Raw genomic sequence first — 144,179 nt, 5'->3', positions numbered from 1 at the left:
GCCCCCATAGGCTTTAAATAATATCTGAAACTCTGGCTTTCTAGGAAGGGGAAGAGAAGACTGAGAAACGCACACCTTCCTGGAATGATCTCAAGGTCAAAGATATGTCCGGCAGCAAAGTCAGATGGAGTTGCTACTGCTGAGTTTATGCTTTCTTTGAATAGCGGTTCCCTGAAAGAGTTAGGCTTTTTTTTTTTCTCCATGATGGTAAATTACATGGTATATATTTAAGTGGGACTAGCCATGGCCATCTAAATTTAGTGGAAAGCCTACAGAGGCAAAATAGAGTCCCAAACCTTGCAACATATGCTCTCAAGGAAGATGAGGGGAGGTGAAGGGTAGGATGGAGGCTGTAGAATCTACCTTCCTTTAAACTCCAATGTGGTGACTCACTAGCTCTGTGATCTAGGGCCAGTTGCTTAAGTTCTCTGAGCTTTATTTGTCCCCATATGTCTAAATGACTGAAAAATGGCTCAAAGGGTAAAGCGTCTGACTGCAAGGTGGAAGACCTGGGTTCAATCCCTGGGTCAGGACGATCCCCTGGAGAAGGAAATGGCAACCCACTCCAGTACTCTTGTCTGGAAAATCCCATGGACCGAGAAGCCTGGTACAGGCTACAGTCTATGGGGTCACAAAGAGTTGGACATGACTGAGTGACTTTACTTTCAATTTTCACTTTATGTCTAAACTGGGGACCAAAACTTGTGTAGTGAGGATGAAACAGAGAGCCTGGCATTTCAGGCAAGTGCTTATCAAGGTTAGCGGGTATATGGTCAATAGAGGAACCCAGATAGCTTTTAATGAGTCCAAAAACAGAAAGATACCGTTTCACGTTCAGAACACTTGGGTAATTCCAACTGCTGCTGTTTGTTTTTCAGGTAACAACTTTATTGAGATATAATTCCCGTGCCATACAGTGAACTCATTGAAAGTGTCCAACTTTCCATTTTTAGCACATTCACCAAGTTGCACAACCATTGCCACAATCAACTTTAGGACATTTTCTTTACTATACAAATCCCCATACCCACTAGCTATCACCCTCTTTTCCTCCCAGCCTTAGGCAAATGCTAATCTACTTTCTGTCTCTATAGAGTTAACTATTTTGGACGTGTCATGTGAACTGAATCACATAATATGTAGTCTTTTGGTAAATGATTGCTTTCACTTAGCATAATGTTTTTCAGGTTCATTCACACTATAGCATATATCAGGACTTATTTCTTTTTATGGCTGAAGAATACTGTTGCATGGATATATGACATTTTGCTTATCCATTGCTATTATTCCTTGATAGACCCATTGTAAATTCAGTGCTAAATAATAAAAGCATAATAACACACAGTGCCAACCATCACCTATATAGAGGTGCTTTCTAGCTGGTAGGGTATGTCAACACACGCAATTTCATTTGCACATGAGCGATTTTATCTGCAGCTCACAACAATCCTGGGTTGCAGGCATTATCTTACGTTTCATAGATGAGTGCAAAGAAATTAGACATCTTAGGAAAGAGTACATTGCCACACAGTCACTGGCAGAGCTGGGACTCAACTCAGACCTTCTGAACAAAGTCCCTATTTTTCCTGATTAAGGCTGAGCTACAGTCAACTGGTCAACCTGCCCCATGGTGAGGGGTATGTAAAGGTCCCTAGCCCAGGATACATGTTTTGCACCTTGGAGGGAGCAGAGAGGAAATACAAGATCTTGTCCGTGACCTCTATTTGTCCCCCAAGTGCAGTCACCTGTGACCACATAGCCAGGAGTGGAGGATCTTAGCTTTCCCACTTCAAAGTGAATGTATTAATATTACCACTTCTACAAGGGCTGGCCAATTCCTTGAGGAAGCAAAACAACAGTTCCTTTGTTAAAGGTTCCATCGTCACAACCACCCCCCTTGGAGGCCCTGGAAGCTCCTTAGAGGCCCTGGAAGTTCAGTGGGCGGCAGCATCTTCAGAAGGCTCAGCAAGGAAAAGCATCACTGCACAAAGCATGCTGGGATGCCAGCGAGCCACGACGGGTATGGCTTCTGTCTGCTCCACAGGAGAGGGTGTGAGGCTGCAGGGAATCCAGGACTGGGGCCAGCTATCAGCTTCCACCAGCTCTCAACCATCCTGGGTCAGCTCAGACGCTCATCAGGGCCATTCACCAGTGGCCCTGGGACCCTCAGACACATGGGCTCAGATTCCTGGGCACTGAGGTGGGATAAGACAACCTTAGCCAGCATCACTCTGCTGGCTACATGGTCCTATCACCTTCCATGAAAAAAGGAAGATTCTGCTCCAATTTAAGCTCCTGGGCAGAGCTGGTTCCTTTCTCCCTACCAAAGAAATAATAGAATCTTCTCTTGGTTCATCTTCAGTGGCTGTTTTCAGAAAATGCCAGCTGGGTTTCGTTAAGGGTTGAGTTGTATTCCCCAAAAATAAAGTCCTAACCCAAGTATCTCAGAATGTGATCCTGTTTGGAAATAGGGTTGCTGTAGATGTAATCTTTTGTTGTTTGTTGTTTAGTCGCTAAGTCGTGTCCAATTGTTTGTGACCCCATAGCCTGTAGCCCTCCAGGCTCCTCTGTCCATGGGAATTTCCAGGCAAGAACACTGGAGTGAGTTGCCATTCCCTTCTCCAGGAGATCTTCCCGATCCAGGGATTGAACACGTGTCTCCTGAATCACAGGAGGATTCTTTCCCACTGAGCCGCCTGGGAAGATGTAACAGTTAAATAAAAATGAGGTCATTCAAGTGGGCCCTCACCCAGTATGACTGGTGTCCTTATAAAAAGGGGATGTTTGGACAGAGACACACAACAGGGAGAACCCTGCGTGAAGATGACAGAGATCAAGGTACTGCTTCTACACAGAAAGGCGCCAGCAAACCACAAAAACAAGGCAAGAGGCACTGAACACGTTCACCCTCAGAGCCCTGAGAGAGAGCCAGCGCTGCCTACACCATGATCTTGGACTTTTAGCCTTCAGAACCGTAAGACGATAGTCCCCAGGATTGGGGGATGTTGGTGGGACAGCCCCAGAGAACTAACACAGGTTCCTTTCCTCAGTTTTCGCCATTACTTCCCATCTCACCCTAGACCCTCCCTCCCGTCACAGGGAGACCTACCTCTGTCACTCCAGCCTCATTGCCAGGGGAGGAAGCGTTCCCTTCACCCTTGCAGGAGGTGGTGCCAAAGTGAAGTGTGTTATGTTAAACACAACTTCAGAGACCTCCAAATGGCTGAGAACATGAAAAATACCTTTCCTTTTAATAAATTCATCCCATTTGTCTCTCTGTACTAAATTATCGAGAAGATGAGAGAATATCACTCAGCCATAAAAAGGAAGGCATTTGTCAGTTTTAATGAGGTGGATGAATCTAGAGCTTATTGTACAGAGTGAAGTAAGTCAGAAAGAGAAATATAAATATAGTATACTGATGCATATATATAGAATCTAGAAAGATGGTACTGATGAAATTATTTTCAGGGCAGCAGTGGAGAAACAGACATAGAGAACAGACTTGTGGACAACGAGGGTGGGGGACGGTGGGCAGCAGGAAGATGGAGAGGGTGAGATGTGTGGAGAGAGTAACATGGAGACTTACATTATGATATGTAAAATAGATAGCCAATGGGAATTTGGCTATCACAAATTCACAGGGAATTCCCTGTGAGGCTCAGGGAACTCAAACAGGGGCTCTGTAACAATCTAGAGGGGAGGGATGGAGAGGGAGGTGGGAGGGAGGGGACACAGGTACACGGGTGTACCTATGGCTGATTCTTGTTGATGTTTGACAGAAAACCACAAAATTCAGTAAAGCAATTATCCTTCAATTAAAAAATAAATAAACTACAAAAAAAGATGAAAATATTTTTATACTACAAATATTTGACATAGTCATATAGCAAATACCATTTTTGATCTTTTCATGTGCTAGCTTCTGGGTTTTTTTTTTTTATATTTTTAATTGGAGGATGATGTTATTTTTTTTATGTTGTTTTTAATTGGGGGATAGTTGTGCCAGTTTGTGCCAGTTCAGTTCAGTTCAGTCTCTCAGTCATGTCCAACTCTTTGCAACCCTATGGACTGCAGCACACCAGGCCTCCCTGTCCATTGCCAACTCCCGGAGTTCAAGTTTCTGCCATACAACAATGTAAATCAGTCATAAGTATACACAAAGCCCCTGTCTCTTGAACCTCCTTCCCACCCCCACACCTCACCCCTCTAAGTCATCACAGAACACTAGGGTGAGCTGTCCGTGTTATACAACAACTTCCCACTAGCTATCTATTTTACACATGGTCATGTATATATCTAGAGAAGGAAATGGTGACCCACTGCAGTACTCTTGCCTAGAGAATCCTGTGGACAGAGGAGCCTGGTGGGCTGCTGTCCATAGGGTCACATAGAGTTGGACACAACTGAAGCGATTTAGCATGCATGCATGCATGTATATATCTGTTACATACATTAGCAATTAAATGATCACAACAATCCTTTTAGGGAAATACTATTATCATCCCCATTTTAAGGTGAGGAAACTGAGATATAATGATTCCCACAGGGTCAGTGGCAAAGCCAGATGTCAAAGCCAGACTAGAGCCTGGCACCAGAATTCATGCTCTGAACTACTGTGTCAGACCGCAACTCACAGTCAGGATTTAATAGCATCCAGCTGGTGTTCTGAACAAGGCCCATCATTCTGGGTGTCAGTAATCCCTGCCATTGAGGGGTCCAGCCCAGTCCTAAATGTGAGATGATGGCGCACTTCCATTCTACTCCCAGGGGGTTATTTTATACCACAGCACTAGCAGAACTGGAATCCATAGGCAGGTCTCCCCCACAGAACATAGAAATGCTCAGCACCCTGACAACACAAATGTATCCATGTCAGGGCCCCATGGAACCATGGCAGAACCCATGAGGCCAAGCAGGAGATGAGAGAAGCCTGGTAGACCAGAGTTCCAATGGTGGTGTCCAGCAATCCAAGATTTTTTTTTCTGAAAATATATGAAACACCCCCAGGCAGGTAGGCAAGATTCTTTCTGATTGCTGAGTTCTTCAGTAAATAGTTGGGGCAGAAGACTTTGAATTGGGGTAAAAACTTTGAGTTATTACCAATACCATGACCCTATCTGTACCCACAGGTTGTTTTGGCAGGGCGAATTGTGTGTGTGTGTGTGTGTGTGTGTGTGTGTGTGTGTGTGTGTGTTAGTCACATAGTCATGTCCAACTCTTTGAGACCCCATGAACTCAAGCCTTCCAGGCTCCTCTGTCCATGGAATTCTCCAGACAAGAATACTGGAGTGGGTTGCCATGCCCTCCTCCAGGGGATCTTCCTAACCCAGGAATCAAACCCACATTTCCCGCATTGCAGGTGGATTCTTTACCATCTGCACCACCAGAGAAGCCCAGGCAAACTGTAAATAAGTGCTAATAACATATCAGTACTTTAAGATGGCACAGGCTAGCTTAGATTGCCCTCTTCAATGGAAAATACCTTCCATAGAGCACAGAGCCTCTATGGAAAACTGAAGTCAATTCAGCTCGACAGCCTAAAGAGGTGTTACCTAGAAACAATATAACTCTCAACCTGGGAAAAGTTGGGCTATGCTTCCAAAACGGTATTAAGAACAAGCTCAGAAGCTAGTAAGTAACACAAAATCCTTCTACAGCTATAGAAAGTGTGCCCTTTATTTAAGGCCCAGCAGGTCAAAGTATGTGCACAGAAATATGGCGGCTACCAAGGACCAACGGCAGCTACAAGGCAGATACAATGGTGGATATAATGTCTAGGATCCAAGGCTGACAGGTCTAATCCTGAAAATAGCCAAGTACCAGAAGGCCTGGACCAAATGATTTCACATTGACACTGGACAGGATCAAGTCCTGGGAGCTGCCAGGGTCTGTGACGTCCAGGAGCTGCTTTTCAAAGGGGACCTCCCCAGCACTTCTACTGAAGGCCAACACCTGCAAAGCCTCATAAGGGGCAAGAATGAATGAGCTAGTCATTAGCAGATTAAGCAAAATGTTTTCATTATTAAGACATGTTTCTATTGTGCTGGATTATTTGCTCTCTTTATATTTCTTGGGTCACAAAACCTTTATTTAGCTCTTAATCTCCATTACATCTGGAAGGTCTTCTAAAACCTGTTTATCTAGTGGTTGTTCAGTCACTCAGTCGTGTCCGACTCTCTGTGACCCCATGGACTACAGCCTGCCAGGCTTCCCTGTCCTTCACCAACTCCTGGGGTTTTTTCAGACTCATGTCCATTGAGTCAGTGATGCCATCCAACCATCTCATCCTCTGTTGATGAAAATTTATGTAGTTTTCTATTTATCTAGAAAACTATGTAAATCTTCCATTTAAAAATAGCAGTCAGTATATCTTAAAGAACTTGAAAGATGGAAAGTTACTGTTGTTGTTAATACATTTATTGAACGGCAACCATGTAATGTGTGACTGTGACCCTCCCTCACAGGTTTGTGACCTACATTAATGCAGGTTAGTGCCCCAGCAGATCCTGGTCCCAAAATGCCTCAACTTGTCTGTGAGGCCAAGACAACCCCATTCTCTTTCTGGACACTAACACAGAGGCCCAGTTTCTTGCTTTCCTATGTTGAAGAAGGTTAAGTGTTAGTTGCTCACTCGTAACTCTTTGCGATCCCATGGACCACAGCCCTCCAGGCCCCTCCATCCATGGAATTCTGAAGAAGGTTTCTTTTTCTTCCTTTCCTAAAATAATACAAGTGAAAAAATATTTAACACATAAACCAAAGGAAAACACTAAAATGCATCCATAATTTTAAATCAACCACAAACCCTTCCTAGTCTTCCTGAAAGAGTTACCCACTGTCAAATCAATAGATGTCAAGAAGCATTTCTTGAGAACCTAGAATGTTTCTGACACAAGGCTGGGTGACCTAAGGCACAGAAAAACAATAGGGGGACTTCCCAGGTGGTCTAGTGACTAAGACTCCATGCTCCCAATGCAGGGGGCCTGGGTTCCATCCCTGGTCAAGGAACTAGGTCCTGCGTGATGAAACTAAAGATCCCTTATGCCACAAGGAACAGCAAGGACCCCACGAGCTGCAACTAAGACCCAGAACAGCCAAATAATTAATAAGCAAATAAACATTGAAGGGAAAAAAAAAGAAAGAAAAGGAATAGGAATCTTGGCCCAGACCTTCAAAAGAGTTTGCTCTCTTGTTAGAGAACAAAATAAAAACAAGTACAGCCAGAGGCTATAATATACTGCTGAGCCACCATCACCGCTGCCAGGAGGATGAAAAGGGAAATGGACTCATTCATTGGATAAATCTGCACTGAGCACCTACTGCGTGCTCTCTGCTTTGCACATGGATGGACATCTTAAGGAAATGATAGCAGCCAGTCAGGAAATATTATCTAGATGGATAAACAGATAAGGTGCGGGAAGTACCACGTGGAAAAACCCCAAAGATTTCCCGGGGAAACCGGCAGGACTGACGCTTGAACCCATTCCTGAAGGAAGACAGCGGCTAGCAGGGGGCGCCAACTGAGCGCTAACTCTGTGCCCACAGGAGCACTTCCTGGATCATTTCATTTAATTTTCTCATGAGCCCTATATAATAAGTATTTTTCCTTCTATTTTACAGGTGAGCCAGCCGAAACTGAGAAGGGTTCCAGAACCTATGAACATTTCACAGCCAATAGGTGGAGTCAGAGCTCAGGCCCAGACAGCTCCCACCACATGTATCCACAGAGCTGCTTTCTGGCTCTCCTGAAGTTTCTCTCAAGGTCTGAGATAACAACCCTCTTCTAAGGGTTCCCCGCTTTTAGGGGCGAGATCAGCCGTCCCAACGTCTGTCTCTCCACCCCACTTCCGCTAGGGAGAGGATTTGACATCCCCTACAGCAGAACTTCCGTGGACAGAGGAGCCTACAGTCCATGGGAGTCACATAAAGTTGGACACGACCAACACCCCCACCCCACCCCTCCAGCCTGCCAGGTTTTTTTTCTGTTGTCTTTGCCCTTTTCCTTTCCTTCTTCGAGCCCAGCACTCCTCCAGCCTCTCAGGGAATCAGCTCACATCCTTCCAGCCATTCCCGGTCAGATGACTTCTTTCAGAGACCACTCCTCAATAATACTCACATTTTCCCACTAGAACACGGAGACTCTCAAGATGGGACAGAATCACACGCCCAGTGCAGAGTGCAGAGTGCAGACTGCATAGCGACCAAAAATGGGAGCAATCCATTGCAGCTTAATTTATGGGGGATAGGCTTCATGAAGAGGCAAAACCTGAGAGAGAACTTGAAAGATGGACACTGATTGAGGAGACACTAACAGAATTAGATTAAACAGGCACCTGACTACATTTTTCTAGGAGCAGTTTGCCATCCTGACATAAGAAAATGCTCACAAGGGAGATGTTTCTATGCACCCTCTACCAGTATTTCGTTCCTGCCTTCTCAACAGCTAAACGTAGTCAATAAATCAGGCCTTCATTTTGTTAAAAAAGGAACAAAACCAAACTTTTCTGTTAATAATTATTCCTAGCAGAAGAGGTCAGATCGTTCAAATGTAGATATAGTTTATGGATTTAGTATTAAAATCCCTTAGCATTCAATCCAATTAGGGAATGTAAACATCATTGCTATTGGGTGAGATTATCTCCAATACTTTATGGGATACTAAATGTGGTTTAAATGTTTCAGGGGTTTCAGCTCAGGGGTTTCCCAGGTGGCTCAGTGATAAAGAATCTGTCTATCAATGCAGAAGACATGGGATCAATTCCCAGGTCCAGGTAGATCCCACATGCTGAGGAGCAGCTAAACCCGTTTCAATTTGCCTGAAACTCTATTGAATTTTTTTTTTAACTTTTCTAACACTGAGTCCATCTTTAAGGAGACATTTGCTCTGAGAAAAGCATTTAGAAGGAAAAAAGTAGTTTACTCGCTAAGAAGTTAGATAAGGCAATCCAAGTTTTAAAAAGACTGGCTTTGGGACTTCCCTAGTGGTCCAGTGGCTGAGACTCTGCCCTCCCAATGCAGGGTTAGGTTCCATCTCTGGTCAGGGAACTTGATCCCACATGCCGCAACTAAGGCACGGTGCAGCCAAATAATGAATAAATAAATAATGTGGGTTTTTTTGACTGGCTTAAAAAGAAAACAAAACAAACAAGAAACCCTTAAATAAATCCAAAAAAAAATCCAACAAGCCACATCTATACATAAAATGAGCTATGTTATCAAATTTATAGTTCATTTGTTCATGGTAGGAAGAAGTGATTTTGTCACAGTATTTTTATCTATAAAGGTTACTACCTGTCTTCAGATAACAACATTGAGACGGTTGTGAATGAAATTATCTTCTTTCAGGAAAGGCTCATAGTTTCATTTATTATGGGGACTCTAACCAGACAGAGGGCTCCCCTGGGGGGCTGTCTTGGTCTATCTTAAGATGCAAAGTGCTTTTTAAAATTCTGAGGCAAGTATACTGGTATACTGGTATTGCTTCTAGACACACATAAGATTAAGAGACAACAGGATCCATCCCTCTGAGACCACCACACTTTTTACGCTCTCTGCCAGCAACGTCCACACCTCACTCTACTCCACCCTCTTCCTTCCTGAACTACCAGTGGCAACAAAAACAAAGAAGAAATCACATCTCAGGAGAGATTTTTGAAGGGTAGCAGATTCTGCCTCAAGGGTAGCAGAATATGCCACCCCAAATATGCCACTTTGGCAGATTATTATTTTGCGCTAAAGGCAAATGAGAAGAGAAGATGCAGATACAAGCAAAGCTCTGACCTCCCTCATTTGCTTAAAAACAGGACTTAAACTTGTAAGGATGTTCCCCCTTCCCTCTCTACCAGAGAGGACAGAAGTTAATCCCCAGAGACAACTATACACCCTACTCAGCCCACCAATGGCACCTGAAAAACCTATGTAATAAACTTTACTAACTAGTCTTATCTACCATTTGTTGTTGTTTAGTGGCTAAATGGTGTCCAACTCTTTTGTGACCCCATGGATTTGTAGCCCGCCAGGCTTCTCTGTCCATGGGATTTTCCAGGCAAGAATACTGGAGTAGATTGCCATTTCCTTCTCCAGGGGCTCTTCCCAAGCCAGGATTTGAGCTTGTGTCTCAGAATGCCTGGCACATGGACAGCACTCTGGAAATGGCAACTCTGGTCATTCTTTGCTTCTCTGGACTAGAAGGCCAGTGGTGTATGTAATGGCAGGGTTGCCCCCAATGCACTGTAGAATATATTTAGATAGTAATAATCAAATATGTGCACACCCCTGCTTTAAGACCACTCATTATATGAAATTTTCAATTTTTTTGAACTCACATGAGAACTGGGCATCTGTTATGAAGAGCCTTGCCCCTCATCAGACTGTCCTGCTTCATTCCCCAGGCTGTCTGCTGGCCCTCTCCCAAACATTACTCTGCAAACAACCCTCCAAGATTTCCAGTTAGATAAGTGAGCTACCCTTAAACAAAGCAGTCCTTTCAACATCACCTATTAAGGATGATTGTGTAGGATTCATGTACTCCCAGAACTGAAGGCAAATTCCAGCAGGAGTTGTAATTCTTTCTTTTTTTTAAATTTTTTTCTTTTTTTTTTTTTCCTTTTAATTGGAGGTTAATTACTTTACAATATTGTGGTGGGTTTTGCCATACATTCACATGAATCAGCCATGGGTGTACATGTGTTCCCTATCCTGACCCTCCCTCCCACCTCCCTCCCCATCCCATCCCTCAGGGTCATCCCAAAGGAGTTGAATTTCTGACCAACATCAGATTTCAACATTAGATAAGTCTGAGATGGACAAATACTATCACATGAAACTAAACTATAAACCACTCTACATTTAAATGAATAGAAATAGGACCTAAGACTAATAAAATGGGCATTAAGGCATGTACACATTGATTACACAAAAAGCCGCAATGAATTATTAAATGCTCATCTAGTTTTATATTGTGTGTAACAATTGTAATAGTTTCATTATATCCTAGTTCTGACCTAAAATGAATATAGCATCTGGGATAATTAAGAGATAGTCACTTAGCAATGCTTGCATGTCACCTTAGAAATTTATCAGATGACCCAGAGGTCCCAGGTTTTTTTCCAAAAGTTCACCAAGGAAACAGGAGAAAAAGCCTTCCCCCTGGCCACCCAAGATAAAGGCCTTGAAGCAAGAGGAGATATTCACAACCTTTCTGCTGACAATAAAGACCTGGGCTGAGCATTAAGTCTTATAAATCTTTAATGTGATGGTGTTCTTTCCATTGAGAGCATTTCTCTTCTGGAATAATGGCTGACTCCACACTTCACTTTCACCCTTTACAACCCTCTCAATTTATAAAGAGCTACACACCACCTCTGATCTGTTATCAAGAGCCAGGAGATGCCTGGCATCAGAGGGTCCCTAGGAGACAACGCATGTTCAGTATTTCTCAGCCTTCACCACTGGAAACTGATGGTGTTTGACATCTATTAGAGCAGGTCACATGGCAGTGAAAGGCAATAAAAATGATCAGATTACATCTTTAGACTTTACATATTAAGGTTAAAAAATTACATGGTATGAAGATACATGTACATGTGTGCATGCTCAGTCATTCAGTTGTGTGACTCTTTGTGGCCCCATGGACTGTGGCCCACCAGGTTCCTCTGCCCATGGAATTTTCCAGGCAAGAATGCTGGAGTGGGTTGCCATTTCCTACTTCAGGGGATCTTCCCCATTCAGGGATTGAACCTGGGTCTCCTGCATTGGCAGGCAGATTCTTTACCACTAGCTCCACCTGAGAAACTCCAATATGTATATGTATACATGTGTAATATTTTTAAAATAAAAATATACACATACATAGTTATTTTTAATAAAACACATATTTAATTTTTTAAAAAGCTGCCTACCTTCTTCCTAATCATTCTTTTTTTTTTAACAGCACTGTGCAGCTTTATTAACCATTTAAGTACAGTAGCGTCTGTAAGATTGGGACAGAATTGGGATTTAAAAGTGAACAGATAATCAGCATCTAACAATTTGAAAGAAGCCACTACATACTCTTTTCACAGACATGTTTTCACGGAGCCAATACAGTACTAGCTATTAACCCAGCACACCAGGTGTACTGAGGTAGAAAAGATGCAACAAGAAAAATAGCTACATTAGAAAGACTTCAACACTTTAGAAAAAGAGTAAAACACTTTTCGTTTCTCCCCTTTAGCCCCTAGAACAACATCATACCGTCTGGATCTACCTATACAGTCCTAGATCAGCTTCTAGAATATTTGTCAGGAGGGCAAAAGTAAAATGACACTGGCCAGTACAGTCTTTGGATATTTAGGAAGGGGAGGGGGAGAAAGTCAGTTCTCAGATCAAATTAGTCAGCTTCAGTCTCATCAGCAGGGTCTTTGGATTCTTTGCTCTTCCGCACTTCTTCAATGTGCTTGTCCTTCTCTCACAAACGCTCCAGTTTGGCAGCCATTTGTGCCTCCCGGTTCTCTTTGTTGGCTTCCATCTTGTGGGTCAGCTTCTCTTCCGCCATTTTACTGAAGTTGTTCTCCTCTATCGCTTTCTGAAGCACTTCTTTCTCGTGCTCCCGTTTCTCAGCAAGCTGCTTCAAGACCTCAGCTTCATGGGACTTGGGTCTTTCTTCTGCAGCTTCTAATTTCTTCTGAATTTCCTCCAGGGAAAGATCCTTCTTCTTAGGAGGGGAAAGGGGAAGTTCTGGGACAGATTCTTTTGATTGAGGGCTGAGAATCAGCTCAAAAGCCTGGCCTGAGGCACGCTTCTCCAGTTCCTTCACCTGGATATCAGAAGAAGCCATGGTGAAGAGAAGACAAGAGACTGGCAGCGTACTCTACACGATTCACTGGCAAGGAAAACTCTGCTTAGTCCGAGCTGCCTGGCCACACTCTCCCTAATCATTCTTGCTTCCCACAAAGTCAGCAAAACCTTTTAGGAAAACAGATCCAGGGGAGGCCTGCCCAAAACATCCTCTTAACTTTTCCCTTGTTTAAAAAAAAAAAAAAATGAGCTATCATAGTTTCTGTATGCAGTAGGCTGAAATATATTGATGAATTGCTTAATATTTGAATTTTATTTTTAAGTTGCATGCTTTATTTTCTTGCAAAATAAAAATGTAATATAAAAGCAAAAAAAAAAAAAAAATTAGCTATCAGGCCCAAAATGTAGCCACTTATGCTAAGCCCAAGGTCATCAAACTGAGACTTAATACCTAACTTGTCTATGGCTAAACCACCCTGGATGCACCCCATCTCATCTGATCTTGGAATCTAAGCAGGGTTGGACCTGGTTAGTACTGGGATGAAGAATTAATACCTAACCAAATGGCAGCTTCCTCCTCTCCCAGGAATGTCATCTTCCAGTCAGTCTGGCATTAGCTGGTCAGCACTAGTGAGGTGCCAGTGCCCAGGGTAGGTCACCCCAAAAATGTATCTCAATGGCATATTGATTATTTTGAATCACAGCTACTTAAGAAATGGCCTGGGAATTTCCCTGGTGGTCCAGTGGTTAAGAATCTGCCTGCCAAAGCAGGGGACATGGGTTCAATCCCTGGTCCAGGAAGATGCCACATGCCAAGAAGCAACTAAGCCCCGTGAGCCAAGAGAAGCCACAATAAGAAGTCCACACATCGCAACTAGAGAGCAGCCCCTGATCTCCACAACTAGAGAAAGCCCATGCACAGCAACAAAGATCCAGTGGAGTCAAAAATAATTAATTTTTTTAAATGGCCAATGCTAGAGGGACCCTGAACCCTCTGATATCTCCCTGAAAGCAGGAAAAAAATCTCCCCTGTGAATGGTGCTCTCCCTGCATCTGGACATAAAGGACACCCTTATCACCAGAGAGGGGGAATTCAGCCCAGAAGCCTATATGAACAAACCTGGTTTCTGTTTCAATTTACCACCCCAAACCCAAACTCTGCTTAGATTCTTCACTAATTAAGTACCCAAAGCCTTAGTTTCTTCACCCTATCAATTCCTCACAAATTGTTTCTTCGTCTAAAGACTAAAAAAGCTGCCCGCTTTGTCCATTTCTTAGGTTTCATTTCTCTGGGACTTCCATAATCATGTATTAAAACTTGTCTCTTTTTCTCTTGTTAAGCTCTCTTGGGTCAATTTTACTATTAGTCCAGCCACAAGAACTCAGGAGGGGTAGGAGGGAAATTCTCCATCTCCAACAGAGGTAAAGTGAAGTGAAAATCACTCAGTCATGTCTCCAGGTCAGAATACTGGAGTGGGTAGCCTTTCCCCTCTCCAGGGGATCTTCTCAACGCAGGGATCGAACCCAGGTCTCCCGCATTGCAGGCAGATTCTTTATCAGCTGAACCAACAAGGGAAGCCCTCAATTCGTCTGATAGACCCCCGTTGGCCCTCCCAAAGGAAGGTGGCCTTGCCTGAAACAATCAGATTCTGCTAGAATAACTTCCTGTCCCTCCTTCTGCCTTCTGAACAGCTCCTAGGACCCTTTTTTATTTCCTAGCAGGAACTCTGCCTGGTTCCTGAATCACTGAAGAAAGCCAATCCGATCTTTAAAATTACCTCCAACACCTCTTCAGACTTCGAACCCAGTGTGTGCCTCAAGCCCATCTCCCATACAAACGTCTGTGCTCCTTGTTATCTCTGCCCACAAGGTAAGCGGGCCTCAGGCTGCCTGAAACGAAGTCACTGTCACCGCCTGCCATCCACACCGTTCTCCTCCCATTTGAACAGGTGGGTGTCTGGGTGGACTCCAGTTCGGGGTTTCCCTAACCAAGAAACTTTCCTCTGAGGGCCCAATCAAGACCTACTTGTCCAGAGAGCCATTCCTGATTAACCAGCAAAGCTTTTAGTTTATTCCTGCAACTGTTCTTCCCTGGGTGTCCCTGGTGGCTCAGATGGTCAAGAATCTGCCTGCACTGCAGGAGACCTGGGTTCAAACCCTGGGTTGGGAAGATCCCCTGGAGAAGGGAATGGCTACCCACTCCAGTATTCTGGCCTGGAAAAGTCCCAGTCCATGGGATCACAAAGAGTCAGATTTGACTGAGTGACTTTCACTGAAACTAATCTTACTTTTATGCACCCAAACATCCCAACATCTGTTCACTTTTAATAACATTTAGGATGTAGACACCTGACATATGCTTAATCCTTTCACTCCTACGACTGTTATGTGTAAAATGAAGATAATAATAAGCAACTTCACAGGGTAGTTATAAGGATCACATAGAGGGAGGTATATAATCGGTGTTCAATCAATGAGTGAAATAACAACCTGAGTGCACACAAGATTTCATAATGTGAGTTGCCTTCCCTTTCAACCCAAGAGAAGCAGAATATATGCAAGACTTCATGCATAGGTCCCACAAGTGACTGTTTTTCATCTGTTGACCAGCAACTCATCACCTCGCTAAAATGCACCATCCCTTTTATGACTCCAATAGACTGAGGGCTTCTCTTGTGGCTCAGCTGGTAAAGAATTTGCCTGCTATGCAGGAGACCTGGGTTCGATCCCTGGGTTGGGAAGATCCCCTGGAGAAGGGAAAGGCTACCCACTCCAGTATTCTGGCCTGGAGAATTCCATGGACCATACAGTCCATGGGGTCACAAAGAGTCAGACACGACTGGGTGACTTTCACGTCACTTCACAATAGACTGAAATTTCTTCTTTCTTCAATTAAATCTGCATCCTTACAACTTCTACCTTCAGATCCTGGCTCAGCTCCCAGGAGCCCGCACAATATATATCAGGCCCGCAGGCTCCTTTTCTTTACTCAGAAGCACCTACATTAGCCTTGGGGTGGGTCCCACAGACCAGGGTCCATGCTCCCAGCACATCCCACCACCAACACACATATTCACCATTAAAGCAAAAATTCTCAGAAAAATTAATTCTGAGCAGATGTCAAAGCTTTATTTCAAAGTTGCAGGGGAAAAGACAGCACAAGGGAAAAGGCTGTCCACAAAAACAGTCTTAGGAAAGGGCTGTTTTAAAAACTGAAAGGAGTTATCTAGATAAGCGGCTCTCAAACCTCAGTTGCTTCAGAATCCCCTGTGCTGGGTTGCTTCAATCGTTTCAGACTCTTCGGGACCCCATGGACTGTAGCCCGCCAGGCTCCGCTGTCCATGGGGATTCGCCAGGCAAGAATGCTGGAGTGGGTTGCTATGCCCTTCTCCAGCGGATCTTCCTGACCCAGGGATCGAACCCTCGATTCTTATATCCCCTGAAGGCATGTTAAAAGAGCTAGCGACGGGCCCACCCCAGTTTCCCATTCAGTTAGGTGTCAAGCGCGGCCGACAACTTGCATCTCTACGTAGTTCCCAAGTGAAGTTTTGGCTGCTAGCCCTGGGACCACTTTGCGAACTTCTGATCTAGACTGTAAATAAGTTGTTGCGACATAGAACTGATTAATTTCACGGAGATGTAAAGCTGCCACGCTTTTACCTATTGGACAAGTAACCCTGACCGTGGCATCCCAGATCCGCGTTCGGTGCGTTTTCACCAGAAATACCCAGCCGTCCTGTTCCCTCCCTAGGCAAGATCAGAGGAAGGCCATTTGACTCAACAGTAGGGATTTTACTTTTCAAATTGGGAAGCTTTGCGGATGAAATTTGGAGAAGGGCACAGCAACCCACTCCAGTATTCTTGCCTGGAGAATCCCACGGACAGAAGAGCCTGACGGGCTACACTCCACAGGGTCGCACACAGTCGGACACGACTGAAGCAGCTTAGCACGCGCGCACGCGCGCCGATGAAATTTAGGACGAGCTTTACCTTTTGGCCGCGCCCCCGCCCCGGCGGAAAGATCTACTCTTTTCTCACGGCGACCAGCGCGCATCCGCCTCTCACCACCCGGGGGCGCTGCGGTCACCGGATCGCGGCACTTCCGGCTCTCCGAGGGAGCAGGGAGGCTGCAGCCCTCACGCGCCGCATTGCGCACGCGCACCAGCGCCTCCGCCGCCAGACCAGGACACGCTCCGGAAGTGGCCGGGAAGAGAAGCCACCTAGGGCTTCCCCAGAACGGCTCTTCTCAGTTCTCTCTCGCCCTTCAAGTCTCAGGCTTTACCTGGGCCGGAATTAATGAGCCAGGCTACTCTACACAAGGGAATTTACGAAATTCGAATGGCCGGGTTAAAAAAAGAAAGACTCTGCCGAAACCCGGGATCGAACCAGGGACCTTTAGATCTTCAGTCTAACGCTCTCCCAACTGAGCTATTTCGGCGCCCTTTTTGTCGCCCTCAGAGTAAACTATCACTGAACTCCTGGCGTTGGCTTCTTCCGTCTTTTCCCAGTAATCACTAAAAAGTGTCTCTTCCTTGTCAAATTAAGTGGTATTCTTTTTTTAATGGCTATACCTAGAAGTCTGCGTTTTTATGAGCCATGACTAACAGCTAAGTATACGTTCCTTAACTTTTTCCAGTATAATCCGAACCCCTGGTTTAATCGTCGCCAGCCGGCACCGTGAATGAGCCGGTGTCTCGGCTGCAGGATTAGGGGGTCGGGCTGGCCCGCAGCCGGGCGCAGCGGGGTCAAAAGCAGCGATGGCTGCGCGCCCCCCGCCCCCAGGGCTCCGCGGCTCCTCGGCACGCGGGCTCAGTCCGCCCACAGCTGGTTCCAGCGGTCCCGATGGAGGGTAGTCCCTTTGGCAAGCCCCCTGCACTAGGAGTAGCCCCTTCGAGCTGTGAGCGCACACTTTTCACTATTGGTATAGACATGAAATGAACCAGGCCATGGAGGCAGGGCTGCAGTCTCCGCGATCCCGAGTCCTCGCCCCGCTGCGTTTACCTGCCACCACGCTGCACGGAATCAGCCAGGTACATCTTAAAAGCTTGGCGAGCTCATTGACCACGGTCACCCAATATCAATACTAAATGTTTCTGAAGCACCAGCTACGTGTCAAGCACAGACGTTCTGCACCGCCCAAATGCCCTGTGTGTTTTGTTTTGCTTTTTTCCCCTCTCCAATTAAATTGTAATTCTCCAAAGGCGGGGTTGATTACCACCGCCGTTTTACCCACTTAAGTGGAAGCTTCACAGTCAATGTTGAGGGATAGATGTATGTATGCATACGAATATGAAAGAAAAAAATATCTGAATATAGGGAGTGATAGCCATCTCTAAGGTCGCTTTCTGTGTTCCTTTGTTGTAAATCCAAACAGAAGAGCTTGGGATTTATCAGAAGTCATTGATTAAGGAAGGGAAGAGACGAAAGCGAGCTTGGGGATGGATAGAGTTCTGTGTAGGCTTAGGAGAGCTTGGAGTGGAAGAAGGAAAAATTTAGAGCAGCTTCCTTGCGAAGGTCAAACATAAAGAGGTGGGGAAAGAGGGTTTTTCTTGAATGTCATGAATGTGGCTATCTTTCACATTCTCCTCCAAAGACTGTAGAGAACGCTTGAACCTGGGTGACTAGGAAACTGACAGGTAAGTTTTAATGGGATTTGGAGTGGGTGTAGGGATGAGGAAAAAGTCGGAGTTCATCACCTACCCCTATCTTTGCATCAGGTCCAAGTCCTTTCCCTGGGGAGATGGTAAACATACCCTATTCCATACCCTCATGTGAATACACTTCCAACTGGCCCTAAAGATGAATGAAAAGAATCTGGACCACTACCCAGTGGAGACCACAGCACTGATTTCGACCATTATTCGGCACACATGGACCAGAAAAGTGTGTATTAGGGACCTTAAGCTCACCTTCTTGTATCTAGTGATGACGTTTATGCTGACCTTCAGTTTCTTTCTTTATGGCAGGAGATGGCTTACATAAAAAAAGAAAAAAAAAAACTTTGTTATGAAGGAAAAATATATATATATATATACCTTGTTTTCAATTTATGTGTCACCATTTTTTCCAAACAGTTACAAAGATGTTAGACACAAATACTTAATAAATTGTTTGGGCCTGAGTACTTCATGAAAGGAACTGTTTGGTATTTCTTTTGGTCTGGGGGCATTGGAAAAATTTACGGAGACAGGAGGAGCATTATATACAGAGGAGGTTTGGAAGCCTCTAGCTTAGTGCCCTGATGTTGATAGCAGTGTTGAATGAATATTACTACTAAGTTTGGGAGAAAAATCTGCTTTGTTCTCAAGATTATAGAAGCTAGAAGAACCATCAGGCTTCTGCAGAGACCAAATGCCAACTGCTAAAGTGAAGGGAAAAGTCTATGGACATGTTCACAGTCAGAAGGAACTGATGATAAAGAAGTTGGCATCTAAATCACTGAAAGGACTCCATGTTGAAAAGAAGCTTTGGCTGCAGTCTTGTCTCCCAAATTAGTCCAAGGATTCTGGCCAACTCCAGTCTAATTACCTATGATAACCATGAAGACTAATTATGGGAACTAACGAGAAGATCTAAGAATAACAAAACTGAAAAGAATATGTTGTATATAGTTATAGCATCTAATAGATTTTTGAGCAACTATCGATTGATAATCTGTCCTTAACTTTGCTCCTGGGACCTCACAGTCCAAAACAGTAGCACTTATTTTTATTTGCGTCTGATTTTAGTCAACATTTCTCAAAAATGTTAGAAAGAAGGGAGTATATCAAAAGGACATAAGAGCCAGTTTGAAGGGGCTCTTACTGGCCGATTCTGGGGAAATCTATGCTTCACAATAAATAAGGAAGGTGATAGATTATTTACGCCTTGAATAAAATAAGAATCCATGAGTATAATAATGCAGAGAGATGGAGAAGGAAATGGCAACCCACTCCAGTATTCTTGCCTGGAAAAATCCATGGACAGAGGAGTCTGGCGGGCTGAAGTCCATGGGATTACATGACTGAGCATGTGTGCACGAGGGTGGAGGGAGATGGGTTGGTAGCAATAAACTGGTAGAACTAAAAAAAATAATAATAATAATGCAGAGAGAATGAGATTGAGGGTTCTGGCCAACATGTAAATAATTTGCAATGACTGAAAAATGGCTCAGAGGGTAAAGCGTCTGCCTGCAAGGTGGAAGACCTGGGTTTGGTCCCTGAGGCCTAGGTTTGATCCCTGGGTCAGGAAGATCCCCTGGAGAAGGAAGTGGCAACCAACTCTTGCCTGGAAAATCCCATGGACGGAGAAGCCTGCAGGCTATAGTCCATGGGGTAACAAAGAGTCGGACATGACTGAGCGACTTCACTTTCACTTTTGACTGAAAAACATGGATGGAGGGGTGGCATTGAAAATCGCCGTTTTCCAAGCATGATAGTAAAGACTGGTTGGATCAAGAATCATCAGTGGATGCTATGTCTTCAGGGAAAGTTTTCAGTGAGCAAGATCATGGCATGGTCTCAACGTGTCTCTTGGTAGATTCCTTAATAGTTGCAAAGGGGAAATAGAAAGTATACAGTAGGGAAACTGGACAATTCCTTGATCTGGTCTTCAAGATGAACCTCACCAGTGAAGGACACTTTAACATCATGTGCCTTCTAATGTGAGTCCTTCAAAAGGACACAGCTTGCCATTCTCCTTCCAGTCAGGGATGCATAACCTGAATGGAATTATGAAGCGACATTAAACAAATCGCAGTATAAAGGCAATCAAGTAGATGACTGACCTATATTCTTCAGAACTGTTAAGGTGATGAAAGCAAAGAAGAGCTGGGCCACTGTTTCAGATGGAAGGAGGCAACAGAAACATGACAGCTGAATGTAATATGTGATGCCGGACTGGTTTCTATTCAGGAGGGAAAATGCTTTAAGGATAGTAGTATAGCAATTAAAGAAATTAGAACATGGGCTGTAGATTACATAAAAGTGTCATGTCAATGTTAAAAAACCATAGCTAGGTGAGAAAATATCCTTGCTTTAGGAAATACATACCAAAGGACTCAGGTATAAAGAAATATCATAGCTGCAGCTTACCCTCAAATGGTTCAAAAAAATAAAATAATGATGTGTGGGCAAATACACAGAGACAGAGACGCAGAGAGAGAATATGAAAATGTAAATAGGGGAAAATATTGAAAGTTGGTGAACATGGGTAAAAGATACTTGGGACTTCTCTGTACCATTTTGTAACTTTTATGGAAATTGGAAACTCAGAATTAAAAAGAATTTTTAAGATTGCTGCTCTTCTGGAGCCAGAAAATTTCCATTAGAATCATGGTAATGCTAGATATGGCAGAGATCATGGGGTTTATTTAGCCTGATCCACAAATTTACATATCAGGAAACAGAGACCCAGAGATGCTATAGACAGCTTGCCTAAGGATACCGTCTTAGTTGGCCTGGGCTGCCAGAACAAAGTGCCATAGACGTTGGGAGGGTGGAGTGAGGCACTTTAACAGCAGAAATTTATTTTCTCAAGGTTTGGAGGCTGGGAAGTCCAAGATCAAGGTGATAGCAGAGTAGGTTCCTCTTGAAAGCACTCTTCCTGGCTTGCAGATGGCTGTCTTCTCACTGTGTGCTCACATGGACTTTCCTTGGTGCATGTTCATGGAGCTCTCTCTCTCTCTGTCTCTCTTTGTGCCTTCTTCTATCTCTGTCTCATTGTCTTCCTCTTCTTCTAAAGCCACTAATCCTATCTGGTTAGGTCCCTACTTTTAGGACCTCCTTAACCTGTAGTACCTCCTAAAAGTTCCCTCTCCAAATACAGTCTCAATGGCAGCTAGGCTTCAATATGAACTGGAAGAGAACAGTTCAGTTCGTGCCAGTTACACAGTTAATTTGGTGCAGAACTGACTACTGATCCACAAAGCATATTCTACAGCTTCTACCAAATGCTCTTAATTTTTTTTTTTAAAGACCCCATTTCAGTGAAAAATTGGCATGAGTCTAAATCTGAATCTGGAGTCTGGGGTTAGGGCTCAGCTTTTCTTATATATGCTTTTTTTTAATGGGCATCTCTATACCTTTTGAAATTCTCTGTATGTGGAAAGAATTTTTTTTCTTGAAGGATAGAAAGTGATTTCTCCAAAACTTATATATTAAAGTTGTAATTTAGGGGAGAAGTATAAAAAAGTTAGTAGATTGCAAATATCATCAGTATGCTGAATTGATCCAAAAGAAGTTAATTTATTTAAAGCCATTAAACCACAAGTCTATAAAGACCTTATTGGTTTTTTTGTTTTTGTTGAATCACAGACATCAATATTAAGCCTTGGGGTATACTTACAAGGCCAGAAACAATTAAGTAAATTATACTTAAGAACAACCAACTGAGCTTTTTCTATGTTCTAATCTAATCCTCCCACATCCATCAAGCAAACACTTAACCAGCCATGTGGATTTTGCACAATGCCTTAAAGGCCAGAAAACTTGGACTCCAGAGCTTGAGTTTCAGAGGCTTGGCCATGCTTTAAATAATTGTCGGCTTGTCTTGTCTCCTTTCTTGATGAACTGGGCCAGCCTCCCACCTGCGCCCCTGCTCCATCTACCTACTCCACCCTATTCAACGATTAAGGAGGAAGACCTGGTTATTCACCCAAAGAAATAAGGCAGAACAAAGTTAAGTCAGGACTTTCCTAAATCCCTTGTTAGTTAAAAAAGCCAGAAACAAGAAATAAATCTGTCTCTTCCTTTGCCCCACTGAAGATGCACAAAGGGAAAGTGTTTGTTGCCCAGTCATGGAGGGTAGCAGACCAGGCTCCTCCGTCTATGGTATTCTCTAGGCAGAATACTGGAGTAGGTTGCCATTCCCTTCTTCAAGGGATCTTCGCAGGCCGGGGATCGGACCCAGATCTCCTGAATGGCAGGCAGATGCTTTACCATCTGAGCCACGAGGGAAACTGAGGACGCACAAGGCAGTGTAAAGTGACCAGAGGCTCGGAAAAGGACACAGAAGCACCTGTGCTTTTGGTCCTGATGCGTCTCCAGCCTCCCAGGCGCCCAGCACTCTTGACTCTGTCCTCTGCTTCCATCCACCACTCTAGCGCTGTCTGTTGTATCCTTACACCCCCAACTCCATGTCCCTCCACTGGCCGCTTCCTGACCCACCTCGCTTTTCCTCGGGACTCTTGGCGACGAGTCAGTGCTTCTCTCCCCTTCCTCCCTGTCCTCCTTGCACACACAGGCCAGAGTTCCTCTGGAGGAGGTTTTTGGCTGGAGAGATGGGGTGAGACGGACTGCAGAGCTAGCTTTGCTGCCTGCTCTGCTCAGGACCTGCAGCGGAGGCAGAAGCCTCCTGGAACGTGGTCCCCTCTGTCCTGCAGGGGGCGCTGTCAGGGCAGGTGTCCAGGGCGCTCCTCGGTGACTCAGAAGGTAAAGATCTGCCTGCAATGCAAGAGATCAGGGATCCCTGGGTCAGGAAGATCCCCTGGAGAAGGGAATGGCTACCCACTCCAGTATTCTTGCCCGGAGAATCCCATGGACAGAGGAGCCTGGAGGGCCGCGGTCCACGGGATCTCGAAGAGTGAGACATGACTGAGCCACTAACGTTTTCACTTGTTTCAGGTTACAGGGACAGTAAGCAGGGCCCTGATCCCAGACTCTCCCACTCAGCTATCCAGCACCTTCCCATCATTAGCAGTTGGAGAACATTACACTCAGTTTTCTCCAGCCACCGAAGGCTGCATAGGGTTCAGAAAGGGCTGCAGCTCCATGCGTTTTCCAATAGATGGTCTGGTATCCAGAGCTTCCTCGAGGGGTAGGAAGGAAGCCATCATCATATCACAGGCAGAAGTGTTCAGATGGTTAATTTATTGCCCTCTTGATAATTGGGTGGTTGAAAAAAGGAGAATGCTTCAACTTGGGAATGGCTGAGGCTTCCCCGCTGCCCTATAAGGAATGGGAGGCTTAAAATCAAAGTGTTTTTTCCTGTCTCCGTGAGAAGTAAACACTGACATGCAATCACACTGGTGTTTGTGTAATATTTGCAGGTGGTCTCACATTGATCAGCTGGGACAGTGGCCTCTACTTTATGAGTGAGTCAATAAAAGCCCCAGAGGTTAATGATTCCCCAAGTCATACAGTCGTTTGGTGACAGAGCTGGGACCAGAACTCAGTTCTGAGCCCCAGGCCAGGGTGGTCACACTGCACAATGTCTGTCCCTGTATTAGACCAGCTTTTCTGAAATATGGCGGTTGATTTAAATCTGTGGTCCACATGCACTCTGGGGATGTTAGGTTTAGAGGCAAGCGGTCTTCTTGACCTTAGCAAGGAATCTTGCTGTTTACACGAACCTGGCTCATTTCCCCAAGCACAGGAGCAAAGTTTATGCTGATGTTGATCTAAGAATCTTGAGGCCTAATTACTTTCAATTCACATTCCTCTGATGAAACTCTGGACTCAGAAAAGGACCTGCTAGGAATCGTTTATACCTCAGTGTAAATAGAAGACCTTCAGCCCGTTTTTATGGGCCTCCTAATCCTGCAATATAACTGTGCCTAGGCATCACCTATGAAGTTCAGTTCAGTTCAGTTGCTCAGTCGTGCCCGACGCTTTGTGATCCCATGGATGGTCTATGAAGCCTTCTTGCCGAAAAATGTTTGACCTGAAACTACCCATGTCTCTAGGTAGACCTAACTTCCAGTTTATAAGAAATTCAGAAAATGGAGAAATAAATAAGACAATACATGAAAAAATAACTAGACAAATCCGGAGAATAAGACATTCTCTTAAGACTTCTGGTTTGCTGTCTTCAAGATACCAGTGTTATGAAAAAACAAAACATCAAAAAGATGGGGATAGAGTTCTATATGAGACTATTAATAAAAGGATGTAACCAAAAGTAACATGTGGACTTTTGTGGCTACAATTAAAGCCAAATAAATAAATAAATATTTTAAAAAGAAAAAAAGAGTAGTTAGAAAATGGAATTTGGGGGATATAGAGGAAAAAATCTGTTTTCCTTCTATTCATTTTGGGTTTCCTAGATGGAGTCCTGTAGATTTTTCTGACAAAAGGTAGATTAACAAGAGAAAAACAACATTTTGTTTATTAACCTGTACATTGCACATACTCATGGAAGCCCCCAGTGATGAGTAACTAAAAACAGTGATTAGAAGGACTTCCCCAGTGGTCCAGTGGCTAAGACTCTGCATGCCCAGCACAAGAGGCCTGGGGTTTGATCCCTGGTCAGGGAACTAGATCCCACATGCCATGAGTAAAGATCCAATGTGCTACAACTAAAGCCAAATAAATAAATAAATATTTTAAAAAGAATAAAAAGGTAATTAGAAAATGGTATTGTCATTATGCAGGAGAGTGCTATGGTTTTAGGAGATTTATGCTGAGGTATTTAGGGTTGAAATATCACTGATGTCTATACCTTACTTTTATGTCTCAAAAATACACATATATAGATAAAATCAAATAGCAAAGTGTTAATGATTGTTGAATTCTAGGTGGAAAAATTTATCTCCCAATTTTTCTGTATGTTTTACATTTTCCATAGTGAAAATTTGAAAAAGATAAATATTAGTCATATCTTATAGATCCTAGAAATTTCCAAATTCTAATGCTATTTTTTTTTACTAAAAATGAAAGAACTTATTAATGGAATCTTAGGCATCAGAATATAGCTAAAAATCTATTTTGCAAGAACAGAGAAGCCCTTTCCAAAATACATGATTAGTCTAAGTAGCACCTTAGTCCATCTAGTGCTGACAGTTGCCCTATATATTTCAGGAACATATTTTTAGAGTCACCAAATTGGGACATATGGTCTGACAAAGAATTTTTCCCCCTACTTCGCTTTTACACACATGAAAGCCTTACAAAGGTATAAAAATAAAAACATGTAGAAATGATTTTTTTTATTTAATGTATAGTGAATCTCCTTCCTGGAAAAAGAAAAATAGCACAATTAAGTGAAATTATGCTGTTTCAAGACTTGGAAAACAGTTGCATACCTTGTAATCAACTCCAATGTGATTTACAGCAAAATCTTTAACTTTACAAGGTCAACGTAATAATTTATCATGACATATGTTGGGGATTAAAATGTCTTCCTTGTCTTTTATTCTTAACTTTTAATTTCCTTTTTGAATCAGGCTTTCAGTTTTGACCTTCATAATTACTAAGGAAAATCAGATTGCAGTAATTAGAATATTGCAGAAACATCATCTAAAACTATGGTTTGATTAGCCCATTAACTTCTGCAACCACAATTTCAACTCCTGAGAATTTTAAACTGATTTAATTTTAGCTATGTAATACTTTATTCATTTTTTTTTTTTTTGATAGCTGAAATATTTGTAGAGTAAGTCTGAGGTAGCACACTTACTTAGAAAGTTAGGAGGGCCAAAGGAAAACCTGCAGAATACCTGATTAGGTAAAGGGACACGTGTAGTTTCTAAGCAGTAGTACATAGAATTTTTGCTTGATATGTAACACTCAAATAGCTAACATAATTTGACTTTGGAAGCTTTTCTGGACAAAGAAAAATTGCTTCACTTAGGTTTATTCTGTTGAAAAATATGTGAAGGACTGAGCTCCAGAGCCATTAATCAAAGTTTAAAAATTTGCTAGAAATAGGAAGATGCTTCTCAAGAGGCTTATTTGGCCTCTCTTATTTTAAATTTCTTCTATCTATACATTTTTATTCAGCATTTTACCCTGAAAGTGTGCTTTCCTTCCTGTTCTACCCCTATAGGAGCTAATTCTCACAACTGTTGCTAGCAGTGTTTTCATTCCAAGTCAATAGAGGAGGGGACAAGCGAAATACAGAACTGTTATAGGACTCCTTTTTGTGGCTGGCACTTGGCATATGGTATCTTAGCTCCCTGACCAGGGATGGAATCCATGACCCCTGCAATGGAAACACAGTCCCAGAACTGTTGTTACCAGACTTCTGACTGGAGGGTTTTCCATCAGTTTGGAGTCAAGAAAGAGATCATGAATTAGAATTGCTTCCTTTGCTCCTCAAAATTGACCTGATTAAGTCAGGATGATGAAAAGGAACCTGCCTACTTTCTGCATGTAGGATAGAAGGATTCCATTGGGAAAGTAGAATATTTTCTGCCCTTGGGTAAAACTCATCTTTTTAGGAGTGTGTTGATTTGAACATAATGAGTTTGGCTATAAACACAACAGTATTAGCAAAACTGGCTAGTAAAGCTAAGAGATCAAAGAATTATCCAAAGGTAGAAGTTTCTACAGTGAAGCACCGAAGTGAGGATTAAAGAGCAGTCCTTCTAGACAACAACAAAGCATAAGTGAAATCAGTAGCAGCCTCAAGATGCAAAACTGACTCACCACTTTCTTAAAGTGTAAAGTTCAAGGAAAATGTGAGCTTTAGGTGGTCAGGGGTGTGTGAAAAATCAAAGGGTTCCGAGTGGAGTGGGGATGTGTGTGTGGAGAGAGAGGCAGAGAGAAACCTAGAAAGAGACAGAGACAAAGAACCTGCCCCTTTAAAACGTCCACAAAGGAATAGAGATGCTGCATGTCCAGGTCATGGAATACAGAAACGATTGCACCACTAGGAGCCATAGATCTAGCGGGGCACACAAACACAAACCTATAAACAGATGAATCAACCAAGTAATGTATGATGGTAATAGAGAGGACAGAACCTTGCCATCTGCAGGTGAGGCCAACTTTGGTGAGTGGCTGACATTTAAATGAGATTTTCAGGGTTGACCAGAAGTCCTTCAGATGGAGAGGAAGTTGCATTCTGGCCACATGGACAACTGTGCCAAGGCACAGGGCCTGAAAGGGCCAGGCATCCAAAGAAGACCAGCATGGCCGAGTGTGAGGGCAGCTGTGGATGGAGCTGAAGGGCAGGAGGCAGCCTGGGGATGGGCCACTCTTTGGAGATTTGTGCATTGGGCAACAGGGACCCCAAACACATTTTCTGCATCAGGGACTGGTTTGATTGATAAAAATACAAGTCTGGGGAAGTATGAAGGAAAGATCTGAGTGGACAGGGTCTGGAAGCTGGGAAGCCAGTGGGGAGGATGTCACCTAAATACTAAGGCAGTGGTGATGAGTAAAAGCTGAAGAGGAGATGCCAGATCTCAGAGCTGGTTAAGGAGGAATCTATAAGATTTAGTGACTAGACGTGGGTGGTGAGAGTCAACAACGGCATCAAATTTGCCAGATTTGGAAAAGGTCACTGAGGACATCTTCTTTCAAGACCGAGAATGCAGGAAGTGCAATTTGGGACTATGGAGATGTTCTACAGTGTAGCTATAAAAGTTGAGGCATCTTCTGAATTCCATTTGGGTAGGTCCAGGATGCAAGAGATGCTCTGAGCCTGGAAAACCCAGATGAAAACAAAGAGGTGCTGGGAAATGAAATACGGGAATTGTGGTCATCGTGAGGACAAGGAAACAGGAGTGACTAGGAGAGTGTAAGGAGGTGGGAACATCACCCTGGGGCAGTGCTTCTCAACTCGGGGTGTTTTTGGTCCCTAGGGGACATTTGGCAGTTTGGAGGCTCTTTGGTTGTCCCAACTAGGGATAGTGAGTAGACGCCAGGACATTGTTTGTTTTGCTTCAGTCCACAGGGCAGCAGCACAATCAAGGGAATAGGCAGCAGATAAGAATGCAGCAAGAAAAAGAGAGGAATCTGAATGGTGAGTGGAATGGGTTTGAGGGATGCTGCTGGAGGCAAAGGAAAAATGTTCTTGAACAATCAGGGTATGAATAGGACTGCGTGCTGCCGAGAACGAGGAAGACATTGGTCATTCTAAGTTAAGAGGTTATGAGTGATGATAGTCAAGTGCAAACAGACTCAGTAAGGTAATGGGAGCAAAAATCAGATTATAACGAGGGGCAGAGGTGATCAGGAGGTGAGAACATGGGACACCGAGTGATGACTCTCTCTCCAGAGTTTGTTGGTTTGCTGCACAGCCTCTATAGGAAACAGTATGGAGATTCCCCCCAAAATTAAAAATAGAACTGCCACTCAGCAGTTCCATTGGTGAAAGGCTCAGTCTCACAAGACCGCCCCCTATTCAGACATTAATTGCAAGTCCAGGTTATCACCTGTTCCTCTGACCAATTGGCTATAAAGATCTCAGGTTCCTGTGACCCCCCTTTTGAATTCAAGAATTTGCTAGAATGGCTCACTCAGGGAAACTCTTTACCTACGTTTACCAGTTTAGTATAAATGATGTTACTCAGGAATCGCCAGAAGGAAGAAAAGCCTAGAGGAAAGTATGCGGGAAGGGCCTGCCTTCAGCAGATGCATCTTCCTCCCAATACCTCCGCTTGTTCACCCACCTGAAAGCTCAGCAAGCCTTGCCGTTCAAGAGTTTTTATAGAGAAGGGGATGACAGAGGATGAGATGATTGGATGACATCACTGATTCAATGTACACGAGTTTGAGCATACCCTGGGAGATGGTGAAGGACAGGGAAGCCTGGCATGCTGCAGTCCACGGGGTGGCAAAGAGTCAGACATGACTGCAAGACTGAGCAAGAACAACCTCCAGGTTCCTCTCTCCTCTTTTCCAGTAGGTCAGTGGGCAGGGCTGAAAGATCCCAATCCCTAATCATGTGGCCTTTCTAGGGACCTGCCCCATCCCCAGACTAAAAGCGCCACCCTAAGTCACTTAAGTAGCATAAACAACTATGACAAAGGGTTTTTGGAGACTGTGCCAGGAACCTGGGGCAAAAACTAGACATATTTCTTTCTTTTTTTTTTCAAATATATTCCTTATTTTACCACTTAAGGCTTCCTGGACCTGGATCATCCTTACGTAAGCATGTGAGTCACTCAGTTGTATCCAACTCTTTAGGACCCCATAGACTGTAGCCTGCTGGGCTCCTCCGTCCATGGTATTTTTCTAGGCAAGAATTCTGGAGAGGGTAGCCATTTCCTTCTCCAGAGGAATCTTCCTGACCCAGGGATCGAACCCAGTTCTCCTGCATTGCAGGTAGACTCTTTACTATCTGAGTCACCAGGGGCCCAGATAGTCCTCAGGGTTGGCCCTAACCTGGCTTTACTCGGCTCCTTGGAAAACTGGTCTGGAAATCAATTTCTCTATTACTCCAAGCCTAATCACTACTCAGTTCTTTATTATCCTCATGCTCTCATTCTCCCTCAACCCCACACTCCACTATAATGACTCTAGAAAATTTGCATGTTCATGGCTGAAACCAGTGGGCCCTTTTTAAGTCTTTGCCTTACTGAACTTCAACTTGCCACCTGCTTGTTATTATATACCTGTCCCGTTGGTGTCTGTGGTATTATTTCCTCTTGTTCTCTTCCACTCTTTCATTTTTATTTATTTTTTTTAACCACTCCTTCTTAATCTCCTTGGCTTTCCTGCCTGCAGTTAAAACCTTGGTATTTCTCATGGTTTGTCTATGAATCAGCCACCATCAACTTTGTTATTTTGTATTTTCTCCTTGTGGGGATTTATCATTTAACTCTTAAATATGTTTCTGTAAATCTCAAACCCTGCCCACAAGTTTGAACATCAGGTTTATGTTTGACTGTTTGCTAGATATCCCCAACTCAAGGTGGCTCAGGCCATAAAGAATCTGCCTGCCATGCGGGAGACCTGGGTTTGATCCCTGGGTGGGGAAGATCCCCTGGAGAAAAGAATGGCTACCCACTCCTGTATTCTTGCCTGGAGAACTCCATGGACAGAGGGGCCTGGAGGGCTGGAGTCCGTGTCCTTGGATATCCCACAGATCCCTAAAACTCGTGCCTGTGTGCTCAGTCGTGTCTGACTCTTTCACAACCCCAGGGACTGTAGCCAGACAGGCTCCTCTGTCCATGAGATTTTTCAGGCAAGAATACTAGACTGGGTAGCCATTTCCTCCTCCAGGGGGTCTACCCGACCCAGGGATCAAACCCATGTCTCTTTCGTCTCCTTCATTGCAGGGGGATTCTTTACCTCTGAGTCACCGGGGCTTCCCTAAAGTTCACCATCTGCGAAATAGAATTTACCATTCTCCACTCTTTCCAATTCAACATTCAAAACCTTAAAATACCACCCAAGAGAGTGCACCTCCCACATATAATCAATCAATGAGGTTTTTTAATCTAAAGAGTTCTCACTGCTGTCACCGATGCAACGTGTTTGGGGTGTGGTGCTTCAGGCCTTATCATCACCGACCTGATTTACTGCCACAGCTTCATAACTTGGATCCCTGCAGGAGCTCAATCTTGCTTTCCTTTAAATTCATCTTTCATCCTGTTGCCAGAATGAGCTATCAAAAAAGTAATTCTGCAGTCAATAAAAATGGCAAAAGATCTCATAATATGTAAAAATGTTCATGATACATTGCTTAATGAAAAAAAAAAAAAAAGCAGGCTCCCAAACAGTAGGTTCATTCTGATCCCATTTTAGTCTTTTAAAATGTGTATATACGTTCCAGCAAATGAAATGCAGAACATACATCTGAATATTAGCCAGAGTCTTTGTCCAGTGGTAGACCTTGAGTGGTTTGCATTTTTTATTGATTTAGTTTTCCGAGTGTTCTGCAATGAGCACATAGTAGTTTGAAATTAAGAATTAGATAAATCTCACAAATCCAATGATGTTGATTTCTTCCTTAAAATCCTGAATTAACTCTCTGCTGGTGCTGGAATAATGAGGTATGAGTGAGTGCTCAGTCATATCTGACTCTTTGCGATCCCATAGAATGTAGCCCACCGGGCTCCTCTGTCCATGAAATTGTCCAGGCAAGAATACTGGAATGAGTTGCCATTTCCTTTTCCAGGGAATCTTCCTTTCCAGGGATCGAACCTCCGTCTCCTGAGGGGTCTCCTGCATTGCAGGCAGATCCTCCACTGCTGAGCCACCAGGGAAACCCGGAAGAATGAGGTAAAAGCACTTTTTTCATGGCAGACAAGCCCCTCCACAGCCCAGTTACATTGCTCTCTGGCCTCCTCTCCCCGTCTCACATCATAGAGCAGAGGTTCTGAAACATTAGTGATCAGAATCACTGGGCCCCATCCCCAGAGTTTCAGATTCTGTAAGTCCGTGATGGAGCCCAGGAATTTTCAGGTCTAACAACAGATAAAAATGCTGTTGGTCTGGGTACATATTAAAAAGATTTTTATTATGGTGCTAAAATTTACATAGCAAAAAATTTACTATGTTAATTATTGTTAAGTGTACAATTCAGCGGCATCAAGTACATTCAGGATGCAACCATCATCCACATTCAGAACTTTTTCATCATACCAAATAGTAACTCTGTACCCATTAAGCAATAACTCCCCTCTTCTCTCAGCCTCTGCTCAATCTCTGCTCTACTTTCTGTGTTTATGAATTTGCCTACTTTAGGTACTTCAATTAAGTGGAATCATACCGTTCCATTGTTTGTACTGACCACATCTTTTCATTCATTTGTAGATATACGTTTGGATAGGTTCCAGCTTCTGGAATGTTCACTAGAACATTGGTATACAAGCACCTGTTTGAGATCCTGTTTTCAATTCTTTGGGATATATACCTAGGAGTGAAATTGCCGGATCATATAGTAATTCTATGTTTAAGTTTTTGAGCCCTTAATCAAATTTATTTCAAACTGGAGATCAGTTCAGTTCAGTCGCTCAGTCATGTCCAACTCTTTGTGACCTCATGGACTGCAGCCTGCCAGGCTTCCTTTTCCAGAGTTTATTGTGATCCACACAGTCAAAGGCTTTGGTGTAGTCAATAAAGCAGAAATAGATGTTTTTCTGGAACTCTCTTGCTTTTTCGATGATCCAGCAGATGTTGGCAATTTGGTCTCTGGTTCCTCTGTCTTTTCTAAAACCAACTTGAACATCTGGAAGTTCATGGTTCATGTACTGTTGAAGCCTGGCTTGGAGAATTTTGAGCATCACTTTACTAGCGTGTGAGACGAGTGCAATTGTGTGGTAGTTTGAGCATTCTTTGGCATTGCCTTTCTTTGGGATTGGAATGAAAACAACTTTTCCAGTCCTGCGCCACTGCTGAGTTTTCCAAATTTGCTGGCATATTGAGTGCAGCACTTTCACAGCATCATCTTTTAGGATTTGAAATAGCTCAACTGGAATTCCATCACCTCCACTAGCTTTGTTCGTAGTGATGCTTCCTAAGGCCCACTTGACTTCACATTCCAGGATGTCTGGTGACTGGAGATCAAAAGCTCAGAAGCTCAGAAGCTCAGAAGAGATCTTGGGTAGAGATAAGGAACTGAAATTGGAAAAAAAAAAAAAAAGATAGTGATTAAAGTAATGAGAGTAGATGGTATTTCCCAGGTTTTTTTAAAGTATTTCTCAGTTTACTGGCTATGTTACATAGCATCTGGGACCTTAGTTCCCCACCCAGGGATTGAACCTGGGCCCCCTTCATTATTGGAAGTGTAGTCTTAACCAGTTGACCACCGGGGAAGCCCCTTTCAGGATGGTTTCTGAGGCTGATGACCCAAAGGAGAATTCCTGCCATGGAGGCAGAACGAAAGTCAGCAGTAAGTTGAATACACAGCAGGGAGAAAAGGGAGGCAGTTTTAAAGGGCTCTTGGAGACAAAAAGTTTTCAGCATTGCTTCTTTTCTTAAGTTGTTCTTTTTTCTTTTTAAATATTTTACATATTTAGGTTGCTGCTGGGTCTTCCCTGCAGTGCACAGGCTTCTACTGTGGGGGCTTCTCTTGTTGCAGAGCACAGGCTCTAGGCTTGGGGGCTTCAGGAGTTGTGCACGAGCTTAGTAGCCCCGCGGCATGTGGGATCTTCCCCGATCAGGGACTGAACCCATGCCTCCTGCGTTGGCAGGTAGATTCGTAACCATCGGACCACCAGAGAAGTCCCGAAGTTGTTTTTTTTTTTTTAAAGATGATTTTTTAGAGCAGTTTCTGGCTTACCACAAAATTGAAAGGGAGGAACACAGGTGTCTCATATACTCCCTGACCCTACATATGTATAGCTCCTTTATTATCAACATGATTCATCAGAATGGTGCTTCTATTTTTTTTAACCAAGGATGAATCCAAATTGAAATGTAATAATCACCCTAAGTACATAGTTTATCTTAAGGTTCACTCTGGCTCTTATACATTCTCTGGCTTTGAAAGTGAAAGTTGATCTGTCAAGTCCAACTCTTTGTGACCCCAGGGACTATACAGTCCATGTAATTCTCCCAGCCAGAATACTGGACTTTCCCTTTTCCAGGGGATCTTTCCAACTCAGGGATTGAACCCAGGTCTCCTGCAATGCAGGCAGATTCTTTACCAACTGAGCTACGAGGGAAGCCCTTGGATAGATATAAATTGACATATGGACATCATATCATCATACGGGGTACTTTCACTGAACGAAAAGATCACAAACATACGTGCAAGAACAAATGATGCAGAACAAAGGACACAGAGTGAATGTTTTTATTTTGTCATCTACCCTTAATGACCAAATGCCATTGAAGACAATTTGCTCTGTTCGTTCCATTTTCTGCCTGTAACTTCCTACAGCCGCTTCCCTGAGGTCTTACCTCAACTCCATTTTCTCCAGAGCTCCAAGAAGCACTCCTTCCCTATACAACTAAGACCAGAGAACCATCATGTCAGTAGTTCTTGTCTAGTCCTTGCGCCTCATACTACACCCAACTCTGGCTCGGTCTATTCTCATAGCTGTCAGAATTCTGAAATGACAGTGTTTTAACTTCAGTTTATGTTTCATTCTTGTTTGGTAAGTCCCCTTACTAATTTTGGGTTAGCTTCCTACTCTTTTCCCAAGCTTCACATTCTCCAATCTATCGCCCATCCTCAACCACTTCTGAGTTAATAACCTCACTTTCTACTCCACAGAGGAAACAAACGACCACTCATACACTGAAGCCAGAAAGTAGGGTGTAGCCTTTGACTCTTTTCCTTTACTCAGTGTGATATCCAATCAGTTACCTTTTCAAATCATCTTAAAGACTTTAGGGGAGAGAGGAATTAAAAATACATGATAATCAAGTACTTTAAAAATTTTGTACAAAACAAAGACATGCTTTTAAAAAAGCCACATGATACATTAAACACATGAAAATATTGATAATTTTATAAATAAAACCATTTTAAACAGTAAATACATGATAAAATTTCTCTGATACAAGATGACTTATATAGTTCCATGATCGATTTTGAAAATATAAAAACTACCTCTTTTATAACTTAATTTTATAAAAATTATCAAAAGTTAAAAAGTGCTAGATATGCTTCCATTTGTTCCATTTTTAAAGCAACTGTAGCATGACATCTGACCTTAAAAACATAAATTAGCGCATAAGGCTCATCCTACATTGCCTAAAAGACTTCAGAGACTTTCGAGGCAGTGGGAAAAGCTGGAGAGTTCAATGTCAGCAAAGGCTATCATCTACCCAGAGCTATTACCTTGTTCTCAGAAACAGGAGATTCATCCTTCCCAACCCCCATCTACCAAGGAGTCTTTCTATGCATACTGGTTCCTAATTTTCAGGATAAAATGTTGCTGAGAGAATTATGACTATTTAAATCCTATGGTGATAGTGAACCTCTTCTATAGATTGAGGCATTTTACATTTGATTTTTATACACAAAGTCATAATCTAATTCCAAATGAAAAAGAAGATGCTTCATCTGGTCACTTGATTTCATATTGCTTGTCGAGGTAGGTAGGATAATTTTTCTTCTTTCTCTGAAAACTGTCCCGGCTATACAAATGGTGGTTGTACCGGAAAGGGTTCTAATGCTTTTTCTGCATTCTTCCAGTTGTGAAAATTCTCTCTGTACCACTCAACTGATAAGACAAAAGACAAAAAAATTAAAAAAACTAAACATCAGTTAACCAACTATTTACTGAGTTCCTACTAAATAAGAAAAGTCTTGTTCATCAGCTAATGTGTAGGCAAAGATTGCCTAATGATGAAAACAATTTGATTTTGAACCAATGATGTTAATCAGGAGATGTTTTATCACCTGAAAACTTAGATTTAAGAATCAACAATTTTGGGGGGAGAATGGATACATGAATATGTATGGTTGAGTTCCTTCACTATTTACCTGAAACTTTCACAACATGGTTAATTGGCTGTACCATACAAAATAAAAAGTTTAAATAAAAGAAAAAAAAGAATCAACATTTCTTTTTCTCTTTAACTTCAAAAGTCCTTCAATACTGAATTTGCTAGTATAAGTGTTAAAACATTCTGATTTTAGACAATTCAGGGGGAAAGGTATCTAAGTCACTTATGCTGGTTTTAAAGCCATAGAAAAAAAGTGTAGTCTTTTGTTCATGTAAATGTCACAATATTGCATGATAGGCACAGTGAGATGTGAACTTCCTTCTGTTAATATGTAAAATTACTTCATGCTGCTGTCTTATTAACAATGTTTTTCAGTTGAAAAAATGATAAATTATCTTTGAATTTGCTTTTTAGAACTCAATATAAGTATTTTGTATGTCCAGTTCTGAACCAAGACTTTTTTCCTACACTTGGCTATCTTTTCTCATGAGTACATTTCTAAACAGAATTTAACAGTTATACATATTTATACACAGATTTTATATAGACTTATTTTAATACATTTCTGCTGCACATATTAAGTTTGTTTCCTGTTTCAGTATAAAAAGATTCAAGAGACTTAAAGACTGCAACTGTCTCTATTTTACCAAATCTCAGACGTCTGATCTTAAGATGAACCATTACTTTACAGATTAGTAAGAAAGAAAAAAAGTTGAAACAAGAATTATCAGACACTAGTGACTGTAAAACACATACCTCTGAAGGAGGCGAAAAATGTGCATCTGAGAATCAATGAAATAGGTATCTGACAAATGCTAATAAGAAGCCTGATCAGAAGTTAGTCTATGAAGTTCAGGACACTTAACTACTAGTATTAGAAATAAATTAAATGTAAAGATTTGAAAAGTGAAATTGATTTACCATAACATTCTGCCAAATTTGCAGTCTCCTAAAAAACAAATTATTGTGCCTTAAAATTTTTCTGAATCTCCCCCTACCCTCAAGGGATCAATTCATAACATACTTGTTTTTTTTATTCCTTCTTTCCAAGGTACTTTAGGTCTCCATCCTAAGCCATGTATTTTTTCTGACTTCATTGGATATCTCATGTCATTGGTAGGTCTTAGAAAACAAAACAGATTTAAAATGACATTGTGAATATATATTTACAAAGTTAAATACTTAAGAGAAATAATGAGTCCATAATTCAAATTTTTTTCTCAAAAATTTTCCCCTGATGATCCCATTATAGAAAATTTATAAAATAAAGTATATGTTAAAAACCATCTATAATTCAGATGCCTAACCCTCTGTGGCTTATCCTTTACTTATTTCAACCACATATAAACCTGTTAGAACTCTTTATGTTACATGTCCTGGGTCTGATAGTTTATAGACATTAGAAATTATATTTTAAAATACTTCCATAGCAAGATGTTATCATCCCTATGTCACACTCAAGGAAATCTCAGACTTGGAAAGGGTCAATAAACTTTAAGTCACACATGTATTCTTATGACATTTATAATTAGGAAAAAATATTTTGGCAGAAAACTGAAGAGAGAAATTTTTCTGGGTAAGGCCATACATTTATAATCTTATAAGTACCTAAGATTTCAAAACTTTTCTCCAATTCTTTAACTTGTTACTCACCTATCATCAACATAATCAACCCAGTTCTCCATTTCAGACTCTGAATTGGTCTCTTTGATCTGTCAAAAAGGAGAAGACATTTAAGTCAAATTATAAAATGAGATCAGTGAATAAAAATGGTATTCAACTGATTCAAACAACAAAAAAAACAGCCTCCTCCAAGTGGGGAAGACAGCTAAGGTGAATAACATTTTATTAACACTTTCTACACTTTATAATCTAAATTCTAGCTGAACCTCAGAAAGATTACACATTATAAAAACTATAGGAAAAAAATGAATTTTCTGGCTTTGGATTATTACTGAGTGTGATATTATGACTTAAAATCAGAAATGTCTATTTGATGTTCATCCCTGTTCCTGGCACAGAGCTCCTAAAAATTCCTAAGTGATGAGAGATAAAGGTGTTGTTGGCTATTTACAAGAAGTCCCTTTCAACTACATCAGTGTTTATGTTAATTACTAATTTTTGGAAAGCCCCTAAGGATGAAGACTGGTTGCCACAGGAACCAACCAAGCAATTAGAGGATGGAACTCAGCCTTCCTGCCCCCACCTCCGGGGATGGGGAGGAGGCTAGAAGTTGAACTAATCATCAGTGGCCATGATCTAACCCATCATGCTTACTTAATGAAGCCTCCATAGAGACCCCAGGAGGAGAGGGTCCAGGTGCCGGGAGGGTGGCACACACAGAGGGCAGGAAGCTCCATCTGCTTTCCCTCGTATCGTGTGCCCTAAGGATCTCCTCCATCCTCTGTAATAAACCGGCAGTCTAGTGGGCAAACTCTTTTCCTGAGTTCTGTGACTTCCTCTAGCAGATTATCTCAGACTTAAACCTGGCTGATCGGAAGCACAGGTGACAGTCAGGTCTCAGGACTGACGTGTGAAGTGAGGGCAGTCTTGTGGGACTGAACCCTTAACCTATGGGATCTGACACCATCTCCAGGTAGATAATGTCAAAACTGAGTTAAACTGTAGGACCCTACTAAGCTAGTGTCTGAGAATTGCTGGGTGTAGAAAACCCACACATTTGGAGTATAGAAATGTTAAGTGAGTAGTGCAAAGGAAAACAAGCTTTTCCATTTGCTCAGTTGTTCTTTCTACTGCATCTTGAGATTTATAATTGATGCTCACTAATACATACAGAACTATTATTTATATATCGTTGTTTCTTGATTCTAGGGCACACAAATTAACATTTGATTTCTTGAAATTGATTATGTCTTATAGTGGGTATGTACATTTAATATAGTGGAATTTTTTTCCTGAAAAGCTGTGACTGAATGACTGATACACTTTCCAAAAATGACACATCTCAGCACATAATTATGAAGTTCTTTCTCTTACCTGTTCACTTTTCCAGTGAGTAAATGGTAAATTGCTGATTTTGACAAAATTTGTGATTACTATCATTAATTCAGTGACTATTTTGAAAATATTATCCTTTTATAATATATACATACCAGCTGTATTAGTTCTTTGGCAAGCTGGAGAACTGACATCTCAAAATTGGTTCCTATGTTATAAATTTCACCTGGTTTTCCCTTTTTGAGGACAGTGAGAAATGCTTCTACTACATCAGTAGCATAAAGGAAATTTCTTGTTTGAAGCCCTGACCCATGAATGCAGCTAAAAAGATGAAAAGAGAATCATAAAGTGTAAAAAAGTAAGCTCTCCCAAATCTGGGTAACGCAATGACAGTACAATTTCAGAGAAGCCAATTCCCATAAAGATCCTAGATATCTCTTACTGAAAATACAAATTCTCATGACTTCTAAATTTTCTCCATAATTCCTAACACATCTCCAAACCATCTGTGGGTACTCATTAGGAAAGTGGCAAACACCTAAGTGACCCCTGAAGAAATAGTTATTCATCAATTCTATACCTTAAGTTCACTTTGAAGACTATCTATAGTTCTAGGAATTAAATAAATCTTTTGCAAAAATAAAATTACATAAAGATAGATGACAAATTGTAATGCCATAACTCAAAGTTTTAAGGTAGATTATTTAAGAATTAAAATTATCCATAATCAAATTATAAAGATGAATTAACCATTATAATTATTTTAAAAACTATTACTACTAATTGTAGAAGGCATGCTTAAATTTGCTGTGACACTAAACTCTAAGGCCTCCAACTCTAACGCTTTATGATTTTCAAGAAAGACTGACACTAAATACTCTAACATACCAGAAAAACATGCATATAAAGGTATATAACATACCATTTCCTGTTGTGTTGTAGTAAAGATATAAATTTTGGAATAACCTAAAAGAATATTTAAATATCATTTCAGACTTTGGAAATTCATTCATAACTATAAACTTGAACTCATCATAACATTAAAATATTATTATTGTTAAGAAACACACTTAAGGGTAAATTTTAATTCTTATCAGTTCACAAAATACCTATTGTAATTCTGATAAGTAAAAGAACTCTAAGATCATTTCCTATTTCATAAAACCAGTTATCCACTAGATTAAGATGAAGATAAGATGATATAAATAGTGAAAAAGAATTCAGTTAAAGTCTTCATGAACAGTTTATTCTCACTGTAAGCTCAGTTTTGTGTTGGTTTTCTATGGGCACAAATCATAGCTTACTTCTTACTTTAAATACAGTATCTACTCAATAAGTTATTGTGAAATTAACAAAAAGTAATTCCAGTGCCACTGTATTCAAAGAACATTTATGTTAAACATGGTGAGACAAGAAATTATTGAATTTATAATAAACACGTTAAGAATATGCTAAAAATTAAGCCAAGTATATATTAATATCAGTAGATCACGATATGGTCCTTTTCTTTGGGCAGATAGATCAATCCAAAAGCTAAGAAGTAAGAAAACCCAGCTAGAAAGTTTAGCAGTGAGACTAGTAGTTACTTAACATTGGGCTTTATGGTACAGAATCAACCATATACTCATTTTCAGCCTTTTAACCACACATCTTATTTGCTAAACTACTTTTTGGAAGACACTCAGGCCTGCATAATACAGAGGAGTTGGGGAACAGTTAATCAGCAGACTGTAAGACAAATTTATGTACAAGCTTCCTGCATCACTCTCAAACTAGTGTCTACCTTTCCGTTCAGCTTGACATATGGCCTGACTGCAAACTAGGAAAGAGTCTTCACTGGCAAGATATTAATGATGGGAGTATTCTATAGTGCTTTAGAATCCTGCAACGTACAAGGCATCTTCACATACATCATCTCACTGGATCTTTCAAAATTCTTCCTAAATATTATCATTACCCATCAAGTTAAAGATGATGCTCAAAGGGCTTAACTAAGGCCATACCAGCTTGTAAGTATCAAGCTGAGACTGAAATCAAGTTGCCACACACCAAACCTATCGAGATTTGCATGTGGCCTATATATCATTTATAATTATGGTTAATTACAACATAAATCATTTTGTACAAATAACTGAAGTGAGATTATTTTAAATCATGAGAAGTTACAATCACTAAAACACAACGTGAATTCAAAAGTAAAATGTACCTTTTCTGGATATTGATGCGGTCCATAAACATTACTGCTTCGTGTGATGACAACTGGAAACTTAAAGAGTATTAGACATTAAGGTCATGGAAAGGTCCAATAATTGATTATCTAAAGATAAGCAGTTTTAAAATATGGGCACTTTTGGCTAAATAATTCCACACACCTTTAGGACAGAAGCGAAGGGATTTTTTTTCTAATGTAAGGTTCCTGAAAAGACAGGAGAGGATGAGATTCAGAAAAAGACAGAGGTTCCGAAATAAAGAAGAAGAGTCTCTTTACTGGGACAAGGGAAGGATGAAAATAGATGGAGGCAGGTCTGTAGGTCTGATTTCAGGAAACTAAGGACATTTCCACCTGATTATTTCAAAGACCATCTGAGATGTTAAACTTCCAAGTTGGCTTTCTCTGTTGGAACAACCCTTACAAATGAAAAGAGCTACAAGACCAACGCTACCAGAACATAAGAGGCTAGAGAACCTGAAGTAATTCCTTGCTTCTCCTTTCTGACCCAGTCCCGAATAACTGGAAGATCAGTGGGAAGTGAAGTGCAGGGATTCAAGCTGATGATTCACAGTGGGCAAGGCTCCCGCAGGGACACTGACACAGCCATGGGGACAAATCCAGCTCCGTTCATGAGGGGCCGAGAGGAGTAGTGGCAGGTAAGGGAATCTCCTCTCCCTCTGTCTCCCTTCACTCTGAGGACTCCTTGGAATCAGGATTTTCCAACAGGGCTTTTCACTCTAGCTGTCACACTCTACCTATTAGCGAAGTAGAAACAACATATATACAAATTGCTCCTTTATTTTTTTATTTACTGTTTTGGCCATACTGTGTGGCTTGCGGGATCTTGGTTCCCAGACCAGGGACTGAACCAAGGCCCATGGCAGTGCAAGCGCCAAGTCCTAACCACTGGACTGCCAGGGAAATCCCCAGAAATTGCTCCTTTAAATGGTAGGCTGGATAAGAAGAAAGGTCAATGCTTTGTCCACAAAATGTTGAAAATTAGTTTTTAAGATTTCTTAATATATAACTTTTCTCAGTCTACGTCTTCTACTCTAAAAATGAAATGCTGCCTAATGATAACCTGGAGTTTTAATACCTAAGTCCAAAAAAAAAAAGTGATTCCAGTTTCTGAAGCCAATTCTTACCTTATACTGTTCCCAATAAGACTGTACGAAACACTCAGCAGCTGCTTTAGACGATGCATAAGGATTTGTAGGTTGTTTGGGTGAAGATTCATCAAATTCCTAATTTTAAAGATATATTAAAAAAGTAAGTATTATGTATACTTCCTAAGTTGAAAAATCAGAGAACATATTACAAACTTGAAATGTTAACCACTTACATTTAAAAGACATTTATTGAAACCCAATATGTGCCTGGTACTTTTCTAAGCACTTTCTTTACATGTAGTAACTTCTTTATAGTTCACAACAACCCTACAAGGCAGGCAGGACAGCAAGTGCGAAGTCCCTGAGACAGAACTGCGTCCAGTGGAAACTACAAGGAGGCTGGTGTGAGGGAAGAGAAATGTGAGATGAGGCTGGAAAGCTAGAGGCCAGAGCATGTGGAACCCTGAAGGCCTGTCAAAACACTGACAGGTTTTTCATCAGAATAACATCAAGATCTGACTTAGGTTTTAAAAAACATCCTGGCTACTGTGTCAGATCTGATGTAAGTCGATGAGAGTATAAGAAGGAAGAGGCTTGCATGATAAAAATTGCAGAAAGATTTAGCAAATGTTTGATTCTCAGAAGTGGGATGGGGCATTAAAGAGAAACGGTCAGGTCTGCTTTTTCTTACTATAAGTTCTTTCAAGCTACTTTTTTTTCCCCACTCTATATGTGTTTTGGTAAATAAATATATTTTAAAAATAAAATGAGGTCACTGTAAACACTATGAAAAATAAAGACTGAACAATGGAGCCACTTTTCTGTAAAAGTATAATGTTTACAAATGATTAACAAAGGAGAACAGATTCCAGCTTCTATAACAATTTCACACTAACTCCTTGACAGTGCAATGTGCTTTTCTGAGCAGAAGATAAGGGAGACAGGCCTTACGCTGCAGCCTAACTTACACATGCACTGGGCCATGGGAATGACATTCATGATGTAAGACTGGGTGGCCAGTAAGAGCTCGCTTTCAAAACACTGTCAGTCAAATTATATAAAATCTGTACCAGACTAGGCTGTTGTTCCCTGCGTGGGGTGGCATTATTTGATTTAAACAGAAGACACAATGGAATAACAGTCTGAAGAGTCCCACAAGTGTGTAAAATCAGAGGATTAAAAAAAAGTCCAGAGTATTTTCATCAGACAGGTTTGTTTGTATGGTGGTACAGGGTAAGTAGCTGAAACAGACATTTTCTAAGCTCACCTTATCAAGACTGCCTCCATAGACCTCATCTGTGCTGACATAAATAAATTTCTCCACTCTGGCTTCATGAGCAGCACTTACCAACACATGAGTACCATAAACATTAACGTAGGTAAACTCAAAGGCACGGACGAATGAAAGGTCTAAAAAAAAGAAGAAAAATTCAGAACAGTTCCCTTCAAGGGACAAAGGAAATAGCAACCAGTAGACTCAGGCTGTATATTGTCACCCTGCTTATTTAACTTATATGCAGAGTACATCATGAGAAATGCTGGGCTGGATGAAGCACAAGTTGGAATCAAGATTGCAGGGAGAAATATCAATAACCTCAGATATGCAGATGACACCACCCTTATGGCAGAAAGTGAAGAAGAACTAAAGAGTCTCTTGATGAAAGTGAAACAGGAGAGTGAAAAAGTTGGCTTAAAACTCAACATTCAGAAAACTAAGATCATGGCATCTGGTCCCATCACTTCATGGCAAATAGATGGGGAAACAGTGGCTGACTTTATTTTGGGAGGCTCCAAAATCACTGCAGATGGTGACTGCGCCATGAAATTAAAAGACACTTGCTCCTTGGAAGGAAAGTTATGACCAACTTAGGCAGCATATTAAAAAGCAAAGACATTACTTTGCCAACAAAGGTCAGTCTAGTCAAGGCTATGGTTCTTCCAGTAGTCATGTATGGATGTAAGAGTTGGACTATAAAGAAAGCTGAGCACCGAAGAATTGATACTTTTGAACTGTGGTGCTGGAGAAGACTCTTGAGAGTCCCTTGGACTGCAAGGAGATCCAACCAGTCCATCCTAAAGGAGATCAATCCTGGGTGTTCATTAGAAGGACTGATGTTGAAGCTGAAGCTCCAATACTTTGGCCACCTGATGTGAACATCTGACTCATTTGAAAAGACCCTGATGCTGGGAAAGATTGAGGGCAGGAGGAGAAGGGGACAACAGAGGATGAGATGGATGGATGGCATCACCGACTCAATGGACATGGGTTTGGGTGGACTCCGGGAGTTTGTGATGGACAGGAAGGCCTGGCATGCTGCGATTCATGGGGTCGCAAAGAGTCGGACACGACTGAGTGACTGAACTGAACTGAACTGAGACTCAGGCTTGGGCTTCCCTCGTGGCTCAGATGGTAAAGAATCCGCCTGCAATGCGGGAAACTTGGGTTTAATCCCTGGGTTGGGAAGATCCCCTGGAGGAGGGCATGGTAACCCACTCCAGTATTCTTGCCTGGAGAATCCCATGGACAGAGGAGCCTGGTGGCTTATAGTCCATGGTGTCTCAAAGAAGAGCTATATTCACTTTTTTTCATTTACCACAACTGCAACAGCATAAACTAACATAAAGGTGCAATGCTATTTATGATTTCTTCAAGATCAAATTACATACTACATGTACATTCTTAGAACCTAGAAAACTATCAGTGCTATCTTTGCAGGAAACACTTTTTTTTTTTTAATTCTAAAAAGAAATGACACAGCTAAAATTTTCAGTGCTCTTAAATTTTAAAAGTTTTGGAACTAAAAGGTAGGAGGGTTTGCTTTGCTGGTATCAAGAATTATTATAAAGTTATAATAATTAGAGTGTGGTAATGGCATTAGGATAGACAAAGACCAGTGAAACCGAACAGGAGCACAGAAACAACCGTGCATATATGGGTACTTGATTCCCAATAAAGGGGCAATGGGAAAAGGCTGAGTCTTTTCAATAAACTGTGTTGGGCCAAACTGATATTGACATAAGGAAAAAAAATCTGAATGTAGAAGGCAAAACAATAACTTTTATGAAAAGAATATAAGAGAATATCTCCAAGCCCTTGGAGGTATGAAAAGAATTCTTACATAGATTACAAAGAGAACTAACCCTATAGGAAAAGGTAGACAAACTGGACTACACTGAAGTGAAGAATTTCAACTGGTCAAAAGATACCTTTAAGAAAGTGAAAAGGCCAATCACAGATTGAAAAACAGTAGTGGCAAAAGGCTTGAATTCAGAGTAAGTAAGGGACTTATAGAGGAATTCTCTGGTGGTACAGTGGTTGGCACTAGGCGCTTTCACTGCTGTAGCCCCGGGATTCGATACCTGGTCAGGGAACTAAGATCCCATAAGCCATGTGGCGAGGTCAAAGTAAAGAAATAAATAAATGACTAATAAAAATCTGTAATGAAAAAAACTGACAATCCTTTAGAAAATGGTATAGAGACTTACTTACACAGAAACTTTCTAAAGACATACACGAATAGGAAAGCGACGAGAATACCCCAATAAACAAATGCAAAGGTTTTAACCTCATTAATAATCAGGGGAAAATATAATAAAGTCACCAAAGGCTGACAACAGGAAGTACTGGTAAGCATCGCATAAACTGCTGGAAGGAAAACTGCTTTGTCATTAATCAAGTAAAAGGATTTGTTCTAATAGATATGAAAGATTAGTCAATATATTGTGTAATCAGCACAGGCACAGACAAATAGACAAATGGGGAGTTGAGAAACAGTTCCTTGCATAAAGATACTTGATATATGACAGGGCAGTGAAAACTGGTGAGCTTTCCCATGAGTAGAAGAGGTCCAATTAGTATTCAAAAATAAAACTGGATTCTCATCTTATACGGCATGTAAAAATCTATTTCAAATGGATTACAAATCGAAATGTGAAAGGTGAAACTGCAAACCTTTTCAAAAATAATATAGGAGAATATCTTTAAGACCTTGGGGTGAAAGAGAATTTCTTAAGACCCCCAAAACATTAACAATAACAGAAGATACATAAATTAATTCATAATTTATGTAAGAATATCTGCTCATCAAAACACACTAGCAAAAACATGAAAAGACAAGCCACAGAGTGGGAGAAAAAGATATCTGTAATACACGCAACAAAGGACTAGTATCCAGTCTATACACATATGTGTGGGTATATGTGTATATACTATACTCCTACAAATTAGTGAGAAAAAGGCAACTAATTTACAAACAGGCAAAATATTTCAATAGGATTTCACAAAACAAGAAATTTAAATTATTAAGAAACCTATAAAAGGTACACAGCTTCATTAGTAATCAGGAAAATACAAATTAAAACCATAATGAGATATCATTCTGCACATTACTCAGACTGACAAAAATGGAAAAAACTAACAACTAAGATTTGGTGACATCTGGAATAAAAGGAGGTTTCCTACGTTCCTGAAGGAGAAGAAATTCATACAGTTGCTTTGGGAACTAACTGGAAATTATCTCTACATTGAAGTGTGCAGATCTTATGATGCCAGGGCTATACTGAGAGAAATGTGTATTAATGTGTACCAAGATGCATGTGTAAAATGTTTTAATGGTAGTACTGTTCAAAATTCCCCCAAGTGCAAATAATCCAAATGTCCAACAAGAGTAAAACAGGCACAGGAAGTGTTATATACTTAAAGAGATGAGTACTCTACGTCACTGACAATGAAGAAACTATACCTCCACCCAACTGCATGGATGAATCTACCAGCATGGAAAATCAAGACCAAACACACCTACATGTTACTTTATGTGTGCCTTTTTATAAAATCTAAAAACAGACAAAACTAACCTAAACTCTTTAGAGATAAATACAGAGATATTTAGAGATAAATAGAGACAATAAAGCTGCACGGAACACCAAGGGAAATTGCAACTTAAAAATCAAGTACTAAGGCAGTAGCAATACTACTTCCAAAGAGGGTTCAGCAACATTCTACCTTTTGTTTAGGTGATGGCTACCTGGGTATTTTATTATCATCATTCATTTAACCTTACTTCTAAATTCTTCTGAATATATGCTATATTGCATAACATAAAATGCTAGACAAATTATTAGAAGATATCTCAGCACAGAACAGTACAGATAATAATATAATGTTTAACTGTGTATTGACCATTCACCTTAAGAAAAACAATATAAAAATACAGCTGAAGGCCCATTTCCCCAGAAGGAATCACTGTTCTGGATTTGGTTAAACTCAGTTTTCAGATAATGTTCAAGGTTACATTTTACTCTACACTAACACAAGTAATCTGGAAAGCACCAAGTATTTTGATGACAGAGTGACCATGGGCTATTCTGATAAAACTTGGTATATGTTCTTTCACATATGTTAAGTACCTATTTGTTCATCCCCATTATTGGACCTTGATTTTGGCTAGACACTGGAAAAAAACTTTGCCTATCATAGCTGCAACATAAAACAATGCTTACCTACATGTGTTTGTGCGGCAAAATGTAGTACTATGTCTATTTTCTCCGTTTCAAAAAGTAGTTTCACGAAGTGAGAATCACATATGTCACCCTATATAAAAAAGCAAACATGAAAAAACGAAGTCTCATTGAGCATTCTCAATCATAATAACCATTTTATTTCATGAACAAAAAAAAAAATGATAAGAAAAAAGTTAATCCCACCCCAGGTACAGAAAAGAATATCTTGAAAATTCAATTGAGGGATGAAGTACAGACAGTAATGGGGTATTTCTCCTGCATTCTAGTATACAAGATATTCAATTCAAAATATGTTTTTGTAAATAAGTATCTAAAACAGTATTTTTTTGAGCACCAACTACTACTATAGACTGTGCTAGTTTTTTTCCCTTAATATTCTTGCCAACCTGAGGTAACTATGTTAACAGGAAAAAATTTAAACATATTTTTTAAAGTTTGAGATAACCATTATTGAAGTATATCCAAAATAAGTGTAACAACTGTATTATGGATTTCACCACAACTAAGTAAATATTTTTAATGTTATATGTATATATTAGTTCTAAAAATATGTATTCTTAACAATTCTTCAGTAACTGAAGGAAACACTTTCACACAGAAGAAAAAAATTATGAAATGTTTGCCTAGTATAACCTTTATGATCTGCTGTTAAAAAGAGAGTTTGTACAATTACTTAAAATAACATAAATCACAAGGTAGTTCCATTTGACATTAAAATTTCCCTTTCTGAATTAGTGACCTGGCTTATTCTTTGGACTATTTGAAGAGCGGCTAATAAGAATCAGCATTCCAGGGCCAATTCATCAACTTCACGGGAAAAAACTACCACGGGCTGTAAGCTGGGCTTTTGATGACTGACTGGCCTGAGTAACATCCTACTTTGTATCAATCTCTTTAAATCCCAGCAAGGCCTTATTTAGAAGGCTAGTGAGGACGTAAAATTACATACCATAGAAGTTCAATCAGCTACTCAGATAAGCCAAGGCACCAAAAATCACATGTAACTATAATGCAGTACTAATCTACAAGTATCAGTAATATTCTCTATAGCACATGTGCTTCTGAAATTAAAAAGGTTATTAATAAGCATGCTTTCCAAGCCTATATCACACAGGTTTATAAAGTAGAAAGCTATAATAATGTCTGAATGACTAAAGAGGCACAGGACAAAATAATTATATAATTACAAGAATACTTTCATACCTGTATAAATTTATAATTTTGTTTATTAGAAATGGTTTCAAGATTCTTCAAGCTTGCACAGTAATCCAACTTAAAATAAGTAAGGGGGACAAAAACAACACAAAAAGTGATAATAAATAGCTTTTCTTATAAAATATCAATTTATTTTCAACACTATAGATTTTCTAACCATACCATAATTAGCAAATCAGTGTATACCAATGGGGGAAAACTTATTGTCCATGGTTGGCAGGCAAAAATTATTGACTTAAAGATTTTTTTTGTCTGTATATTTTTTACTATTATGCTTTATGAAATTATGGTAACTAATTGTATCTTGTGCTTAAAGTCAACAATGCAATGATTATGAATCATGGCTTTCAGAATCTCCAAGGAGATTAAAATTATTACACAAACACTCTCAAAACTAAATTAATTTAACTACACTTTAGTTTTTAAAATAAATATACAATTTTCAGGGTGTGGCAGTTATAAAACCATATAATAAAATAAAATAATCAGAATATCTCAATGCCAAAAAAGGTTAACAATCACAAGATTACACTAAATATTACACCAAACATTGAATTTAGAGTGAAGACTTTCTTAAAGTAAAAGTACCATACTTAAAACCTTTACATTATGGGCTATCATAACAAATTTAAAAGTATCAAGACTTTATGTAAGATTAAAAACCTATATGATCACATGACTAGGCAGGCTCCTAAGTTGCTAAAAATGACCAAATGCAAAACTAAAATATCAGCATGACAGGATTCTAATACTTTTTAAAAATATAAATAAGTTTCAGTACACAGAGTTAATTTTCTTTTTATATGGAGCTCATTTTTGTCAAACTTACCTTGTCTAGATTTATGATCATATAGTTTGGATAATCTTCTACTAAAGAGACAATCATGTGTGACGCTCTATAGAAAAAAACATATCCTGTTAATAGAAATTTAACCTTTTCCTTAAATTTTCAAATGTTACCCTAAGCTATTGAGTATTAGGAAACTATTCAAAGATGCCATCAAATTATTGCAAGATGACAGAAAGAATAACGACACTGAATATACCATCCACATTTTTTCATTAATCTTCTCAACAGTATTGATTATACAAAGTCTTACATTCCCTTTTACACTATGGTGAAGAGAGAATTTATTGGTCCTGGATATAAGAAAATAATTAGCCAAAAGATGCTATCCATGCATGCTTTGAGTATGGGAGTAAAGCAATATCATAAATACAACAGGTGATGGTCAGTGCAAATGGACTTAACTATAATGTGCTTTTGCAGAGACTGTAGGCAGAACTGTGTAAAAATTAACCTCGTATGAGCATGGGAATTGTCCATGTTCACTGTAACCTTATTGCAATTTCTGCATGTCTACAGAAACCCTATTTCTTGATATAAGAATTTGGTGGTGTAAAGTAGAATCCTGGGGGTGGGGAGAGAGGAAGGTCCTAGAGAAGTTCTAGGGTAAACCTTGGTTTCCAAGGCTAAGAACTGCTGAAACCATCCTGAGGTGAATATCCATAGTGGCATCATGGGTATCAGATGGACCCTGAAGTGGAGACAGAGGCATCTCTCTGTGAGATAATCCACCAGATTTTATCACATGCACCAAAACGCTGGGCTCCTAGGAACAAATTATGAATCCAGAGTTTGTACCTGATAGCTCTTTCACAGAATTTTCTAGCATGTACCTTTCCTGGGCCAGCACTTTACCACCCTTCTATGCCCACGCTTCCCTTTCACTAAAGAAAACTTGCCTAGTACCCTCCTCCAAGTCACTGTCCCATTAGAAGAAGTGATCTAATGTACTAATGGGGTGGGAGCATTCTGCCAGGTGTTGAGGGAACCAGAGTCTCTGCCCTCACCAGTTTACATCCTAGGGTGTGAATGCAGACACTAAGCAAGTAAACACAAATATGCAATATTATTTCAGGGAGTAGTAAGTGTGTTAGTTGGGAGAGGGGCTACTCAGATAGGGTGGGCCAGGAGGAGGTGATGTCTGAGCAAACATCTGAGCTGAGTGATGCAAACAAAGCACATCAGCAAAGGGGAAGCAAGGACCAAGGCCTCAAAAGAGGAGGAACTAGCCTCCTATGTTTCAGGGGGCAAGGGTGGCAGGCACAGAAAAGCAAGGGGAAGAAAGACAGGAGATCAGGTTCCAGCTTGGGCACCTGAGAGTCTTCTAGCTGTGGCTAAGAGCCTGGATATTATTTTAAGCCCGAAAGGAACCTTTGGAGTGAAACGAGACACTTGTTTACTTAACAAACAGAGACTGTGCGTGAGAACAAGCTCTAAGGGAACAAGGGTGAAAGAGGTATGACTAATCAGGAGGTTACGGTAGTAGTCTAGGCAAAAGCAGACAGTAACAGGGTTTAGGGTTGAATGGGGAGGAAGGTGAGAAGTGGTTGCTTATGAAGTAGAGAGAGGACTTGCTGATTAAATACGGGTGTAAGACGGAAAGAGGCTTTCAGACGACTACTATAGGTCAAAACACCAGCAGAGGATTTTTTTTTAAGTCGGCTGCATAAATGAAACCGCTGTCATAATCCAAAAACCATTTCATGAAGCCTACACGTACAAGGCCTGGTGTTTCGACGGGGTGAGGATGGGGTGGGAACTGGACCGGAGTTGGAGCAGTTGATGAGAAGCTTTCTGCAAAGCGGGAGTGCTCAAAAGAGTGACAGGTACATCTTGGGCCAGGTAAAAAGGGGGACAGTACCACGGCACTTCTGCTTTGATTGGGAGACGTTTAAAAGAAATCGTGGTTTCAAAGGAGCCACGTCTTCGCAGGCGGGAAAGGGGGAGAAGGTAGAACGATCCAGGTCGTGGGTTAAGACCCCCCCCCCTGTCAATCAGATCCCCAAAGCTGGTCCCAAGTTACCAAGGGCAAGCAGAGGCGCAGGAAAAGGCTGGGGTTTCTGGGGAGCCACTACTCGGCCAGCGGCGCCGTTACCTACATGAAACCAGCACCGCCGGTCACCAGGACCCGCTTCGCAAAGCTGTCGGGAGGACCCAAGGACTCGGCGCGGCCGGCAGCCGACATCTCCCAGCTCAGCAGGGCTTGGCACCGTAAAGTGACAGGTCTGTAGATCGTAGGGAATTTCCACCGCGACTTTTTGCGACACGTCCCACTCCCCGCGACACGTTAAAGGCGCAGATAGCTGCTGCTTCCGGAGCTAGGACGGTCTTGTCCCCGCCCACCGAGGGCTGGGCGGGGCCCTCCTGTGTGCGCGCCCAAACAGCCGAGAATTATATGAACCCAGAAACCTGGCAGTCTGCAGTCCATAGGGTCGCACAGAGTCGGACAGGACTGAAGCGCCTTAGCACGCACGCAAGAATGGGAATACTCAGTATACGTGGAAGTGTCTTTTTGTTACAGCCTTTTGGGGGAAACAAGTAGTAACATATATGAAAATTTCAAACGCAGAGACCACTCTCAGTTCAGTTCAGTCGCTCAGTCGTGTCTGACTCTTTGCGACCCCATCAATTGCAGCACGCCAGGCTTCCCTGTCCATCACCAACTCCCGGAGCTTACTTAAACTCATGTCCATCGAGTCGGTGATGCCATCCAACCATCTCATCCTCTGTCCTCCCCTCCTCCTCCCGCCTTCAATCTTTCCCAGCATCAGGGTCTTTTCCAATAAGCCAGTTCTATCACATCAGGTGGCCAAAGTGTTGGAGTTTCAGCTTCAGCATCAGTCCTTCCAATTAATATTCAGGACTGATTTCCTTTAGGATGGACTGGTTGGATCTCCTTGCAGTCCAAGGAACTCTCGAGAGTCTTCTCCAACACCACAGTTCAAAAGCATCAGTTCTTCGGTGCTCAGCCTTCTTTACAGTCCAACTCTCACATCCATACATGACTATGGAAAAACCATAGCTTTGACAGACCACTCTATGATCCCCAAATTTCATGATGTATAATAAAGATATTGCAAAAAAACATGTTCACTTTTATGTTGCTTACAATAATGAAAATCTGGATACAATGTATATGCCTACTAGTATTGTCTCACTTTTTAAATGTAATGGGCTGATAAAATTTAATGCAATGGGCTCTAAAATTTAATTTAATGCAATTGAATGATAATGGCCTTTAAAAAGGATGTTCCAACAAGGAATGAAGGCCAAAATATATTGCAGGGAATACTTATGGTTTTATCTGACCAGACTTCCCTACCTTTTCTGATGTTCCCAAGTTACTCACCCAGGCAGACCATAGAATGTGCATCTGACTCACCATAGGCTAAATGAATCCTCTTCCTGAGATTTGGAATTGGGCTAAGGTTTCAGCATAGTCTGGTTGCTCTTATTGAACTCTGAGGACCTATAAAAATTTGTGACTTGTTAGCTATACTTATTCAAATGAAATGAGGAAGCAAGAAGCCTGTCTTCAATGAGAGAAAGAAATGAAGATGATCATGAAGATTAGAAAAAGAAGAAATCTTCACAGTATTCAAGGCCCATGTTCAGATATTTTTCAGGACCGATTTTATTCCTGTCCTTGGTTTTTGAACACCACCAATTTGTAAATGTAAGTCTTAAAGGATCCACCCTGAACTATTAACAAGGAGTTACATTTGGTATCAGTATGAGCAGGGAAATGAGGAAATGAGGACTTCCATTTTTATCTCATACTTTTTGTCTAAATTTTTTCTAAGCAGCATGAGTTACTTTTATAATTAAAAATAATGTTATTTTTAAAAATCTCATAATATTAATATCTCCAGTTTATTCCTAGTCAGCCAGAGTTATAGAAAATGCTGGATACATGATATGAAGTTTTCCCTCAAGATTTCCTTTTCTAAATTACAAGGTCTGTTGTGAGAACTTGCTTATATGTAATAAAAGCTTGTTGTCAAATGAAAATAATTTATACACATTTATTCATGAAATGATTTTGAGCGTCTACTCTCAAGATATAGTCTCTGACCAGCTGGAGCTTACAATATATTAAGGTATTCAGATAAATCAGTAGACATTTACAATATAGTTTGGCTAAGTGTCCAGGTAGGGTAGTAAGAGATTCTGGTTCTTGGGGTATCTAACACAGATCTGAAGGCTTGAGAATGTCTTCTTAACGTGCCTTGGGAAAATAGAGTAGGAAAATGAGATAACGTGGGGGTTAAACAGTAGAATATGTGAAATACTGCAGCCAGAGGAATCTGCAAATGCTATAGGCCCAGAAGGGAGCATTTGGAGTGTGTCCGGCAAACTACAGTGGCTCCGTATAAGGATGGACATCAAACACTGAGAGGTGGAAATCTGAGAGGCTTGAAAGTCATATTCTGAAGAGTTTGAGTTGTGTGCTAAGGCAGAGAGCCTCTGAAGGCAAGTGATACAGTCATACAGTGTTTCCCAAAGCTTTCTGTGGTTCTAGTGTAGAGATGGACTGTGTGTAACCACTTGAAGAAAACTGACTATTGTCAAATCAGTTGTCATAGGCCAAGTAAATGATGGTAAGGTGGTGGCCTGGGTAGTACAGAGGCTAGTACTTCGAACGGAAGAAGCTCTAATAAACTGGTTCTTTGAACTGATTGGATGGAGGGAGCTTAGGATGGAGGTTGGGGTAGGGGTGAGGGGTTGCTACAATTCTCAGCTCTCTGGCCTCCGGGATAATGGCATAACACAAGAAGACAGGAAACCTAGGAGGGAAAAGTCGGTTGGAGGTGCCAAGTGGCCAGGCGTTAAGCTGTGGACAGGGGCAGTTTCCTGCCTTTGAGACATCAAATTGGGCACATAGGACTTTCTTGGGTGGAGCATTTCCTCACGTCACCAGAAATGGTGCTGTTGTGTCTGTCTTCTTTCCGAAACCCACACATCACGGGAAAACCTTTCGGGCCGATGCCACGCGCAGGCGCATGCGCAGTGGCACCACGCGCGCGGCTGAGAGAAGGGCAATAATTTTTCCATAACCAGAAGCAACATCCTCCTGAGTCTCCATAAAAAAGGCGGGAACTAGCCAACACGCGGGGGAGTGATGGGACTCCCGTATCTGCAGTCCCGCCCATGTCAGCCTCTGATTGGTGGATACCCTTGGACCGTGGCGGAGGGGCCCATCTCATTGGCTGCTATTCTCCTGGGGGCGGGCCCGCGATGCCGGTCCTGCTCCTATCATCCCCCTCCCCCCATCTCAAGCTGTCGACGTGGGGCCGCGGCCGCGGGCGGTTAGGGGTTGGGGTGTGGGTACCGAGCAGGAGGTGGGGATGGGGGGGCTGCGGCTTCTGGCAGTGGCCCTCACCTGCTGCTGGTGGCCACCAGGCAGCCAGGGTAAGACTCTGCGGGGCAGCTTCAGTAGCGCCACGGCCCGAGACGCTCAGGGCCAAAGCATCGGCCACTTCGAGTTCCACGGTAGGTTCGGGGCCGGGGAGAGGGATGAAGGCGCGTGGGCCCATCCCGCGGGTCCTTCCCTCCCCGCCTCTCTTGGGGAGTCTGGAGCTGGCAGCAGCAAGGCTAGGGACTTCAGCCAGTTTACTTGCGCTTCCCCTGTCGCCGGTTGTCTCCCCTACCGCGGCTTCCCGAATCATGGCGTGGGTTTATGGCCAACCCCTCTGTTGCAGCTCCCCCATGAGGGATTGTATCCTGCACCTAAAAGACCGTTTCCCGTTTTCCTCTCTGTTCTCTCTCCTGCTGCAAGTTTGGAGATCCTTCGCTCAAAGAAGCGTGCTTTATTCACTCCTGTCAGCTTGATTGTGTACACTAAGACACCGTAATTACATTTGAACGTGTTCCAGAACTGAGATTTCCTGGGTTTTGTCCTTTTTGTTTTAGGATCAATTTGTTAAAACCTGCTTACAGCACAGAAGTTTCGAACTCTCCTCACCACGTCTTATAATTTAGTTGTCACTGTTGTCGGAATAGTTTGTTTACTTCCCTAGATTTACTGTGGACCACGAGGCCTAGGATGAACTTGACAGAAATGCATGCAAGTGCGTCCTGGAAGCTTCTTAATTTGTATCCTATGTGACCTTTCTGAAATGAGATTGCATTTGATTCTTCACTTCTGGTCCCCCTCAAAAATCCATAATTATTAAATGAATGAATCTGCTTTCATTCTAATTTTTGCTTCATTTGCACCCTCCAAGTTTGTTTTTCTTGATACTTACTCTTAGTACTCTTAATTTGACTACTACTGTATTTCAAATAATTATTTGCTCTGATGAAGTTAGGACCCTTATTTTATTTTATTTTTGGCCGTGCTGTGTGTGGCATGCACAAGTGATAGTAATGTCACTACGATAAATGGCACAGTCTGGACAGTGCCATCAGAAAATCTGGCGTGTATGGCTTATTTATGATTTGCAGACAGGCTTAGACAGCCCAAATATTTAATTGATGATTACCTGATAGATATAGAGGAGAAACAAGTAATAAATCCAGATTTCTGAGGAAAGAGTGAGGAATAGAGTGTTTCAAGTATATTAACATATGCACTTTCTCTTTTTGTGTGTGTTTTTACTATCATCAGTTTTCAGTGAATTCGAATTCAGTAAAATAGTAGTACCAAGACCATACTTTTGTAAGTACCGAAATAGGAATTGTAATTTAGAACATGATTCAAAATGTTAGTAGGGGATAGAATCACTTTTAAGGCTGTTGATAATTTATAATGTGATTAGTTTATGTCAGAGACTTAAATGATTTTTTGATACACACTATACATATAAATTTGTTTAAAATGTTTTGTCAAAGTGATAATAGTATAAAACAATAACAAGATAATTAAAAGATCTTAAGATGAAAAAACAGTCCCTTGTTTCACTTTTCCTTACTCACAGTCCCTTTCCCTAGAGGGACCTACTTTTTGCCATTTCTCTTCTAGGCCTTAAATGTAGTTGCGGTGTGCAACAAGGCTCATTGTATAGTTGTCTTACAACATACATTGTTCTGAAAATTCCTATGTAAAAGTCACAGATGTCAAGTATATCTGAAATTCATTTATTTAAACTTTCTTACTATATTATATATATTTGCTTTTTATAGTAAAAGAATAATTAAATATTAGCATCCATGTTATGTTAAAAACCAAAAGAAACTGGCAGGACATTCCTATAGATAATTTATAAACAAGTGTTAAAGATTTGGAGTGGTTGCAAAATGAGGCGAAATTCTATCACAGTGCATGTCTACCTACAGCAGATGTTGCTGTTTATTCAGTGAAAAGCAATCAGTTATCAGCTGAAGCATAAGGAAACACAACACATTGTTTTGCATAATTAATGTGAATAATCACTTAACTTGTGTCTGAATGGGATGATCATTCTAATATGAAGTACCTAGTTAAAATGAGATTTAAGAAAAATTGTGCTCTTTCAATCCCCATTTTGATAGAGCTATTGAATTGTCCTACCATTTCAGTTCCATACAAGATCAAACTAGTTGATAATTTTCACTTTGATGTCCCAGGTGACCATGCTCTCTTGTGTGTCAGAATCAACAACATAGCAGTAGCAGTTGGAAAGGAAGCTAAACTCTACCTGTTCCAAGCCCAGGAATGGCTAAAGCTGCAGGAAGGTGGTCCTGAGTATAGCTGCAGTGAAAAATTATCCAAAGCTCAGTTGACAAGTGAGTATTTCCCCTTTTCTTTGATCATTATGTGTTTTTTTTTTTCCTCCTTAATGTTGGGAGTATAGTATTTACATATTAAGATGTTTCATGGCACAGCACACACCACACTCTGCCTGGTACATTTTAAGCTAAATTTTAAGGAAACTAATCTCTTTGATCAAAAGATAGACTGCCTTTTCCCCCTCTTATTCAAAATCTTTGAAAAAAATATGCAGATAATTTATAAAGGTATGCTTTCCTTCATTCAGACTTCTCATAGGCCACATAATTCCTACCAATATGGCAGATGTATTTTGACCCAGTGGCATGGAGTGAATAATTATATTTGTTGAATGCTTATTGTCTGGTAGCACCAAGCTAAACACTAAGCATGCGTTATCTCAGTTCATTGTATAATTTACCCCAAGTGACGCTGTTTTGCAATATGCTGTTGGCACACTTGGGACCTAGTCACACGGTGCCACAATGTGTCATTTTGGACCATCCCAGGACCACATCATTTGTAAACTGCAAGGTTCACCTCTGGAGAGGCTCTGCTTTTATTATTCTTGTTGCCCGAATCCTTGATCTCTTCCGTTCTCATCAACATTGTCCCATGCATTAGGGTGTTTGCCATCCAGAGTGAGTGCAGGTATTTTTAATGCAGAAATAAAGAGCCTGCTATTATGCCATGCTACCCATCCTACCCCTTGGAAGTTAACTGGTTATTAATTAGGAATGTGAAATATCCATGAGAAAAACTGGGAATTATCTTTCTCCCCTTTTGCCCTTTATTTCCCCTACCATGTTCTACGTATTGATGAGTCTCTGAGTCTTCTCTTAGTCTAGTCAGTCAAGCCCTGCCATTTCTAAACATCCATTCTTTGTCTTAGCAGCTGTCTGGTTCCCTCATAGCCTGAGTAGGGACAAGAGTACAAGTCCCATATCATCGCCGCCTATTGTGGGGATCTCTTGTCTAGGTTTCTGAGGTGACATTGACAGTCTGCTGAAGAAGCCTGAATGACTAGATTCAGATATCAAAGAGACAGTTACTTATTTACCTCAATCCTGAATTGTAGAACTTATCTGGGAAATTCGTACAAAAGGTCATTGTCAGTTTTCTTTGCCTTTCTACACCGATTTGCTCAGCTAAGTGTTCCACATAAGTATAAGAAGTTCTGACCTTCAGTTCCCAGTTCTCGTAATGTCCGCCACCATGCCCATCCAAACCTGATCCTCTTCCAGCGTTCCCTGTTTGAGGAACTGGCACCACCATCTACCTAGTGAATGAGCTAGAAACCAAGGAGTCTTCCAACACTCCTTTCTTTAACCTCTCTATCCCCTTCCTGTCTAGTAAGTTTCCTCTAAAGATCTCTTGAATTCATCTACTTTTCTTCATCTTACCCCCATCATGTTATTCCAGGAGGCCATAGTCTCTCGCCTGTACTATTGCAATTCCTCCTGCCTGGCCACTGCCACGGTGTTGTTCCCCCTCTGCAAGCAGAGTTACGGAACCGCAGGTTTACACCCTCACCACACCCTTAAATACTGCAGTGGGTTCCTACTGCTCCGAAACAGAGACGGCCCTCCTAACCGGATCAGGAAAGCCGTCCGAGAGTCTGGCTGATACCAACCCCCCACGCCCAGCTTCATCTCACAGCATTGCCCACTTTGGCCTCATTTTGTGGGCAGTGCCGGTTCTGTCTCAGAGCTCCCCTGGGCCTTTGCACAGGCTTTTCCTGTTTGTTCTTCCTCTTGACTCTTCCAGCCTCTAAGTTAACACTTGAGGTTTTATAGCCTGTTTTCTTCCACAGCACTTGTTATAGTTACACGTTTATATTTATTTGGTATAAAATCAATCAGTGAGAGCAGAAGGGCTCTTCTGATCTATTCATTCATTCATTCATTCATTCATTCATCACAATACTTCCCATACTATGCTAGGCACTAGTGATAAATCAAGGGACCAAAAGACTGACACTGTCCACACTGCTTAAGGCTGCTAGGGTATGGATCAGGTCACTGTGAGTAAATGTGAAACTTGTGATAAGAAGTATGAGTATTAGTTACATTTGTGATTGAGAGAGAGTGAGAATTTACAGTCACCATAGTGCTCAGTTAAGCATTGGCTAAGTATTTGTAGGATGAATTGTCATGCAGCTTAGTGCTTGAGGGGTTTTTGGTTAGTAGGTCATTTCCTTTGTATTTGGCACCTTAAAGTCTTTTTGCTTCTCTGTTAAAAATTGATCAGACAGTTTAAAGCTTTGAGCTGTAGGAATCGATTTATTTTCTTATATGGTCAATGTTATACCATATTGTATATGCATTTGCAAAAACATCATTTTTATATCAGTCAAATACCTTCTGCCACAGAACTTATGTATATGGAAAGACTTGGTCCACTGGAAAGACCACTAAACTGAGAATCACTGTTAGTAACTTGTAATAAGATCTTGTTATCTTTCACCTGCACTTTACCTATCTATGCAATAAGGAAGTTCAACTAGTTTTCTCCAAGGTTCCTAAAAGTCTAAAATGCTGTGATTCTAATTATGACCCTTTAGGTGGAGTTGCATGTATAGAGAGCTATAATTTATAAAACCTCTTGCTGTTGTTTCTTTTTCTATTCTCCCTTCCTTTTCCTTCTCTATTATGTGAAGGATATTTTTTGAAATTGTTGGAACGGAATATCTCAGGAAACAGGAATTTTTGAGGAATGAAGATTGTTTTGTTAAATTTGAAAGTCTGAAATAAATTAAGTACTGATGGCATATATATTCCTTTCTACATATTTAATCAGTTCTTTTTCCACAACAAAAGCCAAGTCTTAACAAAATCTATATTCTCTAACTTTTGCATATTATTTTCATATTTATAGTATATTGTTATCTAGAAGCTTTGATGCATTGAAACAAAAAGCATATCCTTAAATTCATGACAGTGTAGTAGTATCACATATTTGAAAATAATTCCTTGTAAAAAAAAAAAATTCTCATTTCCTGACCATTAATGAGACTTTTAAGTATTAATAGCCTTTCACCTACTTGGTGATGAGCTCATTAACTGTGCCTGATTCCTATGTAAAACCTTATTGCTATTGCTGCCATGAACTATGAAAAGATTAGTAGATCTGAAAAATCTCAGTGTTGACTGTTGCTTGTGATTATATGTTCTCCCCAAATTAATGTTTGAAGAATTCTTTTTCAGTCTTCCTTTTTTCTGTTTCAGTAATGACATAAACCATCAGACTTTTTTAAGTGGTAAAAACTATTTTGTAGGGTTTTTTTTTTTTTTTTAGAGCAAACAAAGAAGACATTTAAAGCACAGAAAATGAGTTTCTATGCAAAAGAAATTTGCTGTCAGATAAGAAGAATTAAATGTAATTTTATATATAAAACATTTTCAGTATTGTCTTTTTATATCATATGTATATATTTCCTTTGGTACATTTGGTATATTTTATTAACTGCTTAAAAGTGTTAGTACTTATTATTTTGAGTAATTTTGTTAACAGTATTCATTACATTTTATAATTCTATTGGGCAATTAGCCATTCAATACCATTCTCTGCAATTCAAGTTTTGTTAATATTTGAGGTACTAATTGCATCAGCATACAATAAGCATGCTGTGCTCTAATCTTTTGTTTTAAAAACAATGAACATGCAGTTTTGTCAAGAGGCTTATTTCCTAGGCTTACTGAAAAAGGCAGCAAGACAAAAACTCAAGCCAGTATCTGTTTATGATGTGGTAATTTAAAATGAACACATAATTTAAAATGAAACATCAGAAAGTATATTGATGAAAATATAATAGTTAAATTCTTATATTATGTTATCTTAAGAGAAAAAGTGGAAGTGATAAAACCTCAACACAGCAGAGCTTTTATATAATAAACTCAGATTATATAATTGCAAGCTGCACATTTCAAAAGCCTTATTTCTGAACTGCTTATTGATCATATATTGAATTCTTATTAAAGGTCTTCAAATATTTAACAGAAGCTTGAGTCCTTGCTACTTTTTCCCAGAAGCTGTGCCTTAAGAAAAACAGTATAAATGTCAGCTAAATTAAGACAGAAAAAAAAAAAGAACAATGCTGTGGTATTCTTAACAAAATCATCTTGTTCATTTTAACTACTATTAATGAAGTTCCCAAATGTAAAGTTTTAAGTCCTCCAAATTTGAATCCTGTCTAGATAAGTTCCTGTCTCAGTGATAAAGACAACTTACAAATAATGTTTTTCCAACTTTTTATCAGGAAAATTTTCAGTTATACATACAAGCTGAAAGCAGAGTGCAACCAGCATCTGAATATTCTTGGCTTAGGTTTAATAATTTTAATATTTTGTTACATTTGCTTTATGTTTGTGTATGTTTGATTTTTGTTTTGAAACGAAATGAATTCAGCATACATCTCGTAAGAGTAAGGACATTTTTCTCCATAAATATTACCGTAACAATACCATCACTGCGTTTAAGAAAATGAACAATTTCATAGTATCCTCTAAAATCTTTTCCATACGCAAATTTCCACAGTTATCTCAAGAAATTTCTTTCATTTATTAAAAAGTTTTGTGCTTTCAATTGAGGGAAAGATCAAGACTAGCTGGCACGCAGTAGGGGCAGTCTGGACTTGGGAATTGGGCCCATAATAATCCTATATTTTAAGAACTCTTCACTTAGGATTTTTATCTACTGTCTTCTTTGCTCCTTACAAGGATTCTGAGTCAAACAGGGCAAGTGTCTTAAGTTTACTACTGAAAAAACACATGTAGAGAAGTTAAGTATTTATATGAGTCCCAAGGTTATAAGACTTGCTCCTCTAACTCTCCTACTGTCTTTATTGCACATGGTGTTTGAGACTTTAGTCTGCTACCACACTTATGGTGGTAGTGAGTTTCTCTTAGATCAGGATCATAGTCTTGATTGAGAAGGGATCTCAGACATCATTTAGTGTTTCTCAAAGGGAGTACTATTGGCGTTTTGAGTATGAACAGGTCTTTATCATGGGAGACTATGTTAGGTTGCATGAGGTTTAGCTCTGCCCCACTTCAAGAATGTTCTCAACTGCTATGACAGCAAAACTGTCCCTATACATTTTCAAATGCTCTACAGGGGAATAGAATTACCCTGGATTGAGAACCATTGATTAGTGTAATCACCTTATCTTAAAGAAAGGAAAAGGGCAACTTGTATTCAGCAACCATGCTGAGTGTATAACTTAGTGCTTGCATTGGCTCTTTGCTCTAAGTATTATGTTCATTTTACGGATGAAGAAAGTGTCATTGTTTATGTAACTTGCCCCAAGTCATGTAGAAGGTAAGTACTGGAGCCAAGATTCAAGTGCAGGTCTGTGTGAGGCCAGCAGTTTGCACCCCTCAATACATTATGTAGATCTGACCCAGTGTAACAACTCTTACATTCCTGTAATTTCTGTTTTTCTGCTTTGAGTACCTTTTAAAGAAATAACCAATCAGGAAGAGATTTTGGACAATCTTTTGACGGTGTTTGTCAGCCATAGTTGTTAGATATAACAGTTTCCAAAGTTGAATGCTCCATATTTAAATATAACTCAAATAAGTAATTTTCAGAAATGTCACCATGATGGTTTACACAGCATTGTGAATGTACTTAATACACAGCTGTACACCTAAAAATGATAACTTTTGTGTTGTACACATTTTACCACTGCAACAAAGAAATTTTTAGTATTGCTCACTTACTTGAAAACTTTGGAGATATTTAATTGAAATTCAGAATTTCAATGAAACCTTTCTAGTCATTTGTGGTATTACATAGAATTTTCAAAACTATTTTATATTGGAGTGTAACCGATTAACAATGTGATAGTTTCAGGTGCACAGCAGAATGACTCTGTACATCTTTTCATGGAACTTTTATAGTGATTCCTTTGGTTGGTTAAATTCAATATTTTTACCTGTTTTTTGACTTACAGAACTTATTCCAGTACTACATCAGGGTGTATCGGATTACTGAGGCAATAAGAACTAAACAAAAGAATTCTAATTTCAAATTGACTGTGTGACTAAAACAATGACTACATTTGAGAGTTTTGCTTTGAAAGTGCTATTTTTTTTTCTTTGAAGTGGCCATGAATCAGACGGAACATAACTTAACAGTGTCCCAGACTCCTCACCCTCAGAAGTGGCACGTGTTCTACGCAGACAAGTACACGTGCAGAGAGGGCGGGGAGGAGTCTCAGGGGGAAGACATCCCATTTGAAATGATGTTGCTGAACCCGGATGCCGAAGGGAACCCATTTGATCATTTCAGTGCTGGAGAATCTGGTAAGGATATGCAGTTAGGTATCCTAAGTGTAGAAAAAGATTTATGCCTAGGAATCTTCATGTTGTGTTATTCGAATACTGAAAAATTAAAAACAACTTGTGTCCAACAGTAGAAAAATGGTTAAATAAACCTTCTTATAAAATTGTAACAGCTGTACTATTAAGTTTAAAACCAGAACTGGAAATTTTATGTTGTATGTTTTCAATTATGTTACAAAATGCAGAGAATAAACAGAAGTACAAAAATACAAACAGATTGTTTCCATACTTTGGCTGGTAGGCTTATGGATAGTTTATAGTTTCTGCATTCTAAAATCTGTTTTTATGATAAGCTAACTTTATTTTTATGAACAGAAGAGTGTTGATAAACTGAGCAATCTAAATTGGCAACCCAGTGATTAAGTAGGATAGAAACTCCTTTACTTCATATAGCTGTCCTTCACTAGGGTATTTGAATATTTTTAGGAGTTGCTTTCATTGGAGCTTGCAACAATTTTAGGAAGGATCAAAATTAATGAAGTTTTCTGATATCAAATCTACTCCCATAAAATATTCATCAGAATTTTAGCTTGATAGAATTTGAAGTTCTGACTCAGTTCTTAGGCCTGACTCCTTCTGATCTCTTTTCTCCTGTGACTGATTTTGATTTGATACTTACAGTGTGTTTAAAATCTGTCTTTCTTTTACTCAAGTGGGGAATGTTACTTTGGTCATGTCACCAAGAGTATTTAAATGAAGGGGAAAAAAATTGCACTATAATACAGATTTCCATTAAGCATGGGATTCTTTGCAAGGCTTTTATGTGGGGATTGATTTTTAAAAAGTGCTGTAAGTACTCAAAAGTATTCATTGCTCGGTAGCTGGCATAATTTCCAAGGATCTCATCATTTCATTCTTTAAATATCTAGATGCTTTAAAATCTGATTAATTCTACATTGAGGGATTAATTCATTAACTCTCAACCCACTGCTATGTATGCATCTGCAGAGCTTTGGGAAAAATACAGATGTCTGCCCCCAGAGACTGAGATAGACTTGGTTTTGGAGTGGAAGTGAGGCATTTAGCTAATCTAATGTGTAGACCCACTTATCTAGAAGTCCATGTTGCTTTAGAAATGTGTTGGTTTTAACATAAAGCCTTCAGAAGGATTCTTCCTAGTCTGTAGCCTCAGGTATAGAATTTGTTTCCAAGGAATAATTCCCAATTAGTTTGGTTTAGAAACTTTTCCTCATTTGACTAATTTTCTGCCCTGAGTAGAAAAAATTGATTCGCTATGCTTTTTACTCAGAATAGACTGTTAAACCATGTATCTTAGAGGTTCGAATTAGAATAACCTGGTGCAAAAAGCTGCAATTAATGTTACATGTTACTCTGATTAAATTTTATAGTTTCCTTTCAAACCAATTAGGTATTTTATATATCTACCAGGCTTCAGTTACTCATATATTTTACAGACATAGGATTTTAGGGGTTTTTTTGAATATTGACTAAGGCAAGTTTGATGCCCTTTGACAAAACACTACATAGGAATATCAAGCCTCAAGTTAAAATAAAATAAAATCATCTCTTAAAAAATTAGAATCCTTGTTAATTACTTGTAGTTGGTAGAGACCAAAAGAAGTGCACAGAATCCTGAGAGTTAAAGCATCAGTGTCTAAAGTAGACTTGATTTTTCTTGGAATAATATTACAGGCTCTTCCACATCTGCCATCTCACTGTCTTTAAGACTCCAGATATGTTTATTATTTTCTCTTGTTCCTTTTTTCCTCTCTGTTATCCCAAAAGATAATAGATTGGATCTTATCTTTAGCTCTGTAACTTTAATGGAAAACTCTACTGCAAGTAGTATAGACAGTAAGGAAATTAATTCTCTTGCATAGCAGTAACATCTGAGATTTCTTCAAGGCAGTTTATTTAGCATTTCTCTACCTTCATATCCTTTGATTGTCAGCTTTGTCAACTTCCTCATGTTCACAGTTAACTGCAGTTATCTGGGCCTTGTATCTGGACAATGGCCAAATTCAGTGTCTCTTTGTTAAGAGCAAGCAAACTTTTCCCAGAAGGTCCCTCATCACATTTCATTGGCCAGAACTCGACACATGACCTTGTTACCTAACATGGAAAGAGAAATGTTAAGTGAAGATATCAGAAAGGAGATAAAGGTAAACCAACAAGTCGAAGTAAAGGGTTAGGGTTAGGCTTACATCTTTGGGCAAAGAGAGTATTGGAATTTCTCTAATTGGTTTAGACTACTCAGGAGGTATCTTGAGACACCTGTGGGTGGGATGGACCTTGGGTTCTGGGACCACAGACATCACTGGTAGGCCAGACTGTTCAGGGGCTGCCCCATGACCCATTGACTCTCTCCCTCTCTTACCCTCTTTTCTCCCATCTCCCATCATTTAGCCGGAGGTAAATTTTTTTAAAGCTGTCCTAAAAGTTTTCTTCCCACTGAATTTTACTAATGCTTTTTCCCATTAAGTTTGCCTTAAAATCTACTCATTCCCTTATAAATCTTTGTCACCCATTGCATGGTGATTTAAGAGTGTTTTTCTTCTTTTGTGTATAGGCAAGACTTAATACCTAGTATCCACTTGTGTTAAAATTAAATTTTAGTTTCAAGGTGAACATAGATTGCACTCTGAGGGATGTTGGCAGAACAAAGTAAAGTTGAAGAGGAAAGAAACAGACTTTTTTCCTAGAGGTGGTTTGTTTAAAAGAACCCTGAGTGCAGAAGCAGAGTTTTATCTTTAAAGAATCAGAGTCAAGGTAAATAATTTATGCAAAATGCAATGAGCAAAGTATAGGACAGATGTCCTTGTTCAAGTTACTTAATATATGATCTCAATGAAGTAATTTGTTGGTTACAGTGTTAGCTTTTTATGGAAAATACATTTAGTCTTGAATCATTTGAAAACATTTTTTGCTAGTGACATATGTCTTATTTTCAAAAGTCCTTTCCTCTATTATTCTGGTCACGGTTGTTGTTTAGTCTCTGAGTCGTGTCCAACTCTTTTGTGACCCCATGGACTGTAGCCCACCAGTCCATTTTTCTCAGGCAAGATTTCCCAGTCTTGCCCATGGGATTCCCCAGGCAAGACTACTGGAGTGGGTTGCCGTTTCCTTCTCCAGGGGATCTTCCCAGCCCAGGGGTTGAACTCGTGTCTCCTGCTTGGCAGGCGGGTTCTTTGCCCCTAAGCCACCTGGTAGGCTCACTCTGCTGGTTACTCAACAGTCTGAGAACTTTCTTTTCCTCGTGCAGTTCTAACCTAACAGAGCCTGGAACCTTAGCTTGTAATGAATATTCTGTAGAGGATTATAAACAAATAACAATTTAAGTAGAATACCACATTTAATTATTTATGCTAAGAAGGAAAGACAAAAACAGATTCAGAACACAGGATAGCATGAAGACTTCACTGACCCACAGTTACAATGCCATGCTTAGTTGCTCAGTCGTGTCTGACTGTTTGCAACCCCATGGACTGTAGCCCACCAGGCTCCTCTGCCCCTGGGGATTCTCCAGGCAAGAACACTGAATGGGTTGCCATGCCCTCCAGGGGATTGTCCCAACCCAGGGATCAAACCCAGGTCTCCCGCATTGCAGGTGGATTCTTTACCAACTGAGCTACCAGGGAAGCCCACAGTTATACTATGTTTAGCTTATTTCCTGCCTTGTTCTATTACTCTAACAATCGCAGGCTTATGGTCCTGTTATTTCTAAAACTAGAATGCTCTACTTCTCTATGTCAGGAACTTTAAAAGAACATACACCCATTCTGTCATTTGTTCTCTTCCGGAAGTCTGAATGTGCTTTCTCACCCGGACTAGCGAGGTGGACGATCAGCATTTATGTACGAAGAGCAGGAGAGACACCCAGTGGCTGAAAGACTTTCTGTTTTCTCCTAACCATGCCTAAAGCATGACTGAGATTGAACTGTTTATTGAGTATTTTTCCTGCTATTTGTATCTCCTGAATTACTTTTCCAAAATGATTTCCATATAATGGAAGCATTTCCTTCTGCTGTTTCAAGTTTATCTGACATGGGAAATTGGAGCACATTCGGGGGTCACAGCTGGATAAAAGTGAGTGCAGTTTAGGCTATTCATTCACAGAGTCAGTAGAGACAGCTGTCTTCATAGCCGCGGTCACTGTGTCCAGTGCTCTTTAGATAGAATATAAAAGCCCTAATGTTAGGGACTAACTTTCAATGTAACCGAGTAAATGTAAACTGTTAAACTCAGAGCTTGCCCTGGTTTGTTATAAAAATTTTCTGAAAGTTCTGAAAAATGAAGACACAGTCAAAAGATTCCACTTAACACAGAAAAGAGGGTGTTTATCTTGAGAGTATGTGAAGACCATACTGAAAAGTTGCTGGTAGAAACTAGAGGCCACTAAATGCCTAGCACCATTTTAAAAATTCTGCACATTTACTTTGTTCTTGTCTTTACCAGCCAACTCCCTTTACTCATTCATAATTTCCGCTCACTTCAAAACTTTTATTTCAGTATGGTCTGGCTTGACTCCTGTGACCTGCCCTAGCATCTATTCTTTCCAACTTCCGTTTTCCTTGCTTCATCCTTCCTGTGTTTTGTGGTTTGATGTCCCAAGAAAACATGCTTAGCCTCTTACCTTTGAGAACCAAGTGATGCTATTGGCCAATGACTAGTCTTCGGATTGGTAGCCCTTTGGTCAGGTGTTCTAGTTTCAGTCGCCTGTGGAGTGGAGTCACGTGGTCTCCATAGGTTTTCCTCTATGGCAGAACGAAAGCCCTTTCCTTCAGAAGGAGGCTCTGATCATGAGACGTATTGTGACCCTTTGTCTAAGTGGGAATTTAAGGCTGCCATCCATCCCAGAGCTGTGGCTCTCAGGCTTCAGCTGCATCAGAGTCACTGAAGGACATTTTCAAGCCCGAGAGCTGGTCCGCACTCCCGGGGTCTCTGAGGCCCTAGATACAGGCTGAGTCCCAAACGTGCATTTCTAACTAGGCCGCTGGTGCTGCTGCTGCCGCTGGCCCAGGGCTCACGCTTCAAGAGGCATTGTCAGGGTGTGTAACTATTATTGACTGACTGAGTCTATTTTTAAACATCTTATAGAAGAAGCCCGTTTTGGGGGTAAGAAACATATGTAACTGAAGATTGAAATCATTGTTTTTTCGAACAGAGCTCTGATTTTGTGGTTAGTCTGTGGGCTCATTTCCTGACCAGTAGTTTTTTTTTTTTTTAATAGACTGACCATAATTTAAGCTGTGCTGTTACAGTCAAGACTTTATTCCAGAGTAGGAGATTATTTAAGTTTCAACAGTTTTCCTTTTTTTCTCTTGCAAAAGTAAATAAAGGCTGTGACCCCAGTTAAAAGACAAGTTCTGAAGATATATTGATGGAAGATTTGAAGGCAACCCAACACTGTAACTGGCTGTCCCTTTCTTCTCTTCGCAGGGTTACATGAGTTCTTTTTCCTCCTGGTCCTGGTCTACTTTGTGATCGCTTGCATTTATGCGCAGTCCTTGTGGCAGGCTATTAAGAAAGGCGGACCCATGCACATGGTTTTAAAGGTTCTGACAACTGCATTGCTGTTACAAGCTGGTTCGGCTTTCGCTAATTACATTCATTTCTCCAGGTAACTCAAAACCATTAAAACTGTGTTCATCATTATGTCTAATTAATCCTAATTAGTCCACCAAAGTTATGTTTGCTTTGATTATGAATAATTTTGTTCACATTTGTAATTTATGCTAATATTCTCCTCTTCAATTCCTCAGTTACTCCAAAGATGGAATAGGGATACCTTTTATGGGAAGTTTGGCAGAATGTGAGTATCTTACTAAGCATTTCTTTAAAACATAAATTTGCTATCTGCTTCTTGTATGTTTTCCTTTTTCATCAGTTATTTTCTGTCATAATACAGTTTTTTCTAATCTGAGGTTGATTAGATTTCGCTCAACTGGAAATAAGATTACAGATTTAGTTTCCACATATCCTGTTTAGTTTCTATAAGGATAGATAGTGCGTTTAGCTCTTCATTGTGTTTAGAGCATATTTATGCCCTTTCTGTCATTTTTATCCTCAATAAAGACTCAGTGAAGTAGGTATGCTTATCCCTATTTTGCAGATAAAGAATCTGGGCTCAGTGACAGAAAGTACATTTCCAAATGTCAGTCATCTGGTAAGTGGTAGAGCCAAGACTTAGACCTAATTTTCTGACCACAAAGCTAAAGATTTTTTTTTTTTCCCTTTTATCATCCCTTTTTTGACTTTTTCTCTCTTTTTCTAACCTGGAGCCATAGAATAAAACTATAATTGAGCTGACTTCTCAGCTTTGTTCTTTGATTTATAAGAATAACTCTTTTGAGGTAATTTTTCAATTAAGCAAGATGATGAAAAAATAAAATTTCCTATAATCACAACTTTTAAAAGAGAACTTCAGAGGTACATCAGGTCATATGCCATTCTCAGTTCTGAAAAACAAGTTAAGATTTGCTCTAAAAAAGCAGGTCCTGAATATACAGCCATTCTAGGATTTACTTTCCTTATATTTTCCATGTTTCTCTTCTAGTCTCCTCTCTCTTTAATAGGGTATCTTACAGTAATCTCTGTAATCATCTCAGGACCCGATTATCCTGATCTTGCTACCTATTTTAAGATTCTAAAACTTCTATAACCTCTCCTTTTCCTTGTGAAGAGGATGTATGAGTCCTAGAGTTTTAAAGCTGGACAGAACATAGAAATAATTTAGCTCATGCATTTTAGATGAGGAAATTGTGGCCCAGAGAGGCAAAGCATACAGAGGCCCATCAGTAGCAAAGCTATTGCTAAAATCAAGGACTTGAAGTTTTGAGTATCTACTATATACAAAACAGTTTTAGGCTGTCTGGCATCTTCATGGTAGGTTAAAAGCAAAAGTCTTTTTTAAAAAAACTACAGTAAATCAACATTGATCATTTTGGTAGTTCTGACAACAAGTTTATTAAATGATAAAATTTCTTTTTAAAAAAAATTTTTGACTGCACCACACAGCATGTGGGATCTTATTAATAGTTCCCAGACCAGGGATCAAACCTGTGTCCCTTGACCTTAACCACAAGACCACCAGGGAAGTCCCTAAAATTTCAGGATTTTTAATTAAATTCCACAGGATGGTATTTTTGTGTGATCTGTGTAGTTTGTCTATAATTAGTTACTTTTCCAAGAACAGATAAGCTGTGTTCTGCCTGTCCTCACAATTACAGTATATTATATCAATATGTGCATTAGTTAGTACACATAGAAAGAAGCCAGAAAATCAGTGTACTCCCCAACCCTGTATTTGTAAAAACAAATAGCAAAAGCTAATTAGCAACTTATGTAGGTATATTCCTTTGGCTGACTTCTTTAAGTAACTGAATATGTATTTGTAAAATGTTTAATAAAAATAATTAGCATCACAGTCATTTAAAATCTACAGTGAAAGAAAGTTATCCTTGATCTGAAAGGCCATGATGTTTTATATCATTGAAATGTGGTGACAGTTCATTATTAGAATTCACTATTACAGATAAATAAGCCTAAATGTAAAGTATCTAGTTCTCATTGGGGGTAGGGTTAGAAAAATATGTCAAAATAAATCTGAGATCTATTATTAATAGTTTTTTGGCTTGTGACTTTTAATATAAGTATTATACTACAACTAGTCTTATCTGTTTCTCTAAGAATATTTTTGTATAAAAGAAGTAAAAGTTGTAGACATCAAAGTCATAAGTGGCAATTTGAAGGAAGTTTTATTTTGTTAAATTGTGATCAAACATTTATTCCAAAATCCACATCAACATACACTTTGATGAAAGGTTGTAATTTTTAAAAAAATCAGTAAATAGAACTTCCGAAATAAATACACATGTAAGCGGAGGTAAACAGCTGATGGTTGTTGAAACCAGTAGTGCTGAACTGGACGCAGGCGGTTTTGTTGCGTCCTTTCTGCAGCTGCAGACTTGCCCTGAAGTGTGAGTGATGGCCACCGGGTGGCGCTTCACACTGATGCATGGAGCTCATCTGTCTTCAGGACTCTGGACAGTAAGGCCAGCATAAGTGGATGTTACAGAGGCTCTGCGTTTCTTTATTGTCGTGCTATTGCTTACTAATAGTTTTAGAAACTATTCTTCACATTGTGATTCAGCCATCAAAAAAAGTTAACAACCCAGAAATATGTAGTCTTCTCCACACTGCAGAAATTATATTTAAAATGTGTTTTCATAATGTGTGTGAGTTATAGATTATAGTTAGAAAAACTAAGAAAAATAAGGAACACAAACAGATTTAAAACTAGCCTTAAAAATATGTACATGTACATATATATTTTTAAAAATAGGAATTTTGCCATTGTGTTAGCGATTTCCAGAAATGTTTACAAATTTAATGGCAGAATTTTAATTCTTTAGATTTATTATTGAATTTCGGTAGTTTCTTTTTGAAAGTGCCTGTCTTTTGTGCTTAATAAAATAATTATGTTCTCAATGCAAAAAGGATAAAATTTGGGAATTCCCTGGCAGTCCTGTGGTTAGGACTTTGAGCTTTCACTGCTCAGAGTGTGGGTTCATTCTTCAGTTGGGGAAACAAAAAAAAAAAGGAGGAGATTTGTTGTATTGCGAAAGCTCAGCTGACTTTGGTTTTCATTTCCCATTAGTTTTTGACATCGCTTCACAAATTCAAATGCTATACCTACTTCTGAGTCTGTGCATGGGCTGGACAATAGTCAGAATGAAGAAGTCTCAGAGCAGACCTCTCCAGTGGGACTCTACTCCTGCATCCACTGGTATTGCTGTATTCATGGTCATAACACAGGTGAGTAGTGAAACCAAATATTTCTGTTCTATACTATTCAAAAATGCAGACTTGAACACATCTCCTGTCAAAATTGAACCCCGGGACCCATGAAACATTTGTGTCATTTTAAACTATGAGTTTAAAGTGTGATAGATCATAAGTGAAGTAAGTCAGAAAGAGAAAGACAGATACTATACAGTATCACTTACATGTGGAATCTAAAATATGACACAAGTGAACTTACCTATGAAGCAGAGATTGTTCTCAGACATAGAAAATAAATTCATGGTTATCACAGGGAAAAGAAGATGGAGGAGGGATAAATGAGGAGCTTGGGATTAGCAGATGCACACTGCTATGTATTAAATAGGTAAACAGCAAGGTCCTGCTGTGTAGCACTGGGAACTATATTCACAATCAGGTAATAAACCACAATGGAAAAGAATATGAGAAAGAATACATATATATGTGTAACTGAATCACTTTGTTGTACATCAGAAACTAACACAACATTATAAATCCCTTATAGTTCAATTTTTTAAAAATAAGGAAAAAAAGAGTGATAGATCAAATAACCTGTTAATTTTCTGAGTGCTACTATATGTAGATTGTAGAATTTCATTGTAATTTACCTGAATCTGAGCTTCCTATCAGCTTATTTAAGCACAGTATGTTTAACATTCAGTTAGATTCTCATTTTCTAATTAAGAGCTTTCTTTCATATTTTCTAACAGTAAGTACTCAGTATTAAGTCAGTCAATTAATGAATCTGGGATTCATTCATTGTCAGGAATCTATACATGAAAGAATCCAAGTGAATATCAGATTAAAGAAAAAACAAAATGTAGAATGAAAAAGAAGGGGATCTTGTTTTTGAAAGCAAATACACCCAGAACAAATTTGGTCTTTAGAAGGGTCCTCTCTGCTCTTGTTTTGTTTTCCTCTACTGTGGTATGTAGACATTCTTGGATCTCTGTATGCTTATATGCAATGGATTTATGAAAATTTAGATGAAAGATAAAAACATAAAAATTTGTACTGAATTTGTGACCAGTGTAAGTTACAGATGAAAATGAAGTATACACTTGGGTTCTATACAGGACAGCATAATCTGTTTTAATGCATTAAATAAATTGAAAAGCTCAGCAGTGGAGGGTAACGTCTGTGCTTTATTCATCTCTGTACCTCTAGTACTTATTTAGTACTGTAAGTGCCGAGTGATGGTCTGTTGAATTTACATGACTGATTTAGAAAGGGACCATATCGTAGGTATTTATATTTAAAAAGAAGATAATGCCAGGAAGGGAGAGCTAATGAGCAAGAACTGAGTTGGAGGTGATTAAAATAAGGGCAAGATCCTACCAACTTAACATTTCTGATCCAGGGTTTATGGAGAGTAATGTTACATCAAGTTCACTTCTCATTTCTCAGTAGCCTTTTTTAAAAATTGAATTTTCATTATTTCATTGTAATTTAAGTTCATTATCATAAACAAATACAAACTGAGATTATAACTCTACATTAGACTTTCTGTGAGCATTTGTGAAGACTGTGTGAGACGTGACACTGGTCCTCAACAACAGCCAGACAAGGTGGACGAGACAGGCAAACAGAGGTCATGTAAATACGTACACCATATTCCACAGGTCACACAGTAGCATGTGTGTGTGAAAATACGGGAGTGCTGTGCTTCACTGCTTCAGTTATATCTGACGCTTTGCGACCCCATGGACTGTAGCCCACCAGGCTTCTCTGTCCATGGGGATTCCAGGCAAGAACACTGGAGTGGGTTGCCATGCCTTCCTTCAGAGGATCTTCGCAACCGAGAGATTGAACTCAGGTCTCCCACATTGCAGGCGGATTCTTTACTGCCTGAGCTACCAGGGAAACATTTGTAAGCAGTGTGTTAGACATGGCACTTTCCCTCAACAACAGCCAGACTAGGTGGACGAGATAGGCAAAGAGAGATCACAGAAATATGTACACTGTATTCCACAGATTAGGCCTTAGCATACGTATGTGAAAATATGGGAGTATGAGTATGTAAAAATGTGAATCATGGGAAATGGTTATTTTTTTCTGCTTTGTTGGATTATAATTGAAAACCAGAAATTGTATAGATTTAAGCTACATAACTTGATGTTTTGATATATATACATTGTGAAATGATGACCAAAACCTAGCCAGTTAATATCCATCACCTCATGTAGCAGGAGATATTAGTTCTGTGATAGCACTTTTTTGTGGTTAAAAAGTCAAGTTTAGAAATGCATGTTGAGGAATCAGATGGGTATAATTTGGTGCGGTAGAGGAATAACTTTCAGTAAAAAAAAGATCAAATATTTGGTCCAAGAAGGAAATTCATTTGTGCAACAGGAGAAAGGAGTTCACCTAGCAAGAACATAGCAGGAGTAAAATGAGGGTGGAAGATTCAAGAATGAGGAAAGGAGGTGGTTGCTGGTAAACTCCATAAAGCCTAAAATTAGATTTAGTAATGGAGTTTTCATCTAAAGCCTTTGGAAGCCACTGAAGACTCAATTCTGAGTGTTGAGTTGGTAGAAGAAGGGAGCACAGAGTACCAATGACTTGTGTGATGGTAAAAATTATCATAATTTAAGTGATTGATGTTTAGTAAAGATGGAGGGAATGTGGGCTCTGATTGCTACTGAATAGCAATAAACAGAACAGCTTAATCAGGAACTTGCTGAGCTTTTCACTGGCATAGTAACCATGGGGGAGAAAAGGTGAACAAACACATAAGGAAAGTAACGCTGCCCTGGGTGCCATAATGGATATTAAAAATCCACTCTCCTTGGGACTTCCTTGGTGGTCCAGTGGTTAGCACTTAACTTTCCAATGCAAGGAGTACGCCTTCAATCCCTGGTCAGAGAGCTAAGATCCCACGTGCCTCTCAGCTGAAAAATCAAAATATAGAACAGAAACAACATTGTAACAAATTCAGTAAAGACTTTAAAAATGGTCTATATCAAAAAAAGAAAGAAAGAAAGAAATCTTAAAAAAATCTACTCTTTAACCAGAGAGGTTAACGTGGAGAAAAAAAAAAGAGTGAAATCAACAATTCAGACTTGCTCATTTGTGGATTATAAAAGATACTGAGATATTTGAAACTTTATCCTGAGATAACAGGCTTGAATGCAGAACAGTTTGATTCATAATAAGGTGTTGAAATAAGAAAGAGATTGATTTAGAAGAAAGTTTGTGCTTATTCTCTTCCTCTTTTCAACTTATTAGATGTGTTATTTGAATCATGGTAGCAGTAGTCTTTTTTTTATCTCTAATACATGGTCTCATTTGAGGGGCTTGATAACAAGCCCCTTCCTCCAGCTTAGGAGTGTCAGTGAGGGGAAAAACTGCCCTTCCTTTATCAACACCTTATATAGTTTGATAAATCCTAGAACCTCTTAGGAATGAATGTACTGTTTAGGAGGATATATAAAAGAGTTGAATAAAGTACTTTATTGTAAGTAGATAAGACTTTTTTCTCTAAAAATATGTATTTATTATTATTTATATTTTTTTTTTGCAGAGTATTTTGCTACTTTGGGAACAGTTTGAAGAAACCAGTTCTCACAACCACCATTCGCACCACAGCTTAGCAGGAATCCTTCTTATCATTTTAAGAATTTGCCTAGCGTTGTCCTTAGGCTGCGGGCTCTACCAGATCATCACAGTGGAGAGGAGTACACTCAAAAGGGAGTTCTACATCACCTTTGCCAAAGTATGGGTTTGCTTAGAAGAGTACTTCTTTGCATTGTCAACTTCATTCTGCATTACTGGGGAGTTAGTACGCAACCCTGGGCTAATATTTCATAAACTTTTATTATGTGCCAGGCACCACTCTTACGCCCTTTATGTGCTTCAACTCATTTAATCTTCATAATTTATGAGCTGCAGGTGATACTATCCCCATGTTACAGAGCCCCTGGAACAGTAGTTTCCACGTAATCTTTGGCAGGTCAGTTTTGCTTAAATTGTAATTTCTCTATCAATAGGGATTTTACATTATTTTCTATAGTATCAGAACTTTTTAAAATAGATTACTGTTTGCATTTCTCAAAAAGCAGTTTTTAATTGACTATGAGCTGTTTACTCCTAGAATTATGCAATGTTTTATAACGAACTATGAAGAGCCATTCTTCAGTGTAAGCAGAGGGAGCCAGGAGACTGAGTACACGCTACACTTCAGCCATTTCATGGCATCCATATGAGATCATGTTGACTTCATTCCCCCTTTCCATGTTCTTCCTATGTCAGTGAGAGCCAAAGGCAGATGGATTTTTTTTCTTTTCTGTACCCATTTAATAAAGGAAAAGATCAGGAGAGAGGTTGGGGCAGTCACATTACAGAAGCCTCCCTCCCTGGAAGGTAATACTTTTGATATACAGATGGAGAGAATCCATAACCCATCCTCTCGGCAACTCTAAACCACATTCTGACAAGCTGTTTGGTCACCCATCCTAGTCCACGGTCTCAGAAGAGTGAGGCTGCTATGGACAGAGGGCCAGGATTCCTTCTTTATTCCTGATGTGGAACTTGGTCAAGCTGCTGCTGCAGACATCTTATGTATCAAACAGGCAAGGATATGCCTTTCACTTTGGAGTTCTTCACAGGGACAATAGTGCCTGTTGTCTGAAACGTTAGTATATACTTCGGTTGTATAAAAACTAAATTTTTTCTTTTCAATGTTTTAAACAGTACCAAAATTTTTCTTAAACTGAAACTTTTATTTTTATATGTTTTCATATAGCTATTTGAATAAGTTCAGACATCCAGAAGCATTTAAAGAGTAGCAAACACATTCTCACCGCTCTCCCATCTATGAAGTTATCACCTCCTTATATAATCACAACTATTAATTCCTAATTTATTTTTCAGAGAATTAAAAATATATATTATTAAATATTTTATATTTCCCTTTGCATTTATACAGACAGTAACATGCTAAACACATATTTATACATCTTGTTTATTTTTCTTACAATATCAAGGTACTAACCATGTCAAGAGCTAGTGATATTAACTTACTATTTTATTTCAAATTTAATTTTAGAAAAGGATATTTTGTCATGTTCTAGGAAAAATGGAAAATATATATTTGAAAATAAAAGTGTTAAAAAGTTTCCCATTCCTACTTTCCTAATTCCAGTGTCTTTTGCACTAAATCTCAAACACATAACCACTGTTAATCAGTTTTTTGTGTTATTCTTACAGAATTTCTTTGTGTATCTATATGAAACTATGAATGAATATTCTTATGTTTTTTACAGAAATATTGCACATTTGTACCGTACCTTGCTTTTCTCAATTATCGATTTGTTACTTATTTAAACATGTTCGTAGTATATCAAAATGTTTATATGTGAAAGATGGAAGATTTTACAGAATTTCTTTGTGTATCTATATGAAACTATGAATGAATATTCTTATGTTTTTTACAGAAATATTGCACATTTGTACCGTACCTTGCTTTTCTCAATTATCGATTTGTTACTTATTTAAACATGTTCGTAGTATATCAAAATGTTTATATGTGAAAGATGGAAGATTTTAAAGGCCCCTAAAAAAAACACCCATTTGGTTAGAAACAAGGTATCATTGTCACAACAATAGCAAACTTATTTCTATCTTTTATCACAGTTTCTACTGTACAGGCCAACTGAGATCAATCAAGACCTTCTAAATAGGCTAGTAATGTTTTCTGTCTGGTACATTATGAAAACAGAGGCACAGCTGTGCTTATTCAACGTATTTTTCATTTGTTTCAGGGCTGTATCTTGTGGTTTTTGTGCCATCCAGGTCTTGCATGCATTTCTATCATTTTTGATGACTACCAAAGAGATAAGGTAAATAATATACCTGAACAAAATAGTTTTATTTTTAGTCTTTATTGGGAAATTAAGTAGGGAAAACCTATTTATCCACTCAGTAGTTTCTTTGGATTCTGTGAAATAGAACTTGGAAACAAAATATTAAACCAGTGAGTATTTCAATTTAGTTTATAAGCAAAATGATGGAAAAATAGCTTTTGTTATTCCTATTTTAGCCTATCTCATAGTACTATTTTATAAATTAAATTATAGAATTTACAAACACAGTTGTTAAGAAAAAATGATTAAAAATGTTCACTCCATAATGTTAAATATGAAGATCACTTTTTAAAAATCAGTCTAGTTGCTTTAGCACCGTGCAGACTGGAGTGCCGTGCTCAAGTATGTCACATCTTGGTTGCGTTGATACCCACTGTCTTAGGTGAATGGCTCCATCATTTCAAGGTGGAATTCTGCCAGGAGCTCTTTACAAGCTCTGCCACATATGCTTGAACACAGAAATGTTTCTTTAACCTGAGGTATTTACAGAGGGTAGATAGGAAGGTAGTCTACAGAGACAGAGAAACAACCTGAGAATTTCTGAAAGGGCTTTTAGCCTACTCGTCAAGATTCAGGTAGGGGCATTCTTTATTCCTATTACTAGATTAGCCAGGAGCCTGATTTTTCGTATTACTTTCTTGTAACTTATTACTTTGTTCAGTGCATGCACCCTTGAGGAGAGAATGGTTTAGTAAATTATTCTTTTGTGTCTTATTTTGACATCTATAAACTGCTAAAAGAATTTTACTTTTGAACAATTACAGTCCTGAACATTAGTTGTATTTTTCTATTGAAAATTTCTTTTCTAAAATTTACCTTCAGTAAAGATGGGAAAGATATAATTTTTTATTTATATATATTTACTTAAAGTATATATAAGTTTATGTATGATGTTTATGTATGTGTAAAGTGTATATAGGTTCATGATAAATTGAATATAATTTCTCTGTTTTTGCATGCAGTAAAGCATTCCCTTTCTTTCCTTTTCAGGTCATTACAATAGGTGTTATCCTTTGCCAGTCTGTTGCCATGGTCATTCTCTACAGACTCTTTCTGTCCCACAGCCTGTACTGGGAAGTTTCTTCACTTTCCTCAGTAACACTACCACTGACCATATCATCTGGACACAAAACTCGGTCTCACTTCTGATACTTGCTTTTCTCTAAGGAAAAGTGAATTGATTCACCAGAGTGCAATAAGGATCCAAATATAGTGACTTTTTTTTTCATACTTGTGGTATGAAAAATTGAACAGAGAAAGCAGAGCATGTTATATATATATATAACTGCATTTAAGCAGTACCAAACTGAAAACTGAAAAAAAGGTAATAAATGTTTTGAAATATACTTAATAAACTTTCAAGAAAGAGCGTTGTTATAAGGTGATTTATGCAATTTCCATATGGAAATAAAGATGAAAAGAATTATATGATATTTTTATAAGAGACTCACCACTTACAATGCCTCATCCTACATCAGTAGTTAACTCAGGTTTGATAGTCCAAAAAAAGTGATCAGTTAAATGATTACTTACTTATATGAATCTAAAATAAGTCCAGTTATGAAATCAGTGTAATACACTGGTTAAAAACTGCTTCTTTTTATGCTTTAAGGAAACTGCATTTCATATTGGAGTTTAAAGATATTGAAAATTAAGTTACTTCAGAAAACTAATATAAAATATATTTGTAGTTAAGTGAATAAGCTTTTGTTTATTTGTGGATGGGGTTATTCTGCATTTTCTTCTATTATTTTGGCTCTAGTTAGGATTTAGCTTGATTAGCAAAGGGTTTTTGACAGATAATTTATGAAAACTTAGATAAATTGCAGCGGTTGTACAAAGGATTTTAAAATCTGAGCACTTAGGTGAAGGGACAAGCAGGTTAACATGTTTAAAAAGAAAGAAGGAAAAAGTACTCTATGATATGGTTACTAAAATTTTAATCCTGATATAATTCATTTCTCTTACATTGAATCCCCAATCATAATTAAGCTGTATACACAGATTAAATTAACAGAAGCATTTCACATAAATGTTGGTTTCAGTCGTCAACTACCCATGAATTCCTGCCCAAGGATACTTAATCAGGATTAAATTTTCTATGAATAATTGAAAAACAAAATACTCACTGGATTTGTTATAATCCGTGTTGGCACTGGATTCTAAGTGGTTGCCATCTTGAATCCTTTGTAATAAAGCCATATTTTTTGCAAATGATGCCCTGGTATTGAGTATACAAATACTCTATCAAGTGCCTGTTTAAAAAATTGCTAAATGGTTGTTGGTACTTGCAATATAAAATGACTATTCCCATTAAGAGTCACTGATCAGAAATTATTCTGTCTTGCAAGTCCTTCAGGCCTTTTCATTTTTACCTCTGGCTTATTTTAAAGATTTTTTTTAAAAATCTACTTTCAAAGGTGTTACGTTTTTAAGCAAGAAATAGTGCACTGATCTGGTAATTAACCTTTTAAATTAAATAGTTAAAGTAACATAGCAGAACTTAAAAAATATCTATGATTTTGTCTTTGTTTTTCCTTTGCATCTAGTCTCATTGAAAGTGAATAATATTCTGCTTCATTTTAAAGGCAAAATACATGTGTTCGTGACTAGCAAAATGGCAGAGTGACAAAGTTCAACCTGCTCATTAAATCATCAACAGCTCTTTGTAAATTATTTAATAAATGAGAGCTACAGGTTGAGACTAGAAAGTCTACAGTATATTTTAGATTTATGTGATCTTCTGAGCGGTCATGACCTTTCCTTTTACCACATCTCACTAATAACCCCAGTTATTGTCTGTTGTATTCAACTGAAGTGCAGTTAATTGAGCTGGACAAAAAAGACTGCAGCCTTTTCAAAAGTTTTGTTAACTTGCAACAATGGGAAGAGAATAATCTTTGTGTTACCTACACAAAGAACATGGAAACTGTAATCAACATGTATGAAATATATTACTGTGCTTGCATTTATGAGGCTTGAGCAATTTTTTTTACTTTTATTTTTTAATTTATGGTTGAATTTACTGATAATTTATTTTGTTATTCAAGAGCCATTGTTAAATGAAGGAAGACAGTTTGTTAATAAATGTATAAAACAGCTGTGAATAAAGTTTAGTAATCCGAGTTCAGAGTTCATAGTTCATAAGTCATGACATGGTATCCCCTGTTTTTTCTCTTCCTGAATGTTTACATGGAGATTTGTTACCACAGATTACAGAAAGATAAGTGTATACTGCAAACTCTAATTAAAGATCAGAACTTTGCTACTTTTCTTTATTTGTCAGATAATGCTTTTTTTTAAATCTATGTTTACATTTTTTCTTGGAGAAGTTGGTCTTTCCAGAGCTTTTTTTCCCCAGGAGCATTTTCTTTCTTCACGTAGGAAGGTATGTCTGCTCAGACGCTCAGCTTTGCCTGACTGTTTGTGACCCCATGGACTGTAGCCCACCAGGCTCCTCTGTCCATGGGGATTCTCCAGGCAAGAATAGTGGAGTGGGTTGCCATTTCCTTCTCCCGGGGCTCTTCCTGACTTAGGGATCGAACCTGTGTCTCCAGTCTCCTGCATTGGCAGGCAGATTCTTTGCCTTCTAGCACCACCTGGGAAGCACTATATAGGAAGGTATATGAAGGTGTTTTTATTGATATGTATAATCAATACATATCACCCTAAGTGCTAATGTGATAATCACGCTCCCTGTAACTGTGTATGAAACAGAGAATAAATGATTCCCCATAGTCACCTGACTTCTCTTTCACTTTTCTACTTTACCCTCATGATTTAATGAGCACCTATTAGATATTGTGTTAAATTTTAGTGAGAAAGAATGGCTAGCCATAGTTAACTTTCGCTGTTGGTTTTTAACAGTAAACCTGAAATTGTACTGAAAGTTAGAAATGAGCTTGAATATCTCTGTGTACCTCAGCTCACTTCAATATTTGAACCTTGGCTTTCAGCCAGATAGTGTTGCTAGCAGGGAGATATAATCCAGGCAGAAGAACTTGCTTTAGGAAAAAAAATTTTCATGATCTCAAGTAAAGTAAGCCATGTCTGATGAAAATGGGAGATATATGACTCTAAGGCCAATTCTAACATAAGGAAACTAGAATCTATATATCAGCATGAACATTGGCCCCTTCAACATGTTTCCCTCAGGAGGCTGTGCATGTTCTCTGAAAATTCTTTGGAAATCCAGAATTATTTGTGAAGCATTCATTTTAAATAGCTTTAGTGGTATCAAATCTTTGAGGTTCTTTGTTTTTGAGAAGTGATATGATATAGCCTATCAGTTTGAGGCTAGATCTGAAGGGGTAGCACCAATTTTTGTTTCAACGTGTATTTATAAATTGAGACTAAAATAATGACATTGGTTTTCCCATGAGATCTGAAAACTAGTGCATGAACTCATGCAGTGGTTTTCTAATAGTGCTGCTTCCACACTTGGGCACCTTCTCTGCACAACTCCAAGGGCATTGTGCTCTAGGAGTGATATGAGTGGGTGCTAAGTCCCTTCAGTCATGTTTGGCTCTGTGCGACCTTATGGACTGTAGTCCGTCAGGCTCCTCTGTCCATGGGATTCTCCAGGCGAGAATACTGGAGTGGGTTGCCGTGCCCTCCAGGGGATCTTCTCAACCCAGGAATTGAACCTGCATCTCTTACGGCTCCTGTGTTGGCAGGCGGGTTCTTTACCACTATAACCACCTGGAAAGTACCCTAGGGGTGACAGTTAGATAAGAATAGTAGGAAGCCTGGAGTTGTGGAAGGAGTGGTCCTGCCCACTACAACCTGGTCTCCACACAGCAAAGGGAAATCAGCTGGATGATGGAATTCTTCATGCTAACTTTATGCCTTTTGTATATTTGAAATTATTTTAAAATTTAGAAATGTAAATGAGCTCAAAGCGACTGTCTTATTAAAACTCTCCATTTGCTTCCCATTGCACTTGGGAAAAAGTGACTCATGCTCATGACTGTGTTCTACAAGGCCCCATGTGCACAGGGCCCTTTATGTCTAATCTCATTTCATACCATTCTTCTCACCGTGCCCCAGCCTTATCTTCCCAAAATACCTCATTTATGTCACTGCCTCAGAGCCTTTGCATTAGCTATTTCTTCTGCCTGGAATATTCTCTTCCAAATCTTGATGTGGTTCATGGTTGAATTCTCATCCTTCAAGTTCTCAGCTAAAATATCTTTCAGAGACCTCTGACCATCTGTGGTGAATTTATATGGGGCCAATATAGCTAAGCTGCTCATAGGTTCCTCCGAATTACATCTGCATAATTCCAGAATAGTGTGGATCAAAGAGGTGTTTGGCTTGAGACTTAGAGGACTAAGGGAAAGCAACCAGATCCAGATTCATTTGATAATTGAAAGCTCCAAGCAAGGCATGCACTGTTGCTGCTCACCCAGTTTATTGCTTATTTGCCGGTTCACCTTCTTGGTTTGAAGACCAAAAGCTAGGCCCACAGAACACCAGCTCCAGCTGAGTCACCTCCGTCAGTCTCTTTGACTCCTGGGCCAGATGTGTGTATTGCTCTGTGACAAAGTGTGCTGGGTTCTCCAGGACAACCCCGTCATCGAGGTTGGAGCCTTGAAGGCAATGAGGCTGGCCTGGGTTCCAGTGCACCCTCATAAATTCCACTCAGTTCTTGTGGGTCGCCTCATCCTGGCAGGTCCCAGTGCATCCTTGCTTTCCCCACTTTCCCTTCTCACTTCAGTTCAGTTCAGTTCAGTTGCTCAATTGTGTCTGACTTCTTGCGACCCTGTGTACTGCAACATACCAGGCTTCCCTGCCCTTTACTATCTCCCAGAGTTTGCTGAAACTCATGTCCATTGAGTCAGTGATGCCATCCAACCATCTCATCCTCCATCGTCCCCTTCTCCTCCCACCTTCAATCTTTCCCAGCATCAGGGTCTTTTCCAATGAGTCAGTTCTTCGCATCAGGTGGCCAAAGTATTGGAGTTTCACCTTCAGCATCAGTCCTTCCAATGAATATTCAGGACTGATTTCCTTTGGGATGGACTGGTTGGATCTCCTTGAAGTCCAAGGGACTCTCAAGAGTCTTCTCCAATACCACAGTTCAAAAGCATCAATTCTGCGCTCAGCTTTCTTTATAGTCCAACTCTGACATCCATACATGACTACTGGAAAAACCACAGCCTTGACTAGACAGACGTTTGTTTTCAAAGTAATGCCTCTGCTTTTTAATATGCTGTCTAGGTTGGTCATAACTTTTCTTCCAAGGAATAAGTATCTTTTAATTTCATGGCTGCAGTCACCATCTGCAGTGATTGTGAAGCCCCCCAAAATAAAGTCTCTCACTATTTCCACTGTTTCCCTATCTATTTGCCATGAAGTGATGGGACCAGGTGCCATGATCTTCATTTTCTGAATGTTGAGTTTTAAGCCAACTTTTTCACTCTCTTCTTTCACTTTCATCAAGAGGCTCTTTATTTCTTCGTTGCTTTCTGCCTTAAGGGTGGTGTCATCTGCATATCTGAGGTTACTGATATTTCTCCCGGCTATCTGGATTCCAGCTTGTGCTTCATCCAGCCCAGCATTTCACATGATGTACTCTGCATATAAGTTAAATAAGCAGGGTGACAATACACAGCCTTGACGTACTCCTTTTCCTATTTGGACCCAGTCTGTTGTTCTGTGTCCAGTTCTAACTGTTGCTTCCTGACCTGCATACAGGTTTCTCAAGAGGCAGTTCAGGTGGTCTGGTATTCCCATCCCTTTCAGAATTTTCCACGGTTTATTGTGATCCACACAGTCAAAGGCTTTGGTATAGATATAAAACAGAAATAGATGTTTTTCTGGAACTCTCTTGCTTTTTCAGTGATCCAGTAGATGCTGGCAATTTGATCTCTGGTTCCTCTGCCTATTCTAAAACCAACTTGAACATCTGGAAGTTCACGGTTCACGTACTATTGAAGCCTGGCTTGAAGAATTTTGAGTATTACTTTACTAGCGTGTGAGATGTGTACAATTGTGTGGTAGTTTGAGCATTCTTTGGCGTTGCCTTTCTTTGGGATTGGAACAGCCTCCTATAAGAAAATGCCTATAATAAATACCTAATTTTGTATATTAAAAATGGAAAGCATGTGTATGTTGGGGATGTCCTAGTGGTATTTCTTTTCTGATCAGACCCTACAGATACACCATCGTATTTAATGCTGTTCCCCATTCTAATCACTCTGTTACATTATTTTCTTTTTATAGTACTGCTTTCTCTTTGCCATTGCCTCTCTCCTCAATTAGATTGTAAATTCTGAGGGAGTTTGGCCCATTGTATTGTTTATTGCTGTATCCCTAGGACCTAGAACATTCTCTGATTGGTGCACCTTAGATGCTCAAAAATACTTTTGAATGAATGGATAAAAGAAATTCTGAAAAAGTTTTAGACATATATTTAGCAATATCTCCTATATAGTGACTTCAACAATGCTGTGCTATTCTTTGAAAGTGACAGTGAAAGTCCCTCAGTTATGTCCAACTCTGTGACCCCATGGACTATACAGTCTATGGGCTTCTCCAGGCCAGAATACTGGAGTGGGTAGCCTATCCCTTCTCCAGCGGATCTTCCCGACCCAGGAATTGAACCAGGGTCTTCTGCATTGCAGGGAGATTCTTTACTAACTGAGCTACCAGGGAAACCAATGTGCTGTTCTTTATTAAGTTATTAAAATATGGAACTGAGAATGTGTAAAAATCTTGAGTAGTCAAGTGGTTATTAATAAACCTAATCTCTAAAATTCATCAATTGTAAAAGGATTTTTCAAGTTATCAGAGAGCCAGTTTCTCTCTATTTTAAATAGAGAGACCATGTGACTGGCATCTTAGCCCACCACAACTAAACGAATCGATTTAAAAGATGTTTACGTTAGCTAGAGGAAGGAATGTTGACAGTAGTCTGAGGCATATGGGAGAAGACAGAAAAACTATAAATGACCCTAACACTCAAATTCCAGCAGACTGGGGTCATTTAGTGTGGGTGAAAACAGCCCTGCATGCCTTGATAGACACTTAGAGCTTTATTGTTCAATATAGTTCATGACAGGAATTCCCTGGTGGTCCAGTGGTTAGGTCTCTGTGCTCTCACTGCCAAGGGCTTTCACTTGATCCCTGGTCAAGGAGCTAATATGCCACAAGTTGTGCAGCCTAGCCTATATGTATGTGTATATATATACACATACACACATATATCATGGTAATAACACTTAATATTCAAAGATTAAATAATGTTCAGTATTCTCATAGAAATGTTCAAGTACATTGTTAATGTTTTATTCTTGTTAAATTGGTAATACATGTACATTGATTGTACAAAAATTAGAAGTTTGAAAAGAGTAAAAATTTGAGAAATTAAGTCCCTATGGCCACTTATTTCCCTCCCCTGGATTCAACCTCTATTCCCTGTTTCTTGTATATTTTTCTACAGGTGGCCCCATGTATATGTAAACACATGTGAAACGTAAACTGGAGCATCCCATACAGGTTGTTATGCACATTCAGCAGTTTGTTTTGTATCCCTACTTACTGCATCACCCCATCTTTTCACTGATTGCTTAGAATTTCATTATATGAATGAATCTTTTTAAATTAGTGATTCAATTGGTGATTTTAAATTAAATTAAATGAATTTTTTAAAATAGTCCTCTGTTACTGGACATTGTTGGTTTCAAGCCTTTTGCTATTACAGGTAGCCCCCTAAACTTTTGGAATAAAAAATTTGCCTGGCCCTCTTCCCCTATTCCCAGACCCTCCCTGCCCTCCCTGTCTCACTTTCCAGGATCTAAACTAAATCACTGAAATTTTCAGAGCAATAGAAGTGTTTTGTTATTCATGGTGGAAACTGATATTTTGTGCTAATGAGATGACTCAGTATGAGGGTTGACCACACCAGAAAGGCCAAACATGTGATTAGAAGGTTGGGGCTTTGAGTCATGAAAATTTCAGCCTGATCTCCAGGGAGGGAAGAGGCAATGAGGATTAAGTTCAGCCTTGTGGTCAATGAGCCAATCTATCATGCCCATGTAGTGAAATCCCAACAAAAACTTTGCATACTGAAGCTCAGATAAGCTTATAGATTTTTTTAAATACGGGTAGAATTAAAAGCATTTGTTTAATGGCCACTGTGTTCTACCTGTGTCACAGGTAGAAAAGCCTTACCTCTTGGAGATTATGTTTAAACCCCCATATTTTCCTCTAGCAGTCTTATTTTTTTATGTTTAAAGTTTGGTCCACTTGAAATTAATTTTTCTGTAAAATATGAACTAGGGATACAACTTAATTTTTTTCAAAAGGCTGCCCACTTATTGCAACATCATTTATTGTGAATCCACCTTTTATTTATTGATTTGTAGCTAGTCTATTTTGAAACTTTTAGGCCTTTCAATAAACTTGGTTCATGGTCTAATACCACACTGTTCTAATTATTGTAGCTTTAAAATATGCCTTACTGTCTGGTTGGGATAATTTCTTGCTAGTACACTCGTTTTTCATGATTTTTTATTATTCGTGCCATTTTTTTCATATGAGCTTTAGAATCAATTTTTTTCTGATTTTTTTTTCAAAAGAAAAATATCTGCTTTCTGTTTTTAGTGGAGTGAATTAAATTTCCACATTAATTTAGGGTGATTTGACTTACTTAACATGTTGGATGTTGATTTCACAGATGATAGCTCGTCCTTTTGGCTCCTTAGCCTAACATGTCATCAATTGTCTGAATTGTGGTTGCTTCCATCGTGATCCAAGAAACCGGTATGAAATACCTTTCTATTTCTTTCTAATGTGAACGTTATTTGTCATCACTTTTTAAAGCCTTTTTTATATAGAACTTGAATGTTTCTTGATAATCTCTAGATATTTTAATGTTTTCTTTCACTTTATGTTGCATGTGACTGTTGTTTTATATGTGAAGACTGTTGGTTTCTATATTTTCATTTTGCTTTCAATCACCCAATTGAAATCTTCTATAGTTGTAATAACTTTTTAGTTGACTCTCTGGTACTTTCTAGATAAACAATCATGATATCTACAAAGAATGATCATTTAAATTTTCTTTCCCTTTTTTACCCCTTATTTTCAGTCCTTATTGCTAGTATCTCCAGAACAAGAGTAATTAGTTTTGGTAACATGGTGTCACTATTCCTACATTCCACATTATGTGGTTCCAAGAGACTGTACAATATGTATACTGTAATGCCTAGAATAACAACTAAGAAAAAAAACAAGTTATATATTTTGTCAAAATGCAATAGGAAAATTGAAGTAAAATAATAAAAAAATGTTCAAAAACAAAAAAAGAGGAAAGAGGAAACAAAGAAATTAAAGACAGAGAAAAAGAAAAGCAGAAAACAACAAAATGATAGACCTAAATCCAAACACATCAATAATTACGTTAAATGTAAATGTTTAGAATACACCAATTAAAAGAGACAGAATAGGCTTTTTAAAAATGTCCCAAATGTGTGCTATCTATAAGAAACACACTTCAAGTATGATATAGGTGTGTGTGTGCATGCTCAGTCACTTCAGTCATGTCCAACTCTTTGCAACCCCATGGATGTCACCCACCAGGCTCCTCTCTCCATGGACTTTTTCAGGCAAGAATACTGGAGTGGGATGCCATGCCCAATAATGGGAAAGATATACACATGCAAACAACAATCAACTGAAAATTGTTACTACTATTGTTGTTTAGTCACTAAGTTGTGTCTGATTCTTTGTGATTCCATGGACTATAGCATGTCAAGCTCCCCCGAGCGTGGGATTTTCTAGGCAAGAATACTGGAGTGGGTTGCCATGCACAATAATAGGAAAGTTATACACATGCAAGCAGCAATCAATTGAAAACTGGAATTACTATTGTTGTTGTTGTTCAGTCGCTAAGTTGTCTGACTCTTTGAGACCCGATAGACCATATTGGACTTCCCTGGTGGCTCAGATGGTAAAGCGTCTGCCTACAATGCGGGAGACCTGGGTTCAATCCCTGGGTCTGGAAGATCTCCTGTAGAAGGAAATGGCAACCCACTCCAGTATTCTTGCCTGGAAAACCCCATGGACGGAGGAGCCTGGTGGGCTGCAGTCCACGGGGTCACAAAGTGTCAAGACACGACTGAGCGACTTCACTTCACTTCACTTCAGACCGTATGCAGCTTGTCTGGCTCCCTTGTCCTCCACTATCTCCCCAAGTTTGCTCAAATTCGTTCATGTCCATTGAAATACTATATTAAGATCAAAGTAGACTTCAGAGTAATGAAAATTACCAGGGATAAAGAAGGGATGAAAAGGTAAAAGGGTCAATTCCCTAAGACAACATTGCAGTCTTAAATGTATACATCAAACAATAGATCTTCAAAATACATATTTCAAAAACTGGCAGAACTGAAAGGAGCAATAGGCAAGCTCAATTTGGAAGACTTCAACACTCTTCTCTCAGTGATCAACAGAACTAGTAAAAAAAAAAAAAATCAGCTAGAATATAGAAATGAACACCACCACCAATCAAGCAGATCTAGTTGATATTTATAGATCACTCAACCCAACAGCAGAAAAATATACATTCTTTTCAGGTACACATGGGCCATTCATTAAGATAGACTATATCCTGGTTCATAAACCATAACAAATCTAAAAGAATTGAATTTATACAAAATATACTCTCTGACCATAATCAGGAACAGATAGATAACTGGAAAATCTACAAACACTTGAAAACTAAACACTTTTTAAATGAACCATGGCTTACCAAATATATTTTGAATTGACAGAAAATGAAAATACAGCATATGAAAATTTGTGGGAAGAAGCAAGTGTGTTTCTTAGAAGAAAGTTTATAGTATCAAAAGCTTGTGCAAAAAAGAAGAAAAGTCTCAATAACTTCACCTTCCAACTGAGGAAAATAAAAAAGAAGTGAAAAATAACCCCTCTTTTCGACCCTATGAACTGTAACCCACCAGGCTCCTCTGTCCATTGGATTCTCCAGGCGAGAATACCAGAGTGGGCTGCCATGCCCTCCTCCAGGGGATCTTCCTGACCCAGGGATCTAACTCATGGTCTTCTAGGTCTCCTGCATTGGCAGGTGGGTTCTTTACCCCTAGCACCACCTGGGAAGCCCATTTAGCCATTTGGGAAATACAAAGGGCACAGTGATAAAAGAATCTGCCTGCCAATGCAGGAGACGTGGGTTTGATCCCTGGATCAGGAAGATCCCATTCTCCATGGACAGGGAAGCCTGGCAGGCTGCAGCCCATGGGGTCACAAAGAGTCAGACACAGCTGAGCATGAGCGTGCACATCACATATGCAAATTAAAACTGTGGTGAGAAATACCATTAGATACCTATTAGAATGCTAAAATAAAAATAATGAAAATAACAAGTCCTACCAGGGATGTGGAGTGTCTGTAACTCTCCTATATTGCTGGTGGAAATGCAAAATGGCACAGCTGCTCTAGAAAAAGTTTTGCAATTATTTATAATGTTGAATAAATTACCATATCACACAACAATCCTACCTCTGAGTATTAACCCTAGATAAGGGAAAACTTATACTCGCATAAAAATCTGTACACAGACTTCCCTGGCAGTCCAGTGGTTAAAACTCCACCCTTCCACTGCAGGGGCCACAGGTTCTATCCCTGGTGAGGGAACTAAGATCCAACATGCTATACAGCACAGCCACAAACAAACAAAAAATCTGTACCCAAATGTTGATAGTAGCTCTGTTCACAATCATAAAAAACTGAAAACAACCCATATGCCCTGAATTTACAAAGTAGGATATATCCATGCAAAGTAATATTGTTGGTAATAAAAAGAAACAAACTATTGAGTCACACAACTTGGATGAGTCACAAAAGCATTCCAGTCTTAAAAGGTTATATACTATATGATCCCATTTAGATGGCATTTTCAAACAGGGCTTTCCTAGTGGCTCAGTTGGTAAAGAATCTGCTTATAGCCATGGAGAAAAGATCAGTGGTTGCCAGGAGTTACAGGTGGGAGAAGGGTATGACTGTGAAGGGATAACATGAAGGAGTTAGTTGGACATGATGGAACCTTTCTGTATCCCAGTTGTGGTTCTAGCTACATCAATCTGTACATGTGTTAAAATTCAAAGAGCTGCACACTGAAAAGGTCAATTTTATTGGGTCATAATTTAGAGACTAAAATAAATTTTATGAAGTGGATGTTGGATTTTGTCTAATGCCTTTCAGCATTTAAGAATATGATATGATTTTCTCTTTTGTTCTATTAAATAGTGAATAGTATTAACAGATTTCCTGAAGAAGAACCATCATTCAGTACATTTTTTAAAGTTTTACCATCCCAAACCAATGAGATTTTTAAAACTGGGATAATCAACAGGGTATAAACTTGAGCAGTTTGAAGACTGAAATTATTCAGATTCTCTTATTCTTTGAGGATGTCTTTGAAAGACAAGACTCATATGTGTTTGTTCTGAAAAGTGCATTTAAAATCAGTTGATTTATTTTGATTTTTGCTTTATGCACCACTTATACTTCAGGGGTTTTGCCACTAGATGCTTTATAGAGCTGATTAGTTGTAAAAGGTGCCAAAGTCTGTCATATTTAGAAGGTATTATTATGTACTAGGAAGAGCAGAGACTTTTCGACAAGGCAGTCTGATTTCAAATCTTGGCTCTGCCATTTTTCAATCATTTTCTCGTATGTAATCTTGTTTGGAATGAACAGTGATTCCTTTAGCATGGCGAAGGGGTCATACAGAGCAAAGTGAGAGTGTTCAGCTGTGAGAGATGGTTCTGATGTTACCAACTCACGGGACTGGTGTAAAGATTATGTATGGTGCTTGTGCCTGTCCAGTGCAGTGTTCTTTATTTATAGGCTTGAAGGTTGTGCGCAAAACTTTCAGTGAACCAAAGGTTCTTCCTAACCTATTCACTCACAGAGATAATATTTAAATGTCCATGAGATGAAAGTGTGTGTTTTAAATAATGGTACATATGTGGTTAGAACAGAAAGTAGGTGTGATTGGAATATATTCAAGATTCTATCTACTTCACACACGACTACATTCCAACATACACCCACACAAAATAAACTTTTAAATCTCTTGCCTAGCCTGTGAGCCTTAAAGATCTTTCAGAAGATTAGCTTTTAAGACTTACCCAGAAGTTAAAGCATTTGTAAAAGATTTGGTGGTGGAGGGGGGGAGGCAGAGAGGTGTTGAAGTGCAAAATGGCTTCTTCTCAGATACACCAATTTCTGTGACCAAAGTTCCTTATCAATTTAGTAAATTATAGTTTTCTTTTGTTCCTTTTGTGAAGACATCAGGTTCTGTAGAAATCAATGCCATTCCATAGTTTGTTAAAGTTTAGTAGTTCCAAACTAACAATCTTCTTAAACCCCTGCAAATTCTATCTTTGATTGTTCCCAAATGCATAGAGAGTGGTTCATACGCTTAATTTGAGAATTCAGGATAGAAGGCATTCTAGATGTAGTGGAGTTAGGTTTTACGAACAGTATCAAAAGTCACGAATTACGGCTGCTATGTAGATTTCAAGGTCATAGGTATCTCACCTTTTAAAATATAAATTCCTTTCCAGAGAGCAACATTTCCTGCCTGCCCTTCAGCATCCAAGATCCTGTCTCTCTCACTCTGCCCAGTAGGACCCCTTGTGCTGAAAGAATCCCTTTGCTCCGAACCAGATGTTTTCCCCCAGGGCTCGGCTTTAAGTCGGTAAGGCAATATTTCCTGCCCTTTGTCTTCTCATTTCTCATGCTTCTACTCTTTATCATAATGTTGTTTTGGTGTTTCTAGTTCTTGATGATACACCACTGTCAGCTCAAGCGCACGCTATGAGTTTCAACAGCTGTGACATGTCTAAACCGCATTATCTTGAAAGTGTTGGCACCAGTGAAAAATAGAAAGGAGCCAAATTAATAAAACAAAACATTTCAAAGGGTTCCTATGGATACACCCTGAAACTGGGAAGTACCCACTGGGCTGAGTTGACTCATTCCTCCTGTATCGCCTCTCCTAGCCTTGCTGCATCATTTATGTCCACACCGTATAATGCGTGCTTGAGGAGAGTCGGGGCATCTGATGATTGCAATCACATCACCAAAGGTGTGCCTTTTTGCCTATAAAATCCATTCTTAAATGGGCTATTGTGTTTGAAGTGATTGATTACAGTCTTTAGAGATAAAATATGAATACTGTACAAGGGGTGTGGAAACCAAGGTACAAAAATGGTATGTTTTATGTAAAGGAGTAATCAGAAAATAATGAGTATGCATTCTAATGAAGGTAAAGTCACTGCAGCAGATTGAAAAGACTTCCTTTTATTGCGAGTAGAACCTGTGCAGAGCCGGGCTCAGGCAGTAATAACGCGGTGTTAACGTTCCTTTACATCTGATTTTATGAGACCTTAAAGTGTCGGTGCTGCTCTCCTCTTTATGTATTCGTATTTTAGTTTTAATGTATTTGCTTAGAGTTTGATTTTTTTTTAATGAGGTGAAGCTTCAGGGTATATATATAAATGCCTCTGAGTTATGAGTGGCAGGGGAGGAGTCAGGAAAGGAAGAATATAGTCTGAAGTGAAGATCAGTTTATTTTTCATTTGAAAAGGAAATGCTTTTTATCTCCATATGTGTAGTGACTTTTTTTTTTTTGCCTAGTGATTTACCTATACGTGACCTTTTCTATTTAGTTCTTCATCATTCCCTTTATACTTTCTAAGAGCTTTGCCTATAATGCATATTGGAAATTTTTCCTTGTTTGTGATTTGCTTTTCTGTTTAGTTTGTGATTTTTTTGGCATTCGGAAATGTAGTTTTCATATAGTTAAATATGTGAATATTTCCCTTTGATGTTTCTACCTTTAGTGTTCTTTAGTACCTTAAGATTGTATATACAGTTATTTTTTATTCACTAATTCCATGGTTTGTTTTGTTTTGTTGCAATCAATTTCTTATCTACTTGGAGTTTATCTTGATGTAAAACAATAGTTCTTATCCGGGGCTGTGTGTTAGAATTACGTGAGAAAAACATTTATGTGTCTAGCTAGATGCCGTCCAGACTAATTCATTTAGACTTTCTGAGGGTGGGGTCTGTCCATTGTATTTTTATTAGAATTTCTGCAAGTGATTTGTGATTTATAACAAGGGTCAAGAAACAGTGTTTAAAGAATCAGGTATGGATGCAATGTTTTGTTTTCCATATTGTTTCAACCCACATTACAAAGATGTTTTTGAAGACTATTTGCAAATATGAAAATGGTGATGATAAAATGTGCATAAGTGAAAAAAATTGACATAAGCTTTACATGTGTGGCTAATATACCAATAGCCCCTGATTCCAACAAAAAACTGAGAAAATACATTTAAATCTTCAAATACATTTAAATCAGAGATTTAAATCTCTGATGATTGTCTCAGAGTAGTGGAATTCAAATGTTCTTACTTACTCTTTTCTGCATTTTCCAAATTCTCTATAAGGAGAATTAATTGCCCTTTATCATAAGAAAACTCTGTTGCAGAAGGACTTTACTTTTTTAAAAGATTAATTTCTAGTCATTACTTTTTAAACAGTACATCGAAGAGTATGGGAGATGTCTCCGCTGTGACCGTTTTCATTAGATTAGATCTGTGGCTTGTAAGATGAGGACATCGCACTTGCATACCTAGGTTTGACTGTTTGCTGCTTTTATTTTATAAACAAAAACATGTTTATTTTATAGACATATACTGATTTAAATCATAACCAATTTTAAGTTTATGAAATGTTTGCTTTTTAGCATTAAGTTATCTCTGAGAATAAAACACAATTTTGGAAAAACTGATAAAAATAATCTGTAGAGTTCAGCATCTGATTTCTTTGGCCAGTAAGGAAATCACAGTGGCCAGTATGGTTTTATCTTAGCTTGTGTGAGCACATTTCCTCATTCTGCAGAAGAGATTCAATTTAACACTAAGATCTTGCATTCGTGTAGGACTTCTGTAGACATTAGAAACTAAGAACTTTAGACCATATCAAATCCATTCTCCTGGTGACAAAAACAATTTGTTTAAAATTGAAGTGTAGTTGATTTGCAATATTGTGTTAGCTTCAAGTATACAGCAAAGTGATTCAGCTTTTCAGATTCTTTTCCATTATAGGTTATCACAAGATATGGAATAGAGTTCCCTATGCTATACAGTAGGTCCTTGTTGTTTATGCTGACAATTGACAAGACTATTTGAAGGCCATTTATTTTACTGGAGCCTTACAAAAGTTCTTGTATTCGGTTGGTGGGATTTTACCGTATGTAATCGAATCTAGGGTTTCATTGCTTTTAAGATTTACCATTAATTTTACCAAGAAGCAGATTATGCCAAAATGCTTTCCGATTATATTTACTATTAAATGCATTCAATTTCAAGATCTTAAAATCTGAAACACATACGCATCTTAGAATTGAAACACAGCCTTTTTTCTTTTTAATGAGAATACAGGAAGATGAAACTTTCTTTTCCAATACATCCAGGATTTAAACTTTAACATTCGAATGTTCTCGACCATACAAACAATTAATCTGTAGATGTTATAACAGATTAGTGAAGAAAGGACGTGTATGATCATTTTTTGAGGAGATGTATTTAGTCCAAGTGATGAAAGTATTATTGTGGGAGGTCAACCTAAGAAGGATCAGAAGCCACATCTTCCTACCAATCCAAGTGACACTGGATTTCTGCCATATGGAGTGTGATATCTTATGGCCAGTGAGAGTTCTTCTGCACAAGTTTTCTAATTAGCTAAATGACTCAGGCCCTACTTTGCTATAGCTTTGGCATCTTCCCTAAGTGCTAGAGGGCAATGAGGGGATGCATAAGTATTTAACTAGTTAGATCTGAGCAGAGTGGCAATTACATGACTCAGTCAAATTTTACAGTTACAGCTTTGAAAAGGAACCTTAGAGATTCTCCTAAAACGGTCCCCTCATTTTGAAGAAAGGAATCTAGAGGCTCTGGGCAGAGGCAAGGAGGTGTAAATAATTTGCTCGAGATCACATAGTTACATAGAGGCAGAGCCAAGCCTGGAATCCAGGCCCCAGGCTCCCAGTCTGATACGCCCTTTCCACTGTTACACATTCCCCATATTCAAGGATATGAAAATGGTGGGTTTTAAGTAAGTTTAAGCACACTGAATTTATAAACTATGTGCTGATTTTGGCATATTTGTTTTGTAAGTGTTTGCTTCATCCACTTTGGGAAAATCCAAAAAGGAAACTGGCAGTGATGACTTATTTGTCACTCACAGAGTTCAAGGCAGGGCCAAGTACTTTGTCTAATATAATCCTCTCAACAACCTTGAGAGGGAATGAGTTCAAATAGATAAAGTAATTTACGCAAAGTTACACAGTTAAGTGACAGAACTGAGAGTGTATCAGGCTCTAAAGCTTATTAACTGCTACACTCAACTCCCTTCTTTGGATGAAGTCAAACTTCAAGTGAGGTATTTTATATTGCACAGAAGATGGACACCTTGAGCCTCTCATGTTTGCAGACGATACTTTGACAGACTTGCCAGAACATTCATAGCCCCGGCTAGGAGAGGAGTAGGAAGGGCGGCTTCTTTGGGGAGGAAACTTTCACTGATGCTGTGTTATATTTGCAGGGAGGGGAAAGGAAAGGCCTTCAGATCTCCCAGATCAATCAGCCTGATAAGCTGATTTTTATTGGTAGCATAGCATCTTTCTCATCAATCAGATTATTGATCATTTTTATTAAATAATATGGATTTACTGAGGTGTGTTAAAGAAAATAAAAATCTTTTATTTTTTTATTATAAGTTGTAAATTTGCTTATTCCATTATTAAGTGTAATTTTTAAGCATTTTTTATCCCTTTGCAAATATATGCCATAAAAAAGTATTAAGCGTGACCTCAAAAATAGGTGTGTCCTTGGTAAGAACTGTAAAATGCTCTCTTCAGGAATAGTAGTAGCATTAACACATTGCTGTCTCATCACAACTTTTCCTTTAAAAAATTTTTTAATGAAATTCTAAAATTTGAGTCCAAGTTTGTTCTCTTCACACACATTCCTGAATGATTTTTTTTCTTGGTTTATTGATATATAATTGACATGTAACACTGTATAAGCTTAAGACATACAGCATAATAATTTGACTTACATATATTATGAAATGATTATCATTACCATAATAAGTTTAATTAACCTCCATAAATACAAAAGAAAAAAGCAAGATGGCAAATGAAAAAAATCATTTTTTGCTGATGAAAACAGCAAAATGTTGAAGAGAGCTCTTAGGAGGTATTCTCTTAACAATTTTCAAATATAGCATAGAGCAGTGTTAACAGTGGTCATCATTTTGTATGTTACATCCTCAGTACTTACCTATCTTAAAACTGCAAGTTTGTATCTTTTGACATCCAGTTCCCTGTCTCTCCATCCCCCTCCTCTGGTAACCACAAATCTGATCTCTTTTTTTGTGTCTTTGGTTTTATTGTCATGTTACTGTTTTAGATTTCACATATAAATAAAATCATACAGTGTTTGTCTTTCTCTGTCTGATTTATTTCACTTAGCATAATGTCCTCAAGGTCAATCCTTGTTCTTTGCAAATAGCAAGATTTCCTTCTTTTTTTATAGCTGAATTATATATATATATATATATATATATATATATATTAAATTATTATATATATATATTAAATTATTATATATATATATATAAAATCACCATTCATTTGTTGATGAGCACTTAGGCTGATTCCATGTCTTGGCTGTTGTAAATAAAGCTGTTGTGAGCATGAAGGTACAGAAATCTCTCCTTGAATGATTTTATGTACACATGTCAAGATAGGATATAAGACTACTAATCTATTTAAAGGGGCTTCCCAGGTGATGCTAGTGGTAAAGAGCCCACCTGCCAATGCAGGAGATATAAGAGATGCAGGTTCAATCCCTGGGTCAGGAAAATCCCCTGGAAGAAGGCATGAAAATTCACTCCAGTATTCTTGCCTAGAGAATCCCATGGACAGAGGAGCTTAGTGGGCTATAATCCATGGGGTTACAAAGAGTCAGACATGACTGAAGTGACTTAGCTCACAATCTGAACAGATTTGTCAAGACCCTCATGACAAAGAGGGATTGTGTTGGCTATTGTTTTGTTGGCCAAAAGATCCGTCTTGAAATGTTTTGTTTCAAAAAAATTGACTTTTTCCAAAAGTTATATTTATTAATATTAAACAGTATATAATTTTAAAGATATGGGGAGCTAGCAGCCCACATGCATCATGTCCAAACAACCAAAACATAAAACAGAAGCAATATTGTAACAAATTTCAATGAAGATTTTAAAAATGGTACACATCAAAAATCTTAAAAAAAAAAAAAAGTGGGGTGACTTCCCTGGTGGTTCACGGGCTAAGACTCCACAGTCCCAGTGCAGGGGACCTGAGTTAGATCCCTGGTCAGGAAACTAGATGCCACAACTATAAGTTCACATGCCTCAGCTACTCAACTAAAGATCCCTTATACTGAAAGTAAAGGTTTCCCAGGTGGTGCTAGTTGTAAAGAATGGTGGTGCTCGCCTAAAGAATGCAGGAGACTCCAGATACACAGGTTCGATTGCTAAGCCGGGAAGATCCCCAAGCCGGGAAGATCCCCTGGAGAAGGAAATGGCAACCCACTCCAGTATTCTTGCCTGGGAAATCCCATGAATAGGGAACCTGGTGGTCTATACTCTGTGGGGTTGCAAAGAGTCGGACATGACGAGTGTCTGAATACACACCTGCTGAGACCAGAAAGATTCTGCATACTGCAGAGCGCTGCTCTAAGACCCAGAGCAGCCAAATAAATAAATAAATAAATAAATAAAATATTTTTTTAAAATCACAACACAAAAAGGATGTAGTCAAAATATTCTTGAAAAATAAGAATAAAATTAGACTCACATGACTTGATTTTAAGACCTTCTATATAGTTACAGTAATCAAGATGAGATAGTTTTGGTGTGAAGATACAGATCAATGGAACAGAATATAGATCCAAAAATTGACCCACACTTACATAATCAAATGTTTTACAACAATCATGTTAAGGCAATTAAATGAGAAAAGTCTTTGTAACAAATGATACAAAAATGACTGGATAGATATATGTAAATAATAATGAACTAATGAAACTTGAACCCTCTACCTCATACCAAACCTCAAAAATTACTTTGAGAGGAATAATAAGTCTAAAATATAAAAACTAAAATTACAAAACTTCTAGAAGAAAACATTGTGACTTTGGGGCAGGAGAAAAATTTCTTAAGACACAAAAAGCACTAAGCATCAGAGAGAGTTCACACAGTGACTTTGTCAAAATAAAAACTTTTGCTTTTCAAAAGATACCATGAAAAAATGATTGGCAAGACATAGATCAGTAGAAAATATTCACAATGCATGCAGCCGAAAAAGGACTTTATCCAGACTAAAGAAGCCTTATAATCAAATAAGCACAACCTAATTTGTAAAAATGAGCAAAAATCTTGAACACAAAAAAAATAAATGAGTGATTAATAAGCCCATGGAAATATGTTCAACATCATTATCATCAGAGAAATATTAATGCAAATCAAAGCTGAATACCACTTCACACCCACTAGAATGTCTGAAATTAATAAGGCTGTTTCCAAACAATGAGGCTGTGGAGCAGTTCAAATTCATATACATTAAATTACTATTAGAAGTGTAAACTAACACACTTACTTTGGAACATTTATTGCCAGTTATATGGTTAAACAAACATACATTGATCCTAGGACCCAGCAATTCCACTCCTAGGTCTTTATCTTGAAGAAAAAATATATGTCCACAAGACATTTGGTTTAAATAAGAATGTTCAGAATGGCCAAATCCTGAGAACAACCCAAATATCTGTAAATGGGGGAATGAATAATAGTGCTAGATTCGTGTAATCAAATATCACGCAGCAATAAAAGAGACTATGACATATGCAACAACATGAATGAATCACTAAAGCATTATGTTAAACAAAAGAAGCCATACATGAAGGAGTATGCCCACATTCATATGAAGTTTTAGAGCAGGCAAAGCTAATATATGGCAATGGAAACATAAACAGTGAGAGCTGATTAGAAGGAGACAAAGAGAACTTTGTGGGTTACTAGACATAGCCTTGTACTTCCCAAGTGGTACAATAGTAAAGAATCCACCTGCCAATGCAGGAGACGCAGCTTCAGCCCCTGGGTGGGAAAGATCCCCCGGAGAAGGAAATGGAAACCCACTCCAGTAGTCTTGCCTGAAAAATCCCATGGACAGAGGAGCCTGGCAGGCTACGGTCCACAGGGTCGCAAAGAGTTGGACACAACTTAACAACTGAGCACAAGACATATCCTTACCTTGATTGGATGTTTGTTACATGGATATGCAAGTTTATCAAAATGCACCAAATTGTATGCTTAAGATCCACACATTCTAGTCTGTATAAATTTTACCTAAAAAGTATATTTTAAAGATGCCATTGTATTCATAGCTATGAAGGTAGCTAACAAAATTGTTTCTCATAAAATGAGGGCATAGTTAAGTATACACAGTATAGAAGAAAAATTTGTATTGGACTGCTACTGAACATTACTAAGCAATGGAGTATATTTTACTCTACAAAACTTGTATGTACTAAATAGAATCATTACACAGAAGAGCTGGAAATGCATTATTTGTTATTGAAACAGGTTTGATTGGATTGTAGTATTTTGAGAGGACTATGGATATATTGGGGCTTCCCAAGTGGCTCAGTGGTAAAGAATCTGCCTGCCAGTGTAGGAGACATAAGAAATGCAGGTTCAATCCCTGGATCGGGAAGATCCCCTGGAATAGGAAATGGCAACCCACTCCGGTATTCTTGCCTGGAGAATTCCCATGATCAGAGGAGCCTTGTGGGACAGGTCGTTGGGGTCGCAAAGAGTCAGACACAAGCTAAGCGACTGAGCAGCAGCATGGATGTATTGAAGAGGATAGAAGACAAAGCAAGGTGAAATAGATGCTAGGAGAAAATGTGAAATGAGCGGCAGTTACAGGGTTCAAAAAATGGCAGAAGGGGCTCTTTAAAAAGCAAACGAAAAATGTGAATAAAGGAGCATGTGGAAGAAATACCTCTTTTTATTTCACAGCTGACGTTATATGTAATAATTCAAAACTATTGTATAAGAGCAATTTAGTTTAGACTTTTAGAAAGAAATTCGTGATTGAACAAGCTCGCGCTGGCCAAAGGTCAGACCCTGGAGCCTTGAAAGTTCAGTATTGGTGCTGAGCTACCAGCAAGCGGAGAGCCCCTCTTGGCCCTGAACTGAACTCAGGACATCGGGGCTCAGTCAAAGAAAACCCCTAAGCCAGTACACATCCTCATTCATTTCGGTTCTCATGAATTATGGAATAAAGGAAGATGTTTGTTAACATTTTTTAATTAAGAAGAATCCCCCGACTTTTGACCTTTGGGACTCAGCCAAAATGTCAGCTCCTATGATGTCAACTTCCCTGTGGGAAGCCTCTCTGGTTCACCCTTCTCCCAGGCTGTGTTAGATGTTTCCCCTTTATGCTCATGGTTATGGGTTCTCACCATAGTATACTGTATCGGATTTTCCAGTTCTCACATTGGCATGAACTTAATGGCCCCAAAACAGCATACATTTATCATGTCAATTTCTGTGGGTTGGCAGACCAAGCGTGACTTAGCCGCGTCCTCTGCCCAGAGTCTTATAAAGCTACAGTTAGGAATCAGCTGGCTTGTCTTCCTTCCTGCAGCCCAAGGTCTTACAAGCTCATGTGGTTGTGGGCAGTCCTTTGCATCTGTGAGGCTGACTTGCATCCCCACTCCCTTGCTGGCCAGGGGTCACTCTCACCTAGAGCCCATCTGCACGTGGTCCTGCCACACATCCTCTCCCAAAATAGAACTTCCTTCTTCAGAGCTAGCAGGAGAACCTCTCTGACTTCTAGACCTCTTTTACAGGGCTCACCTGATACAATCAGTCCATTCAGTTTCATCTCTCTCTCTTTTTTTCCTGTCTCTCTTTGATGAAGTCAAGGCAAACCAATTAGGGGCTTTAATTGCATCTGCAAAATCCCTTCACCTTTGCCACTCAGTGTGACCTAGCCCCGGGAGGGCTGTCCTACCATCCTCATAGGTCTTGCCCACAGTATGTGTGTGGGGGGGGTTATTGGGGTCGCCTTAGGGTTCTGTCTACCACTGATAGTGTGGCATGAGTTGAAATAGAAAATACATGAAGATGGGCAGTTTTTATTGGTGTTAAATATTAAGTTTAATATTGGAGGGGTTGAATTTGAAATGCCTGTGTTACCTGGATGTAGAATACTGTGTTCGGTGACTTTCCCCACAGTGCCTGTGCACTTTGGTAACCATTCCACTCCAGCACAAATACTGCAAAATCATCTTCTGAATAACTGTATCCATCCAGTGGGACAGAGGGCTTCCCTGGGGGCTCAGATGGTAAAGAATCCGCCTGCAATGCAGCAGATGTAGGACACTGCAGGTCTGACCCCTGGGTTGGGAAGATCCCCCGGAGGAGGGTATGGCGACCCACTCCATATTCTTGCCTGGAGAATCCCCATGGACAGAGGAGCCTGGTGGGCTACAGTCCATGGGGTCGCAGAGTAGGATACGACTGAGTGACTAAGCACTGTACACAGTAATGGGAGAGAAGTAGTGCTTGCATGACTGATAAGAACACCTTAAAATTTCTTTTGACTGTGTCATTACAACCTTGATGTAAATTTTCAATTTTATATACTTTGTAGTTTTATGCACATGTGTTTGCACACACACATCTTGAAATAACATAAGTTCTTTCCCATGATGTATGTGCTTCTAAGCAGTGTGAGATATTCCTATGAAAGATGGATACATAAACCACCTGTTGTTTCATGTATTCCATCAACAGTATACATTTATTTCCTAGTATTTCCTGGGTTCTCTGGCTTTAGGATAGAAACCAAAACACATTCTCTCTTGAGCTTTGAATTCTAAGGAGAAGCATCTGTATAATGATATGTTATTATGTCCTTCTGCAGAGTGTGATGTAATGCAATAAAATGTAGTTTATGTGATACCTGATATTACACAGTTGATGTCCATGAATATTGTTGTATTTTGCACTTACAGTGTGTGGGTTGGCGTTTTATGGGAGAGTCTGTGTTACAGCTGCACAGTGGCCCCACAAAGGTTGAAACAGCTGCCAAATGAGAGTAGGCACCACCGGAGGCCTTTCAGAGCTCCTTTTAACTACAAACACAACATCAAACAAGATGGCGGATGGCTTCATTAGCAGCGTTTGAAAAGCGTTTTCTCACTTTGAGATAAAAATGTTCTGAAGAGTTTGTTTCAGTCTACTAATGAATATTTCATCCCCAGTGGAGGGAACACACAGGGGAATGCAACGCAATCAACCCTACCATGAACTCACCCACACTTTGTGTTCAAGTGGTGTGGGTATCTGGAGAGAAGCGCTGACTCTTTTCCAACATGGTTTTCTTGCTGTTTGGTTTGATTCACCATGTGAAACAACTGAATTCTCACTTGCAGTCTCCAAGTGTGGTACATACGTGAGACATTAAATGAGAGCAATATTTGTTTAGTAAACATCTAATTTCAGGGTTTTAAAACCCTCCCTCCTGAAGATTTTTATTAGGGTGAAACTTCACATGGAATTTAAAATTAAAATGTTTACCAATAAGCATGTTTTGCTGTGTTGCATGATGACTTTAATTTTTGAGTTAAAAAAAAATCTTTGAAGTGTATCAGCCCTTACATGTTCACAAGATCTGGAGGATGAGGCCCTTCATTTGCATTTTTGTATTTTCTTTAGCTCAAAATAGATTTGATTAAAAAACAAAATTTGGCACAAGATTAATCCATAATAGGATTTTATTGCTTCTGTTATTTAAAAGAAACAAACAAACAGTGTTACTCTTTGAGGTGTGATTAGCACATAAGTACAGAAGCTACTTTTTGAATATGTCTCATTTCATTTTATTCTGTATTCACTTACTGGATTCCACATTTGTGGAATGCCATGTTGGAAGCATACAGTTTAGTTCACTTTCCTTACATCCACCAAGAGACACAAAATATAATACCATTTGCTTTTCCCTAGTTGTAACAAATGAGTATTCACATGTACTAAGTGTGAGGTTTAATTTATTGCAAAAACTAATAGCTTTGCCAGAGCTTCACAGTTGGCACTAGTGGTAAAACCTCGCCTGCCAATGCAGAAGATAAAGAGACGCAGGTTCCATCCCTTAGTTGGGAAGATCCTCTGGAGGAGGGCATGACAACCCACTCCAGTATTCTTGTCTGGAGAATCACATGGATGGAGGAGCCTGGTGGGCTATGGACTATAGTCCACTGGGTTTCAAAGAGTCAGACACTCTGAATTGATTTAGCACAGCACACACAGTACGGTAGGTTTGCCCAGAAGTAGATTTTTTTTAAATCTAAAAAATGTAGATTTTTGAAATCTAAGAAATTTAAAGTTATGGTTGAAAGGCTAAAATGAAATTGCCCTACCCTACCTCAGGGGCCAGATTTTGCACCATTAGACATCTATATACATAAGGATTTCAGAAATCAGTACACTTCCTGTAGTGTAATCTACTTGGAGCATTGTTCTTTTTTCTAATAGTCTATTTTGGTTAGGAAACTTAAGATAACAATGACTGTTGCTTTTCCATAAATGGCCAGTTTAATTTTTTTCTAGACGTGAACATGACCTTTGATTTTGAATTGTTCACTTTGTTTCCTGTAACATTCTGATCATAATTTACTATTTCTTGAGCACAAGCTGAGAATTAAACAAGGTTCAAGACTGGAGGGTAAACTTGGTTCTTGGATTTATGATCTAACTTAGGCATATACTTCAAAGGCAAGCTGTTAAAGGATGTAGTTAACATAAAAAACTCATTACCTGAAGAGGTAACTCAGCTTGTGCTTCAGGTTGGCCCAATGACACTTGATTTCACAAGTTTTGCTGGCAATTTGGGGGGAAAAGGAGTCTTACCATTGTTGTTTGCTTTTTTTGTCTTGTTTTGTTTTTACTTTGGGGCTTCTGAGCTAATAGTGTATATGTTTAGAGGCTCTGAAGGCTAGTGCATGGATTAGACCCACCTGAGAGTGAATCCAACACAGAAGATAGTGCAAGCAATGGAGAAAGAGGTTGATGTCCAGGTCCAGCCCATGCCAGAAACCAGTTAAATTCCCCTGGCTTCTTCAGTGGTAAACCAATGAGTAACAGTCTTCACCCTTCACCCCCAGTCCTGACTTACATATGACTTAATCAAGAAGTATTGATTACCCACCCATGCTAGATTTAAAGATGCAGCAATGAACATGCTCCATAAATGTTTGCTTATTTTGATTTTTATTTGAATGGCCTTGGGATTGGAAAGTTACAATTTTAGCCTCTAATGATCTTTAATGTAGATACCTATAAATGAACAGTTGCCAGCTTCCTCAAAAACAGTCAAATATTCATTCAATACATTACAAATGGGCTTCCCTCGTGGCTCAGATGGTAAAGAATCTGCCTGCAATGCAGGAGACCAGAGTTTGATCCCTGGGTTGGGAAGATCCCCTGGAGTAGGGCATGGCAACCCACTCCAGTATTCTTGCCTGGAGAATCCCATGGACAGAGGAGCCTGGTGGGCTACAGTCCACAGGGTTGCAAAGAGTCAGACACGACTGAAGCAACTTAGCATGCACGCATGCATGTTACAAATAGCGAACCAACACATTGATATTCTGGCACAGAATATAAAGAAGAGACCGTCTCTACCATGGAGTCGTTCACTGGATCATCAGATGGAAAAGAGAACATTATCACAGGGAAAGCCCTCAAGCTCCTAAAACCAACAATGTGCACAAGCAAGACGTGTAGTTCAGAGACAGGAGAGGCTGGCCTGGTCCTAAGAAGGTTCTGGACTGAGTGAATGCTCACATCCAGGTTCAATGGTAAGAGACTGGAGGCAGGTACCAATTCTGTGGAGCCTGAAACTTATCTAATTTGGAAGAGAGGGAGTCCTCTTTAAGAAACACAGGCAAAATTAGGTGTAAGCTCTTAGAAATGACCCATGCAATAGGTCCTGAGGTCTAGGCTTCATCAAATTGATGGTGAATTTGTCTGGGCAGGAGGGGTGTGTGTACATGTAAAAATCGAAGTCCTGGTTCAAGGAAGAGCAAACTGGTTTACCCAAGTACGGTTTAGCAGATAGAGGAATGTGACAGTTGCATTACTGAATGATTGAAAAGGCCACAGTAGCTTTGGGGGCCTCAGAGTTCAGGACATGAAATTTCAGGGTAATATTGGGAACTAGAGCCCACTTCTGAGAAGGGAAGTTTCATGTTTAGGTAGATCTTTCTTGCCACTGGACTTAGGATGAATTAATTAATTAATAAAAAGGGGCCCTGGGGCTCTCAAAGATGTTTCTGGCAAGAAATGATGATTTTGTAAACCAGGAAGAAGACTGCAGAAACTAAAAGGAAGGAAATGAAGCCAAGTCCAAGTGTTATTGAAAAAATAGTCTAGACATTTGGGAGAAACCCAGACTTAAAATAAGTCCAAGCTTTCAAGGCTAAAGTGCAAGGAGGTTGGCAATAGGTTATCTTGTTTTTGGCCATGCTGTGTGGCATGCAGGGTCTTACTTCCCCCACCAAAGACTGAACCTGTGCCCCCTTCATCAGGAGCACATATTCTTAGCCACGGGACACCAGGTAAGTCTCAAAGGATTCATTTCATGATGTCACTGTTTCCTAATGTCATAAGCTTCCAATGAGTCAAGCCTTGGGGTTTTAGAATTATTTTGCGCTGTTTTTGGTAGATGAGTGTTTAGCAAAGATCTAAAATTCTTCTTCCACGTTCCACTGCTGTGCTCTGAATATTTGTGTGCCCATCCTGCCAACCCCGACAAATTCATATGTTGAAATCCCAACGCCCCCACCGCCCCCATCATGTGATGGTATTAGGAAGTGGGGCCTTTGGGAGGTGGTCGGCTCTGTCCTCATGAATGGGACTAGTTTTCTCAAAGAGACTCGAGGCCTCCCTCCCCTTCCACCCTGTGAGGACACAGCGAGATGTCAGCAGTCTGAAGAGGGCCTTCGCCAGAACCCAGCCATGAGGGATGATGAGTAAATTTCTGCTGTTTCTAAAGCACCAGCCTGAAGTATTTTGTTGTAGCAGCCTGAACAGACTGGGGCATCCAGTAACGTAAGAAATCTTGATTCTCTCCCCATCTAAGCCGTCCAGGGCAATGCTATAGAGCCTCTTCCACGATCAGTGGATGTGCTGGATTCCATTTCTATCTGGTCTGTAAAAGGAGCAGGACTGGGAACACAGCTGAGGGAAAGGAAAGCGGCACTCAGGGGAGTGGGGTGTCTCCTCCTCTCAGTGTCCAAGGCTTGAAATGCTTGGCTGGCCTCAGCCCAGGGAGAGCAGGCTTCCTGTGTAGGCAGAACCTAGAAGGAAGCCGCGGAGGATGTTAGGCAATTCATCTCACCTTCAAGCGCTGAAGGAAGGAGGATTCTTTGTGCAGAGTCAAGAAAAGGATTGGACACCGGATGGCAACGATGACCAGGCGTTTTCTAAGTGGTTACACTTGAGAGACAGGGTTCTTTCAGCATATAAAAGTAATTCTGTCCTGAAGGATTGAAATAATCCAGTTTGGGCCAAACCTTCTTAAAAGAAAGGTGCAGGCCATTTCCATGATTTACTCCTTTTCCCTTCAGAAACCCAAATCCAGTATTTTGAGTGCATCACACTCCTGGTCTATTCCGTGATTTCAGCGAGGGGAATTGTAAACACCAGAGCTCTCAGGTTATTTGTCAGTTTTGAGAAAATCCTTGAAAAAGAAAGCTGGCTTTATGGTAGGATTTAGTCCCATCACTTTTTGAGAAATGAGGCTCTGTCTGAGCATAGGAAAGGAGGAATTCAGGGAAAGCTCATCTCAACTCTAAATAGTCTGACTTTGTTTTTTATTTTTTTCTTCCAGTTTCTTTGCTATGAGCCTATAAACACACCAAGTGGGCGGTTTTGAAAAGTAGAATGTTCATAAATCACAGGAACAGGAAACGGACCACTAGGGGGGATTGTTAGGCCATTTTGTGCAAAAAAGAATGACTCTTAACTTTTGGAAATGACTGCAGTTTCTTTCTTTTAAATTGTCTTTAGTCAACTTTAAGCAGGCACCACACACCAAAACTGGAATTCAATCTCAGGAAGCAAACTCCTATCTCCCCCCACCCAACAACCACTACCTCTGAAAGCGATCGAATGCCTGTGAACATCCCTTTCTTGTTTAATTGCGAAAGGATTAATGCAGGCTTTGAAGAAATAGCTGTCCCCAGTACCTGCTTCCAGAAGCAGCTGTTCCCACAGCATCTCAGCAGGTGCAGCCCAGAAGCTGGCCCTGCCCTTATCATGTGGCGGAAGGTATATTTGCAGAGTCCAATGTGTGTTCAGCTCTGAATTAGTCAACTTTGTTATCTGAATTCTCCTAAACCCAAAGCCTAATAAGAAAATAGCAGAGAGTAATTCCCCCACAATGATTACAGAGGGATGGGGATCAGGGGAATATGGAAGAGGCTGGACTGAAGAAAGCGTTTTTCAGACAAAGAGGTAAAACTCTAGATGAGAGAGAGATGGAGAGAGACAGAAAGGGAGGGAGAGAGAGAGGCAGAAACACACATGTGCGGATTGTTTATAGGAAATATCGTGTTTCTAGAATTGCTTTCCCATAGGATAAGATATCTGCCTTGAAGTGTGTTAATAATCGTTTTCAAATCGGTAGCTGGAAGTGGCTCTCGGCAGGTGGCAAGTCCCGGGTTTGGTGTCAGTGCAGAGACGCTGGGAAGATGTTTTGGGAGACAGCGAATTAGGAAAAGGTGCCAGGAGGCGCCAAGGGACACGAGGGGGGACATGCAAAAGACTCACAATTGTTTCAGTCATTAAACACTGATATTTAATTTTAGTTTAGTAATCCGGGGCACTATTATTTGGACTCAAGCAAAAAAAAAAAAAAAGGAGGAAAAAAGAAAATTGAATAAGTATTAAAAAAACAAGCGAGGAGGGGCCAACCTGCTTTGGGCCAAGAAGGGCAATAAAGGAGTCTTTATAAGCGCAGGATGGTGGAATACGCTTTTCTCCCCCCCACCCCACCAAGCAGAATGTCAAATTCTGTCCCCCTTTTTTTCCCCTCTCAAAGCATGCTAAAAGGAAAATTCTTCACAGAATCTTAAAGAACTTTTTTGACACAACAGCTGCAAAATCTATTTTCTAAACAAAGATTTATACATATTTATATGAGCTTAATCCAAATTTTTTTTAATAAATCATCCTCAGAACTGCAGAGGTAAACTATATGTAAATACCTCAAGTAATAGGCTTGTAGTGTAAATCACATCATTTTATCTTCAATTTTGCATTCGTTTTTCTGGCTTAAAGGTGCATCAGAGATATGCATTTTAGCATATTCAGAACACGGGGCGTGAAATTAAATGTTTGACAGAGTGAGAAAAATATACAGACTTTGGAGATGCCTTAAAAATAGTAATTTATGCAGATCTAGAGGAGTGAAATCATTTGCAATGGAGTGACCTCTCTCCAGGAATTTTGTGCTCAGTGTTCTTCCCTAATCTCCCGCTGTATCTTCATTTTTCATTGAACTAGCCAGTTTTCTGCGAAGCCGTCTTGTAGATAAGGGGAGTGCTAAAGAAGAAGAAAGAGGACGCTCGGTGGGTCCGTTTCCATTGCACTTTTACCCAAGGCAATGGGCAGAATTTAACGGATTCCTTCCAACATATGTTTTTGCCAGATAAGTAAACAGTGTGTGTCGGAAATGAAAAAGCATTTGCAATTTAATGACATTACAGCTCTCAGCTTAGGCTGGCGTGCTGCGAGGCGAAAAGCAGAAAAAGAGAGGAGAGTAGAAAGAGAAAAAGAACAAAGTTCATCTTCCCTTTTGTGCATTTTTATCAAGGAAAATATTACTTCTTTCCCCCTCTTGTTCTCTTTTTTCTTTTTCGTCTTTTGGCTTTTTTGTCTCACTCATTTACATTTTTTTTCTTTTCTGCCTTTCTGTCCTCTGTTCACTTCTGCCTTTTTCTCATATTGCTATGGACTCATTTCTTTTTTTCCTCTCCATTGTGTGTCCTTATTCATCTATTTTGACCATTCAGTTTTACCTTCTAAGAAGCTGTTTATCCTACAATGTATCTTTTTTCCTGTGTTGTACTCCTAGCGCTATAGCTCATAGTCAACAGGATTGTCAGAGGGATTATAACGTTTCATTTCAAAGCACTACAAATCTGCTCTCTTGCCTTCAGTCTCTGCCCCTGTTTCTTCTGATACTTGTAGTTTTATTTCGCATTCATTTCAGTCTTTAGTTTCACCCCCAGACTTCACAGCACCCCAATATCTAACCACTGATGCTCACTGTCTTTGCACTGTATGTTAGTATTGCAAGGTTCTAGAACCTTCCCCTTGAAATGGCAGAGCCCTTCTCTCACACCCTCGCTCAGGTTCAGAAAGGTGCAGACGGTGAACGTGTGGTCAGAATGGGTCCTCCCAGAGGCTGGTGGCCAGGACAAGGCATTCCGCAGTCTCTGCTTGTAATGAGCCATCTTCCAATAGAAAATGAGTCCCACCAGGTCCTGCAGCTGCATTTGCTGCTACTTTTCCTTTGTGTGAGGGCAATTACTGAAATATGTGTAGATCTGGGTTCTGTGATTGTGTAATCAGGTGTGTACGTGTGTGTTCATATGTTTGAAACCTGACTATGTGATAAGCGCGTACAGATTGTTTAAGGCAGTACACTGTAAGTCTTTGAATACAGACATATAGAAAGACATGACTAAAATTTCAGATCTGATTCTACCTTAAATTCCAGCAGTAAAAGTTGAGTGCAGAAAACAATGTTTTCTCCCCACTCAGGTCCACAGCACTTTTATTTCTAGGGTTATTTTCACTGCCCCTTTTACAAGGAGGAATAAGATTTGGCACCTGAGTTCATTTTTGTAACAGACTAACTATATAAAGGACCAAGCCACCCTATTTAAGAGAAAGGAATGTGTCTGAGTCATTGTTGCCACTTTTGAGTTGTTAGCCTGTCAATCTAAGCAGTTCCTGAAGAAACAACTTTTAACATGAAGATTAGTATTCAGGATTGCTTTATATTTTTGCAAAACAAGTTCACATTATTTTAGATACTGTTATCACAAGCATTTGAATATTAGTACTCCCGATGTTTAACAAATTCCATTCCAAGAATACACTTGAAAGTCACCGGTTAACCTGCAGGTTGAGCGTAATTGAAAGACTCTGTAATCAAATTGTAAGCCCTATCACAGAAATACTCTACAGACTTTAAAAAGATGCTTAAATAAAATGCTCTTGTCTAAAGACATGTGCATGTTTTTACCATAAAATTACATCTTCAGCATCTTCCAGATCCAGCACTTGGTAAGTAAAAAAGAAAATCTATTTGGACAGAAGGATGTAAAGTAGCTGGAGGTGGTAATTTAATCAACCAAGGATATATTTCAATGTTTTTCTGGTCTTCTAGGCATTAGCACTTTAAATTCATTATGTCGGTTTGACAGATATATGCAGCCTTAAGGATCTAAAAATGAAATCCTAGAAGTATAGCCTGCTAGAGGATATATATTGAACTTAAGAGATTAAAATGGTATAACCATTGCAACAGAATGGAACATATCACGTTTCTCATTTTTCCCCCACTAAGCATGAGTCTTTTGCAGATGTAAAATGCAGTCTTGTCTAATTATAAAACCTGGCTGAAGAGCTGCAGCTTTCTAACTTTTATACTGATGAAGTGGATATTAGAAAGAAAATGTTGGCTTCACGTACAGTCTGAAGAAGTCCTCCGTTTGGGATTTTCCATATCAATAATTTATCAGGGGAAAATGACTCAAGTAGTTACATGCAGCCTGCTGTTAAAAGGCTCACTTGCATGCTTTCCCTGTTTAAGGCAAATAACAAAAGAGCCAAATTATCAAGCAGGTCTTAACGTAACTGGGACGTTAAATCTACTATGTCATTATGCCAATTTAGTAACATTAATGATCTGTAATATTAATTCATCATCCTGGAACATAGGGGAGGTTTACCATAATTAACTATATTAAGCCACAATTAAAAAGTCATCCAAGCTGTTGTAAAGATTCAAGTGATGATAAGGATGTTCGTTATATTGCAAACCTTTCTGACCATGGACATTTTGAACATAAGACTTTGTTACCAACAGCCTCCCCACCCCGCTTGGAATTCAGATGTGTCAAAAGAGCAGCCACCCAAGGAGGTGGTGGCAGCACCAGACGCCTTATCAGCCGTTTCCATCGCCTTCTGTGGTTTTACACTTTCTTACAGGGAGAATCAGCTTTGAAAGAGGTACAACCTTTTAGCATATCTACTTTAATTCCTCACGGGGGAGCAAAAATCGGCTGTCTAGCGAAATTCACATCTGTGGGACAGACTATCTACTCCCCTGAGATTAGGGTCATCTTTGAAAGTCACGTTTCAAACTGCACAAAATGAACATTTTGATGTTTTAAAATGGAGATCCTGTAACATCTAAGCCTAAATCCGAGTCGCCTATCACCAGATGTCTACACGCTCCTAGTTCTCCTCCCCACCTATTTGAAGTCTTTATTGTGGATGGGAATCTTTGAGTCACAGACAATATTGGGTGAAAGATAAATGGGACCAGGAAAGGTGTGAGCTGCAGCCCAGAGTGTGACTGATGTAACCGTCCAGCCCAAATGACCCCCTTATCAGTGACCCCCAACCTTTTTGGCACCAGGGACTGGTTCTATGGAAGACAGTTTTTTCAGTGACCGGGAATGGGCAGGGGTATGGTTCCAGGATGATTCAAGCATGTCACATTTATTGTGCGCTTTATTTCTATTATCATTACATCAGTTGCTCCTTCAGATCATCAGGCATTAGATCCCGGAGGTTGGGGGCCCCTGCTGGGGCAAACCAGTGGATGATAAAGGACTATTTCCTCCCCATTTTAAAACCCCAACTTTTCTTTATACCCACTGTTATTAGCCTTGCCATTAGTGGTCATGAATTCTTCCTCCCTAAAGCAACATTTAGGATGCTGCTATCTCTGTGTACAAACACCCCCTTCAGTTGCATTTATAATCAGTCAGTGCTGTGGGAAGCTGAGGGAAGAAGGAAGTGTAAATGGTAACTGGCACACACGTGTAACTGAAAGTAATTGAGGACAACCGAAGGAGGAGGCACATCACCAACTTGGTCTGAAGGAAGGACTAGGGGTTGCTGTTTGCAGAGATTCATAAAGGACTCCTGTATATCTGGGTGTGGCTGTTCTTTTGCCCATGAAGCCTAGAGCTGCATGGCAAATCCGAAAGCCTGCCTGACACAGGATTGCTCAACATCTAATCAAGATTTTCAAGGAGAAGAAACTGCACGGAGTCCCCTCATACCATGTGCCTTTCTTTTTGTTTTTCTTTTTTACACTGTTGCTGGAGGTACTGCAACACTAGGTCAACACATGGAGAGAACAGAGTGAGCTTCTATTCCAACTCCCTGCTCCAAAAATCCAGAGAGTACATTGTCCTTGATAGAAGACGCATAAACAGGTAAGAACAGATACTACACTTGATCTTAGCCAAAAGACCAGGAAGCGGTACACCACGTACCTGTCCATCCGCGTTACGGTGTGTGCTTTTGTGAAGATACACATATGCTCCCCACTCTGATTTCTGCAACTCTGATTTGTGTCATATGCCAGAGAAGTCCTGACAGTGGTACTGATGCTCTATCTCGGTGACAGGGGACAGATCACTTGACAATCTTAGTCTTACTGGTTTAAGTAGTGACATTCCATTCCAGTATTCGCACTCAGCAGGAACCAGTAACTCGTTCTCAGAAAAATAAAATCTCTGCTCCATGCTTGTAAACCAAAAAGCCAGTCTAAACTTCTAGCCAAAGAAGATTCATATCCCTTCATGGAACGCTGGAAGCTTTGTGGCTGTTGGCTTAAAAGTGTGGTACTAGATAGGAAAGCAGCAGCTACTGCTTCTGATATGAGAGAGCTCCAAAGAACCTGTCTTCCAGTAGACATCGCCAAATGGAAGGCAGGGCTCTCACGTTACCTCTCTGAAAATTCCAAGAAATTCACCAAACCAAACCTCACTTCACTCCCACTTCTCTGGAGTAATTGCCACCAAGAAGCCTGATTTGTCCCTTCTCGGCAAATAATGTTAAGGGATATAAAGGTGAAAAGACACAGTTTTCTGGACAATTTTACAAAAACCCTAGCCTCGATGTTGGAAAGACATTCTTGCCAAGGCTTCATCCGTAGATATTCTTGGTTCCCGTTCTCTTCTGTGTGTTTTGAAGAGGTGTTCAAAGATTCAAGTGGGCGCCAGATTTGCGGTACTTTTCTGAGGTTCTCAAGACACTTTCCAGTTGTTGTGAACCGGAGTCCTTGTGAAAACCAATTGAAGTGGTGACTCAGCTAAGATTGCCAACAGTGTGTTCATGGTCACAAAAATATGCACGTGTTAACAACTACTCTATAGAATCCCGGTTCTGAAAAGACAAAAGTCAGTCTCTCAACCTCGCCATCAGACGTTTCTGAATCATCCTGGTGAAGGTGATTGGTGTCCCCAGACACGACCAGTCTATAGATCGGCTCTTCCTCTGCACTTACGTGGACACAGTCGTGTCCATGATCCTTTTAGTTCTCAGATATCTTTGCCCATTAAGCCTTCTACATAGGTCAACCCGCCTGTCACAGGCAAAGCCCTCAGCTCCCATTTGCCCTGGAGGACTGTCCAGAGAGTAACTTCAAGTGCTGGTAAGTGGAGAGGAAGCTCCTAAGAGACGAGAGGAGCACCTGGCCATGCTGACAAGTAAGAGCTCCTCTAAATTTCTCATTTCTTGTGATCAGGGCCTTGATATTTCCAGGACCCCATCCTTTCACTGTGTGTGGGGGTGGAAGTAGCAGTTATTGGCAGGTCAGAGTTGAATCAGTGGAGCATACGGTGTGCAGACAGCATGAGTTAGGGACTGAGGGTCTCACCTTGGAGCGCTGAAAAGAGCTACTTCCTGTCCTGTCTCAGGAATGATGGGTGTATCTCACCAGGTTGTTCAGTGTACAGTGGTGACGGATACATTAGTCTGGGAAGGAATTTAAGGATCATTTGCCCAACCCCTCATAAGGATGCTGGGACTAATAAATGCTACAATCATCCTTCCATATCCAAGGGGGATTGGTTCCAGCTCACCCTGCCTCCCCACCCCCCTCAGACACCAAAATCCATGGACGCCCAAGTCCCTTATAGAAAATGTATAGTGTTTGCTCATAACCTATGCACATCTTCCAATACACTTTAAATCCTCTCTAGATTATTTATAAAACCAAATACAATATAAATGCTATATAGATAGTTACTGGCAAGTGGCAAATTCAAGTTTTTCTTTTTGGAAATTTTCTGAGATTTTTTCTCCTTGAGTATTTTCTATCCACAGTTGGTTGAACTCACAGATAAGAGAGCCACGGTAGTTATCTTCCTAAAGCCACCAGTCAGGGACTTCCTTGGTGGTCCAGTGGCCAAGACTCCACACTCCCAGTGCAGAGGGCCCAAGTTCCATCCCTGGTCAGAGAACTAGATGCAGTGTGCTGCAACTATGAGTTCGCAGGCCATGACTAAAGATCCCACATGCTCCAATGAAGACCAAAGATTCCTACTGCCACAACTGAGACCCAGTGTAGCCAAATAAAAATAAATGAATAAATATTAAAAATAGCAAAGCTACCAGCTGTCTGAGGAGACCATGACTGAAACGCAGAACTCTAACTTTGTCCAAGTCTCTTTTCACCAGCTGACTGGGCAATTCTGTCTTTATAAGGAATCATGACTTATCAAAACCAGACCTTGCTAGTAGCTTTTTAAATCAATCTTTTTGAAGCTTTTGAAAATTTATTTTTGGTCAATGGGTCAGGAAAATGAGTTGCAATCATCTCCTGTCTAGCTCTCTGATCTAACGGCATCTTGTGGTGTGGCATTTGCCTTCCTGTGACTGTCTAGATTAAGGGGCTTTTGCATTCACTGTTCATGAATCAAAATTGAAGCTAAGGAAATCATACCAGCTTACCATGGCTTCCTTTTATGAAACCCAGAAGTATTTGGATGGTTGTCCAGTACGCCTTAATCTGAGTTGAATTATGTTCCCCAAAAGATGCTGAAGTCCTAGTCCCCAGAATCTGTGAACATAGCCTTATTTAGAAATAGGTTCTTTGCAGATAATCAAGATGAGGTCATTAGGGTGGGCTTTATTCCTTTTTTTTTCTTTTTTTGCTTTGTATGCAACTATTCCCTATTGTTGTTTAGCCACTAAGTCATGTCCAACTCTTTTGTGACTGCATGGACTGTAGCCAGACAGGCTCCTCTGTTCATGGGATTTTCCAGGCAAGAATACTGGAGTGTCCTTATAAAAGGGAGAACTTTGGGCAGGAAGAGGGTGTGAGGACATAAGGAGGATGCCAAGTTAAGACAGAGGATTGGCATGATGCATCTAGAAGCCAAGGAAAGCCAGTGATGTCTGGCAAACCACCAGAAGTCGGGGTCAGGCCTGGGACAGATTCTCCCTCACAGCCTCAGAGGAACCAAACCTGCTGACAACTTGATCTCAGGCTTCCAGCCTCCAGACTGTGAGACAATATATTTCTATTGTTCAAGTCACCCACTCTGTAACTCTGTTCTGCACCTTTAGGAAGTTAATATACCTCCCAAAGAAATATGAAACACAGGTTTCTTTTTGTGGGTTACTTCATATGTGTTTGGTCTTTTCTTTCGCTGAAGGCAGTCTTGAGGTTAACTGGCTTTAAATGTATTTGCAGAAAGGCACCCTAGACACCCTTGGTGTGATATGGAAGTATGGATGTGAGAGTTGGACCATGAAGAATGCTGAGTGCCGAAAAATTGATGCTTTTGAGTTGTGGCACTAGAGAAGACTCATGAGAGTCCCGTGGGCAGCAAGGAGATTAAACCAATCAATGCTAAAGGAAATCAACCATGAATATTCGTTGGAAGGACTGCTGCTGATTCTGGAGCTCCAATACTTTGGCCACCTGATTCAAAGACCTGACTCATTGAAAAGCATCCTGATGCTGGGGAAGATTGAAAACAAAAGAAGAAGGGAGTGGCAGAAGATGAGATGGTCAGATAGCATCACTGACTCAATGGACATGAATGTGAGCAAACTCTGGGAGATAGTGAAGAACAGGCGAGCCTAGCATGCTGCAGTCCATGGAATGGAAAGGAGTCAGACGTGACTTAGCTACTGAATAACAGTCCTTGGTGATCTTAAAAGGAAATGAGATTTGTAGCCCTTAGTTTGTAACTATTTAAACTCTGTTTTTCAGGGATTCTTTGACTTTCCAGTATTGTTTCCTCTTTATTTCTAAATAGGATTCATTAAGTATCCCTAGGATTTGTCACTGTGCTTGGTTTTGAACTTGATAGACCCTCAATGCCTGAGTTACTTAGTACACTTAATAAGGCTCTATTTGACCTGTGTTAAAGTGCTAGAAAACACTTTGTGTGGCTTGTCTAATACTAAGTGAGTGAATTACGGAAGAGGCATACATGCACACGCAGGACAGGCCAGGAGTTTTTGTGGCAGCTAGAGTTGACATCACTGTATTTTAGTTCTTGCAGAGTAGAGGCGGTTTTGTCCTTTGCAGAGTTTTCTGTTATTTTCTAGAATATTTCAGGGTTGAGGCAAAGATTTTGTGATATTATTTAATTATATATGGAGAAAAGTTACCCGCTAAATATTAAAGAATTGGGAACATATGATCAACTTTTTGACACTCATACATACTTTTAGGGGAGTGAGGGAAAGATGGAGGTGGAGGTTGTATAGTGATATAATTTATAATACCAGGTAGAAAATTGTAAAACAGAAGCTAGCATGTTTACTTGACTCAGAGATCTAAGAAGGCCGAGTTACATATGCTACTCAGAGAGGTTTATGGAAGACTACCTAAAGGGACTGAAATTGACAGCATTTAGCAGGCAAGAGTTGAATCACGTGCCTCCATGGGACACCTCGCCGGCCAGTGCAATAGGTTTCTCTGGAGAGCATCTTTCAGGACTCCCTGCATGTGCTATGACAGGCCTGGCCGATTCAGGCTGAAATAGCCAAGAGGAAAGCAAAGATTGAACATATACAGGCTTTATCCGCCAAAGCCTTATTTAAGCTTGTCTTTCAAAAAAATAAGCAAATCTTCCTGGAATTAACAGCTCATATATTTCCTGAGAATCTTTCTTGGGGTTTTTTTTTTTTAATAATAATTGAAAAATGACATTACATTGAAGTTTAGCCTCTGGTTAGTGTACTGCAAAAACTTTGCTTTAGACAAGATAGAAGGCATGAAATGTGATACCTACAGGTCATGCAGGGGCCGGGGGCTCTTGGCTCTCCTAGCAACTCACCCACTGCCCTCCCATCACCTCCTGGCAGCCTCCTGACCTCCTCCTCCCCAGTGGTGACAGCCTGGCCCGTCGCAGGGCCTTCCCACCCGCTTTGGGCTCAGATGCCCATGTGGGATGGCCAGATAAGAGACCCAGTCAAATTCAGATTTCAGACAAACAACAAATACTTTCTTTGTGGAAATGTGTTCCAAGTATTGCAAACTTCTACTAAAAAAATTACTTGTTTATTGAAAACCTAACCCACTTCATTCATCACCTGGCTGCCTCAGGTTCATCCTTCAGGTGATTTAAATGTCACTTCCTCAAAAATACCCCCTCCAGGCACCAGATAAGGTAGGTTATTCTATTATCCTCCTTCCAGACCACCGCATTTGCCCTCACCTCATCTACATTGCTCCGGAACTAGATTTTTATTTTTGTGTTTATTTGATTCATGTCTGTCTTCGCCACAAAGGCAGGGATTTATGCCTCTTGTTTGCTGTAATAATGTCCAGTGCCTGGCCATTACTAGACAATAAATATTGAATCACTGAATGGATGAATGAATAAACGAATGGGGAAGGGAAAGTTAAACTGAGACAATACCCTTGTCTTTCCTTCCTTCTAATTTGTTTAATAGAATAGCTAATGGTTTAAACAGGTTTACAGAGAAGAATGAGATTCTTCAGGAAGTAAATATAATTTTCACAGAGTATGTTGAGAGTAGTGTTCAAGTATTTCAGATCATGTCGTGTGTAATTACATGTTAGAAAGTAGATGTTCAAAGTATTATATATGAACCAGGGCTTCATCTCATTCAAATAATTTTAATAATAGATCTGCTGTTTGTTCTAAGGTAGAATTCTGAATAGAAAGGTTATTAGCTCCAATTCAGTTGTTAAAATGGTCAAATTGAAACCATCACCATTTCTATACATTCATTGGAGAGTGAGATGCAAATAGCTCGTTCAGTTGGACATGTAAACCCATCCAATAAGTGGCAAAATGTGTCTTATAAAAGAATTTTTGAAAAAGAAAATAGTCATAATGTTTCATGGAAAATGTCAGCTTCTCCTCAGCTACAAGAACTAAGTAACCAAAATGGCTCATGCTTTTAGGGAAAATAGCTTCAAAATCACATATACAGAAAAACAGCAAAGATTTTCCCATCCTGCCAATAGCTCTAGCAAGATGCGTACTTTCTAATTAAGAGTCCGAGATCAAGTTCTGACCGTTTTGTGGGGTTTTTTCCTTCTTAATGACTCGTTACTAAATACTGGATTGCAGTTGTTGCTTGAAAACCAGTTTCAGAGCTGACAGGTTAGGGTTGGATCAACTCGGAGGAAATGAAGAGAATGGTTGGACCAACAGTTTTGATGGGATATTGGCATGAGTTTAATTTACTGGAGGATGGTTCAATTTCACTTCTTCTTAGCTTTGTAGCCATGTGACTAGGACTGTAAATTGGATATCATTCAACAGTTGCCGTTTACATATTCCCCCTCTTTAAAATAATGCCACAACCAGCTCAGTTACATAAAAATCTCTTATTTTAATCCATTTTTACTGGATAATGACTTCATCACTGACTCTACCAATTTTATAGTTTTTTGATAATATCACAAACTTATACAGTGAAAAATAGAAATGCATGTATTTAAAATTTCCAAACACCTTTATTTCACTTTTTTTTAAAGCTATCAACCTCTATTCAGTGTAATTCTTGAAGGAAATTGGAGTAAGGAAAAATTGTGAACATATGTCACAAATACTTGCTGAATATTTATATATAGTGTTATATACACACACACACATATATATGCACATACAACACACGTATATACAAAAGATAGCACTTATGCTTGGCACACAGCATATATGGTATATGGCACATAAGGTTGACCGACAAGTACTGAGAAGATTGGATTATGAACTGATTCACTTTCCTGTACAGCAGAAACTAACATAACATTGTAAATCAACTATATACCAATAAAAATTAATTTTAAAAAAGGAAAAAATTAGATTATGTTTAGGCCACAATCTGTGATCCATCTAGTTAAACTATGCAGAATCCCAAACATGTATTTTTGCTCAGTTGTGTCTAACTCTGCAACCCCATGGAGTGCAGCACACCAGACCTCCCTGTCCATCACCAACTCCCAGAGTTTACTCAAACTCATCTCCATGGAGTTGGTGATACCATCCAACCATCTCATCCTCTGTCGTCCCCTTCTCTTTCTACCTTCAATCTTTCCCAGCATCAGGGTTTTTTTTTAATGAGTCAGCTCTTCGCATGAGGTGGCCAAAGTATTGGAGTTTCAACTTCAGCATCAGTCCTTCCAATGAATATTCAGGACTGATTTCCTTTAGGATTTTCTATTATTATGCTTTAAATAGGACAGAATTGCATTTTTTCCAAATATTCATCCAAAATGCAAACGACATTGATATGGTGGTTCTGTGTTTTTTTATTCCCTTGAACAAGCTGGTCCAAAATTCCAAAATGAACTTGAAAAAAACTGCACCTACTTGCTTAGCAGAAGCTGTCGAGTTTGCTTATGTGTAATGCTTTGTTTCAATTTTGTGGAAACAATTGTGGAATCTCCAGGGCCTTTTACTTAATCACAAGGTGGCTCAGTGGTAAAGAATCCACCTGCCAAGCATGAGACACGGGTTGATCCCTGGGTGGGGAAGATTCCCTAGAGAAGGGAATGGCTACCCACTCCAATATTCTTGCCTGGAGAATCCCATGGACAGAGGAGCCTGGTGGGCTACAGTCCATGGAGTCGCAAAAGAATCAGACATCACAATGAGCAAACAACAGCAAAGTGGTCTGTAGACAGAAAAAATTAAATCACACATAGAGGCAGAAAGTCTTCAGGACTACACGATATTTTTCACATTTTTAAAACCAAACAGTTCAACTTTTTTTATGATCTCAAAGCAAATCATCATACTTTTAGAGATGTGATGGAAGGCGTTACCCTGTCTGCCACCCTGAACACACTGACAGTGGCCTGGTATCACACGAGCATTGACAAGGTCAGCCTGACATTTCTGGGTTCCCATCTTTTTCACCACAATAAACGGCTTTGGGCTCAGGATTCTACGCGTCTTTTCTCTCCGAGTTGCAGGAGATAAATGGAAGTCTTCTTTCAGTCATTGTGGCAACCTGAAGGGCATGTTCTTTGAGCTTTGCTTTGTAACTTTTAACATCCATTTACTGTTTTTAGTTAGTATGGCCAAGGACCAAAGTAGGTGAAGTACTTGGTAGTGATTGTTCAAAGAAGTTGAGGACCATTGACATAAGTGTTTTCTAAAAAATCAATAGTTGAGATGTGTGTTCACATAAGATGTAAGCAACCCAGAGAAGGGGTGTGTGTGCGTTTGTGATTGAGATGAAGTTTCTATGTATGCCATCTATGTTCAACAGACAAGTTCACATGGAGAAAACTCCTTAACCTCATGACAAGGATGCATTATTCTTTGCAAATTAGCAAATAAATTTAATGTGAAAGTGTTACTGTTTTTGCTGAAATGACACACGCTGCTTGCAAAATGAATAGATGCTGACTTTTAAAAATCTTATTTAGTGATTAACAATACATTCATGTGGCTTGAAAACAAACAACATAGTATATAATGAAAGGCCTCCTTTCTGTCCCCTTGCACCCTATTCTCACCCACTCATCCATGCCTCTTTTGTTTTTCTTCCCGAGTTCCTTATATTTGAAAAATATATCAGCACTTTTGAAAATATGTTAGTCTCTCAGTCGTGTCTGACTCTTTGCGACCCCATAGACTGTAGACCATCAGGCTCCTCTGTCCATGGGATTTTTCCAGGCAAGAATACTGAAGTGGGTTGCCATTCCCTCCTCCAGGGGATCTTCCCGACCCAGGGATCGAACCCTAGTCTCCTGCATTGCAGGGCTTTGAAAATTTGTGAAATCTTAAATTGCGATACAAAGTATTGGTTGGATTTTTTAATTTCCTGACTCAGTCTTTTGACTTCTAAGTTAGAATTCTTTGTTAAAATATTTAAAATTATATACCTGTGTGAACTTAAATAATCCTTTTCAAAGGGAAGTGAAATGAATCAAGTTGTTTTATTTGGAAAGTATTGAAGCGGGATTTCCACTAGGTGGCACTCATGTGCCTGGAGGTCAGGGAGCAGTCACTCTCCACCCCCCATCTTCAGACACAGTCTGCTAATTAGCAGAGTTACTATGGAGACTTCCAAGGTCACACAGAGGGAAAGCCCTCCTTATTTTTTCCCCTCTAAAGAATGAGTGTTCTGCTCATATTTCTGCTCTATGCTCTATGGATGACCTTCCAAGTAGAGTGAAATTGTTGTGGTCTTCTCTTTACACTGGGAGGTTATGTTACATGAAGTTTGTTCGCAGATGAGACAGGATCATGACAACTATTACTTTGATCTGGGAAAAAACCCTAGGTGAGTTGAATTTTTTTATAGAGAAGTTGCCTATAGAACAAATATGATCTGGAACATGACTGGTAGGTCTCTAAGGATCTTAATGTCCATCCAATAACCAAAAGCTTTTAAACATGCTTTACTGATATTATCTCTCTTAAGCATTGACATAGCCTCTCTGCTATGGAGGGGTCAAAGTGTATGAGACATTCTGATTTCACACCCTCCATGAGTCAAGTAGAACATTATAGATGTGTGTATAATAGTAATAGTAATCTGGGCATTTCCATTTGCCACTCAACCCTGTCACAAAGTCAAAAAGATTAGCAGCAGGCATTAGGAGAAGGGAAAAAGAAACTTATGCTAAGATAGAATAAAACTAGAAATACACTTGTTGACTTTTAAAAAATATTTATTTATTTGGCTACCCTGGGTCTTAGTTCCAGTGTGTGGGATCTTTAGTTGGGACATGTAGGCTCTTAGTTGTGGCATGTGGGATCTTGTTCCCTGACCAGGGATCAAACCTGGGCCCCCAACGGTGGTAACAGAGAGTCTTAGCCACTAGACCACTAGGGAAGTCCTACACTAATTAACTTTTTATTAGATGTATTTGATCATGCAATTAAGTAGTTTCTCATGCATTAATTTATCAGTCATTTGCTGCCCATTTATTGTGCCTGGCACTGTGCTGATTGCCATGCACATAAAGATAGATTAGATTAAAACTGTGTTTCAAGCCTGATGAGAAAGTGAACTTTCATCCAGAGTCCTTCCTTAATCAAACTCCTGTCTTCCTTACAGGAATTACTCTGACTCAGCCATGTATCATTTTATATACCACTCACTCTCTTCCACTTTCTCTCATCTGCATCGAAATCTTACTCAAATTTACCTCTTTTAAGACACCTTCTAAGAATCTGCCTGCAATGCAGGAGATGTGGGTTCCATTCCTGCATTGGGAAGATCCCTTGGAGGAGGGCATGGCAACCCACTCCAGTGTTCTTGCCTGGAGAATCCCCATGGACAGAGAAGCCTGGAGGGGTGGGGAATGGGGCGGCTACAGTCCTTGGGGTCGCAAAGAGTTGGACATGACTGAGCAACTAAGCATAGCACAAGACACCTTCTAACAGATTACTTCCTTAAGCCACATACTCTATTTCATTTGTCATTTGTAAAAGTGTTTATATGTCACCTTAACCTGGAGATAGGTCATGTGACTGTCAGTTCCCCTGCTCAGAATGATTTCAAGTTCTTGAAAACAATGTCTTCTGGGTCTCTTGCACACATAGTATGACCTCAGGTCTCCTTGACTGAAATACCGTTTTTGATGTTTTATTAGGAAAAACAAACAAAAACCCGTGTAGTAAGACCCTTTGGGGAACATGAGACTAGTGGGTCAGAGGGCATCAACTCATCCTTGGGGGCTCCTTCAAGTGACAGCTGTCCAGTGGGACACGGATGACATAGGAAGGCTTCAGGCTAGTGCCCAGGTCATGCCAACTGTAGAGGTGATCATTTGCGCCTCTGGCTTTTAGAAGTAATGCTAATGCCCAAGTGGCCCAGATTCCTGTTCCCCAGTGAAATGTGTTTAAAGGGAAGTAAGGGGGTTGGGGAGATAGAAAAGGAAAAGAAAAAAGAAGACCCAACATCCTCATCTGGTTAGTGCTTTCCTTATGAAGTTGTTGGGGTTTTTTCTTGTTTGTTTGACAGTTCTTCCCCCAAAGTGGGAAGAAAGTGAGAGAAGACAGGAAAGCGGCAGTCTCTTCTCAAATGACTCTAAGGAAGACTTTCCCTCTTGTGATGCTGGCAGGTGAGATCTCAGGGCCCTTTCTTGGGACTCCGCGGAGTCAAGGAGAGCTCTTCACCCCTGGGGGATACCATGAGTCAAGGTGAAGCGTTGGAGGGGCAAGTCCTTGAGATGAAATGCACTCCTGGCTGCAGAGAGCAGGGAAGATACTATAGGGTTGCTTTCTTTAAAACCACCAGAGCCTCTTCATACTGTTCATGGGGTTCCCAAGGCAAGAATATTCATTGGAAGGACTGATGCTGAAGCTGAAGCTCTAATACTTTGGTCACCTGATGCAAAGAGCCAACTCATTGGAAAAGATCCTGATGCTGGGAAAGATTGGAGGCAAAAAGAGAAGGGAGAGGCAGAGGATGAGATGGTTGGATGGCATCACCGACTCAATGGACATGAGTTTGAGCAAACCCTGGGAGATGGTGAAGGGCAGGGAAGCCTGGCATGCGGCAATCCATGGGGTTGCAAAGACTCGAACATGACTTAGCGACTGAACAACAACAGAGCCTCTTCAGGACAGGCTATCAATATTGTAATCTGAGCTAAAATGCAAGAGAAAATCCAAAGAACTACCTGATGCTTCTCCATGCCTGGTGGACTGTGCCTTCCTCGGGCGAGTGTAGCGAAGAAGGGCAGAGATACACAGTTCTGAACACGATTGTGCTGCGTCAACATCTTCCATTCTTCAACTATGCACGAGGGTCTCCTCCATTGTATTCTTTAGTCCTTATAGGTGGTGAGGAGTGCAGTCTTTCCCTGCAAATGATTTCCCCAGCATTTCTCTTCCCTTATTATATCTCTCTGGGTTTGGTTGAATTTAACGAGCATTTGTCCACACCAAGTGAATTCCTTCTATAATCTGATATGCCAGGTATGCATAAGGATTGATCACAATGGATACACTATAACAGTTATTTCCTTTAGCCATCAAACTGCAAATATCTTAAAACCAAATCCCATCATAATTGGTGTTTATTGGGGATGACAGGCAGTAAGTGGTGGTGTGATTCTAATGAATGAAGTGAAAGTCACTCAGTCGTGTCTGACTCTTTGTGAACTCATGGACTATACAGACCATGGAATTCTCCAGGCCAGCATACTGGAGTGGGTAGCTGTTCCCTTCTCCTGGGGATCTTCCCGACCCAGGAATTGAACCCAGGTCCCTCATATTACAGGCAGATTCTTTACCAACTGAGCCACAGGTGAAGCCCGATTCTAATGAGAGGGAGATGTAAACATGCATCTGGAACTATTCCTGATCTTAAGACACATATTGTCAAAGTAGGGGGCTTCCCAGATGGCTCAGTTCTAAAGAATCTGCCTGCCAATTAGAAGATGCAGGGGACACAGGTTCAATCCCTGGGTCGGGAAGATCCCCTGGAGAAGGAAATGGCAACACACTCCAGTTTTCTTGCCTGGAAAATCCCAAGGACAAAGGAGCCTGGCAAGCTACAGCCTGTGGGGTCTCAAAGAGTTGGACACAACTGAGTATGCACGCAGTCAAAGTAGAACTCAGTAATGACTCGTGGTAGGCTGTGACTTGAGACACTGTGTTTTCTAGAAATTCTGAGGAAGACTTAGCTACCTTGCTAAGAAACCTCACAAAAGGCAGGAGAACTTGGCCTGAGCCTCAAAAAATGAACACAGATCTCAGTGACAGGCTGGAAAAATCATTCCAGGTGGATGAATGGTGTGACTAGACTGGTTTTAGTGGCGTCTACAAAGACTGTGGGGAAATAGTGGGCAAGAAACTGGAAACGTGGATTGAGGCCAGATAGTGGAAGGAAACTAAGGCGCTTGGACTTTATCCTGGTGGTAATGAAGAGATAATGAAGATTTTTAATTAAGGGTTTGGCATGATTAAATGGTGTTTTAGGGAGATTACTGTGGCAGCAGTGAATTGAAGGGGGAGAAAACAAGTAGGCGATTAGTTAGGAGGCTATTATAATCACCCAGGCTTGAAGCAGCAGGGGTCTGGAGGCAATGGGAATTGAAAGAAAGGGTGGAGTGTGAGAGATAGTGCAAGGGAATGTCCAATGTGCCTGAGGACTCGTGAGTCTTCAGGACAAAAGGAAGGAAGGTGGCTGTGAGCACCAAATCCGGGAATCAGGAGGGAGAGCCATTTAGTAGTAGAGGGGAGGTTGGAGAACTGAGTTAGCTGAGCCTGGCAGTATCTACAAACATCCAAGTTCAGGTGTCCAGCAGGTGGGTGGAGATGCAACACAGGGTGGCTCGGAGAGCGGTCAGGCTAGGGACCTTGACTTTTCTCTTTTATTGATTCAATCTGACTTCTTTCTCCAGAGAGCACTGAAATTCAATGCCTAAGCAATTACGATAGAATGTGTGTCTTATAGGATGTGTGCCTACATATCAATAGGAAGGAAGAATTAGGTCATTCTTTGAATATTTTAAACTTCTGGGAAAGCACTTTTTAAATAAATCACCCAAATATTTCAAATGAATATTTTTTTTAAAAGCTAAATTCCCCAGATAATATTCCCAAATGTTCACAGTTCTTCCTTCAGGGAGGCTCAACCTTAGCGTCTAATAGAGTTCAATTACGGAGTAATTTCCATGTTGAACGTGATGGCGATTGCGCTATCTGCATGGAGCTGTGTAGCAGCTCTGTGACGCCAGATGAAGAGTACAAGAGGCCCGTAAGCCTTGTAGGCCCTCTGCCTAATTCTCTCATGCAAATTAGAGGGAAGAGAGGTTCCCAGGTTTCATTTATCAGGAAAGTGCATCCTTCTCGCAAAAGGAATCAAAGAGAAGAGGCACGCCTGTCCTTGAAGGTGTGCATACAACCTGCGCAGGTGGCCACCCAGAGTTCCAGCAGACTAAATGCCAGCCAGCCCTTTCCTTCAAAAAGCAGGACGTTCTGGATAGAAATGTGACCAGGGCGTGGTCCAGTGGTTAAGAATCCACCTGTCTGAGCAGGGGACACAGGTTTGTTCCCTGGTCTGGGAAGATTCCACATGCCCGGGGACAACTGTGACTATGCCCCGCTACTAGAGAAAGCCCACTCGCCACCACAAGACCCAGGGCAGTCAGAAATAAAAATTTTAAATTAAACAAAAAATGTGACCAGGGTGGAAATAAAACAGCTTTGGACTTCATCCTTGGGTATGTGGACTCAGCTGCCAAAATCCTCCCCATACAACTCAGACCTTAGTGGTCATTGTTTGAATTTTGCTGTGAAATTCAAGGCACTGAACAAGTCAATCAAATCAGTCACTCTCTGTAAATAAAGGGAAAAACTTTTTAAAACCTGATAAGTGGTAAAGAGTTGGCTTTCAAATCCAGAAGAATGGCTCCTCTTCGTTCACAAATGCATCTGAACAGCACTTGCGCGAGACTTCATGAGACTTACAAGGGGTAATCTGAAGGCTCCGCTGTCATCTGTGAGCCCCAAGGTGTTTTTAAGATGGGGGCACTCATGAGCGGGATCCCTGAGTTGTACCTCCGTGGAGTCACAATCACCGTGTCTGGTTGTCATCTGGCCACAAAGAGCTTAAACTCCTGTCCACTGTCCTTGATTCCACCATTGGAACTCGTTCCTGCCCTCATGCAGAGGTATGCTCCACTGATGTGCTGGGACAGTTTGCCAGCATTTTGAGTCATTTCTAGTTAGGCCAGGGCGGTGATGACATGAATTTTTAACTGAAGCCCAAGCTCAGCTGCCCAGGACCTGCTGGAAACCTGGCAGGGGATATTGAGATTTCTTGGGTATCCCCATTTCCTCACCCCTACTCCTCCTTACTCAAGAAGCATCTGACTTTAGCAGACACTCAGATTTCTCTGGCATCCCGTCCCATCACTTCATGGCAAATAGATGGGAAGAAAATGGAAACAGTGACAGATTTTATTTTCTTGGGCTCCAAAATCACCGCAGATGGTGACTGCAGCCATGAAATTAAAAGATGCTTTCTCCTTGGAAGATAAGCTATGACAAACCTAGACAGCATATCAAAAAGCAGGGACATCACTTTGCTGACAAAGGTCCGTATATTAAAAGCTATGGTTTTTCCAGTAGTCATGTGCAGGTGAGAGAGTCAGACTATAAAGAAGGCTGAATGTTGAAGAATTGATGCTTTCGAGCTGTGGTGCTGGAGAAGACTCTTGGGAGTCCCTTGGACAGCAAGAAAATCAAACCGGTCAATCTTAAAGGAAATCAACCGGAATATTCACTGGAAGGACTGATGCTGAAGCCAAAGCCCCAATACTTTGGCCAACTGATGCGAAGAGCCAGCTCATTGGAAAAGACCCTGATGCTGGGAAAGATTGAAGGCAGGAGGAGAAGGGAGTGACAGAGGATGAGATGGTTGGATGGCATCACCGACTCAATGGACCTGAGTCTGAGCAAACTCTGGCAGATAGTGAAGGACAGGGAAGCCTGGCATGCTGCAGTCCCTGTGGTCGCAGAGTCAGGCATGACTGAGTGACTGGACAACAGATTTCTCAATCTTAGGCACTGTTCAGTTCAGTTCAGTTGCTCAGCAATTAACAAGGGATCCCATCTAGACATTCTGCTTTATTTGTGGTCAAACCTTTTCACTGGCAGATAATAGATAATGTTAAGTAATCAAGAAGTTTACCAGACAGACTGGGTCAGTTCAAGAGGCACTCCTTCCTTCTCCACCCTCATAAGATAATGCGTTATCAGTAGAGCCATGTTTTAAATACAAGGTGGTGAGATTAGATGACTTTAAGGGCCCTTCCAACTCTGAGATCTTCTGTTGTCTTTTGATTAAGATGAATATAGTTGCACATTGTGCATGATTCCATGGATCTCTACTCAACTGAACATTGCCTTTGACCTTCCAAATAATGACCTCAGTCTTTGATTTGGTGAAGCCCTTATCAGAAAATGTCTGCTGGATACTACAACTTTCAAACAAACGGGGGAGGCACCTACACGAACACACACATTTAATTTAAATTTTAACTCAGTTGAACCCAAATTTTCTGATATCCCTAAGATTTATCTTTGTCCATATTTAAACAATGACTTTTATATTCCAGTATTAAAGTACATACACCTGTATATGTTTTTGCTTGCTAATAATCATTCCCAATCATTCCTAAGAAGACGTTATGTAAAGAAATCTAATCATGGTTAATTCAAGTTTGCCAAGGTTGATAGTTTGGTCTTAGTTCCCCTTCAGAAAAAAAAAAAAAAAAGACAAAGGTCAAAAAAATAATCTTTTTTTATAGTAGTTCTTAGTTGTGTCAACTACAAATGAAAATAAATTCTGAATTTCTCTTTTATTAATATGTTGCCCTTTTTTGTGTGTCAGAAATAGAAATGGGAGAGAGCTGGACTGTGATCTTGATATATGGGCTTACTGCTCTTTCTACCAACTGCTGAATTATTATCATTTCACAGAAATTACATCTGAAAGGGAGGCATGTGTCTTTAAATCGAAAGATTCCAAATGAATAACCTTTGCTAAAACGATTAGTAATTTCTCCAAGCAGTGAGGTTATAAATACTCAGTTCCAAGGATCTATATAACCCTTTCATTCTTCTTTAGTACTGTCACATGCTGAACAGAAAACACTAGGGGGAATGTCTACAGTGCATGAAGCGCATTCTGTTTTACTAGGGATCAAGCAAAAGAAAAGGGAAAAAAAAAAAAAACCCAACTAGCTAGTTACTGGGGGGTGAGGGGAGAAGAGTGGAGGGTGGGTGTGGGATGGAGCTACTGTTAAGTACTTAAATTAACAAAAATGAATTCCCCAGTGGTCCCCCTATCCATTAACTCTATCAGAAAGCTGCTCCACAGGCAAATTTAACTTCAGGAAGTGACTTAGGACTGGGAAGAATAGGCCACAATATTTCATCAAATGCAGCAAAAACAAATTACCTCAGACTCAGGAACCCTGAGACCACTCTCTGAGAGTGTGTGCTGCTTGAAGGGGAAGGAAACTGCTTTCTCAAGGAGTGGTGGCTGGCTTCCCGGCTCCCTCACACTCACCTTGGGAGGGGACCTCATAAATACCAAACTGGCAGCCTCTGGGCGTGTCCTGCTGGCTCCCGAAGGCGACTCAGATACTCCTGCTATGAAGTGGACCTGGCTTTCTTTGAGTCTGATGAAGATGAGGGTGATTTTCGTGTCTGCTCAGAATCCCTGGGAAGCCTGAATGAGCAGGTTCGTCAGAGTCAGCTGCAGGCTTGAAGGTTCCAGCAGGGTAGGAGTGGATTGCAAATGGCTCTGGAAGCTCCCCCTTGTTTCACTTTCTAGTATGTAAGGGGGCTTCTCTTCTGGCTCAGATGGTAAAGAATCTGCCTGCAATGCAGGAGACCCATGTTCAATCCCTGGATCGGGAAGATCTCCTGGAGAAGGGAATGACTACCCACTCCAGTGTTTAAGACATTCCTCTAGGTTGTTTTATCGCCGTGTGTTCCAGGCAGGGTCTCCCTTAGATCCAAGACAGAAGAGCCACCCTATATCCTTCTGCTCTCCCAGTCTCTAATGATAACCAGGTCAGCACCTAGTGGGTGGAGAAAAGCAGGATGTTATAGTGGTTAAGGCCATGGACCCTGAAGGCTGCCTGTCTGGCCTCTAACTCTGGCTCTATGACTTAGAGTCATGGCACCTTGGCCTCGGGACTTAACCCTGTGCTTTGATTTTCCCATCTGTAAAACAGATTCATTCATTCATTCATTTTTATAAGTGTTTATTCAATATTCTTTCCTGATGGCTCGGATGGTTAAGAATCTTCCTGCAATGCAGGAGACCCAGGTTTGATCCCTGGATCAGGAAGATCCACTATAGAAGGGAATGGCTACCCATTCCAGTTTTCTTGCCTAGGAAATTCCATGGACAGATGAGCCTGGAGGGTTACAGTCCATGGAGTTGCAAAGTGTCAGACACAACTGAGCAATTAACACTAACTATTCAATATTCTAGGCACAGAGGTAAATAAAACATATGAAGTCTCTGCTCTCATGGAGTTTGCGTTATCATAAGGAAAAAGGCAATACACAAATAAATGAGGATGTATCAGATAGTAATAAGTGCATTGAAGAGAATTAAAATAGGTTTATGGGGTAGAGTGTCACATGACTGCTTAGCAAAGTCCTCTCTGAAGAGATGACCAGAGTAAGAAGTCAACCACGAGAAGATCATGGGGAAGAGTTTCCCAGGCAGAGGAAACAGCAACTAAAACTCTGATGCAGAATGAGCTTGGTGTGTCCATGTTAGAGAAGGTCCAGTGTGCCTGGAGCATGTGGGCAAGCAGGAGAGACGAGGAAGTCGGGCCAGAGAACAGGATGCTAGTGGCTGGCAGATCAGGGCATTTGAATGACTATGACATGATATTTCTATCTGAATATGGTAGAAACCATGATCTGACCTTCACTGAGTGTGCTGTATGCAGGACAAGAAGCAGAGAGCCTAGTCCAGATACTGCAGCAGTGACTTAGGTAAGAGGGGAGAGGAGCTGGAGAGAAGTGGGGAGGTGTTGGATATGTTGAGGAAAAAGAGGCCCGAGAAGTTAGGGATTTGGAGTTAGAGACTGAAAGACAGGGTGCCTTCTAGGACTGGGGGCTTGAGCAACCAGGAACTGTAGGTGGTAGTGTCTTTCATGGTGATGAGAAGGACTGGAGGGAAGAGCAGGTCAAGGTGGGAGAGGATCAAAAATTTGGTTGGAACATGATGCTTATGATGCCTATTAGATGTGCAAAGAGAGAGAAATATCGGGCAGAATGCTGGATAAACAAGTCTGAGTTCTGGGAACTCATCTGGGCTGGTGCCTTGAGGACCGCAGGAGTCTGTGTGGATTCCTGCAGGCTGGGACTGGACAAGGTCATCTGGACAGGGACTGCAGAGGGAGAAGATAAGAAGGTAGAGGTGGGAGGGAGGAGGAGAAGCAGCCTGGAGACGGATGGAGAGGGAGGGTGGGAGGAAACCAGAAGGGCCTGGAGTCTGAAAGCCCAGAGGAGAGAGCGGGCAACGGTGTAAAATGCTACCGAGCGCTGAGCAGCACGGGGACTGGGAGCTGACCTTTGCTTGGATGTTCCAAATTGGGGTTGTGGGTAATCCCTGGTGAAGCATCAGTGAAGTGGGAGGACAGCTGTTAGTGTGCAATGGGCTGGGCAGCAGAGGATCGGGTCTAATTATAAGCAAATCTGTGGCCAGTGGAAAAAGGCAGAACGTGGTGTTGGTGAAGATGACTGTGAGACCTGAGGCTCTACAGCAGGGGGTTCTTTTCATGAAAAATCATACAGGCCTTTGATGGCTCAGTGGTAAAGAATCTGCCTGCCAATGCAGGAGACACGGGTTCGATCCCTGATCCAGGAAGATCCCACATGCCAAAGGACAGCTAAGCCTGTGTGTGCCACAACTGTGAGCCTCTGCTCTTGAGCCCCGGAACTGCAACTACTGAAGCCTGTGCACCTAGAGCCCGTGTTCCGCAACAATAGAAACCACTGCAATGAGAAGCCCACGCCCCGCCACCAAGATGAGAGAAGGCCCACGCAGCAATGAAAACCCAGAGCAGCCGTAAACAAAAATCAATAAATCTTTTTTGAAAAGAAAGAAAAATCATACAGAGTTAATACAAAGTAGGTGTGACTGTCAATACCTATTTAGAATGAGAAGTCGTAAGTTATAAACTTGAAAAGTCTGACAAGTCCCATATACAACAAAATACAGAAAAATAACATTTTTATAAATTAAATACTAGATGCACCTCTATATTTTGCCTTCCTTTTTGGTCTAGATACACTTTTTTATATGATAATGATTTTTATATAGAATATACACACACACATGCAAGTCAACCTCTTCACTTGCCCTCTAGTGTCTATCAATACATGTTTCATAGATGGCTAGAGTTCACTAAAGTCACTGGTGGATTATTTTTCTTTTCTTTTTATTTTACTGGTGGGATTTTGAGTACTATTTGTTAATAGGAGTATAAAAAAATCTGTTCTCCACTATCACCTGGAGCCTCAACTACAGAAGTTGAGCCAAAGAGGTCAACCAAAGCTTTCGAAATACGCTGCAAATCAAAGCTCGGAAGAGTCCTCTTTGATATCCTATTACACCAGTGTTTCTAAGCCTTGCACTCTTTTTTTTTTTTAACTTCTTTTTTTTTTTTATAAGTTGGACACTCTTGACAGTGGGGGCCAGATAGTTCTTTGCTGTCGGGAGCTGTCTTGTGCATTGCAGAATGTTCAGTGATTCCTGTTTTCTACCCACTAGATGCCAGTAGACAACCAAAAGTGTCTTCAGACATTGACAAAAGCTCCCTGGGGGGGCAGAGTTGTTCCAGTTGAAAGCCACTGTGTCACACTAATTGTGTGTGGTCCCTGGCTGATCTTTCCCTGTTGTGAACGTGTGGCCCAGGATTATCTGGCTGAGGCTTGGCCTTTATCTCTAGGAGACGTTGTGTAGGGATGATGATGCCATGGCACCTCTCTGCCCTCTTGGCATCTCAGATGATGCAAAGCCAGAGCGCACAGCACACTGAAAAACTCAGATTTCTTGGTGGACAAACCCTAGAGTGACTTATAGCCGCAGAAACTTGACGAGTAAGGCATTGAGCGTAAAAAGCTAATGGATGGTTATGACTAAGGCATAAGTGGTGAAAGGTGAACTGATTCTTTTCTTTTTTTTTAAATAACAAGAGCAAGCATTATTTTAGGCAGAGAGTACATTTAACAAACTTGTTACTCTAAGAAGTGTGTGCAAGTTGAAAACAAATTACTTTTAAGAACTGTTTACCAAATGTATGACTAGTGTTAAGATAAAGAGGTTGATACGGACATTTGAAGGGAGTATCTTAAAACTTCCTGACTTAGAAGAGACAACCAAACCAAATGTCACACATACCATTTCACACTCACTAGAATTGCAAGAGGGCTTCCCTGGTGGCTCGACAGTAAAGAATCTGTCTACAATGCAGGAAACCCAAATTCTACTGCTGGGTCAGAAAGATCCCTTAGAGAGGGAAATGGCAACCCACTCCAGTATTCTTACCTGGGGAATCCTATTGACAGAGAAGCCTGGCGGGCTACAGTCTGTGGGGCTGCAAAGAGTCAGACACGACTGAGCAACTAACACTTTCACTTTTTTCAGCATAGCAAGAATCAAAGAAACTGAAAATAACGAAGTGTTGACAAGGCTGGGGAGAAATTGGAACCTTCATACATTGATGGCAAGAATGCAAAATGGTGCAGTCACTGCGGAAAGCAGTTTGGAAGTTCCTCAAATGGTTAAACGTATAGTTACCCTAGCACTCATCAATTCCATTCTGGATACCCAAGATAATTAAAACATAAATTCATACAAAAACGTGTCCATACATGCTCAAACAAGCATTATTCATAATAGCTTGAAAGTAGAAACAACTCAAATGTCCATCAACAGATGAGTGGGTAGATAAAATATGATATATACACATGGTCACTTATTATTGAGCCATAAAAAGGAAAACATGCGACAGGGATAAACCTTGAAAGCATTATGCTAGATGAAGTAAGCCAGGCACAAAAGGCTACATATTGCATGATTCCATTTATATAAAATGGACATAAGAAGCAAATCCAGAGAAACAGAAAGTGGATCAGTGGTACCCGGGGGATGGAAGGATGAGGGAATTGAGATCAACTGCTAATAGGTACGAGTTTTCGTGAGATGATGGCAATGTTCTGGAATTAGATAGTAGTGATGGATGCACAACTCTATGAATATGCAAAATACTGCTGAATTGTATGCTTTAAATGATGAATTCAAATGATGTCACGGGAGTTATATTTCAATTTTTTAAAAAGAGGCAACAACCAAAACCTAGAATTAGTAGGGTCCTTAAGAATCATGTTGTACAAATTTCATGTTTTCTAATTGAGAAATCTTGAGGATATTGTCTAAGAAAGTGGATTTCTCCTTACTTAGAACCCGCTGAGACTTGAGAAGGAAAAAAAAGTGTTAGTTGCTCAGTTGTGTCTGATTTTTTGCGACCCCATGGACTGTAGCCCACCAGGTTCCTCTGGACATGGAATTCTCCAGGCAAGAATACTGGAATGGGTTGCCATTCACTTCTCCAGGGGATCTTCCTACCCGTGGGATAGAACCTGGTTCTCCTGCATTGCAGACAGATTCTTTACGATCTGAGCCACCAGGTAACAGCAGAATGATGCCCTGAACAGGGTCATAGAGGCCACCTTTGGAGATCCATCACTTAAATAAATGAATATTTATTGAGGGCCTACTATGTACCAGACACTTTCCCCAGTGCTGGGGCTACCTCATGAATTTAACAGGCAAAAAGAGTCCTGCCTCCATGGAACTTAGCTTCTAAAGCAAGTCTTTCCTAGACAGCACATTTTAGAAGCTATGTCGTCAAACCGTTGCACGTTTAGAAATCAAAACCAGTTTTCATAAAGAATGGTTGAATGAACTGAGCGTTTTCACCTTTAGAAAGGGAAGATTGAGGGAGAACATGATAACTGCTTCAAAAGCCGTTTGGAGGAGAGAGCCGTTTCATTCTCCACTGCTCTCTGGAGCAGCACTCGGCTCAGAGGTAAATGTTACAGGGAGGTGGATTTGGGCTGTTAGAGAGGAAGGGAGAAAGCTCCCTAGGTTCACCTCCTGAGCAGCAGGCATTCCGCTGGGTATTTCACCCGTGTTATCTCATTTAATCCCTATGGTATCCCTATAAGGTGCAGTGATTAGCACCACTTAAAGAAGTGGAAATGGAGGCTTAGCAAGGTTGTGTAAACCACCCCAAGGTCACACCGCTGGTTAACAGCTGACGCAACGGTCAGTCTTTTCCCTGGCTGTCTCCACACTCTTGCCACTGGCCAGGCTGTCTTCCCAACAGTTAATGCTTTTAAAAACATGCACATTTGTGGAGGGGAGGCCTCCTGGGATGTAGAGGTGAACTGAATGACCTGTCTCACGACATACTCTCATACTGTTTCATTTGGCTCACTCTATGAAGAGGGTTGGGCTTCCCAGGTGGCGCTAGTGGTAAAGAACCTGCCTGCCAATGCAGGAGACATAAGAGATGTGGGTTTGATGCCTGGGTCAGGAAGATTCCCTAGAGAAGGAAATGGCAACCCACTCCAGTATTCTTGCCTGGAGAATTCCATGGAAAGAGGAACCTGTTGGGCTACAGTTCATAGCATTGCAAAGTCAGACACAACTGAAGTGATTTAGCCCACAGCATGCATGAGGAAGGTTAAAGTGGTAAGAGGAAATGAATAATAATCCACAGGTGTGTGGGTCATTTGAAATAACATACTTGCAGTCTAGCATAAAAGACATCAACATTGCTGTTGTTTAGTTGCTAAATCGTCTCCGACTCTTTTGCAACCCCATGGACTGTAGCCCACCAGGCTCCTCTGTCCTGGATTCTCCAGGCAAGAATACCGGAGTGGGTTGCCATTTCCTTCTCTAGGGGGTCTTCCTGACCCAGAGATCAAACCTGTGTCTCTTGCATCTCCTGCATTGGCAGGCAGGTTCTTTACCACTGAGCCGCCCGAGAAGCCAACATCGACAGGATGCAGCCAGTATTTACTGCGAATCTACTTTATGCCAGGTCCTCTGATGTGACATCAGCCTGATCTTCATGGAGCTTACCGTTTTGCCTGACAGAGGGCACACCCTAGGATGTAAGATCCAAGCCCTTTCTCCTAGCCCCCAACCCTCTATGCACGGCAGGCTACCCTCCTCATTTTATACTCCAGTATTCAGTCAGCTGGAAAATTTTTCTGGAAGGTTTCTGTGTGTCAGGCACTGTTGTAGGCATTGGAGATAAAGTGGTGAACAAAATGGACCAAAAAAAAAAAAAATCTCTATTTTATGGGGCTTGCTTTGGTGCTTACCATAAACAAATATAAATAAGTAAAATATGTACTACATTCAAAAGTGAAAAGTGCTGTGAAGAAAAATAAAGCTTGTAAGGGGATTAAGAGAGTCCTGGGGAATTTGGAGGCTGCAGTTTTAAATAGGTGGTCAGGGGGGACCTCTCTTGAGTTTCGGCACTAACATTCAGGAAAGGAAGGGTGAGCCACGCAGCTATTGCGGGAAACAGAACTTGGGATGGAGGAAGGCCCAGGGTGATTGTCTGTAATGGGGAGCCTGCTGGGTGTGAGGGAGACAGGTCAGGAAGGTAATGGGGATGAAAACTGTGTAGGGCAGGTGGGGCATGTGAAAATGTGGGTTTGCTCTCAATGAGATGGGACATCCTGGCAGGTCTGTCTGCTGTGCTGTAAACAGGCTGGATGGGAACAAGGGTGTGAAGCAGGAAGTTAAGGAGCCAGGGCAGGTAGGAGGAACCCGCCACAGTTCATGCCCTAATCCCTGGAAGGTGGGGATCTGTTATATTACATGGCTGAAGGAACTCGGCAGATGCAATTAAGGTTACGGACTCTAAAATAGGAAGATTGTGGGACTGCCCTGCCGGTCCTGTGATTAAGAATCCACCTTGCAATGCAGAGGACTCAGATTCAATCCCTAGTCCAGAAACTGAGATCCTACAGGCCTGGGCGCAGCTAAACCTACGCGCTGCAAATACTGAGACCTTGTGCCTCAAAAGAGTCCCTGCCCCTCAATGAAGGATGCTGAACGATGCAATGAAGATTCCAAGCACTGCAACTAAGACCCGACACAGCCAAATAAATAAAATAAAATAAATAGGGAGATGGGTCCTGGATTGTCCAGATGGGTCCAGTCTAAACACATGAACCTTTAAACGCAGAGTTTTCTTAAGTGGGAGTCAGAGAAATGCAGCAGATGAGTCAAGGAGATACAGCACATGAGAGGGACTTGATCATCTGTTGCTGATGGGAAACCTGGGCTTCCCTCGTAGCTCAGTTGGTAAAAAATCTGCCTGCAATGCAGGAGACCCAGGTTTGATTCCTGGGTTGGGAGGATTCCCCAAAGAAGGAAATGGCAGCCCACTCCAGTACTCTTGCCTGGAGAATCCCATGGACAGAGGAGCTTGGCAGGCTATAGTCCATGGGGTTGTAAGAGTCGGACATAACTGAGTGACTAAACCACCACCATGAGAAGCAACTGAATCCTACAAGAGTCTTAAGGAAGCTGGAAAATGAGAGCCCAAGCCAGGTGACACCTTGATTCCAGTCTCATGGAACCCTGAACAGAGAACCCAGCCAAACCCTGAGAACTCTGACCTACTAGACCTAGAACTGTCTAGAACTGACTAGAACCCTGACCTAGAACTGAGATAATAAGTGCAGGTTGTCTTCAGTTGCTACATTTGTGGTGATATGGTAGGGCAGCATTAAGAAATTAAAGCAGGGGTTGTTGCCATAATTCACTTGAGAGATGCTGATGGCTTGGACCTTTTATGGGGGGAGGGGCAGGGTTTAAATATTTATTTATTTGACTGTGTCAGACCTTAGTTGCAGGCCACTGCAGCATGTGGGATCCCAGTTTCCCAACCAGGGATTGAACCTCTGTCCCCTGCATCGGAAGGTGGATTCTTAACCACTAAACCACCAGGGAAATCCTTGGTTTGGACCTTTGCTAAATCCAGAAGATTTCCCAATAGGTGAAATGAAGGGCGCTAGAAAAAGGGAGAAATCGAACCCAGGCCCCCTGCATTGGAGCTCAGAGTTTTAGCTGCTGAACCACAACATAAGTCCCCATCAATATTGTTTTTCTAAAATAAAAAAAAAAACTTTTGAATTGAATTGAGAGGCAAGATATTTGGGGTTCTGTTTATTTATTTGCCAAGACAAATTTATAAATGTTTACTCCAATATAAAACATTACAATGATCTGACTCTGGGTCTTACCCAACACTCCTTTCTCAAGTCTCAACAGTCATTTTCAATTCTGGGTGTACACTGGATCACCAAGGAAAATTTTAGAGATATACATGCCTGAGCTCTAGTTCTGGGAAGTTCTAACTCAGTAGATCTTCATGTATGGATGTGAGCCTTGCACCATAAAGAAGGCTGAGCACTAAAGAATTGATGCTTTTGAATTTTGGTGCTGGAGAAGACTCTTGAGAGTCCCTTGGACTGCAAGGAGATCCAACCAGTCAATCCTAAAGGAAACCAACCCTGAATATTTATTGAAAGGACTGATGCTGAAGCTGAAGCTCCAATACTTTGGCCACCTGATGCAAAGAGCCAACTCATTGGAAAAGAGCCTGATGCTGGGAAAGATTGGAGGCAGGAGAAGGGGATGACAGAGGATGAGATGGTTGGATGACATCACCAACTCGATGGACATGAGTTTGAGGAAGCTCTGAGAGTTGGTGAAGGACAGAGAAGCCTGGCATGCTGCAGTCCATGGGGTCCCAAAGAGTCGGACATGACTAAGTGACTGAACAACAAGATCTTCAGATAGCCTTGAGTGCCCCTAATGTTTCAAAGTGAAGTCGCTCAGTCGTGTCCAACTCTTTGCAATCCCATGGACTGTAGCCTACCAGGCTCCTCCATCCATGGAATTCTCCAGGCACGAGTACTGGAGTGGGTTGCCATTCCCTTCTTCAGGGGATCCTTCTGACCCAGGGATCAAACCCGGGTCTTCCGCACTGCAGGCAGATGCTTTTCCATCTGGCAGTGCAGGAGACCCAGGTTCGAACCTTGGGTCGGGAGGATCCCCTGGAGAAGGAAATGGCAACTCACTCCAGTATTCTTGCCTGAGAAATCCCATGGACAGAGGAGACTTGAGACTTTCAGGCTATAGTCCATGGGGTCACCAAAGAGTCAGACACAACTAAGCAATCCAGCATTAGTCTCAGGGAGAGAAGACTAATGTCAGATGGAAGAGACTCTCTACCCAGTTCTTTCTTTCTTTCTTTTTTTTTTTTTTCTAGAGAGTGAGTGAATTATGAGTTTTGTAGGAAATAGACAGATGTAGGTATATAGGTGCTCAGTTGTATCTGACTCTTTGTGACCTCATGACTGTAGCCTGCCAGGCTCCACTGTCCATGGGATTTTCCAGGCAAGAATACTGGAGTGGGTTGTCATTTCTTCCTCCAGGGGTTCTTCCTGACCCAGGGATCAAACCTGTGTCTCTGGCATCTCCTGCTCTGGCAGGTGGGTTCTTTCCCACTGAGCCACCTGGGAAGCTCCAGGATTAATTGTTGTGGGGGAACTCACCATACCTTCTGTGTATGGAATTGTATCTGTCTGTTCAGAAAAGTGCTGGAGCAGTGTCTGGATATTGTAAAGTGAAGAAACGACTTTCTCCATCCTTTGGAAGAAACAAGTTAGATGTTTATCAACTTTCTTTTCTTTGTTTTTGCACAGCAACAATTTATATGTCCCAGCGTTCTTTATAATCAGGTTGACACATTGGCTATGGAAATAGGGGCCAAGAATGGCCATTGGTCCCAGGCATGGCTGTATATCCCCTGCAAGAGCCATGGTCTTTGGTTGTCAGTCAGCTAGACGCAGAGAATCTAGAAGACCCTTAGGTGATGGTCCTGAGACATTACTTAGAGAGGGGCCCCATGTCTTGCCTTGGACTGTGACACATATGAAAAATAAACTTTTTTTGTGTTAAGCCACTGAGATTTGGGGTTGTTGGTTATAAGAGCTCACAATAAACTTCTGTTGTGGTAAGACATTGAGGTGAAGGATTTATATGTTATTTCAGCCTACTGTTGCTCATGTGTGTGTATGTGTGCTAGTCACTCAGTTGTATCTGACTCTTTGTGACCCCATGGACTATAGCCCACCAGGCTCCTCTGTCTGTGGAATTCTTTAGGCAAGAATACTGGAGTGGATAGCCATTTCCTTTTCTAGGGGATCTTCCCAACCCAGGGATTGAACCTGGGTCTCCTGCATTGCAGGCAGATTCTTTTTCATCTGAGCCACCAGGGATAAATATAGTCTTGCTCATAATGACTGATAAATCTATATTGTCAGTTAAAAAGATATATAATTGACATCATAATGGTCTCCTACTGAAACTATGACAGTAATATCAGAAGACAATTGCAATTTATTGGAAGATTGAAGAATGTCTTAATCAGGTGCAGCTGCTATAACAAAGTTTCATACCCTGGATGGCTTATAAATAACAAATTTATTTCTCACAATCTGGAGGCTGGAGACATCCCTGGCAGTCCAGTGGTTAAGACTCTGCAATTCCAATGCAGGGGCATGGGTTCGATCCCTGGGCGGAGGATGAAGATCCCACATGTCACATGGCTTTAAAAAAAACAAAAACAAGAGACATTCTGGAGTCTGAAAGGTCTAAGATCAAGATGCCAACAGATTCTGTGTGTGTTGAGACTCCACTTCGTGATTCACTGAGAGCCAACTTCTGGCTGTGTCCTCATATGGCAGTAAGGGAGCTCTCTGAAATCTCTTGGCACTAATCACATTCATGGGACTCCACCTCATGACATAATCACTTCTCACTGGGCATTAGGATTAACCTATGAATCTGAAAGAAAAGTGAAAGTGAAAGGCACTCAGTCATATCTGACTCGTTGCAACCCCATAGACTATACCGTCCATGGAACTCTCCAGGCCAGAATACTGGAGTGGGTAGCCTTTCCTGTTTCCAGGACATCTTCCCAATCCAGGGATCAAACCTAGGTCTCCTGCATTGCAGGCAGATTCTTTACCAGCTGAGCCCAAGGGAAGCCCAAGAATCCTGGAGTGGGTAGCCTATCCCTTTTCCAGGGAATCTTCCCAATCTAGGGACTGAACCCAGGTCTTCCACATTGCAGGCAGATTTTTTACCAGCTGAGCCACCAGGAAGCCCAGATATGAATCTGGAAGGGACATAACGTTCAGTCTACAGCAGAGAATATGACTGTGTTCCTATCTTTCCTGACAAAACTTGATTAAGAGGTTGGAGAGATGTAGAACCAAGGAGGGAAAACGGCAGAGCATCCAGTGAGGAAGTAGGAAACCCAGATGAGTGTGGTACCCTTGCCACCAAGTAGCTTTTAGGAGGAGAGAGTGACCAATTCTGTCAAACGCTGTAGATCAAGGTAGATGAGAACTGACTGTTCATTTCAGGAAGCACTGGGGACCTGGATAAGAGCAGATTTTGGTGGAGCGGCGTTGGCAGAGGGGGACAAACTCCCAACTAGAGGGGGTTTAAGAGAAAGGAGGAAACAGGGAATTAGAGATAAGGAAGAGGGACATCTTTTGTTTTTTAACGAATTCACTGTAAAGGGGAGCAGAGAAGTGGTACCTGGAGGAAAAATGAAGTTTTTTTTTTTTTTTTTTTTTTTATGGGAGAATAGGATTTTTTTTTAATACTGACAAGAGTGATTTAGTAAACAAAGAAATTTTTGACAAGAGAAAAGGGGAGAGATTTTCTGGAGCCATATCTAGTATTTTCACGTGGTATATTAGTTACCTCATGTTGCATAACAAATCATCCCCAAACCTAATGGCTTAAAATAATACGAGCTGATTATCTCATGATTTCTGTGGGTTAAGGTTCCAGGAGCACCTTGTTGAAAGTTTCTGGCTCAAGTGTCTCTCCCAAGGCTATAGTCACCCTGTCAAGGGGGCTGCTGTCATCTCAAGGCTCAACTGAGTGAGGGTCCATTTCCATGTCACTCAACTCTATAGGTGGCAGATTTCAGGGCCCTGTTGGGTTCTGGCCAGAGACGTCAGTTCCACCTCTACCCCCCAGCCCCCTACCCTCCTGGCCTCTGCATGCAGCAGCTCACAAAATGGCAGCTGGCTTCCCACAACAAGAGCTGAGAGGAAGAAAGAGGGGGAAGTCATTGTTCTGTAACTTAACTAGGAAGTGCCATCCCATCAGTTTGCCATATTTTATTTGTTAGGAGCAAATCACTAGCTCTGGCCCACTTCAAGAGGGAGAGGTTTACACAGAGGCATGAAGTCCAGGAAGTGGCGACTGCTGGGGGCATTTGAGAGGCTGCCTACCAGACAGGGGAGGGTGTAAGTAGAGAAGCCGGCCCTAGTCAGGAGTAGGGATTGTTCACCCACAGTCACAGGAGAACAGGCAGTGTCTGAGGGCACACAGAAGCTAGTAAGTAGGCCACTGTGTGAGGGTGGAGGTAGAAGTATTTGCTCATTAGCCCTGAGAACTTGGAGAATGGCAGGAGATAACCTGAGGAACCAGGGCTCATTTCCTTTGTTCCTCTGTTGGATC

At 40.3% G+C, this 144,179-nt stretch overlaps 3 protein-coding genes and 2 non-coding genes across 9 annotated transcripts; 1 reads left to right on the top strand and 4 right to left on the bottom strand.

The window, feature by feature from the left end:
- Positions 1–12,154: 12,154 nt before the first annotated feature.
- On the bottom strand, positions 12,155–12,896 carry LOC110131643 (stathmin-like). Its single transcript, XM_070471140.1, has one exon. The coding sequence runs from the start codon at positions 12,818–12,820 to the stop codon at positions 12,452–12,454; it is 369 nt and encodes a 122-aa protein (XP_070327241.1). The 5' UTR covers positions 12,821–12,896; the 3' UTR covers positions 12,155–12,451.
- A 4,249-nt stretch (positions 12,897–17,145) lies between these two features.
- On the bottom strand, positions 17,146–17,218 carry TRNAF-GAA (transfer RNA phenylalanine (anticodon GAA)). The gene has a single exon. It is a non-coding gene; the product is annotated as a tRNA-Phe (tRNA).
- Positions 17,219–34,156: 16,938 nt separating this feature from the next.
- TGDS (TDP-glucose 4,6-dehydratase) lies at positions 34,157–51,938 on the bottom strand. Of its 3 annotated transcripts, none has more exons than XM_020884420.2 (12): positions 51,735–51,937; positions 49,618–49,684; positions 48,777–48,845; positions 47,553–47,643; positions 43,321–43,463; positions 42,090–42,188; positions 40,939–40,998; positions 39,655–39,698; positions 38,888–39,053; positions 37,428–37,486; positions 36,799–36,896; positions 34,157–35,548 (listed from the first exon to the last, which is right to left on the bottom strand). In XM_020884420.2, exons 1-12 carry the CDS (start codon positions 51,818–51,820, stop codon positions 35,463–35,465), a joined length of 1,068 nt encoding a protein of 355 aa, XP_020740079.1. In that variant the 5' UTR covers positions 51,821–51,937; the 3' UTR covers positions 34,157–35,462. The 3 variants fall into 3 exon arrangements, with proteins under 3 accessions (XP_020740079.1, XP_070327622.1, XP_070327621.1); XM_070471521.1 differs by lacking the exon at positions 51,735–51,937 and adding an exon at positions 51,659–51,677; XM_070471520.1 differs by lacking the exon at positions 48,777–48,845 and having other exon boundaries at positions 51,735–51,938.
- Positions 51,939–54,962: 3,024 nt separating this feature from the next.
- Positions 54,963–119,464, top strand: GPR180 (G protein-coupled receptor 180). 3 transcript variants are annotated; one of them, XR_011489062.1, is made up of 13 exons: positions 54,963–55,128; positions 57,184–57,342; positions 63,433–63,633; positions 69,073–69,253; positions 69,396–69,445; positions 69,746–69,799; positions 72,293–72,450; positions 75,980–76,171; positions 78,219–78,296; positions 79,311–79,644; positions 88,003–88,088; positions 92,918–93,051; positions 112,651–119,464. XR_011489062.1 is itself a non-coding variant. In XM_070471519.1 (10 exons), exons 1-10 carry the CDS (start codon positions 54,984–54,986, stop codon positions 79,467–79,469), a joined length of 1,377 nt encoding a protein of 458 aa, XP_070327620.1. In that variant the 5' UTR covers positions 54,963–54,983; the 3' UTR covers positions 79,470–81,593. The 3 variants fall into 3 exon arrangements, 2 of the variants coding, with proteins under 2 accessions (XP_070327620.1, XP_020740078.1); XM_070471519.1 differs by lacking the exons at positions 88,003–88,088; positions 92,918–93,051; positions 112,651–119,464 and having other exon boundaries at positions 79,311–81,593; XM_020884419.2 differs by lacking the exons at positions 69,746–69,799; positions 88,003–88,088; positions 92,918–93,051; positions 112,651–119,464 and having other exon boundaries at positions 79,311–81,593.
- LOC139036388 (U2 spliceosomal RNA) lies at positions 113,881–114,062 on the bottom strand. The gene has a single exon (XR_011489184.1). It is a non-coding gene; the product is annotated as a U2 spliceosomal RNA (small nuclear RNA).
- Positions 119,465–144,179: the final 24,715 nt, after the last annotated feature.

This window comes from Odocoileus virginianus, chromosome 8, assembly GCF_023699985.2.
Source record: "Odocoileus virginianus isolate 20LAN1187 ecotype Illinois chromosome 8, Ovbor_1.2, whole genome shotgun sequence".
Taxonomy (NCBI): Eukaryota; Metazoa; Chordata; class Mammalia; order Artiodactyla; family Cervidae; genus Odocoileus; species Odocoileus virginianus.
The sequence above is the reverse complement of the archived record's forward strand: the minus strand, read 5'-3'. Positions and strand labels throughout refer to the sequence as shown.

Bases quoted from the DNA above. Each gene is read 5' to 3' on its own strand.
- LOC110131643 (XM_070471140.1), bottom strand. From the start codon at position 12,820: ATGGCTTCTTCTGATATCCAGGTGAAGGAACTGGAGAAGCGTGCCTCA.
- TGDS (XM_020884420.2), bottom strand. From the start codon at position 51,820: ATGTCGGCTGCCGGCCGCGCCGAGTCCTTGGGTCCTCCCGACAGCTTT. The intron at 49,685-51,734 runs GTAGGTAACGGC...TTTTTTCTATAG, and splicing joins ACCGGCGGTGCTGGTTTCAT to AGCGTCACACATGATTGTCT. The intron at 48,846-49,617 runs GTAAGTTTGACA...ACTTATTTTAAG, and splicing joins TGATCATAAATCTAGACAAG to TTGGATTACTGTGCAAGCTT.
- GPR180 (XM_070471519.1), top strand. From the start codon at position 54,984: ATGGGGGGGCTGCGGCTTCTGGCAGTGGCCCTCACCTGCTGCTGGTGG. The intron at 55,129-57,183 runs GTAGGTTCGGGG...TTGATGTCCCAG, and splicing joins CGGCCACTTCGAGTTCCACG to GTGACCATGCTCTCTTGTGT. The intron at 69,800-72,292 runs GTAAGTGGTAGA...ATTTCCCATTAG, and splicing joins TTCCAAATGTCAGTCATCTG to TTTTTGACATCGCTTCACAA.